The following is a 144179-nucleotide window of genomic DNA, read 5'->3' on the forward strand; positions in this document are numbered from 1 at the left end:
GTCCGACTTCAGCCAGGTCACGATCTCGCGGTCCGGGAGTTTGAGCCCCGCGTCAGGCTCTGGGCTGATGGCTCGGAGCCTGGAGCCTGTTTCCGATTCTGTGTCTCCCTCTCTCTCTGCCCCTCCCCCGTTCATGCTCTGTCTCTCTCTGTCCCAAAAATAAAATAAACGTTGAAAAAAAAAATTTAAAAAAAAAAGGCAGCTTAGTCACCATGCCATTAGTCCAGTATGCCCCTTGGCAGTCTCATGACTCCCCAGTGTGGGTGTTGTCTCTCCCTCTATGGGTCTCACCTCCAATCATCCCTAACTCCATTTAATCTAGATGCTGATACACCTGGCTGGTTCTCTCCATAGTGTGTGTGTGTGTTTCTTTTTGTTTTGTTTTTGGGTTTTTTTTTTTTTTTTTTTTTTTTTGGAGGGAGAAAAGGAAAGAGCAGGCAGTGGGGGACAAAGGAGATATCTTCAACTTTATCCATAACATTTTATTTACAAATGTGAAGCAAGGGCACCTGGGTGGCCCAGTCGGTTAAGTGTCTGACTCTTGACTTTGGCTCAGGTCATGATCTCACTGTAGTGAGATTCAGCTCCATGTTGGGCTCTGCACTGACAGCATGGAGCCTGCTTGGGATTCTCTCTCTCTCTCTCTCTCTCTCTCTCTCTCTCTCTGACCCTCCTCTGCTTGTTCGTTCTCTGTCTCTAATAAATAAATAAACATTAAAAAAATAAAAATAAAATAAACATGAAGCAGATACGACCAAATGTTTACCACCATTCATTCTTGATGATGGGAACACAAATTCCTTCAAAAAACATAGGGGAAACTCCTCAAGTGAAAATTCTCAGTGATTTGATGTCATGTTAACCTTACACATTTCTGTCTTCCTCCTATTTGGTGCTTCCTAAATGTTTTTGTTGCTGATGTTGGTAGCCAAGTCACAGGGCGAACTTCACAGTTGGCCTCCTAACTTCCGGGAAGCAAGCTCTGAATGCAGGCTGGCACCCCTCAGAAAGCCCACACCTGCCTGCATGCCTCTGACTGTCCAGGGAGTTAACGAGCCCTGGTTTTCTTGGTCAAACCTAACCTTTCTATGGGGCCTGGGAAGGCCACCCAATTTTAGTGAGCCCACAAGCACTCTGTACCTTCATTTTAGAATCCAGCAGCAATGAAACACACAAACAAAAGAAAAATTGTCATGAAGGGGAGGAGGCTGTGGGGTCAGTCATTCATTTCAGAAAATGAAGCTGGTTGAGGACGCCATGTGTGGATCAGGCATGAACGTTGCTTGGGAGAGTCACAGCTCTGGACTGTAGCTGCTCAAAGGAGGAGGCTGCAGGGAGGTTGAGTGGAAGCCAGTTCTGTTTTCTGATCCTTTATTATCTAAATGCCAAGAGAAGCTGGACATCCTGGATAGTGACATGGACTGACTCCTAGAGGAGCCAGGAGCACAAGGGTTCTTGTTACCTGTGACAGATCCAGTTTCCCTTGTCTAGCTTTGCAGGTGCCTATCTCCAAAGAGCCCCGAACTCGTGCCCACTGATAGGCTGGGAACTGCTAGGAACCACTGGCACCTGATGAAAGGCAAGGCAGCCCCAGCCCCAGCCATAGAACTGAGCAAACCTAGGAGCTGCACAGCAGGCTTATCAGTCCTGCCCTTTCAAAGGCTGGAGGGCATTTAACCGGAGACACCTGGTTTATCTTAACTTCCAAGCCCTTTCCTGGAAAACAAAGTCTGTCCTGGAAGGAACAGAGGACCCAGAGGTTAGCCAGGCTGGCAGCCTGCAGCTGGCAGGATGGGGGCATACAAAAAGGAAGAGGCAGGCCTCATGCTCCAAGTGCAGACTTACAGTCCAGAGGTTGGGGCACTGTGACCTCAGACAAACCATCCAGACTTTGTGGCTAATGGCCTCAGCTAGGGGTCAAGGGTGACTATTTTGGAGGGGTAGCAAGGGAGAATGGTCAAGTTACAGGGAAGCTCTAGGTTGGTAAGAGCAGCAGACCAGAAACTTCAGCCCAGCTCCATTTACTAGCTGGTGACTTTGGACAAGTTTATCTCTTTCTGTACATGTTCCCTAACATGTGAAAGGGGTAACACTACCCACTTCACAGGGCACACATTAAGTAAGATAAAGTGCAAAAATTCCTGGCCCATGGGTGTTTTCCCAACTGCAGCTTCCACTCTGTCAACGGATTTTAGATGTTAAAAAAGAATCATTCCTATACATTAAAAAGTATCATTCACCACAGTCAAGTGGGATTTATTCTGGGGATGCAAGACTGGTCCTCCAATACTCTCAAATCAATATGATACATCATATCAACAAAAGAAATGATAAAAAAAAATATGATCATTTCCATAGATGCAGAAAAGCATGTGACAAAGTATAATATCCATTCATGATCAAAAAAAAAAAACCCTCAATAAAGTATGTTTAGAGGGAACATACTTCAATATAATAAAGGCCATCTATGAAAACCCACAGCCAATATCAACCTAAATGGGGAAAAACTAAGTGCTTTTCCTCTGTGGTCAGGAATAAGACAAGGATGTACACTCATCACTTTTACTCAACATAGTACTGCAAGTCCTAGCCACAACAATCAGACAAGAAAAAGAAGTAACAGGCACCCAAGTTGGTAAGGAACAAATAAAACTTTCACTACTTGCAGATGACATGATACTGTATACAGAAAACCCAGAAGACTCCAGCAAAAACCTACTAGAACTGATAAATTAATTCCGTAAGGTTGCAGAATACAAAATCAACATACAGAAATCTGTTGCATTTCTATGCGCTAATAATGAAGTAGCAGAAAAAGAAATTAAGAAAACAGTCCCATTAAAACTGAAACAAAAACAATACCTAGGAATAAACTTTACCAAGAAGGCGAAAGACTTGTACTCTAGAAAATATAAAACACAGATGAAAAAAATTGAAGACAAATGAATGTAAAGATATTCTATACTCAAGGATTGAAAGAAACAAATATTATTAAAATGTCCATACTCCACAAAGCAATCTACCGATTTAACTCAATTCCTATCAAAATATCAAGAGCATTTTTCACAGAACTAGAACAAACAGTCCTAAAATTTGCATGGAAACACAAAAGAGCCAGAATAGCCAAAGCAATCTTGAAAAACAAAACTTGCAGTATAACAATTCCAGATTTCAAGTTATATTCCAAAGCTTTAGTAATCAAAACAGCATGGTTCTGGCACAAAAAAAACAAAACAAAACAAAACAAAACAAAACAAAAAAAAAACCACATAAATCAATAGAAAAGAATAAAGAGCCCAGAAATAAATCCATGGTTATATATGGTCAATTAAACTTTGACAAAGGAGGCAACAATATGCAATGGGAAAGTCTCTTCAACACATGGTGTTGGGAAAACTGGACAGCAACATGCAAAAGAATGAAACTGGACCCCTTTCTTTCACCATACATGAAATAAACTTAAAATGGATTAAGGCCTAAATATGAGGTCTGAAGCCATACAAATCCTAGAAGAGAGAACAGGCAATAACTTCTCTGACATTGGCCATAGCAACATTTTTCTAGATATGTTTCCTAAGACAAGGGAAACAAAAGAAAAAATAAACTATTGAGACTAGATCAAAATAAAAAGCTCCTGCACAGCTAAGGAAACAATCAACAAAATTAGAAGACAATCTACTGAATGGGAGAAGATATTTGTAAATGACATATCCACTAAAGGGTTAGTATTCAAAATATATAAAGTACTTACACAATTCAATACCAAAATACCCCCAGATAATCTAACTTAAAAATGGGCACAAGACATGAACAGACATTTCTCCAGAGAAGACATACAGATGGCCAACAGATCCATGAAAAGATGCTCAACATTGCTCATCATCAGGGAAATGCAAATCAAAACCACAATGAGAGCTCATCTCACACCTGTGAGAATGGCTAAAACAAGAAACACAAGAAACAACAAGTGTTGACAAGGATGTGAAGAAAAAGGAACCCTCATGAACTATTGGTGGGAATGCAAATTGGCGCAGGCATTGCAGAAGACAGTATGGAGGTTTGTCGAAAAATTAAAAACAGAACTACCCTATGATCCAGGAATTCCACTACTGGAGATTTACTCGAAAAATATGATAACACCAATTTAAAAAGATACATGCACCCCTACATTTATTGCAGCATTGTTTACAATAGCCAGATTATGGAAGCAGCTCAAGTGTCTATCAGTAGATGAATGGATAAAGATGTGAGATATACATATATAGAATATTAGCCATAAAAAGGAATGAATTCTTGCCATTTGCAAGAACAAGAATGAATCTAGAGATCGTAATACTAAACAAAATAAGTCAAAGAAAGACAAATACCATGATTTAACTAACATGTAGAATTTAAGAAACAAAAGAAATGAACAAAGAGGAAAAGAGACAAAAAAAACCAGACTCTTAACTGTAGAGAACAAAGTGATGGTTACCAGAGGGGAGGGGGATGGAATAATGGGTGACAGGTGATGGGAAGTAAGAGTACACTTACGATGAGCAGTGAGCCACGTATAGAATCGCTGAATCTATACAATGATACTAACATAACACTGTATGTTAACTATACTGGAATCTATGCTATTATTTTTCTCCATGAGAATTATTATCTTTTTAAGTTCATGGATTTATTGAAGTAATCTCTATACCTAAAGTGGGGCTCAAATTCATGACCCTGAGATCAAGAGTCACCTGCTCTTCCGACTGAGCCAGCCAGGCTCTCTTAACTATAATGGAGTTTAAACAAAATAAAAAACCAAGAAAGAATCACCCACAGGGCAAAACTGATTAGATTTGTAGACTCCCTGTGTGGCGTCCTGAAGGGGTGCCCTCTGTCTGTTGTGTGGCTGGGGAGGCAGGTCTATCGGCTTCCTTGACCAGCACACACAACCCCCATGCCCAGCTCATACACCCGATTAAGGTGACCAGGCGTCTGGCTTCTACAGCCAGAGCCCTCCCAGTCCTGGAGACAGCTGGGGCGGAGGGACCTCTTTCCTTAGTGATTAGCTGCTGCACACGGCTCCAAGTCCTGAAGTTGGCTCTGCTCAGACTTCCCCCTTCCCTAGACATGCTTTGGCCTCTGCTCACTTGCAGGGATCCAGGATCCAGAGCGCTTTCCCCCTGGGACCACCCCTCCCAGCCTAGCGAGACTATGCCATCACCTCCAGGAAGGCAGCCCACTGCTATGCAGCCCAGGGTTTTCAGATTCCAGCCCACCCACCTGATGTTCTTCAATGAGCTACTCTGAGGTGAGGGGTTTTATTAGTGACCTCAGTGGACAGTGTTCTGTTGAGAACAATCTGCTGATTTCAGGCTGCAAGTGCAGTTTTGAATGTAAGACTAATAGGAAAGGATAGTACACAATGGAAGTTATTGTTAAATACTGCTCTAGAAGGATCTCCACAGAGAGCAATCTGGGGGCTGGGAAGATAAGTGTTCACTGAGAACCACCCAAATTCCAGGACTTGCTGATGTTCCTGAAAGACCACCTTTCATGCAGTGAGAATGTGGGGAGGCCCAGTGACCACCTAGAGCAGCCATCCCACCCCAGACTGGGAATGGAGAGGTCAGGTTAGCAAAGCACCAAGAGGCCACTGAGGGTAAAATAAGAGATCGGCAGCCCAACAGCAAGTGGCACCAGAGACAGGAAGTCAGATGAGCAGCTAAAAATCTGTGACTCACCTCATCCATGAGGTCTGTGGCTCCAAAGGACTGCCGTGCTGAGAGTGGGGGCAGGCCACCAGTGGTTGAGCTGCCTAGAAACCAACAACTGAGGGAGTATCTGAAAAAGGAAAGATCCAGGGGCCTGAGGGGTCCCTAACACAGGATCACATGAAAGACCTCTGCCCCCTGGGGTGGTGAGTGTGGGTGAGGGGCAGCAGAGATTCCTGGGGGTAGAGTGGGAGCCCCAGAACGAGACCCAGACTCCACTCGTGGCACTCCACCTCCACCCACATGCCCTTGGGAAGGCCAGCAACTAGACATGGGAAAAATACACAAATTTGCTATGTCATACATGTATGAAGGACTGAATAATTATAATTTTCATTTAGCTTAATCATCACCATTTTATTATTATACTGTAAGCTCCTGAAGGTGCCTGACTGTGGCTTAAACCTTGTACTTGCTGCAGCACCTGACCCAGGGCGGCAGCTTCTGCTCACAGGCTGGCTACTGGCTCCACAGGTGAGCTATAGCCAAACATCTGAGGCTTCTCTGAGCCTCAGATTCCTTACCTCATGAGGTTTCTGTCTTGCTCTTAAAATTGTTTAATTTTGCTTACCCAGGAAACCTCTGGAATCATGCTCCCCATCCCCAAGGAGTTGTTGACAATCTGTTGTAAAGGCAAGCCGGATTCTGCACAGTGGGAAACTTGCAAACTTCCCCCCGCAGGGTAGATATTATTGTTGAATGCCTTTGGGAACTGCACTGGCACATTTTTTCCAGCCCTGATAAACCTGGCATGGGGTACACATTCAAATCTCGCCCTGTGGAGGAAGACACGCGTGAATGCCCACAATGATTTTCAGTGCCAGGTATTTGACAGGTGTGAGAATGTGGTCAAGGCATTGCTGATCCCTCTGCAAAGCAGGGGACTTCTGCCTCAGGGCTATTTAGCCCCTAACAGGAACTTGCTGTCAAGTCACTTCCCCCATCATGTGAAAATTTCGAATAGAAAACTTCTTGGCTTGTGGTGCCTGGGTGGCTCAGTCCGTTAAGCGTCTGACTTCGGCTCAGGTCATGATTTCACAGTTTGTGAGTTCAAGCCCTACACTGGGTTCTGTGCTGACAGCCTGCTTCAGATCCTGTGTCTCCCTCTCTCTCTCTCTGCCCTTCCCCCACTCATGCTCTCTTGAAAATAAACAGAAATTTAAAAAAATTAAAAAAAAACTTTCTGGCTAATGACTGTCTACTAACAAAGACGGGATCACTGCTGCTATCAAGTTCAAAGAAGAAATGCCAAGAATGTGGAGGAGGGTGCCTCAGGCCTGGAAGGACTTTTCCCTTTGGTTCTGGGCTCACCTTGGGTCTCCTGATCCCACCAAGAGACCCTGGCAGGGGGTCCAAGGAAAGAGCCTAAATCCAGTTTCAAAAGCAGGTAACACTAACAAGAGCACCTTTTACTACAAATGAAAAATAGATACCTCAACAAACCTGACCTTAAGGAAAAACACAGGGGCACCTGGGTGGCTCAGTGGGTTAAGCATCTGACTCTTGATCTCAGCTCAGGTCTTGATCTCACAGGGGCATGAGTTCAAGCCCTGCGTTGGGCTCTGTGCTCAGCATGAAGCCTACTTTAAAAAAAAAAAAAAAAAAGGCAAACAGAATTTATGCAAAGCCTTTGAGGACTAATTAAAATTAGAGAATCTCATTTAATATCTGAGATGCTCCATTCAGTCAGAATAAGAGGAGTCAGGGGCTGCAGAATAGCTGGATGGGCAGGATTATTTACACTGTTGGGGGAATCGACAGGGCAGTGGGCACAGCTCTGTACAGGCCACAGCACCCACCTGCAGTGAACCAAAGAATTCAGTAAAGAGCTGCACTGGAGAGCTGCACTGAGGTGGGGGAGGGAGGTAGGCAATGTTGCAGGAACCCACCAGGGCTGCCAAGGGACCCAGAGGAATAGCAATAGGAAACCAGGACCAGCTTTAGGACCAGAGGCACAAAGGGGAGGTATGGTCACCCAAGTCCTGTGGGTGCTGGAGTCACGAGTCTCCCTAGGAGCCACAGCCCAAAATGTTACATGAAGCATGGAGTGACAACAGGGAAATACCCAACCCCCACCTGCTCCTATGGGCTGACCCCGAACAGGGTGGCCATAGGTCATGGAGGAGGCAGCCTTCAGGCAACAGGGCAGAGGATGTATGTGAGGACAAAGAATGAGCAACATAGGTCCCTTCCATGGAGAAGTAATTCTTTCCTGTAAAATGGGGACCCTGGTACCTGCAGTCAGCCTGTTGTCGATCAAGAGAGATCATGTGTAAACGCTGATTGTTGGAGAACCCATTTTAGTTTAGGTACAAGGAATAAACAGGGAGTATCTGTTTATTCTCAGTTACTAACACACTTCCCATTTTGCCTTGTTCTGCAAGTGGGCAGTTTGGATGTCTCAGCACATCACCAACAGCAGGCATATTAATTCTCTCAGTGTTTGTCACTGACCCACATCCACCCTTCTATTTCAGAAACGGGTCCCAGGCATGACAAGTTCCACCTCCTCGAGCAGTTTCCAGCCATTCACCTTGCTGTTTCTTGGTGGACAAAGAGCCAAGCTCTGGAGCAAACAAGGGAATCAAAATAATGGGAGAGTCAAGATTCCTGCTGGGTGACACCATTTATTGAAAGGCAACCTTGCTTTATCCAGTTCACGCACATGGAGGTAGATGTGCCCGAACGTCTCTTCCCCATGACAAACCAAAGCAATCAGACATACCCAAAAGCCGTAGCCCAACAGAAGAAGCCTCTTGCTTTTGTCAAATGACACTCTGAAGCAGGAAAAAAAATTATAAAGATATACGATGATTGTCTCCTCGGCATTGCATTTGGCCACGTATTTGTTTATTAAATAAAATATTTTTTTCTTTTTAAGCTAGCTAAAGAAAATATTCTTGAATAGGGTTAGTTCTTAAAGCAACAAACAGAAAAAAATGAGTATATAATAAAATCAAATGATAGCATGTCAGAGCTGGAAAGGACCTTGCACCATGGTCCTCATTTATTCCAGGCAATCTCTGGAGCACACGCCCCATCAAGGTCACCCCTGTCAAGGTCACCAGGACAAGAAGAGCGAGGACTTGAAAACGCCTCTCAAGTCCCAGTCCAATGTTGTTCCCAGCCCGCTACACCACATGCTTCACTGCTAGAGCCATTCTTATGTAGGGTGATGTGTTTGTTAACATCTACAGCGGCCCATCTTTTCCAGTAAGGATTCAACCCTTTTGAATGGTGATCTCTGTTCTCTTTTCATGGGCACCTTTGCTTCTTGCAGCCAGACTCATGGCTACCACAAGGAACTGGCAAGAAAGAGAGACAGTGACTTTCTCACAAACCAAGATGGACACTCACCCCCAAAGTTCTTGCATCTCCGGCCTTTCTCATCTTCCACCTGCAGTTATGAGTGAGCTGAGGCATTTTTAGGCAGACTTCTTGGCAAATTCTAAGGATGGTGGAAGAAGCAGGGAAACCAAGAATATACTGAGGGTCGAAGGGAATTCCAGTGAACCAGGCTTGTTGTGTCCCCAAGAGCACAGAGGAGCTCCAGGGCTAGGTAGGAAGGGGCTCAGCCTCTGTGTTCATTTATGTGACTGTTGTCATCACCCTCTTTCCCCTAACTGCACTCCAGGTGGGGATTTTGGTCTGCTTTATTCGCTGCTGTATTCCCAGGGCCAAGGACTGTGCCTGACACATGATGGAGGCCCAATAAATATTTGCTCAATGAATGAATAGCTAAAGGGAAGAATCTCTCCACACCTCAAATAAGTAATTAGAGGCAAGAACCACTCCAAGCCAGCAGAGGTGGAAGAGGGTTTGACTCAACTGGAGTGGGGGAGGGGGGAATCCTGGGGTAGGGGACGGTGACACCTGCCCTTAAACCCAGCTGATTACTCTGAATCCTGCTCAGTGGGCTCTGTGACCTCAGGTAGGTAGCACACTGAAACACCCTGCTCCTCTTGGTAACTGTCATAGAGTTCTCTGGTCCACAGGCTTCCCATCAATTAGAATGCCTGGGGACACTGTCAAAGCAACTGAACACTATTCTCTCTGCCCCATTGTGTGTGTGTGTGTGTGTGTGTGTGTGTGTGTGTGTGTGCGTGCGCATACACACACATCTTACAGTGTTCTCTCCCTGGCGTGGCCCTCCTGAGCTGTTGGCTCTACACTCTGCCCCTCACCTATAGGGGCCCAGCTGTGACTGGATTTGGCCTCTGGCCATTCCTGGGAACAATCAAAGTGGGAGGTGACACTAGAAAAGCCAGGAGGAAGTACTGGGATACTGCATGTTCCTGATTCCATGTTCCCTATAATGCTGTCCCAGCAACATGGTCTTGCCACAGACCTCATTGAATCCCAATTACAGTATGCCTGGTGCAGGCCAATGTCCCTCTGTCCCAGGAAGCTGGGAGGAGCCTTCCAATTTGTACAGAAACACCTCCTGTCTTTCATGTTTTCCCTTGCTTTTCTGACATAAACTCGAAATCCTACTCAATCTGCCCCTTGTCTACACATCCCCCCAGCTTTCAAGAACTTCCTTCTCTTCCTTCCTCCACATACCCACACATGCCTGCTTACCTCCTCTCCTCCCCTTCCCCGTGACCTTACTTGACACCACCTTTTCTTCCTCACATGGTTGTCCAGGAGCCTTGTCCCCACACCGTCCTACTCCCCACTAAGCAACCCTAGGCAGAGGAGGCTACTTGGAGGCCTGATGTGGGCAGAGGGAGGAAAGAACCAATAAGAAATGACAGTAAGACCCCATCCCTCTAGAAACTACACCACTTGCCAAAAGCCTTACTTAAAAGTCTCCCTACCCCAACTGTGGTAAAGACATTGCAGTTGGTGACCAGGAATTGGTCTCAGCAGGGTTCAGAAATGACAACAAAATTCTAGATAAAATAAGTAAGCAGGGCCACAGATACAAGTGATCCTCAGACTTTGTCTCCCTCCATAAGTTATTTACTAGGACCACTTGAATTTCTCTTCTCAGAATTAATTGTCCCTTAACACCACGGCAATTCCTTCTTTCCAACTCTCATGTCCAAAGTAGTCTGTATTCTACCCTCTCTCCCATCTAGGTCTTAATAAAAATCTAATAGCTCTGTGTTTTACAAAATAGTAAGCTAGAGGTGTGGAGTTTACAAACAAGCCACCCTACAAAGCCTCTGTAATATTCCACAGGGCAACAGAAGCAGTCCATGAGAATCTGGGTTAAAATATGTACAGTTTATACATCCTCTCTCTCCCCTGCACAATTGCTGTTAGATAATAACTAGCACTTTGGACCCTTTTCCTTGGTGGGGGAGGGAGGAGGGGCAGGAGCAGCACTGCAAACGGTGCCAGCAGATGGCGGTGCAGAACCCGGGCTTCCGCCTGCCAAATCATATTCTCCAAACCCTGCAATGAGTGGTGGCTCCTCTGCCTCGGGAGTCAACATTTAAGCTGCAGTAGCCACCTGCCTTAGCTGGGAGAGGCGTGCTACCCCTTAGAGACTCTGGGAGGACCGCGACGTGGAGGAATCAGCCTGTCCTGTGTCCAGGGGACGCCGGGTCTCTGTTCCGCGTGGGCGCTGCCGCTCCCGCTCCCAGCCGCGCGTGCGCAGCTAGCTGCAGGTCCCCGTTGCAGGAGGCTGGCTGAGGGTCTCCGCGAGGCATGACGGGCCACCTCCACAGCCCTGGAAGGGGACTCAGATCTGGCTGATGGCAGTGCTGTCCTTGGGAAAAGTGTAGCTCAGCGGCGCCTCGTGGAGGCTCCCCCCGTCCGTGCTGAGGTCATCATCGTCCGTGTCATCCAGCACCTTGCTCGGCAGCTTCTTAAGTCTGCTGAAAGAAGAGGGGGCATGTTTCCAGGCACTGGGCTACAGTTCATCTCTGTTCAGAGGATGAAGGAAGGGTCTTGGGTTCCTGTCTGTCCACCCCACTGGCTGGCAGAGAAGCCCACGGGCTGGTGTGCACCTGACAGTTCCTTCAGCAGCAGGGAGCAAATTGCCCCAGGCTGGTGTTGATAGGAAGGGCTGGGCAGGGCTGGGACAAGTTGGGTAGTACTGATTTTTCCTTTTGCCTCAAACTATGATATGTCTCGTCAGGGTACAGTTGTTGATCCACCCCCCCCCCTTTTTTTTTTAATTTTTTTAATGTTTGCTTGTTTGTTTGTTTTGAGAGAGAGAGAGAGAGACAGAGCACAAGTGGGGGAGGGATAGAGAGAGAGGGAGACACAGAATCCAAACCAGGCTCCAGGCTCTGAGCTGTCAGCACAGAACCCGACAGGGGGCTCGAACCCACGGACCGTGAGATCATGACATGAGTTGAAGTTGGAAGCTTAACTGACTGAGCCACTCAGATGCCCCCGTTGTTGATTCCATCTTAAATTTTGGTATCTTGTTTACCATGGGCTGTTGGCATTTATTTTTTATAATATTGCATTAATTATCTATCTTGATTACTGAGATTTTTGGTGCCCCCTTAAATGGTGCACCCTAATGCCAGCCCTGGGGCCAGGTTCTTGATAGAAAGGCCCTGTTTACAGGATTCTTAACGGGCTGGGGTCTTCTGTCCATTTACAAGAGAACCACCTATGCTGCCAGCATAGTCAGCCTCTGAGAAAGGCTTAGCTCTATGGATGAACATGAATCTAATCCACCCTGCACCCCAGTGACCCTGGGGCAGGTAAAGTGATCCCCACCCCCAGTCCCCTTATCACAGCAGGGGAGCTTTAGAAACAGCTCTCTCCTGAGATAGTCTAGTCTTCATGAGGATATGAACCCAAACCTTATCTTATTTCTCCCTACAATCAGGAGTCCTAAGTGCGGCCTAAGAGCTGCCTTCTCCATGATGGTATGAGCTGGGCCTCCTGCTTTGAGCCTTGGTTACCCCTTATGGCTAAGAGGGATGAAGTTCCCAGCTGACATCAGGAGACTGGTTTGGGGATGACACATATGAGACCTGAATGAACAGATGGGGTGACCCAAGCGGATGCAGCCACTCTCTAGGATGGGATGACCCCTCAAGGCAACAACAAGGAACTGGCTTCAGACACCAGGAGTGAGAACGCCCTGAAAGCACCAAGTTCTCCTCAAATGTCAGAGGAATCACGGTCCCCACGGGGCCACCACGCTCACCCACCTTAGGTCCTTCTTCATGGAATTGAGCTGTCCCTGCAGCTGCTCGTTGACATCCATCTGTTCCTCCAGCTCCCTCTGCAGCTTCTTTTTGGAACTTTCTAGTCTGTCAATTTCCTCCTCAGCCTCCTCCACCTGTCGCTTCATTGCTTTCAAGCGCAAACTCAGCTGCATTGGGAGAGAGGGCAGGTTGGGTGCTAGCTGGTCGCCCAGTCCAGCCGGGAAAGAGAAGAGTCCAGCACAGACAGGCCAGCAATCCAGCCACCGTCTCCCCAAGAGACTGAGAGATGGCAAAGGGAGCAACCAGTCTCAGCTCAGGGGCTAGGGCTTACTGAACCCCCTACTGAAGTAGGCTACAAAGGCCACACTGTTCTACAATGCGCCTGGGGTGAGGGGAAGGGACTCAGCCTCCACAACTCCATCGCCCTCCTACCTGGGGTGTAAAATCCCATCTGGGAATAAGGGTCCCTCACCTGGTCCTTCTGATCAGTCAGGGACAGGTGCTCATCGTCCACCTGCATCACCAGCTCCTTCACCTTCCGCTCCAGCCGACGGTTGCTGAGCTGGAGGCTGGCCCGCTCCCTGGAAAGGTGGGGGAGAGAGAATGAGACCCTCTCATCTCAGCCCCTCAGGAGGCCCAGGGCAGTCTGTGGAGGAGGGGAAGCTCCAGCCAGGCAGCCTGGTCAACGTGATGGTTAGGGTGGGAGAACACGACAGTATGGGATGAAGGGGCTGTTCCTGGACGGGTGAGGGAAAGGGTGCCCTACGAAGGGGAGTGACCCGCCTAAAACCACAGAGTCAGCAACAGGCAGAGCTGGGACTGGAGCTGCCCTGAGTTCTTCCAGTCCCAGACTCTACTTTTACAGCAGAAGGTCCCTGACTGCCAGGGTGTGAGCATCACAGATCTCAGGCTGCTCTAGCCCAGCCCCAAAGTCCTACTGAAAAACAGATAGTGCACAGTGCCATATGCACACGCACCTCACCCCTTCCAGGAAGGTGAGGGGCCAAGAGTGAGAACGCAGGCCAGTAAAGCTCAACCCTGGTTCTGGCCCCCAGGCTGTGACCTTAGAGCTAGCTGCAGAGAATCTGCTGGAAATGAGCGTGGCCCTCTGATCCCAATGCCTCCCACCCACTGTGGGGGTCCCGCCAATCTCTGAGATGGCACTTGCCCTCTGCTCCAATACCTCTGGCCTCCGGGGCAGAGTCAACCTCCTGCCTCTAAACCAGCTCAACCTCAGTAGCTTATGAGGCAGCGTGGTCTGCTAAGGGGTGGGGAGAAGGGCAGTCGCATGGTGGGGAAGCCGGGGACTCAGGAGTAGGCTTCCTGTGCTGTCGTCCTGCTGATGTATATTCAGCCTGGTTACCTTCCTCAAGCACTCACTGGGACGGGTCTCAGTTTTTTCATCCACTGTACCTGCTCTACCCTCCTCACGTGAAGGCTCATGAGGACAAGAGACACAAATGGGAAAGCACTCTGCAGTGTGACCACCACTACGTGCCAGGTCTCTGCACCGCAGCTGGTCCTGGTGGGGCTCACCTCTCCTCGCTCTCCAGACGGTCCTCCAGCTCAGCGATCCTGGCCTCCATCTGTACCACCAGCCCCTCTTTGCTGGACCTGTAGGAACCTTCCAGGTGGATAATCCGGCTCTTTAAGTCCTTGTTCTAGAATCAGACGGGGGTGCTGTGAGGGGTGTGTGTCTGCCGCACTCTCTGTGCATGTTTATGGGGTGGAGCCAGCATTTGGTGGGCAACTGTGATAAGGCTGCCTTCCGTGACAGGGTGCATGGCCCCAGGGGACCTAGGGAAGCCAGCAGTGTCTCCAGGGAAACAAGAGCACTCAGCTCCTGGCAGGCCAAGAGAAGAGGTTCTACCACGTGCCCTTAGGAGCCCAAGTGAAATCTTTGGCCGTCCTAGGACTCCTAGATGTCAGGCAAGAGGCGTGGCCTTCTCTTCTGTCAAACCTATCGGGGATGGAGGAGGCAGGAAAAATAGGCTCCTCCGCCAATAACATACATAGTATTCAGTGAAGAATTTACGTCAATGGCATGTAAGAGAAATGATTCAAGTAAGCTTTGAGCAACTCATGGCTTTTTCATTTCTTTTGCGTTAAAATTTAGCCCTCTTAGGATCCAGAAGACACCACCTGCAATTTCTCCTCCCCAAGCTGCTCAACCTCCAAGCAGATTTAATATCATTGGGAAAACCTCTCTGGAAAAGACCTTGGGAACACCTCCACCTCTCGGGCGGGTTATGTCCCAGAGTTCTTTGGATGCCATGCAAAGACGACCCTGTTGGGGGTGGGGGGGGGGGTGGTCTAGTCCAAAGCCAGCCTCACCTGTCTCTCCAGGGAAATCTTGTCACACTCTAAGTCCTGCTTGACAGCTCTCTCCTGGAGTAGCTCGCCCCTCATCTGCTCCATCTGCACCAAGCAGAACAAAGCCAGCAGTGAGACAGGCTGTCTCTAGATCCTTCAGGCTCAAATGGTTCCCGGGTACCAAATTCTAACTGCCAAGCCAGCTCCTCTTCATCAGGCCATCTCCTCTTGGGGGCAGGAGCTGTTTCGCAGATACTCTTGGTTTCGTGATGATTGCAAAGATAATGACACAAAAGGCAGTAATGGTCATAGCAAACCCTGCTGCTATGGACTGAATTATGTCCCCCCTCCCCCCCCCCAAAAGATACAGACTCCTTGTATCTAAGATATGACCTTATTTGGAAATAGGGTTTCTACAGAGGTAACCAAGCTCAAATGAGGTCATTAGGGTGGGCCCTAATCCACATGACTAGTGGCCTTATAAAAAGGGGAACTCTGGACGAAGGGACAGATATGCAGCCGGAAAAGATGGCCATGTGAAGAGAGACACAGGGAGAGTGCCACGTGGAGAGAGAGGATTGGAGGGAGACATCTATCGTCAAGGGATGCCTAAGGGCCAGAAAACTGCCAGAAGCTAGGAAGAAGCAATGGAGCGTCTCTACAGGCCCAAGGGGAGTATGGTTCTGCTGACACTTTGATTTCAGACTTTTGGGCTCCAGGACTGTGAAATAGCACATCTGTGTTGTTCTAGGCCACCCCATTGGGGGCATTCTGTTACAGCAGCGCTAGAAAACTGGTACACCTGCTTAGCACTCCACAAGCACTAGCCTGTTACGTCCCCACAACACTCCCAGGAAGTAGGCAGTACTATCTCTGCTCGGGGCACCGGGGCTTAGAGAAGCTCATGAATTTGTCTGGAAACCAACCACTCCAGCTAGCTCGCCCAGGACCGAGGATGTTCTCAGGACACAGGACTTACGATGCTAAAACCAAGTCCAGGCAAAGCGGGATGAGTCAATGATCCAACCTGACCAAGATCTACAGAACTAGTAATGGGAGGCAGTAGTATCCATATGAGTTCCTGACTGCTGCACTACAAGTTCAAAGTGTTCAGAAAAGGCTTCTACTACAGTTAGCATACCTCAGAGGCTGCTAGATTTCTCCCTTCGTGAGCCACAAACAAAAGTCAGCAAGAATACTGGGCAGCTCCAGGTGACCTGGCAAAGCCTAAATGCTACCGAGGATTTCTTCTGTATTAAGAGAAAATGAGGGGGCGCCTGGGTGGCGCAGTTGGTTAAGCGTCCGACTTCAGCCAGGTCACGATCTCGCGGTCCGTGAGTTCGAGCCCCGCGTCAGGCTCTGGGCTGATGGCTCAGAGCCTGGAGCATGTTTCCGATTCTGTGTCTCCCTCTCTCTCTGCCCCTCTCCCGTTCATGCTCTGTCTCTCTCTGTCCCAAAGATAAATAAACGTTGAAAAAAAAAAATTAAAAAAAAAAAAAAGAGAAAATGAGGCTAACTGAGCAGCACCCAGAAAGAAGTCCTATCGCCTGCCTCTGTTTCCCATTCCCAGCGGGCTTTAGGCAGCAGTGAAACAAGCACCAGAGGCAGAGGCCCCAGACCCTGTTCCCAGGACTGTCCAGCAGAGGGCAGCCTGAAGAGGCCAGGAGAACTGACAGGGGAAATAAAACCCACCCCCTCCCCTATAAGGTGGGGGTTCAGCCTGGGTAAGAGGTGTACACACGGGAGTGCCTGGATACTTGGGGAGCATCTCTAACAATCTCACCAGCCTGGCCTCCACTGGGATTTTCATCACCTGCACAAGCACCTGAGGAAAAGAAAAGCTCATCCCTCCCCCCCATCTGCCTGGAAAGCAAGACCCGGGGGTCCCGGGAATAACAGGAGACACGACCCTGTTGGGCCACACTTGCATCTCCTCCCTTCTCCCACAGTCCCTGAACTGTGCGTATGGTATGTCTGGCCTGGAGTGGGTGACAGGGAGTGCCAAGGAATAAGGCAGGCGATAGGCAGGGCCTGGACACGGAGGAGGCTGGGACTCTGCCCACAGACGAGGGGGTATCCGTGCAGTCAAAACAAAAACCATTCACATTTTTGCATTTCTGACTGGCAGGCTTCTAAGTCAGCAGGGTTCAGAATTTTACAACAGGAGACACTGATGCCCAGGGCAGTCATACATGTGACTGGAGATAGCAGGACTAGAACCCAGATCAAACCTACTCACAGCCCACGACTCCACCTGCCCTGGCTCTCTGGACCAACATGCCGAAAAGGCTTCAAATGGATCTAGGGTTCGCATACAGCTGTCTTGTAAAACCCAAGGGGAGAAGGCAGTCTCCTTAGGTCATCCTTGCATGCAGTAGGGGGAAAATGCCAGCAATGCAAAGGGTCAGCAGGCAGAGCGTGGAGAATTCTGCCTCGTGACCTGGCTCCCTCCCTGCATGGCCCCAGAGCCCTTGAGAATCACATGCTATAGAGGTGCCGGAATATTCCCGTAACTGCCACAAGAGCACAAAGTCCACAGCTAATGAATGCGGGCTCACAGCCCACTCGGAGCGGGGCCTTTGCACACACCACACCACACACGGAGGGTGTCAGCACGGCCGGGCCACGGGACTGCAACGTGCCTCCTGGGAGGAAGCGTCGCGTTCACGCCCCTGGGCAGAGGCCAGGACTCCACTGAGAACGCGGTTAAACTGTCACTGTGATGGGAAGTAATTACACAGACGAGCAGTGGCCGCCTGGCTCTTCTTCTGGCTCCGGGTTCACTTGTGTGTGACCTGAGGGGCCTCACCTTTGGGAGGCAGACTCGTCTCTACAACAAGGCACTCGAACAAAGCAGCCTGTGAAGGCCCTTTGAGGTGGCCAAAAGCAATGTACAGTGAAAGCACATTTTGGTGGCTCTGCCACCCTCTGGGGTGCTGTGTGGCTCTCCTGAGGAAGCCAGAGGCCCCTGCCCCCATCCCTGCCAAAGAGGAGTCACCCCATCTCTCTGGACTCTGAGGAGTGTCCCCGGAAAAGGCTTTGCCCTGTTAGGTGCCAGTGAGCGTGTGTCTGTGAACACACCAGCTTGCCTGCTGGGGGACAGCGGGTCTTAGGATGATGGGATGGGTCAGGATACACTACACAATCAGCCCCGGGACGCTTAAGACCAACGCAGGACCTGCCCTCAGTATAGCCGTGCGGGGGACAAAGGAACCAGTCCTGTATATGCAGCACATGGCAGAAGTCACAGCCCAAGCTCACAGGACTGGGGAAAGAGACCCTCAGCGGCAACCTACCTGAGAGGTCTGAGGGGAGCAGGAGAGGGAATAGAGCTTGCCAAATCAGGGCCACTGGTGAGTCAGAGTGGCACGTGGGAAACAGGACGGGCTGCTGGAGGAATTGGACACACAGGGACAGGGGACAAGCAGGTTAAGAGATGGGGGACAGGGAACAGTCACATAGGGCCCGTCAGAACAGGTGACAGGAACAAGCATGGAGACTGCACTCACTAAAGGAAATCTTGAGCATCTTTACAGTGCTGTCTCATTTTGTCCTCACCCCTCTGGAGGAGGTAGGTCCTGTTAATAGCCCCATCGGCCCCTGGAGCCCAGGAGAGGCTGCGGACACAGGCACGGAGACTGGGTGACACCAGCTGAAGCCGTGGAACTGATGAGACCCCCAAGGTGAACTGTATGATGAGGACCCAGAAATGTGCCCTGGGGAGCATGCTCCCCCAACTCCATTAGGGGAGGCCGGGAGGAAACCAGGGCACAGCCCTGTCCCCAAAGCCAAGAAGGCAGAGGATTGAGGAAGGTCAGGCATAAGGAAGCCCAGGAAAGAGCACCTGAGCAGGACAAGAAGTCCACTCTGGAAGGCTCAGCAGAGGGGGGAACCCAACCACAAAAACTGGGAAGGGAAGGTGCCGGGCATGAAGAGGTGGGTCAATACCTCTCCTTGAACTCCAGCGGTGACAAGAGTCACCTACAACTGGAGGGCTGGGGACATGAGGTTCCCCAAAGAGGACTGCCACAGAGGGGCCCCAAACCTATCAGCAGGCAAGGGTGAGAATCACGGAGGAGAGGAAAATTCTAGATGCTGGACAGTAACGAGAAGGGAGCTGGACAGGGAGACTGACCGTGTATGGGGAGGGACAGGATGCAGGCCTGGTGCCGGGGGAAGCATGGAGTAGGAGAGACCGTTCTCTGAGCCTCTGAGAGAGCATAATGCAGGACTTAGGGGAGGCAGGCGCCTGTAGCTCAGAGGCATGGAAGGAAGAGAGTGAGGGAGGAGAGGAAAGGAAAATTATTTTCCCAAAGTGTGGGTTAAGGAAGAACTGCAGGTTAACAGTTGCTGTGAGATATAAGGCCAAAAAGTACCAAAAGACAGTAATAGGCCAGCAGAGCAGAGGCAGAGGTCTCACTGCAGCTGTTTACAGCATCTGCTTTTAGGGGAAAGGTGGTGACTGCTACAGCTGTGCTCCAGGCCTGAGGACCGAGCAGGGACATACCAAGAAGCAAAAGCCCCCGGTGATAGGCACGGTGGGGCAACTGCCAGTGTCCTGGGCACGTGTGGGCCCTTCAATCCTCCTAGCACTCTGTGAGGCAGATGTTATCACCCCATTTTCCAGGTGGGAGGTTCAGGAACTTCGGAAGCAGTTTTGGGATTCTCACCCAGGCTTTCCGGCTAAAAATCATTCACTCCTTTTCTCCCTCTTAGCACATGTGGGAAAACCCCGGTCTCTCAATGAAGGGCAAATCCCACAAGGAGAGAGCATTCTGGCAGGAACTTCCACAGAGGAGTGAGGCAGACAGTGCCAGGGAGGGACTCGAGGACCACCAAGGGGCCATGCAGTGCTGAACCCAGACCGGGAGTTCAAGACAAACCTGCAACTTAAAGACGCAGCCGGTGCCCAAAGCCTTGTTCCCTCAGTGCCCCTTACTGGAAAATCTGGGTCCTACCAGGACACGGGCCTCCCAGTGCAAACGAACACTCAGAGGGTCAGCATGCCAGAGGCCTCCACAGGTTCAAGACCTCCCTGGAGAGCCCAGGGCAAAGGGTGAAACTCCAAAACAAGCAAACACACAAAAAAACCGAAAAACAAAAACAAAACAGTAATTATTTATACTTCACATCCCCTCAAACGATGACTATTAAAATGCAAAATATTTGCACTTAACAAAATGCACTATTAAATGCAAAATAAATCAGAGCAAAGAACAGGAAGGAACAAATGTGCAACCATTAAACCTAACAGTTAATGTGACCAGGCCATCAATTTTTCTCGAGTCTTTTGCAATCCAAGGCTTTTAGCAGGCAGGACAAGTTTCCTTCCGTTCTTCAGAAAGAACAACCTGACAGAAAATTCCAAAATAAATCCACTGCGTGGAGCATTATACAAGGAATACCATGTGAAGTGACGGATGCCACTCCCGAGGCTGGGTTTTAGCTCTGCTCAATACAGTGATCTCTAGGATGGGCCCAATGACTTGAGAAGATTCTAGATCAGATCCTTCTTCCTCTTACCCACACTGGCAGGAAAGGAAAGGAAAGAAAAGGGGAAGGGGAAGGGGAAGGGGAAGGGGAGAAAAGAAAAGAAAAAAGAAAAAAGAAAAGAGAAGAGAAGAGAAGAAAAAGAAAAAGAAAAAGAAAAAGAAAAAGAAAAAGAAAAAGAAAAAGAAAAAGAAAAAGAAAAAGAAAAAGAAAAAGAAAAAGAAAAAGAAAGGAGAAAAGCCTCTGGCTTGGCCAGCTTCCTCCTTTGGACTAGAGAAGTAAATCTGAGTCTGGGAAAATACTTCTTTATAGAAGTTTAGTGCTTCATATGCTGTTTACCCTTCAACTATATTAAATAGACCAAATAAAAACTTCCAATCAAATTAGAAACAGAACAGGAGCTGAAAGCAACAGTTTATCACAGCTGGACTGAAGGAATGTTAAACCTAGAACATTCCAATCGGAAATAACAGTATCAGACTCCAGTGGGGTTTATGTCAGAGGCACCCATGACCTGAGCCAGCGCTCAGGATTAAAAGCAGCTGCTCTGGGTTAACAAGAAGCCAAAGATATTTATGACTGCTAATAACAATATTTCATCCCATCACCTATGTTTACCACTGGGCTGTAAAGGGCCTTGTGACCTACACTCCTGGCTGGTGTTAAAAATACCAGGAAGATCCTCAATCATAAGAGAGGAAAATCATTATTAACCAACTATACACATTAGGTTTGGAGCAGCCCATACAGCAGCAAGCAGTTCTGAGAGTAGTATTGTTTTAATTACAAGGGGAAAAAAAAAAACCCATTTTGGTCCTTCTGTCACTGACTACAAAGGAGTACCGTACCCTAGAGGATGCATCATCCTGGTGCAGACTGAGGAGCAGACTGGCGCCCACCACCTGGGAATGACTGCACAGGCCTGCAACCTTATTCACTGGGACTTATCCTATAGTTGCCAAGGCAACAGCAAAGCCTCACTCAGCCCCTAGAAAGACCATAAAGCCACCCAAAGCTCTCCAGTTGGTATTTTTCCTCTTGTCTGACAGCTGCCCATGTCAGATCAATCACCTTTCCACTAGGCTGGGTTACCTTGGCCTCTGTGGACAAGAAAATGCCTCTCCATTTAGGCCCAGCCCTACTGTTAACTGTTGGTACTCAACCACCAGCAATGACACAGCAATGCCCAGTGAGCTAGAACATCAGCCTGACACATTTAAAACCAATGCTGGGCCTCTTTCACTATGTAAATTCTGGACTCACAGGACAATCAAGAGAAGATCAGGTGAACATAAACCCTCATCCGTATTAAGAGACACCATGGCTTCATCTTTCACTTGGGAATAGAGGCCCTAAATGTACTTGGGGGAGGGGGCAGGTCTTTACCAGTGTTAGTCTAATGCTGGGATGATGGGAACAGGTGGGAAGCAATGGCTTTGGAGCCAAATCCTAGGTTCCCCTCTTACAAGCTTCAGGAGACAACACTTCAAGTCAGGAGTTTTGTTTTGTTTTGCTGTTGTTTTTTTAGCAATTCCTACATGAATTTGAACATGATGCTCCACTCTTCCGCTTAAAACAGATACCAGGCTTCACCTTTCCCTCCCTACCTCAGAGAGGGCAGGGCGCAGAAAGGAAACAGAAGAGGAAAACAGAATGAACAGGACAAAGACGCTGGAGACTGCGGAACCCTCTCTTCGGACTTGCAGCTCAGACACAGGGAAGGATGGGGAATTAAAGAGTGTCTCAGACACTTGGTTATATGCAGCCAGTCATGGCACCTCAATGTTAGAATTTGGAGAAGCCTCCAGAAATCTCCTGAACAAACAGCCTCACTTTCACAGACTTTAGAGACTGTGCTCAGAGAGGCTAGGACTTTCCTGGAGCTCCCTGGGGCTGTTGCAGGAGTCAGGCCCTGGACTCAAAGTCTGGTGCTCTTTCCAGCAGTTCTATGCCTCCCATGCTCAGGTGAGAGAAGGAAGAAGAGGCCAAAAGAAACTGATTTAAGCGATCGGTGTTCTTAGTTTTAGGCCATCAGCTGAGCAGAGGGAGGCAACCACTTTCTGTGTCACTGGGTCTGTGTTTTGGTTTTGGTGTAAAACATGGGGTATGGGAGTCTGTTTTCCCTGCCTGGTTAGGGACTGGATGACAGACCTTCCCCCCATTCCCTGCATACATCATGAGAAGCATTAGCAAAACAAATTCATGGCCACTTCTGTTATCACGAATGCTCAGCAGATCCTGAAATGCCCTGTGGCAATGTGGCCGCTCAGCCAAGCTGGCAGGAACATGTCACCAAGCAGCTTTTATACCAGTGTAGGAACTTAACAAAATGCAGACTTTAGCAAGAACCTGTGAGGGCTCAAGTGTCAAGGCTGGGCTCCCCATCTGGACTTCAGATTTTCACGAGAGTCTTCTCTGAGCTTCTGCAGCTCCGGCTGGTTGGGCTGCCAGCCCCCTAAGCAGGATGCTACCAGCACAGCACAGAACACGCAGGCAGAACTGAATCTGAGCTCAGTGGGAAGGGAGGACGGAGCCTCGGATTGCAAGTTCTTCACTCTCAGAAGCAAAACAGCAGGACTGTTGTGCTTGTTTGCAAAGAGCCGGTTAGTAGGGAAACAGTGGCAAATGGAGAAGAAGCCAGTGATTCCCCTCTGACTCTGAAGAGGAGCTACCAGCTTGGAATGGCACTGTCCCCAATCACTGGCACCTCCAGTTTTTGGGCATCCTGAGGCGGGGCAAAGGTGGCGCATGTGGATAAGTAGAAGACTGAGTGACCTGAGGAAAGTGCTGCTTTGGATGAAGATTTTGCCCAAATCAACTTGCCTTTCTCAGATTTTTCATTTTAATCCTTTATACAGATATTTTTCTCAATTATACGCAGCATCATCCAAGGCTTTTAGGTTTTGTTTGCATTGTTTAATTAAGAAGGTGCCCAAAGCAAGTCAAGTGGCAAAGAGCTTTCCAAATGTCTATGTACAGCTTCTCCAGGACCATGTTCAGCCCAGCATACAACTGAGTTGTCACTGAGAGTACATTCCTTCAGAGGTTTCTACAGGCAGCCACATGTATCATTTGTAAATGAAAGGTTGAGATTAGAGAATACAGGTTCTCTTCAAAACTGCCACTGCGTATTTTGAATCCTGTCCCATAATGGTTCCACGTGTGATCACTCTAAACTTTTTTTTTAATTAAAAAATGGGAGGGGCGCCTGGGTGGCGCAGTCGGTTAAGCGTCCGACTTCAGCCAGGTCACGATCTCGCGGTCCGTGAGTTCGAGCCCCGCGTCAGGCTCCGGGCTGATGGCTCGGAGCCTGGAGCCTGTTTCCGATTCTATGTCTCCCTCTCTCTCTGCCCCTCCCCTGTTCATGCTCTGTCTCTCTCTGTCCCAAAAATAAATAAACATTGAAAAAAAAAAATTTAAAAAAAAAAAAAAAAAAAAAAAAAAATGGGAAAAAAAATTCAGAACCCTTGGGATTACACGGAGTGTAGTTTGGGAAATGAGTTCTATTATCTACGGTGTGAGGACAGAGAGAACTGCCCCTGCTATCTCCAGGTGCTGCTGTACGGATAGATCAAAGATAAGGGGAATTCCTTCCCTTTGAAAACTGCAAAAAGCATTCACTTGGAAGGGACTGTTATTGTATGGTGAATGCTTCCTAGGTGTCTCTATTGCTTCTCAAAGGAAAAGTCTGCACCACATCATTCACTTTCCATGGCACTAACACAGTGTCAGCCACAAAATTTCACGCAATTGTTTGTTGAACTAATGATTCTTAGAGCCTCTGCTCTAAAAGCACTTTGCCCATCATGGCCAGTAGATTGTTACCCATAACCACTCTGGAAACTTCCACCTTGCGTGCTTTAAGTTATACGTTATATCTCCATCTTGGTGGCTTATTATGGGGAAGACTACTCAGTCCTCCATCGTTTCCAAAGGGCAAGAACTTTTCTTCCCTCCTCTGGCCAAATCCGTGGATTTAACTTCTCACATTTCCTTTTTCACGAAGGACAATCCATTCATCATTCAACTACACACAGTACCTGTTCCCTGCTCCGAGTGATCCTCTCAGACAGCAAATCCGAATTATTTCTTTCTTCTTCCAGTTCCATCTCCAGCTGAGACACCTTGTCCTAAGAAAGAAGGAAGACACAAACACGCCCAATGGAACTTGCACTGACCCGGGTTAAGGGCAAGTACTGCCCTGTGGAAAGAAAACCTCAAGGGAAGATCAAAGCAGGGGATCCTTAGCGTTTGGGGAAAGGACGTGTCTATTTCCCACAATGCCCAAAAAACTGTGTTTTATTGCTTTCATAAGGTAAAATATAATTGTGCATTTCTAAAATACATATTACCCCAAACCCTAACATAAGCACTAGGGATATTTTAACATGTTTCCTTCATGTCTTTTTCCCCCCTCATGAATCAAAGATCTACCTAAGGCTAAGGTCTCCAAGTTACCTGTTAAAAGGGAATGTGTGTACTCAGCTATCATCCAAGACATACTTCTCTAAATATTCCAAGCTCTGGACAATGCTTTTCTCTCTCTGCTGCTCAGGGTTTCCTAAACCTTGCAGGAGTAAAGTCTACGACATACTTTTGCACCTGCCTGTTTCTTCTAGGGAACCTCATGCACTTTGCACTGTGGAGTCCCAAATCTGCACCAGAGTAACACAGAGACAGTGGTGGTCCATTCTGTTAAACCAGTCATTACAGAAGAACTGTCATCTCTTTCTTCCTCGCTGGGCCTTCATTTAACACCACGGAGTGCTAAGAGAAAAGCATTTTGAAGTAGCTGTGTGTACGAAAAAAGAGGCTTCTAACACAAACCACTCTGCTTGTGGGGTTTGCGCACATGTTTCTCCTGTCACTAGCCAATTTGTCATATGTCTGGGTTAACTCAGAGCCACGCACGCTAAAAAGCAATTAGCATGGTGAGTTTTTAAACACAAGTCTGTAGCATCTGTACGTAAACACTGTCTCTGCAATTGTCAAAGTTGGCTGACAAGCTATGGACGCCTCTGTAAATGCCAAAAATAAGACTCACAGAACTCATGCGAATGAGTAAATGTCTGTGAATGTCTTCCCTGTTGGTGAACAAAGTCTTTCGGGAACCTAGAAAGCTCCCTCCCCAGAGGCTGAGAGTCCCAAAGTCCAATCTGGAAGGGAGAGCTGGGTTCCGCACCAAGCCCCGTGTTTGTTCAGTGGTTCCTGACTCCTCCAGGGACAGTTCTGCCTTTGTCAGAAATCACCAAGGGTCCACAAGTGCTGTGTTTACATAAAACAGCCTCTGAGTTTCTGAGTCTAAAGAAAACGCCCAATTGTTGAGAAAGCCCTGGAATCCCGAGAATTAACTTGCTAAATGCAGCGAAGGAACAGGAAAGATATTAGTCCCAGCAAGACAGTCCTGCCAGCCGCCTATCAGGGGAGGAGACATGCCTCCCATGTGCGTCACAGAGGTAGGCCCTTGAGAGCTACTAGTCCTGTAACTAATGGAGAAATAACTAAACCACTGCACAGGGGAGAGTGAGGCCCAGCTATGCCACTGCCTCTAGACCTGGAGTTGGCAAAAGGTTTTAGTCAGAACATTCTAGAAGATGACACCCCAATGTTTAGGTAAAAGCACCTCCTCACATGGTTCTCTTCCTGCCTAAAATCTGTACAATTCAAAACCCACCAGGAGCATTTAGGGGGCCACTATACCAAAGGTTCTTACACCACTGCCTGATGAGGCTTTAGCCTGCTTTTAACCAGATTGTTTAGGTCCTTGAAAAATCACTTCCTAGTTAACCAGGTTGACCTTAGCTTTCCTTAAAAAGAGCCCGTCTAATGAGATCAGAACGAGGACAACAGCAAAATACACAGCAATCCTACAAAAGAACAACAGAACTGTAACCAGGTTATTCCAGCCTCTAACAAGGGCCCTTTTAATAAAATCTTTAATGGTTGAAACATCACTCCCTAGATAAAAATTGCTACTAAGTCTCTTGGAGGTTTTAAAAGTTATTTCTCTTTATTTGCAAAGTCAAATAAAAAATTCCATGGGTTTTAAATTCAAACTCTCTCTCTCTGTCCTTAAGCACTTTTATCAAAACCTTGACAATTTTAACTTCTCCCCTTGCCGTGGGGCTGATTCTCTTTCTCTCTCTAAACTCCATTGAGATGTGGGTGTGTGTGTGTGTTGGGGGGTTATTGTGGTTTGGGGCTGGTTTTGTTCTTGAGCATTACTCTGTTTTACAGGCTCAGGGAGACTGACGTTAAGGTCCCTCCTGTCATGCTCGGTAGCCTGCTCATGTTCATATTCAAGTCCTTGATTCACACTTATCTGCCGTGTTGTGTTTTCACCCTGTGAACTGATCACCTCCAGCTGGCGATTCCAGTGAGCACATCCTGACCTACTGTCTGGGGTTATGTACATACGGTGTATCCAAACAAGAATTGAGCCACACAGTTTGCCACTAGCTTGGGCAAGGTGGATCATCTGTCAGAAAAAACGGGCCAGAGTCAGGAACAGGAATGGAGCCATGTGGTGAGGCAAGTGAGAGCCAGCAGTCAGGCAGTGTGGGTGCAAGGCACAGCTCAGCCCCTCTTTAGATGTGCAGCAGTCCTACCTCTTCTATAGTGGGAAGCATCTCCAAAGCAATCAACAGGAAATGCTCTGTCTGTGTGCCCTTATGTAAAGTCACCTGGCCTCTTTGGGGCTCTGTTTTGTTTCCTCTTGAAGACAACGAGGGCACTGTTTCCATCATTCCTTTCAGCTCTGATGTCCTATGCGTCTACCAACTACAAGCTTCTTCCTCAAATTGAGAAATGACCACAAAGGTCTGGCTGTTCCAGAAAGTAAAAACCAAAGGCTTAGGTGTGCACAGCTTCTCTTGTGTCCCATCCTCACTCTCCATAGGCCCCAGCTCACACTCACGCGGCCTACAGACCTCCATCTGCTTGACGAGTCTGCTTCGGTCATCTTTGAGGTGACTCTTGGCCTCCAGCTCATACTCCAGGTCCTTCAGGGTCTGCTCCAGAAGTTGCCTTTTTGTAAGTGCTTCATCCTGAGCTCTCTGGTGGTCCCGTAACTCTTCCTCCATCAGACGCATCTAGAAGGAGTGGGCGGTTATCTGGCCTGTATCAGGAGCACCTGGACAGCATTTGGACAGTGCAGAGGCTGACCCCAGCGGTGATCAGGGGATGCCCATGTACTGGAGATCAGAAGACCCTGAGCAAGTTCCAACTCCCTCTGGGTCTCAGTTTCCTCTTCCTCTAGCTACAAGTAGTAATCCCTTGGGTTCTAAATTCAATGTAGTAGATGTTCGTTAGCATCTTGAAATTAAGTGTAACAGAAAATATCAGAGTAGAGCAGTACAAGCAGATATTGCTTTGTGAAACCTTTGTGCCAGATATTCATATATTTGTATGGACGTACCTATTACTGGGTTGCGATGCGAGATTTATTTCTTTCCACATAGGTCATAGCCAAAAACACTTGAAAGTCACTGAACTAGGTAAGTGCTTCCTAGAGTGCAATTTATTACCCACCTGTACCGGCATCATCTCAGTGGAGGGTCAAAATCAGGGGAAAATAATAACTGAACTAATGACCCCAAAACAACCTACAGACACAAAATCTAATAATATAAATGTTCAGTATTAGGTGAAAACCTCTGCCTCTAGAAGAAAATCCTGTATCAGCTGTCATAATTTACAGTGTTTTTTTCATCCACAAGGTGGCACTGAACTAAAGGCTTTGAAAAACGTGCCACAAAGAGATTCATACACAAGGGGCTGTCCATGTTTTCTACTTCTCTGGAAGCTCCCTGAGGGAACCAGCCACCTCAGCACACAGTAGGTGTTCCTTACACATCTGTGTGGATTGATTCAGTGAAGACAAAGGCTATCTGTTTTGTTTCCAACTTCCTTCCCTCTTGGAGCTGGGGTGAAAGCACTCTTAGGAATAACTACACCAGGGGTTTATTTCCTTCAGAGAGTATATGACAGTGAGTGGCAAACTCCATTAAAGAAGAGCATCCTTTGGGGGTGCCTGGGTGGCTCAGTCAGTTAAGCTTCTGACTTCAGCCTCAGGTCATGATCTCATAGCTTGTGAGTTCGAGCCCTGCATTGGACTCTGTGCTGACAGCTCAGAGCCTGGAGCCTGCTTTAGATTCTGTCTCCCTCTCTCTCTGCCCCTCCCCCAATTGCACGCGTGCCCGCGTGCACTCTCTCTCTCCCTCTCAAAAATAAACGTTAAGAAAAAAATTTAATTAAAAAAAAAAAAACCAGCATCCTTTGAGGGTATTTTCACAGAGAGTTGGGGAAGCCTCAAAGATGGTCTTTGGGGCGGCCCAGCAGGTTGGCCTAGTTTCGGAAGTCCAGTGGAAAGACCTAAGGGAATGGGTTCCTGTCGTGGAGGCTGATCGCAACACCGGACCTTTCTATGACAACAGCATAGCCTTGAGGAAGATCTCTCCAGTTACAGACCTTCATCTGGCTTGGTGGTAACTGAACCAGAGCACAAGGGGAGAATCATCCCAAGGAAAAACAATGATGGAACATTATTTAGATACTACACTATAGCGCATTAAAAAAAAAAACAAAAAAAAACAAAAAAAAAACAAAAAAAAACCTCTCCAGGGGCACCTGGGTAGCTCAGTCAGTTAAATGTCCAACTTTGGTTCAGATCATGATCTCACGGTCCGTGGGTTTGAGCCCCGTGTCAGGTTCTGTGCTGACAGCTCAGAGTCTGGAGCCTACTTCAGATTCTGTGTCTCCCTCTCTCTCTCTGCCTCTCCCCTGCTTGCATTCTCTCTCTCTCAAAAATAAACAGTGAAAAAAATTGTTTTTAAATCTCTCCAAAATAAAGTTTTAAATTACAAAAAAAAAACCTCTGTGACTCAGTTTCCTTATTTGTAATATGGGATTATCATAAAACCTACCTTAAAGAGCTAAGATGAGAATCAAATGAGATTAATACCCGAAAAGAAGTTTGAGGGTCGGAAAGACTGACAAACCAATGCACAGCCCACACTCCTTTCTTGATACCCTTCCCACTGCCCAGCACATTCCTGTCTTCTAATGCCCAGTGTGTCCCTCCTAACGTCTCGCAAGGGCTATGTCAAACTAAGAGTACTCAATACAAATATGCACCAGAGAATACATATAGTGTCTAGAATCACAAGTAAGCAAGTAACTTTTGAACCCACTAGTGTTACCTTTAAGTAGTCAGAACTGCCCTTTGCTAAGTGGGATTTAGAAAATAAACTGAATAGTGAATTCTGAGTCTTAATTCTCTAAAGATTACCTTCATCAGAACTTCCTAGATCCACACCAAAGGCAAAATATGTAAAACATCTATTTCTCTTAAAGCAAAGAAGGCAGTGCTGTGGCCCTGAGGATAAGCCACTTTTTTGTTAATGGACAGTTTTAACTCAGCTCAACCGAAACACAGGGTTAGGGGCAGTGAAGAGTGCAGCTTAAGCTTTTCAAGGATCCAGAGTGACCCTAGCCTGTTTATTCATTTTTGTTTTAAACAACTCCACTGATTTCCATAGCTTAATGCAGGGCGGTATCTGACTGCAGTTTCCTTCCCGAATGATGAGGTGTCTGTTTCTGCCATTTATATGGAAACAGTGTCTCATAGGGTTACACCACAGAGAAAAATCCAGGAAGGGCCATCTTTGCTTTCACCCTAAGAAATCCTCTTTTGAATTACTGCTCTTTTATAAACAATATAGGTCTCCTGCTGGCCTTCACGAATCTTTCTGGATCTCAGTTGCCTCATCTAACTAGAGGATCTCTAAAGTTCCTTCCAATCCAAAGATTCTAGCAGAACAGTAACCGTTACACAGAGAGTTAACAGGAAGCACTTTGCAGGGGTCATTGTGACACTGTGATTTTTCCAAAATCAAAACAGCACACCATGTGGTTGTTGGTGTTAAGACACCAAATAATCTGAATCTCCCCTCCCATTTGCCATAGAAATGCAAATGACTTTTTTTTTTTTTTAATGCGGAAGAGAACTGTGATGTCACTATGCTAATTTCAATGATCTGTGGAGTCCTGTATCATATGATGCTGAAGCTGAGGGGACCTGTTATCAGGGTCCTTCCAGAAGTGTTCTAGAGGTCTGTAATAAATACCCATTGTTCTCTCACTCGGTTATAGCACTGACTCATGGGTAACATTTCTTTGATCATCAAAGACATTAAAAGTTTGTTTTTTAAAGAAAATCTTGTTTTCCTGTGGAATCTTGGCACTGCTTGTGAAAAAAAAGCAAGTCTTGGAATTAAAAAAAACCTTAACATTAGTGTCCAGGACATGCAAGCCTCTACTCTATAGTTTCATATGTTATCTCATTTCATTACGAAATGATCATTATTTTGTATACTTTTAAAGAGGAAAGAGGAGATGCTCAGAAAATTGGGGTAACTTGCTCAAGGTCATCCAGCTGGCAAGAGGCACAGCGAGAAATCAGCAGACGCTGTACTTGTATTTTAGAGCCTTCAGCTTTCCATTAAAATAATCAAAAACATTCCCTTTTTCTTAGTTCTTTACGAGTCAAGACTGAAGGGAGCTAACATTTGAGTTACTTTGCTCTATTATTCCTAAATATAAAGCTAAAAATGTTTTAATAATTTCAGTACTCATAAATTCCTGAGGATTTCTTTTTGTCTCCACCCATTGTTGTTCTGAAGCTCTTGTCTACCCCACCACCCTAATAAAAGTCTATATTTTCCAAATGAATGGCAAAAAGTGATTGTTTACTATAATACATGCTCTATGATTAAATTAAAACATTAATACAGAGGAATCATTTGGGCACAGCTGGGTACACCACTCGTGCTCCACAAATAGCAGCTAAACAGTTGAGGCAGAAAATCTTGAATTAATCAAGAAGATGGCCACATTCAAGTTATGTCAGAGGCCCTAGGACTTTGTGTCTTAGAATGCCATTTGCCCCATGTATCCTAAGGGTTAACACTGAAGAATCAAGCACAAATGCCGTCTTAAGATCTACCCCAAGTCTCTCCTAGAAAGGTTTAAAAGCAGTCTCTGAGGATAGTTTGACTAAGGGGTAAACCAGGAACTGATCCAGCCAGGCATTACCTCATCCTGCAGTTTCATGGCAGTCAGACGTGACTTTTCAGCCTCTAGGGTTTTCTCCTTCAACTGCCTTTGCATTTCTGCAAGCTCCCTGCGATTTTTCTCCTTATACTCATCCAGCTGGTTCTGGAGCTCCAGGGTTGATATGCGGGACACCTCGACAATGTCAGCCATCTGGAAGGGGTGACATGGATGTGAGCCTACCCTGTGATGCCCCATGTGGGGCCAGGGAGCTAGGTCTGGGTCCCATCTAAACACAGAACACACATCTCCTCTTCTTTCTTTGACAACCTCCCCCAAAGACTGTGCAGAGAACCTTGTCATGGGTTGTCCAGGCTAAGTCACCTCTAACTTGGAGGCAGCATGGAGGGGTGAACAAGCACACCCTTTGCAGCTCGATATATAGACCTTGGTCATGTCCTTGCTTTGCCACGTACCAGCTACATAACTGGGACATGTACTTAAACCTCTCTGGGCCTCGGTGGCGTCCTCGTCCTCGTTGGAAATACCAGAATCACAGTATCTATCCTACAGGGTTGCTGTCAGAATTAAAACAATACATATAGAATTCTAGTTACAAAATAGCTAGTAAAGTGACTGGTACATAGCAGGTTATCAGAAAACGACAGGCACTCCTGTTGGCTCCTAGAATGTGGGGAAGCCAGTCAGCTTTGTGCCCTTCTCCTTCTGGGTACTCTGGGGCAGAGATGAGCTGAGAAGACAAGTAGCAACTACTGGCGTTTGGAACTGTCTTTCACGCTCCTGGACAAAACAAATGGACGCAGACACAGAGACTGTGATTCAGGTAACACCTGTGAAGTCTGCACTTACATGCCAGGCTCCTTTGGGTAATTGTGGAGAGGAGCTGGGCCCAGATTCCAGAGGGTATTTTCTAGACCAGTTTCCCTTTAACTGGGATTCTCAACAAGGCCAAAGAGCTGCTTCAGTGAATCTGGGAATCTGACACATTTGTGCTTAGACTAAGTACAGGTTTCCTTAGCTCCCACCAGGCCCTCCAAGGGCGCTGGGTCCCAATGGTGTTCTGCCCACACCTCTCCCTCCCCTACCCCTCACCTCCTTCTGCAGTTTCTCAATGGTCTTATCCAGGTGCCATCGCTCATTCTCCATCTCATTCTTTAGTCTCCTTAACTGCTCCTTCTGCTCTGTCTCATCTTTAAGCTTCTCAGACAACTGCTTCTGCTCCTGGGTGGCCCGATTCAGATTTCTCTGCAGACAGCAAGCAAAGTACAGGGCTGTCACCTACCTACCAGGTCAGCCAAAGGGACAGGTGGCAGAGGGAATTCTGCATCCACACTACAAAGTAATCAGACCTGCTACATCAGTGATAAGGAAAAGGAATAAAGCCATCAGAAGACACAAGGACATTGTTGGTTCTGAAATTTGGGAACCCAAATGTGAAGTTGACTTAGCCAAAAACACACATGAGAATGAAGGGGCAGACAAAGGATTTATTATAGAAATATAGAAAATGGTCAAGGCTGCTGGGGGTAGCAATTAAGGACAGTGTCTGAAAACACGGCATTTTCAAGTTCATGCTTGAAAACTGAGGTAAAGATATACATCAAACAAACCTAAAACAATGTGGCAATTTACATCCTGTGCTATACAGCATTATACTTCATGTTCTAGAATCTGCTCTGCTAATGACTCTTACAGTTAAAATAGCTAAAAATCAATCTATGAGGAAAGAGAACATTGTCCCATAGGTCAAGAGTTCATGTGGGTAGAGGAAGTTGTAGTCAACAGAATCGTGTGTTGGACTCATACACAGAAGAAAAGGGAATGTGGCAATCCACAGGTGGGTAAACTTGATGAGCAGAAGGTGTTCAATGGAAAAGGCAGTACTTAGAAAAGTGCAGTGTTATTCAGTGATTCAGCACCAAATCCTGGTACGTACCATAAAATGAAACTATCCTGAGGGCGCTGTTTGCCCTGGGATCCCCCCTGAAGCTCTCACCTCACCCAGTCACATAGCCTGACGTTCTTTTTGTAAGAACATGCAATTCTAAAACAAAATCCTAAAATATCTTAGAAAGATGGCTGAATGTTAAGGCCATTAGTGCAACGATAGCATGAAGGCGCACAGCTCAGAAGGGAACAGCATGACCCAGATGTGGGCTGGATCATCTGGAAAATGTTATCGGGTCCTGAGGGCTGAATGTGGGTTAATATAGGTACTGCTTAGGACCTGTGTCTTGTGTCCATGTAGACGCTGTGTAAGGACAATGGTTTATATTCATACAGTGCTTAACAGTTTACAAGCTTCTGTCACATGCACCAATTCAGGCATCTTGAAAACACTCCCGAATCGTTTTGGGCACTCCTGGTTTGCAGAGTATAGCCAACCATGCAGCTGGCCAACCCTGTGACCTGGGGCCAAAAAGCCACCCATGGAGGCCTTCTGGCCCCTCCACTCTGTCAGGTTAACTGCACTCCGAGAACCAGCCAACACAACTGGGCTGCTAAAGTTAATTGCTGCGGTAAACCAAGGTCAACAAAAGCTGTTGGGAGAAAAGAAGGTGGTAAAAGGAAGGTAATCAGAAGTTCAGTGTGGGGGCAATTAGCAGGAGTGTGTCCCACCACAGTCCAGCTGGGCACATACCAGAAAGAGGGTCACCTCCTGGGATTTGTGTCTGTGGTTGATTTAGTGGTATTAGGGGCAAAGGGGAGCACACAGGGTAAGGCAAGCGAGGTAGGGTTCCAGGTGTGGGAGAAAACTGTCAATAATGTAAATTCCTGAAAAACAAGCAATACAGAGTGACATCAATGACTTTCTGTGGGATCCAACTCAATGCACGCCTCTACAGACCCCCCAGCCTCTCTTTTCCAACTCCTGGATCCCAATCCTGGAGGCTCCAGGCCAGCAGACAAGCCAGCCCTGGCTCCATCCAACCTCCATATGGTGTATGCATTTCTGCTTCACCCTTGGCTCGGACAGGGCTCCCTGCCTGGCCCTGATCTCCTGTGCCACTGGAGACACCAGACTCACCCACTCTGGGCCTGGGGCCTGGCCAAAATCCTGCACTCCCCACCCCAACACACACACATCTGCTTGGAAGAACAGTTTTGCCCAATTATTTAAAAAATATTTCTTGTAGATTGCTCCATTGCAAGGTAGTGAGATCTGTCAAGGCAAGCAATAGGTTTTCTGTCTGGGTATGTCTCATAGTCCAGATTCACAATCAGGCATAAGATAAAAACACAGTGGTTGAAAATTAATACCTATCCCCAGAAGTCTTGTATCAGAATCACCAAGTAAGGACAGAGTATTCTTTGCCTTAAATGCGGATTCTAGCCCCTTGGGATGGAATCACAGTTTTTCTTAGACTGGGAGCCACAAATTTAGATTTAGAAGTTACCCAGATAATTCTAACATACTTTAAAGTTTAGAACAATGTTCTGCCTCCTCATTTCTTCAAGAAATGTATTCCAATACATCATTGCTGAGAAAACCTGTTCAGAATCCACATGAAAAGAAGCTAACTTCCCAATATGCAGTCAGAGGAGTAAAATGCTGTTGCTACAGTGACTGTATTTCCAAGACCAGCAATGCAAGCCCATTAACTAATACAGGGACCAAAATTGGGAACAAAATGATCAGTGAGGGGAATCCAAAGCACCAAGTTAGTGAATATATAGTAACACCCTTGAGCTTGAAAACCACTCTCTGTCAATGGACACAGAGCCTTTTCCTAATATGACTAAGACCCTATTCGTCCATATTAACAATAAGCAAGTGCAAGTGAGCTTATGGGCTTACAGGAATGACAGGCTTACTCAGACGGAAGCTGGGGTGACAGCCCCTGAGTTACGGCTGACCTGAGTGAATCCTAGTACAAGCATGTTACTCTCTGCCCCTGAGGAGGGGGAAGCTGTATTCGGAAAGAAAAGCTGCAATTAAGCGTTTGCAAATCTGAACTCTTGAAAACACTTCTCTGGAGTGTTTTCAGGATGCCCAAGTTACTGCATGTGAGAGCAGCTTATAAACTGTAAGCACTATACAGATATAAACTATTGTCCTCACACAGCCTCCGTGGGGGCACAAGACTGAGTAGGCCCTAAGCGGTATCTTGCCACACAGTAACTGGGGACTGGAATGGCAGAAGCACTGGGGCTTTTCCCCTCTGTCATCTTGATGCACACAAGTCCAACAGAGTGGGAGGTGAAGGCATACGGAATCCATACCATGATCCACCCCCCCGAAGGAGAGAACTGTGGCTTCTCCAGAAAAGGTCTCTTTACTTCTCCACCTACAGAAGACATTTCTCAGGGGAAACCTAGACATCGCTGCCGAATGCAGCTCACGTAGATTTGCACAACAGCACATCCTACCCCAAGCGGGAGGGGCCGAGCCGACAAACTGTGGCATCTTACGACCCACTGCCACCTTCTGACTCTTAATAAATCAGACCTAAGTTCACACGGTCTTCAGCTACTATGTGAAGAAATACACTTCTCAATCATGAAGATGCCAGGGATTGCTAAAAGCACAAAGCCTTCGAAATACAAAATGCTGTGTGTGTGGGGGGGAACCCAGTTACTCTTTCCTCTTCCTTGAAGGGTAAGTTCCCTTTCCGTTGCCAGCTTAGGGAAGAGAGGCGTGCACAAAGTCAAAGAACCACAGGAGCTGGATGTCTGGTTCCTGGTTTTAGAGAAAACAAAGTGATGGCGCACTTTGCTTCTGAGACCAGCTGAGATAAGGAAGGTAAGACTGTTGGGCCTTTCTGAGCATTTGCCAGGTGGCACACCGGCCACGCCTGCCATTTCCAGTTCCCACCGTCCCAACGCCGCTGGGGAAACAGGCCTGAACAAAAGCAACACGTCAGGGAGAATTTCCAAGGCAAGGCCAGAGATCTGGAGGTTGGGGTGGGTGGGGATTACAAGAAGATCTTTAGGCCCTGGGGCTATCATCTGCTCTCTCTGCGAATTAACCCTGAGCTGCAGATTCACAGCTGTGAAACTTAATGGTTTGACCCAAAGATGAGAAAGACAGGAGCCTGTAACAGCTGCACCCAGCACTCAGGGTGGATACGACAGGACACGAAGGTGCAGATTTTTGACCCTGTAGAGAAAATATGCTTTTTCTCTCTTCCCGTCCCCAACCAGCTCACAGATTCGCACCCTGTGCTTCGGGGTCAGGTGTGTAGTCAGCACAGGCCTTTAACAGCAGCACGGTGAATCCGTATTCCATGCAAAATTAACCTAACAAGGGTTTGTAACACAGATCTCAACTGAAAGAAAGAAGGCCACGGTGAGGACACTCAGACACCAGACTCAGAAGAAAAGAGGGCTTTACTGTTTGCAAAAACACAGTCTCTGTGCAAGGCTGGAGAGAAGGCACAGACCACTGATCTGGGGGTGATGGCTGACCTCAGTGAATCCTAGTTACAGCAGGTTCCTCTCTGCCCCCTGAGAGGGGGAGCTGTATATGGAAAGGAAAGCTGCAATGAGGCATCAGGCAGATTTATAAATCTGAACCCTGACTGCTTTGTCACTTTTCATATGCCCCTTCCCCACCTACCCTCGTTGACAAGTGGGTCCTAATGGAAAACGTTAACAATCTCCTTTTTGACAAACTGCTCAAAATCACTGGCTTTTGAATCCTCAGAAAATGCCTGAGGAACACTTGGTGCCGGTTCGTTAAAACCCGAGAGCAGGTAAAGGACGTATCTGGTTCACACTGAGGTCGCTGTGCAAAGTCATTTTAGAACTTTAGTGCAGGCTTTGGTTCTTTGTTTGTTTTTTTTAGAATGTACTTCCACCTATCTTTCTAACCTTCAAATAGGAAAACCTAATTTTCTAAGAATCTACTGATTTTGAATACAGATAGCTATCTCGTTTCAAAAAAACGGACTTCCTCTTGCTCCTTTTAATAGTCGTCCTGAAGGACTGTACTCTATGGAGTCTATTTGCCCAAAGGAGAAAGGAAATTGACTTCTGCCAGAGAGGTGACTCCACACTGCCTTGGGGACCAATCCCGCCGGCCTTCTCACACAATTCATATTTTATCTTTGGAAAGCTGTCAAGTTCTTTAATGTCTATACCGAGGTTTCTCAACCTCAGCCAGATAATTCATTGTTGTGGGGGTCGTCCTCTGCTTTGCAAGGATGTTAGGTAGCATCCCTGGCCTTTACCCACTCGAGGCTGTCGGAGATTGGAGGGGACCAATGGCAGTCTGTACAGGCCTCTTCAATTTTGCTTCTCAGGCTTCCTGTATGAGGAATAAAGACAACAGCTCTGTGTTTACCTGAGCATCTTCCAGCTCATTCTCCAGGGTCCTTCTGGCTGATGTGGATTCTCTTTCTTCCTTTCTTGCATGCACAAGGGCCTCCTCTAATTGTTGGGCTTCTCTCTACGATGAAACAGGGTCAGTGTGCATTTAGATGTGTGCTATGCCTATAAAGTTGACTCCGTGGCATGGAAGGAACACAAGAGACATCTGAAGACACAGCCAGCAGTGGCTGTGGTCACAATGTGCCAGCCACAGGCCCGCGGTAGCTCACAACAGTTATGTTTGTTTTGTTTTTTAATATTTATTTATTTTTGAGAGAGAGAAAGAGTCACATCCTGAGCAGGGGGGGAGCAGAGAGAGGAGACACAGAATCTGAAGGAGGATCCAAGCTCTGAACTGTCAGCACAGGGCCCGACGCAGGGCTTGAACCCACAAACGGTGAGATCATGACCCGAGCTGAAGTTGGTTGCTTAACCGACTGAGCCACCCAGCTGCCCCACAACAGTTATTTCTTAGATGTGTGTGACCATCTGCAGTTACCGTCTTAGCCAGATGTGAATATCTGAATCATTTGACTGAAAATACAAATATCAGGCCTCACCCTTGGAACTTCAGAAACGGCAGGTATTGAATGGACGCAGGCACACAGAGTTTTGGAAAAGGCTTCCAGCTGATTCTGACAAATGACCATTTTGGAAGCTCCTGTTGGAATACATCTCCCTTTACATTTCTTTTGTCCTCTCTTTTACTTTTTTTAAGTTCATTTATTTAGAGCTCGAACTCACCAACCGCGAGATTATGACCTGAGCCGAAACCAACAGTCAGATACTTAACTGACTGAGCCACCCAGGTGCCCCTGTCCTCTCTTTTATTTTCAGTGCCAGCTCTCACTGCCATTGGTAACATGTCTCTTGGCAAGAGCCTCCCGCTTCTAGATATCTGGCAAACCAGACCGTTGGTTTGTTAAAAACTGTGCAACTTCAAAATCCATCAACTAAGTGTTCAAAAAGAAAACACAGTCATGAGTGACCGGGTCCAATGGTGGTATTAGGATGGCCTTTCAGACATTTAAAATCCTCTGTTCAGTGTCAAAAGGTTGAGTGTGCCTGATGTCTGGGTGAGTGGGGACCCTGACTTCATCAGCCCTGACCTTCGGCGAAGCCCGTCTCCCATGTTTACCACCCACAGGGAACAAGAAAAGTAGCTTGCAGAGAGGACTTATTCACGACTGCCTCCACCTTTCCTACTGAATTATGCTAATAAATCCCCTTGCACTTCCAAAACCACTGACACAGGAGAAAAGAAGTTTCTGCAGCTGCCAAACCCGGGCTTGGGGCCCAGCGAGACTTACCTCGCACTTCTTGAGCATTTCTTTCGCTTTGGCCTCGTCGCATTTCATGTCAGCAATCTGCCTCTGAAGCCGAGCGACACTCTGCTCCAGCTCTTCGATGCTTCTGCGCAGCTTCTCATTCTCCTCCTGCAGTGCCTTCACGTGCATTTCAGCCCCCAGCTGGCTCTGCTCTGAAGTGTTGCTCCGACTGGCTAGGACCTCAACATTCTGTTAAAAACATGTAGCAAGTGAACATGGGACCCACTGTCAAGGGGCAGTCCCCAGCTTGGAGCAGGGAGGACATTTATTAAAAACCCTCTATGCGCCAGGCACCGTGCTAAGCCGGGGAACGACACGCTATAGCCTGGAGGCCAAATCCAGCATGCCACCTGTTATTAAACATAAAGTGTTATTGGAGCATCGCCATGCCCACTGGTGAGCACACAGTCTACGGCAGCTTTCAGGTTACAACAGCAGAGTGAGTGGCAGATGCCTGAAGGAAAGGCCTCTGATGCTGCAAACCTACGATATTTACCACCTAGCTCGTCACAGAAAAATGTTGTCAACCCTTGCCTGTATTAAGTCTTTGACATGGGATTTCAAGCTTTTAACAGCTCTAGGAGGTGGGTACTATTATCACTATTTTACAGACAAAGAAACTGAGACTTGGGTAGATAAGGAACTTGTCCAAGTTCACTTAGGAGGAAGTGCATTCGGGCAGACTGAATCCAGAACCTGTTCTTGTAACCACTGCCTTCTGCTGAGTTCATGGCCCTGACCTCTCACCATGTGCAGGGCCCCTTAACAGGAGTTCTGGATGAAGGATGCTTTCTGTTTATAGATTTTTTTTTTAATGTCCAATACAAAATGGAAATTAAAATTCACTTAAATTATGATACAGCTCCTGGTGCAAGCTCTAGGCACGATCTTCTGAAAATGAGCTCGTGCTGCACAAAATTCATAACAGAAAGGCATGGTGACAATTACAGTGTGGTTATTGTTAGTTCCAGATGTTGCATGGGCTTTTTCTTTTTTGGCTCAGCAACACAAAGTGATGATAAGTGGCCTTGTCCAGAATTCCACTTCTCCCAGAAGATCTCTTGCCTTCCATCTCTCCACTACTACAAAGACGCCAATGTCAGCAAATCTAGTGCTCACAACACAGCGCTGCAGATGCCTGCAAGGAATGGCATGCCCAGGGAGGGCAAGCTGTGGCTTCGAAGGCTATGTCATGGCCCACTTGGGAGAACTATCTGCCGGAATTGCTTGCTTACTTGCGTAGCCTTACAGAAATATCTTTAAATCTTGTAACAGTACAATAAGCTGTATTAGCCTGCACTGAACCAATTAGAGCATTTCAGAAACCAAAGCATCTTTTCACAACCCAAAAGTTTAATTCCATACATCTTGGAAAGGCCATCACAGCCAAGCTACTGAGTCAGAACATGGTTAGCTTGCAATGCTAAGGAGAAAAGTAAAGTGCCCAACAGCTGGGACTTCTCAGGACTACGTGGGTATCCTCTCCTACTGAAACCAGCAAGATGAACAAGGAGAAATAAAGCGTGGTTGAAAGCCTGAGGAAGGAATCAAAGAATCCAATAACTGGCCAGATGGGGAAGGAGAAAGAAATGTCTAGACTGCTCATTCCTGCCCTAACTTTCCCAATAAACATGAGACTACAAAGAGACAGTTATCAGGACAGTGTGGCACTGGCATAAGGATACATATACAATGCAATAGAATTGAGACCCCCAAAATAAACCCAACATTTACAGTTAACTGATTTTCAATGAGGGCACCAAGAAAATTCAATGGGCAAAGAACAGTCTTCAACAAAAGGTGCTGGGACAAATGGGTACTCACATGCAAAGAGATGATTTCACACCCGTTCCTTACATAATTCACACCTATTCCTTACATAGTACACACAAAAGAACTCAAAATGGATCACAGACCTAAATGTAAGATTTCAAAAACAAAATTCTTAAAAGAAAACAGGAGTAATAAATATTTGTCACCTTGGTTAGGCAGAGTTTTAGATGCAACATGAAAAGCACAAGTAACAACAACAACAAAAATAGGTAAACTGGACTTCATTAAAACTAAACACTTTGGTGTTGCCAATGATACCATCAAGAAGGTGAAAAGACAACCCACAGAATGAAAGAACATAGTTATAAAGCACGTATCTGATAATGGACCCATATCTAGAATATATAAAAAATTCTTCAGCTCAATAATAACAAGATAGATAACCCAATTTAAAAATAGGCAAAGGATCTGAGTGGACCTCCTTCCAAAGAAGGTCTACAAAAGTCCTATAAGCACATAAAAAGATGCTCGACCTCATTAGTTATCAGGGAAACGCAAATCAAAACCACAACGAGGTGCCACTTCACACTCACTAGGATGGCTATCATCAGAAAGACAGATGATAGCCACTGTTGGGGAGGCTGGAGAGAAACTGGAACCCTTATACATTGCTAGTGGGAATGTGAAATGGTGCAGCCACTTTGGAAAACAGTTTCGGAGTTCCTTAAAATGTTGAACAGAGTTATACGACCCAGAGATTCCACCCTTAAGTTTATACCTAAGGGAAATGAAAACCTACGGCCACACAAAAACTTGCACAAAACCTCAGAGCAACATTATTCTTGATAGCCCAAGAGTGGAAACAACCTAGCTGTCCATCAACTGATGAATGGGCAAACAAAATGGGGTGTATCCATACCATGCACTGGCTCCAAAACGAATGACGTACTGAGCCATGCTACAACATGGATGAATACTGAACAACATTATGCTAAGTGAAAGCAGCCAGTCACAAAAGCCCACATGCTGACATTTATACAACATGCCCACACTAGGCAAATCTATAGAGACAGAAAGTAGATCAGTGGTTGATTGGGGCTGAGGGTGATGAAAATGTTCCCTGAAATTGACAGTCGTGTTGGATGTACAACTCTAGGCACACACTAAAAACTACTGGATCGTGCACTTTAAACAGGTGAATCATATGTCATACAAATTATATCTCAACACAGCCAATTCAAAGAGGAACAAAAGACAAAGGAAACTTGGATGCGGAGTTGGGATGGAGGGGAGAGATGAGGGGTTTACCTCAGTGGTCTGAGGTCGGCCGAGGCACAAGTGAGAGGGAAGAGCAGGCTGGAGATACCTGCCTAAATCTGGTAAAGCAAAGAACGCACTCATGCAGTCAATGCTCCTTTGTTCACCCAGAAATCTCATCAAGAACAAGACCACTGACAACCAGATCTCGCTGAACCTGAACTCAGAACTAACTGGCATCCTGACCTGCTAGATAAAGGACCCTTTGATGTGGTGTGATGTTTAGGACTTGGTATTCTGTCTGCAAGCAGTGGAGGCACATCCTGAGTTCCGAGAACTTACTTGCAGGGAAGCCAGGCAAGTTAATCACTCGGTTTATGGCTGGCTGGCAGGGGTCTGCTCCAGTCCTAGCTTTCAGTAACACAAGCTGAGTGGGACTCCAGGGAGCCTGAATGGGTGGAGACACTTAGTCTTGTTTTGACTATCTGTAAAGTATGTTTTTCTCCTGTCTTCATAGTGTGGTAGACCATAGTATGTTTACAAATCAATTTACCTTAAGCCTCTGTTGGTAAACCTTTCCGGAACCCATCCCTGTCCCTGCCCACAAACACAGTCCCCTATGTTCTATCAAGCCCATAGGACTCAAACTTCCTTTTCCTGAAACCATACCTAATTCCCTGCATATTTCTTTGTTCAAGGCAGGTCTTACATGCAAGTTCTTCTACACGACTTCCCAGTGAAGAAAATGAAATTGGTCTAGAGGACCTCTAAAAGCCCCCCTTCCAACTCTGAACTTTGATCTATGTGTCTTTTCCAAATGCTTAAGTTTATATCTCAGGAATGCTGGCAAAGGCAGAACTCTACTGAGCCCAGAGCTGGTAAGGACCTATGCAGAGATAACTGGAGACAAAGTACTGCTGACCTCACTGAAGTTACTGGAACCATACTAGATAAAGGACCTTGTGTTGTGTTTAGATGTTTAGGTGATTCTTTGATCTTAAATCCTGTATGTCATAACAAGATTAGAGAGACTACTGCATCATATATAAAAGTAAAGACCACACAGTTTCTAACGATTCCTTTAGCCATATCATTATCACCTATGTGATATCTATTTTAAAAGAATTGCATAAACTTGCTTTTTAATATTTTAACTACCATTTTATTCATGCAAGCAGGCATAAATAGTCAACAGAAACAAAAATTCCACAGCCACTGCAAAAGGCTGGAAACACCATACTAGGCCATCGCCACAAGGGCAAAAGTAGCAGATGTGCTATATTCTGATGTTTTTCAAGACAGATCCACCCCTTAAAATTGCACTGAGATCATTTCTTCACCTTTCAGGCAGCCAAGGTCAGAAGGTGGGTGGGTGGTATAAGGGGAACCCAACACACACACTGCTGGGGGGCAGCTAGAAACTGGTATGAGCTCCTAGGGGGGCAATGTGGTACTATCAATCAAAATTATAAAGTACATTCCCCTGTGACCCTGCAACTTCTCTTCTAGCACTTTATCCTACAGGTGTGCAAAATGACAATACAAACAGGATTATTAATTGCAGCATTATATGAGCAAAAGATTGAAATGAACTAAGTACCATCTGATGGGGCACTTGTTAAATAAGTTCTATCAGTTCAGTGATAACCTGAGCAGCTGGAAAAATAAAGTAACAAGAAAGCAAGGAAAATGGAAGGGACAGAACAGTACACACAAGAGCAAAGTTTGTGTAAAAGGAAGGTAATGGGAGTTAAGTATGTAATTACCCGGCTACACAAGAAACTGGTAACACTGGCTGGCTGTGAGCAAGGGAGGCAGAGTTATGGAAAGGAGGAGAGGAACGTATTCCCTTGCAAACCTTCTTGTAAGTCTTGATTTCTGAACAGTGGAAATTTAGGAGAGATTACATGTTTTTAAATAAATACACATTTTCTTTGAAAAGACGATCAACGGCCACAGGCACTTGGAGGACAACCACCTCCCCAGACCAGTTCTCACCTCCTCCAGCCTCTAGAAACCCTTCCACAGCACATTCACAGATACTTCTGGGCCATGGAAGACAGCAGAGCCTGGAGCCTGGGGAGCAGCTGTACAAACAGAGCACAGCGCCAACGAAATCTCCCACGCGGGCTCACATAGTTAAGAAATTCCTTTTCACCACATATAGGTGGGAGAGTGGAAAAGGCCCAGATGGCCCAGGACTTGCACTTATATGAGCATGTCTCCAAAATTTCTACCCAGCAACCTGTAGGAAGAGAAGTCCAATGTGGGTTGATGGGAGGTAGCCAACGGGCTGCAAAGAACTCCCTTTCAAGGTTTGGGTTTTTCCATTAAAATTACCAATACAAAATTACAAGTACATTCTGCATTCGACTCCACAATATTTTTCATTCTACTCCATGTTCTCATTTTATAAGACACTGCGCCCTTGGTGTTCTGGACGAGGTACCACTTCTCCCCTGCAGCCGTTCCAAGCTCTCTCCCCCTCACCCACCTGGCACATGCACACAGATCTCAACCCAAGCAACACAGACATAAATCATCTCAAGAATGGAATCCTCAGTCTTAACTCTAAAAATGTGTATCTAACAGTGTAGAGGAGGGAGCAGAGGGCTCTATGGTCAGTCAACCACATCAGACTCAAACCCAGGCTATGGCTGTTTGCAGCATCTTTCGCTGGGCCTGGCCTCGTAGGGCCTTCCTTTCCTCACTTGTAAAAGGTAGATGAAGTTACCTACTTACTACACTGTTGTAAATATCTGGATAAGAGTCCTCACTACTGACATGACTACCAAGCCAACAAAACCCACACATGTTTTCCAAAGGGTAGGGCTCGGCACAGTTCATCTGCTGTGGTTCTAAATCCCCACACGTGGTTTCAAACTGCAGCCTGCACATTTTTGCCAGCTAAATATCAACCCTACATTGCTCCAAAGAGAGAGTCAAGATCCTCTAACGGTCTTTCCAGGACAACTGCACTGCACAAATTAGATGACCTCCTTCTTATTAGTCCAAGGGCAAATCAGGTTTCTTGGTTGGCTAATTCATTAAAAATTTAGCCTCATTTCCCAACTGAGGATGGTCTGCTAAATTGATGGCAACTAAAAAAAAAATTTCCAAAACAGACAAACAGCATGTTTCAATGTGTTAAATTGCTATATTTCCACTACTTCTAAAATAGTTGACTTTTAACCATATGCTCCAATTACTATTTAAAAGAAGAGGAGAGAATACACAACTGTATCACAAGGAAAAAAAAAAAAGCGCAAAATCCCAGTCTTTGCCAGGTACCACCATTCACTGCAAATACTGACTTGCTTATCAGCTGGCACATTTTCATGACTTAATGTTCACATTTAGAAATGCTCACACTGTCTCCTGGGGCCACAGGAAACTTTTATCCACAACAAGCACAAAATTCCCAAACGGTAGCAGAAAAAGCCACGCGTGAGTATTTTTTTTGACCCAAAGCTGCTGATGCACTTTCCTTGCAGGAGCACAGACACCTCGGACGGACACGTTTGCTCCTGTTGGGTAACAAGTAGCCTAGGACAAGGCCCTCCTGGCTTGCCCTAGTACGGACCCAACGCATGGACATATCAGGCTTTACTAATTAACAAGGCCTCGGTCAGAGCCAGCTTTTGTTTCTTTTCTGTCTCCCTTTTTTGCTGAATGAGTGAAAACAGCTGAGGCGTGGAGGCCAGGAGTCCAGGGAATGGAATGTTGCTTTGTCGGTTCCACGTCACTGGCCACCCCCCACCCTTGTGTTGAGGCTGCACGAGCTCAGCTGACCGGTACCCAAAGTGTCCCCTAGGTCAGGTCATCGGCTGGGAGGTTACCGCCTTTTCAACCATCACAGCTGTAGACGTCCACTTTCATTTCCACAGTGAGGACCTGGGTCACAAATAAAGAGTCCCTTTCTCACTGTGAATGTGTAGAGAACCAGGTCCCCTGCATGGGGTCCTCAGCGTCCCCCTCACCTGAACAACAGGAAACAGTTTAGGAAAAGAAACGGCATACAATGTAGTTGTAAGCCACTCACTTCATCTCTTTCCCTAGCTGGCTGGGAATTTCACTGGCCTAAAGCCTCCAAGCCAGGACTTCTCACACTGTGTTGAGCACAGGACTCACCTGGGGATCTTGTTCAATGCTCACCGTGGCTCAGGAACCCTGGAGCAGGGCCCCGACTCTCCATTTCTAACAAACTTCCAGTTGATGCCAGTGATGCTGGGCTGTGGGTCTCACTTTGAGGAGAGACTGCCCGATCTCAGGGCCTTCCTGCGGAGGCTCACAGCTCAAGTCCCAACTCTTCAAGTCCTCTGTGCTTCTTGATATGACTCCCAGTGCCTGGGATTGGGTGTCATGGGACTTGGACACTAGAGCAGGCTTTGCAGCCAGCCCACACTGTGACCTATGCAAACCTCTGACCTCTCCGAGCTCCATTCACATCATTAAAGAAAGTGTAATAGCTCTAAGTAGGTCAGAAAATTAAAAAAAAAAAAAAAAAGCTAAGAGATAGTAGAGCTTGAAAAAGCTGACACCCTTGCACTAATGTAAAGTGATGGGGTTTCCCTTCCTCCTCTGACTCTGCCTACTTACCATTTTTGGTCACGGTGGGGTTGAGCCACGGAAAAACATCATTTTTTAAACCCCTTCTCTAAAAGCGACATCAGAACTTCCAAAACTTCTCTCACTCTATTTTCCAAATGCCAACACTGTTCTTCCCCAGCATATTTGCAGTTCAGAACTGAATCGGTCACGCAGCTGGACTGCTCAGTAAGCTGTGTCGGTCTGTGTTTTGGCAAGGGAGCAGGGCACGAGCGAGACGGAATCAATGTGGCAAAGGAAACAGCAAAGAACTGGAGGGTACTCGTTACCAAAACCCCAAATATTTCCAAGGAAGAGTTGATTCCAATGCCGAGAACAGTGGGTAGGAGATGTGGATTCTGGACCAGACTCTGCTAATAACACACCGCATGAGGACTTTGGGCAAGTCATTTAACTTTGTCTGCCATCAGTTTGCTCCTCTGTTCATGAAATGGTCTAGCCAATTTCAGTGTCCCTGCCAGCTCTCACAGTCTGGGATTCTATAATGAACTTGAAGAAACTGGGGCAATATTCAGCAATCATGGGATTAAAGAATTCCAGAAGTTTTACTCTTTAACATCATGCTTAAATTTTCATTTTCAAATGCTGTCCCCTAATCTCAGATCCTTTTTATCAGTGTCCCTTACCTGGCATCTAGAAGTGAGGACCATACCCAAAAACGGGAAACTTCTGGCCAGTGAGCAAAACAAAGTGTCACTAACTTGCCTTAAAAGTCAGTTTAAATGTATTATGCTTACCGAAGATTCTGTTTACATCCTGGTTTGTTCACTGCTCTGGTGGTAGTTTTTCTGCTCACCAAAGCGCCTGAAACGTACCCCCTTTTCAACATATTCAATTAGCCAGTTTTCCCTAAGTAACTCCATGGTTACATAGGTTAAAAACATCATTGGTTTTCTTCACCATGTCCTTGTGAAATAAATCAATATAATTCCCTTTAGGTAGTTAAGAAACCAGCAAGATTTGCTCTCCGAATGGCCTGTAATTTAGACACAGGTCCAAAACAAAAGTTATACTAATAAAACACCTCACACTTGCTTAGAGAATGCATTTTACACAGGTTCTCATTTAAGCCACAAAATAATGTTAAAAGAGATACCCAAGATAGGGATAAAAACACCTATGATAAAAATACTCTGCACCTAAATAGGTCAGGTGATTTTCCCAAGAAGCTACCTGCTCAGGCTCTGATATATGGTATGATCCTACTGAAACTAGAATGAATATAGAACATTTCTATATGAAATGTTCACAACAGGCAAATCCAGAGACAAAGAGTAGACTAGGGGTTGCCCAGGGACCAGGGAAGGAAGGAATTTGGATGTAAGGGGCTTCATTTGGGGGCGATGGACATGTTTTGGACTTGAAAAGTGGTAACGGCTACCCAACCTTATGAATACATAAACACTAAGAATTGTATACTTTAAAATACTAAAAATAGTGAATTTTATGTTAGGTGAACGTTACCTTAATAAAAACAAACAAAAAAAGCCTTGGAGTAAGCCGATCTGACTCAGCCCTGCTTGTTCATCTCTAAGCCTTGGTCTTCCTGTTGTTCTAATCATTAAGAGAGACATTGTACTGAGCCTGGAGCAGTGCTCCGGGCACAGGGTAAGAAATCAACCCATGACAGCTACATATTACGGTTCGGTAGCCAAAAGTCACACAACCAGAAGTAGTATCCAGCTTTCAATCCCTGCCCATGACCTCTGCTACTTTCTTCTAGTTTCTTCAGAGTAGGGCAGCAGCTTCAGGAAAAATTCCCCACAGTGAGCCAGAGAATGGAAACGAGCCACACCTGTCAGCTGGGGGCTTTCGCTATGTCCATTCACTCACCCTGATTTAAAGGGGGGGAAAAAAAGGAATATGCAATTATATCACCAAAACTGTTTCAGGGGCTTCTCTGAAACAGTGCCGGGTTACAGACTTTTAAACACGCTTTTGCCTTTATTCTTGTTTTACACCACTCCTTAAAAAATTCTTAGAATATTTTCCCCAGTGTCCCTGGGTCCTCTCAATGCCCAGGAGATAAAAAGAGGCTCCCATCATATTTATAAGATGCCACTTCCCTCACCCTGAGTGCCACAGTCTAAGATATAATCTTGTAACCAGCATGCAGAAGTTCCTGTTTATGGACCCCTACACCTTCCCATGGTGTAGATGGCCCTTCAAGGATCTCCGGCCGGCAGACAATGCCATGCACCTAGAGCTCTGCATCACCAGGAAAATATGGTGTGGTGGGGGGGGTGGGGTGGGGCATGAAAAAAGCAGGGGTTAGACCAGGTTAGATTCACTTTGTCACCAATAGGTCAGACAGCTTTACAAATGGTTAAAATCAGCTGTCAGCACACACAGGTCCAACAGGTTGAACAGGATTTTTGAAGAGAGACATAAACAAGCAGGTTCTCCAGAGCATTGCCTACTGGGGAGTTATGGGGACCCCTCCAAGATAAACCAAAGGCTCAATATGGAAGCCAACAGGTCCTAATCGAGTTCACAGATCTAGACTGTTCCCTTCTCAGAAATCATGTTACTATGAAAGCTCATCTTTCAACTTTCACATTGCTGCTACCATATTTCCATAAATACTGAAAGGATTAACACTAAGTTATAGAAATCATGCCATTTAAAATTTTTTTTTTATTTTATTTAAAAAAAATTTTTTTTTCAACGTTTATTTATTTTATTTTTGGGACAGAGAGAGACAGAGCATGAATGGGGGAGGGGCAGAGAGAGAGGGAGACACAGAATCGGAAACAGGCTCCAGGCTCCGAGCCATCAGCCAAGAGCCTGACGCGGGGCTCGAACTCACGGACCGCGAGATCGTGACCTGGCTGAAGTCGGACGCTTAACCGACTGCGCCACCCAGGCGCCCCGCCATTTAAAATTTTTAAATAACAATTCTTAGAGCAGTAACTCTCAATCCAATGACCATTCCATTAGTGCCTCCTTAAACCCCCAAACTAGACCAAATTTCCATGCAGAAAATTGCTACCTTTTGCCTTTGTGCCCCACCTCCATGGCTGCAGGAGTGAAGGTAACAGGGAATGGAGAAAGAAAAGGAGGACTGAGGACTGACATCAAGGTCAGGAGGCAAGAAGCTAGACCAAACTTCTCACCAAATTTGAGACTGGTTCCCACAATCACTGGGATTAAGACATACAACAAGGATGACCTTTATTTATTTCCTCCCAAGGATGACCTTTATTTATTTCCTCCTTCAAAGACGTTGGCTGTTCGCTGCAACAGAGTTGAGCAAGACTGAGCTCCTGCAAAGCCCACCCAGGGTCTCCGGACCCCTCCTTGCAGGCCAGCCAGATGGGGTCAGCAGCCAGCTCTGACAAGCAAAGGGAGCAGGGCCAAAAAGAGGAAATGTCCTAATCCAGGCAGGGTCACCTGCCCTTCCCGAGGTGTTGCTCAAGTAACAATTTCTCTGAATCACAGTTTGGTTTTCTTAAAAGCAAGGGTGGTGTTACGGATCCATTCACTGCATGGATCAAGGAAAATGACAAATAATGGTGCCAAATGTCAAAACACTCATCACTACATGAAGAGCAGTGTATTGGAACGAATTGGTGTATACCACCCAGAAGTTATAGAATATAAATTACAGATTTCCTTCCAGACAGAGGCTTGAAGGAGGTGTGGTGAGCTTCTGGCCTCCTTCCCCTTGGACCACTTGTTTCTGAGCCTTGGCTGCACACGACTCTCACTCAGTCCCTCCATTTCTGACTAAAGACAGAACAAAATGTCACCTTTCCTGTTAGAAGAGCTGAGAGAAACAGCAGGGGAGGGATGGAGTAACCAAATCAAAACAAAGACCTACCCCAGGACTGCTCGAGGGCCAGGACCCCATCATTTTTTTTAATTAATTAATTAATTTTGAGAGAGAAAGCATTGAGGTGGGAGGGTGTAGAGAGAGAGGGAGAGGGAGAGAAAGAGAATCCCAGGCAGGCTCCGCACCATCAGCACAGAGCCCAGTGTGGGGATCAAACCCACAAACCACGAGATCATGACCTGAGCTGAAACGTAAAGCTGGACACCTAAATAAATGACTGAGCTAACCAGACACCCCAACCCCATCATTTTTTTAAAAGAAAGGCCATTTGGGCACCTACCATGGAGGTCCCTATAAATCACGATGGTGGTCATTAATGCTGTTCACCAAATATATCAGTCCTTCTCACCTCCAGGCACACGGAGAATTATGCTTGCCTTCCCCTTGAGGACCGGTGTGATCATATGACTAGTTCTGGCCAATGAAATAGTGCAAGCAGCACAGGTCATATCCAGGTCCCAGCTCTAAGAGCCACTTAGTGATTCACATATGCCCCTCCCACTGTTGCAACAATCACAGACACTTGGGCCCCCAGTAACTCTGATGAGTAAAGCAACCTCCACCCACACAGTGCCATGACCCACACGAGGAACATACTGTGAGCAAGAAATAGTCTTTTCTTAGTTAAGCTACTGAGATGTTGTTACTGCAACATAACCTAGCCTATCATGGAAAGACCTACCAAACACAGGTTGAGCCCACCTACCTCCAGTCCACTGAGAACAAAACTTTGAGCATATCTTAAACTTCATTCCAGAGAACCAGTGAGGCTATAACAAGGAAAAGTCGTGGACTTCCATAGTCAGGGAGACTTAGGTTCAAATCTTGACTCTGCCACGTACTAGCCATGGGAGTCTGAGACACTGGATGACTCTTAACTGAGTTGCAATTATCTCAATCTTGAAATGGCAATTCTATTACCCACCACATAGGGTCGTGGTGCAGATTACAGGTAACGAATGGAGAGTACACAGCATGTGTCCAGGTACACAGCGTGCACTAAAGAAACAGTGTGACTGTAGTGACCCTCACACCATTATCTTAACCCTACTTTGATCATTTACCAGCTGTGCAACTGGAGCCTCAGCTTTCTGCTCTGCAAAATGGGGACATAGTGCTGTGTCCACTCTCAGGGCAGCTGTAAGAGCTCAGGGTGAGTGTGTCTGTGGCAGCACACAGCTCAGAAAGTGAAAGTACCCCACGTTCCTCCACATGCCACACTTTATCCAGCCTGTCCTGAGTGAGCCCCAGCACACCAAGGGCCAGTGAAGCTGCACCTTCATACACACAGAGAGCCCAGTCCTTGACTGGCCTTCTGCCCTGGACTCTGCATTGCTCTCTGGGCCCCACCCAATCAGAAGCCTACTCTCCTACCCCCAGCCAAGTCACCGGCTGCCATTTACTAGACCACAAGCACTGCTTCTGTTCAGGGACTCTGACTTTGGGGGCCCCACGCACCAACCTGACCCCTGAGATCCCCACACGAGCCCAGCCGACCCATGAATCTGAGAAGCCCCCTTGAATACTATCCACAGAGATCTGGCCCATTCCTGGGGCCACCTCTGCAGGAGGCGGAGGCTGGGGTCCCTCACCAGGGCTCCTGCTGATCTACTATTGCAGATTCAGAGAGCAAGCCTGGTGGCCCCTCCTAGTCCAACTTTAACACTCAGCACTCCAGCGAGGCTCTGAAGACACCTAACCTCACATCCAGGAAAATCTGCCATTTGCCACCAAACCCCTGGCCCAACGCAAAGAGTGTCCTGAAGTGAGTGTCCATAGATGGTAACTTCATGAAATGCAGTCACTGGTCCTGAAACATCCCAAATACTCGCAAACCTCTGAGAGCGGCCTGTGTGGAAGAAATGCTAGAAACAGAACAGAGCAGGCAGCCTGGTCCCAGCTCAGCCCTTCACCTGCTGTTTGACCTGAGGCAAGGCACAACCTCTCTGAGCCTCGTTTCCACAGCCATCAAATGTCAGGAGAGAAGGAAATCCAATTAAGGATCTAAGCTCACACTAGATTGTCTACACTACACAAGTTGTAGGAAGCACAGTGCCATTTGTAGAGTCTAAAGCCCCACGATTGAGTTAAACATGTTCACAAATGAAATAATAAGTCATCACAGCCTAAACAGAGGGTTGTGAGCACAGAGGTCTAATGGCCTCTAAGACTGTGTCTATCTCTGTGATTAAGAATATGGCGCCTACATGGCAGATAAAGGTGACTTCCTCTCTCTGGCCTCCCGAAGTTTCCATTTCTCCAGATAAGTTAAAACAGACCTGGATATTCACTCGTTCTTCCATATCTTATTCATAAAGTGGTAGAATGTCAGCACATAGGACACCAAATTTCTCTGGTTCAAACCCCAATGTGAATTTCCGATATCCCCCCCATCTCTCTCCACCCTGCCATATCTCTGGCTGATAAGCAGCCATCCAGTCTCTGCTTCCAGAGGTTGGAAACACACTGCCTATCAAAATGTGCCCTTCCGTTTTGTGACAGCTCTCAGCCATGGAAACATTTTCATGCTGAGCTGATATCTGCATTCCTACAACACCACTGGGATCAACCAAGGAGGAAGCAGATTCCTTCTTGCCCAGAGACCAAGAAGGTTACAGTCCCTCCTCCAAATGACAGCCATTCAAACACTTGAAACCCCCATACCTCCCTCACACCACCTGTCCTGCCCTTTCTTCAGGCTAAACTTTCAAAGGTCCCTCCTTACCCCCTGGGGCGTGACATCAAGTACTCTTTCCAAGTGTGAGGCCCCAAACCAAAACAGTGTTTCCTGAAGAGTCTGGCCTGCCATCACCCCTGATTACCAACCACCCTGGCTCTGGAATCTCCCAGTAAATAAAACACTGAGACCCCTCACAGATGTGTGTCTGCATAGAGGCCAAAGATGACACCAGTGCTAGCTTGAGTTCACAAGCCAAAGAAAACTTCAGCCACCCAGAGACATACAGACGCCCATTAGACCCTTCCCAGGATCCCCCTGTGAGCGACACTGCAGGGACCAAGGGTGACGTTCGGGGTGTCACTGCTGCGGTCCCCCTCCTGCTTCCATCCCGTCTTTGGCTGTTGGCCCCTCTCCACTTCCCCTGCCACCAAGGTACCTCTACCCCCTCTCTGGTCCCCTCTATTTCTCACATAGCCCCGGAGCTCACCCTGTCGCCCCAAAGCATTTTCTGTGCTCATCAACTGTACCTTAACTCTTCTGGACGGAAAAGACTCTTTTCCTTAGCCTCCTTTCCCTCCCGCTCTTCCCTCCCGCTCTTCTCTCCAGTAATGGCCAACACCCTCCACTGCATCCTATCCGTTACCAGGGCTATGCCTGGGGGACCAGACCCGGGGCCCAATTCCCAGCTGGCCCCAAGTGAGCTGCTGGTTGCATCCCACAGGCCAAGGCTCCAGACCAGACAGGGATAACAGCATCTCCTGAGTGCTTGCTCTATGCAGACAGGCACTGTGCCATTCCAGGGGCATCTCACTTAATTCTCACGTTACCCCATCCCTCCTGAGAGAGACTGTCAAAGCCTTTGCTTAGAAGTAAGAACATGGAGACACGAAGAGACCAAGTAACCTGCTTTCAGTCTCAAGGCTAGTAAGCAGTCCCAGGCAACCAGACTTGAGAGCCCAACAGACTGCAAACTTGACACGGAGCCCTTTGCAGGCAGGGCCTGATCTCACTCTGGGCCCAGTCCCGTGCCTGGCACACAGTGCACTCAAATTCAAGTTCAGTGAATTACTCGGTTCTACATATTTTTCAGCACCTAGGTATATTTGCATCCAGTGATATCACCAAACACACACACTGTCCCACTGCACATTTATTTTATATTGTATTTTTATTGTTAACATACACTATCTCCGCTGTCATGAGCCAGACCAACTCTCATTATCTGATGGGAGAACCGAACCCTAATTTATAACAATGTCGCCATGAGAAAATTCTTTCAACTTTCAAACACCCTGTATAAAAATAAATTTATAGCACCCTCCTTTCCTAAACTGAGTCCCCAATTAGCAGATTCCTTCATTAGCGTGTTGTTTACCTTCCTATTACTAAGAGATCTGTCCTGACTGAAGTTGGCTTCACTACACTGCACCTCTACCTCAGAAAAGATGCCTGGGCAAAGACATGTGTGAACTGGATACTCCTCAAAGGCCCCATTTTCAATCCAAATTTTCTCACAAAATTATCAATTCGGAGAGGCACAGGGTCTTGCTTAACCTGATAAATGAATTTTCATTGGATTTAGCAGGTATAATGCTAAGTGAAATAAGTCAGTCAGAGAAAGACAAATACCACACGATTTTACTCATATGTGGAATTTAAGAAACAAAGAAAAAAAAGAGACAAAAAAACCCAACAGACTCTTAACTATAGAGAACAATCTGATGGTTACCTGAATGGAGGTGGGTGGGGGATGGGTGGAATAGGCAAAGGGGATTAAAGATACACGTATCATGATGAGCACGGAACTGCTCACGATGTACAGAACTGCTGAACCATGAAATTGCACACCTGAAACTAATATAACACTGTACATTAATTATCCTGGAATTTTTAAGAAAATTTTTAAGGAAAAACAATGAATTTTCAGTTCCTTGAGATGGCTGAGAGTTTTAGCTTAGAAAGTGCCAGGTATCTTCTAGCCATTTTCCAAATGAGCAAACCAGGACTTGCCGAAGTTACATATTCAAAGTTACACAGTGGAATTTCCACCGTGGCAGGAACTCGGTGGACTCAGCATTATCTCTTAACCTCAGTAGTACCTTTCCTGCTCTTTCACAAGGACAAGGTGAACACACACCTTCTCTTCCAGCACTGCCTGGGAACCCAAGGGCTCTAGGAGAGTCCTTGTGCCTATCTGGCCTCAAGAAAACAGAAGAGATGCTCTTTCGGCCTCATGCTGCCACAGTGGTCACCACCAAGGACAAAGGGTGTGAAGAAACACCTCTTCCCAGCTCCTTCTCAACCTGAAAGATGCATTTTCCCATCCCTCCCCTCACCCACCCAAGCCTAGGCTCTTACCTCCTCACGTCTGGAAAACTAACACACCTAATACACGCCTCCCCACTCCACTCCTTTAAAACATGTCTTCCAGGTGGGCTTGCCAGGAGGACACTTCCTCCACGACACAGCTCAGCTCTGCATCCAGAGTGACTCCCAACATAGAACAAACTGAATTCAAACTCCTCCCAATCTGGCCTCCAAGACTTTCTCAGCGGACCTCAGCCTACCTATTCATTCAATTTGACTTTGCCGGAGTCTTCAAACCCTGTGCCAGACTCCATTCTCTATACCATGTGTCAGGTTCGTTCCCAATGACAGCTCTTTGAACAGTATGCAGGGCCCTCTGCCACAAAGTACCCTCCAAAAAGAGATGTATGTAATGCAGCATTTGCCCCAACATATTCTATAAACCAAGCTACTGTGGAGAATTCTTTGGGAAAAAAAAAAGAGTTGTGTGGTCATATAATCTGAGAAAGTCTTACGGCCGAGTCCTTTCTTGGATAATCATAACCCACATTTAGCCCACATATCAAAGGCTCTGAAAGTCCCGTAATAAGAAAAGCCATTTAAAACTTTATCCCAGGAGTTCCCAAATTTGTCTCAGATCTACCGTCTGTTCTCTCTGTCATGATTCTAGTCCAGACTGCCACCATTTCCTTCCTGGACAAAAGCAGAAGCCCCCCCCCCCCCCAGCTGGTCTACTAACCACATCCCCTCTTTTGCCCTCTCCAATCTACTCCCCACACACCGGGGCAGGAGAGAGTATTTTCAATCCCAAACCAGATCTGTTGCCCCCTGCTTAAATGTTTCAATGGTTGTCCTGTGCTCTTAAGGAGAGGGGCAAAAACAAATAGCAAACCTTCTTAACTTGGTCCACCGGGCTTCCATGGTTTACCTACCTTCCCAGCCCCCTCACTTCTCACACTGCTTCTCACTCACCCCATCCCTTCCATTGGCCTTTTCTTCTACCGTGTTTTTTCTCCTACCCCAGGGCCTTTGCACCTCTGCCTGGATGACTCTGCCTCCCTACATCATTAGCTCCTGCTCAGCCCAATCATCACCTCCTCAAAGAAACTGTCCTTGACCCCCCCCAGACAAGGTCAAATCCTAGCCCCTCCAGCCATGAGCCTTTTCACTTGTCATAGTTGCAATTTTTGTTTACTTATTTGATATTTTTTCCCCTTCTATATTCTCTTCCACTAGATTGTAAGCTTTCTGAGGGCAGGGAACACATGTCCATGTTTGCTCACTAGGTGTAATACGGTGTGTGGCTCAAAGTAAATACCCAAAATCACACACACACTAAACTGTTAAACCAATCGATCTGAAATATGAACAACGGACGTGAAAAAGAAAGTACAATGCAGTATATTCCATAATGGAGACATAAACCAAACACTATTGGAGAGCAAGGAAGGGAGCCCTAATTCTACCTGGGTGAGGTGGGTGAAGCTGCAAAGTTTTCGGTGCCAAGCGGAGAAGGAAAGGGAAAGGCCGCACAGATGGGAAAAACAAGGAAGGTGTGGAAGTTTGCAAAGGCTGGTTGCTTTCTGCTGGATTCTACCTTCTATCTGCAATCCTCACGGGTAAGGAGACTGTCTTCTCAGCTCCCTCTTGAGCACGGAGCCTAGTGCGCTGGGGGCACAGATGTGCCTGCTAACGTGAGAGGATCATCTCCCCAAAGATCAGCGGTGCTAAATTCCATACGGGGAGACTTAAGGCCGCCCTCCCCGTGTGCACACGTGTGCCGGTTCACATGTCTGCCGTGCAGCACACACACAGGGCTCCCTGTGGCCCTGAGATTAAAGCCACGATCTCCAGATTCCGCAGGGCCTGCCCCTATGCCTAGCCCATCCTAACCCCTCTGCCCCACTTCTGGAAACTGCAGGCCTCTCTTTAATCCCACTCCACGGCTAGCCAGTGTCCTCAGTAATATTCCTACTGATGCAGAATAAGAAACCCAGACTAAGAGAGGTCAGGTCACCCATGACCCTTTTCTGTGGGCTTTAACTTTGCTGGATCCAAGTTTAGGCACATGCGCTATGCGTCTTTATTCTATCTGCAACAGGGAGACACATGCCAGATACTTCTCCCAGAGTTTGTTTTAACCAACAGGAATCCTGTAAGGAACTGCTCCCACCCCTCGACTCCCCAGCCCCCCAATTTAACCAGGCCTGTTCTTTGCTCTACAAAAACAAACAGCTAGTTCCGCCTGCCAGGGCAGACGAGGTGCACACATACAGAAGCAAACAAAGAGGCCCTCATGCCCAAGACTTTCCTTCCTGTTGGACTGATGTGGCCACTGGTGCCCTTTGTTTCAAGTCACCAGATGTGCCAGGCACCCACAGGGACCTGCAGCAGCTGGGAATATCACCCTCTGCCCTTCTACAGCCACCCTCACCCCACCCAACCCGGGAGGATGTGGGGCCGGGTATCTGCTGCTCTGTTCTGCTTGCTGAGTGCTGGTCACCAGGAAAGTGCAGCCGGCTCCCCTGCAGGCCAGTCCTCTGGCCCGGGCCTCCGCTCTCCTCCCCTCCCTGGCCTAAGAGCGAGCGTCCATCTGTCACATCTGCAGCATGCCAGGGACCTCATGTCACCCTCACGGCGGTTCTATGGCTCTGTTAGTGTCCCCCCATCCTACTGATGGGAAAAATTAGCACAGACCAATTAACTGACATGCCCCAAATCAGACAGCCAGGGTTCAAACCAGGTCGACCTGACTACAGGGCACAGGCCACCAACCTCTTTCTTGAACGCCTTGGTAGTTCCTTTACAAAAGGGACCCAAACATTGGGTCGAGCATGACTCTCGGTCAGTTCGGTAAATGATTCTGTTGATAATTAGAACAATTTTCTTGGAAATAGCCACATGTTGATTTCAAGACCCTACAAAGAAGGTAAGTGGTTTGGGTTTTGTCTCTCTTTTTTTAATGTATCTGCGGCCTTTGTGAGCACATCCAATTGCACTTTAGATCAACCCTGTGAATATTTTCCTTAAAAACACACATTTTCTCCTCTCGTCTTTCACTCATTTATCTTATCTCCACTCCCCAGAGCCCATGAGGCTCCATCCCACGGTCACTCCCGGTTATCAGTTTTTGCTTTTACAAGCAACATTTCTCTGGATTGCTAAGACATTCTTGGCCTTCTAGAAATATGCTTTCATTTTTCTTCTCAATTAGTTACTATGTATGCTTCCAACGTTATGCTTTCATATGAAAATAGATGCCTTCCTAACTCCCTCACGCGTCCTGTGGCATTAACCAAAGCTACAATGGAACGGAGACATTAAGACTTTATATGAAAGTCAGTCTACACCAGGAAAAATAATGCTGGTCGTCAACCAAGTCACAGTAAACGCTTCCCAAGACACCATGCACTGGCTTAACCCTCTTTCTTGGTGTTTATAAGCACCTCCCCTCAAATTGTTCATCAACGCAGTCGCGTACAGAACCCGAGAATGGTAGGGTGGCTACCCTTTCGTATCTTCCCAGACAGACTGACAGTTCCTAAGGCTGATGTGCACCGTAATCCTTTCTTTCTCTCCATGGTGGTGTTCCTAGGTCAAAAGGGCAAAGTTAAGCTGTTTATGACAGTCATCAAGGTATGAAACCAGAAGCTCAGGCTTCACGGTAAGTCTGATTTTAAAGAAAGCAGGAAGAATTCTTGACACAGAAAGGAGGCCTTCTACCAAGACAGATCAAAACATCCTGAAGGTATGAGAACTGGAAGAGGTTTCAGAGTTACTTCATTTTATAACCCACGAGGAAGCTGGCAATGAGGCCAACCCAAGGCAAGCCTAGTGGTTAATGAGCTGACTGACAGAGCAAAAAGAATATTAATAATACAATGCAAATGATCTGCTGACAACTGGTTTCTGGGTTACACATGCAAGCCAGTTCAGGGACTTCCCAGGAAAAACTTCCTACAGAAACTACAGGAGGGGCGCCTGGGTGGCTCAGTCAGTTAAGTGTCTGACTCCGGCTCAGGTGATGATCTCGCGGTTCGTGAGTTTGAGCCTCACATAGGGCTCTGTGCTGACAGCTCAGAGCTTGCTTTGGATTCTGTGTCTCCCTCTCTCTCTCTCTGCCCCTCCACTGCTCTGTCTCTCTCTCAAAAATAAATAAACATTAAAAAATTAAAAAAGAAAAAAAGAAAAAAGAAAAGAAACTACAGGAAAGGTCCATGGTTTCATGACCACGGGGTATCACCAAACTACATGAACTGATTCTGTAACCTATGAAGCCCTTGGAAGGATGTAAAGAAAAACAAGACCCTGTCCTCGGAGCTTGGAGGTGATGAAAGCCATCTTCACAGCTCCTGTCACACAACAAATGGATGATAAATCCCTAAGAAAAGAGCAAAGAGAAAGCTATTGCATACAGAGGAGAGGAGTTACCTTCTGGCTTTCCAATCAGTGTTATACAAGAAGCACACGGAGATATTTACAGGGGTGGCAAATGTGCCAATATCTGAGCTCATGCCTAGACGCTCAAGTTTCCCAGGAACACCCTTGGCCACAATCTGTTGGATGGGACACCAGCTGAATGCTGTGCACCATCACAAGTGGCTGGGGTTCAGGAATGAACAGAAAAACACACAATCTTGTTGTTCTGGGATGGAAAATGTAATACACACCAGTTTGCAATTAGTCTAAAAGAAAGAATCAGGACCATTTAGCCCCAAACAAAAAGAACAGAAAGTTCATGGAATTAGGGCCTTTCCCAAAATAAAATCCATCCTTCCTAATGCTTTTTAATTTTGTATTTCTATTTTTACGTATAGGAGTAGTTTATTGTAAGCTACTCACAAGTGAAGGGTGTTAAATGCTGAATCTGGGTGCAGAGGGGAAAAGGAACCAAGAAATAGGACAGTGGCTGAGGTGAGCTCTTTCACACCCTGGATTTCAACAGAACCACAGCAGGAACTAGAGATGAGGAGAGAAGAAAGAGAATTCTTTGTATTTCCATCGTAAATACAGCTTTTGGCCTCCAGTTTGGAACATAGATCCCTCTCACACACTATCCAGTTACAAATACCCATATGATGGCTACGATTTTAAAACAGTAAGTCACCAGATGAGCCTATAAATGTAAAATTTTTAAACGGCAAGAACACAGGCATATAAAAATGATGGTCTATGGAGCCTTCCTGGACTTGTGAGATTTAAGTGATTTTCAGGTTGATGTTCCCAATCAGTGTCTCTTACATCTCCAAGTGATTACTGTTTATCTTACCCTTCTGAGCAGTGTGGGGTACAACAGCAGCAGATGACTTCATGCCTCGCCCGCACATATTTAGGAGAGGATTTCTTGGGGATCGAGACCATGTCTCCCTTATCTCCTTGGCCACAGTTCCTGGACCAGTGTCCTATAAGCAACTGGCGCTCAATAGATATTTGTTATTTGCTGAATACCCCTGAGCAGAGAAAATTACTAAGTGCCTATAATAACCACAGCAGATGGAAAGAACAGAACTTAAGAATTTGCAATCTCATGGAGTCCAGTAAGTGGTACTTTGGAGGATTCTGATGTTTGACAGAATGCTGACTTATGCACATAAGGGTATCTATGTTCCTGTCAGGGTTGACGCAATGGAGCTTATGGCCATCCAAAAGGCCTACTAAGCTTTCAATCCTCCATTCTATACTTAATCCCTAAAAATGAAGGAAAAAGAAATAAGAGATGTCATTTATCTCTCTTTTCAATTTAATGAAGCTGATTTTTAATTCTTTGTTTCCACCTATTGAGATCGTTTTGATTCTTGAGTCTGTCATCTAGTAAGTTGCCTAATGTGGGTAACCTACAGACTTGATAAGAATGCTTTCTGTGTCTTCAGGTCACGGAAAACAAGGTAACAGCACAGGGCCAAGAATCCTGTCACCTAGAAAACTCCTTCCAAATCTCTCTGTAACCCCAATCTCTTGCCAATTAGCTCTGTTAAAAGAAAAAGCACATGACTTCAGTGAGTTTTTGACAACTTCCAGGGATTACCTCTTTCTTCAGCTGTCCCTCAAATGTTTAATATTTTCTAAAGAAGGACAAGAGGATCAATGTGATTGAACTGTATTGCCATTAACTTCAAATTTCAAATTTGAAATCATGTATTCATTATTCAAAGCATTTAGCTTTGGTCTAATATACTTAATTTTCCTGCATTGTTTATTCCTGGTGTTGAACCAGACCTCGGAATCATAAATATTCATACCCACATATGCCTGTTTGACTAGTCAGTCCCTTTTTCCACCAATGCAGAAGGACAGATGTGCTACCATAATTCTAAATATGGAAGTAAAATTTGGAAAGAAAATGCCCACACCCAAACAGCTATTCAAGACTCCAGGGCAATGCCTTGTTTCTCTCTCAGTGATATGTGAGCTGAAGGCAAGTATAAATGACAGCAGGCACGTCTGGATCTTAGCATCTACCATCTCTCTCTGCTCATGGAGTCTCCATACTCTCAGGCTAGGAAAGAAACGGGTATAATTTTCAAAATTGTGTGTCAAGAGCAGCTTTACTTCCCCTTGAGGAGGAAGACAGCAAAAATCATGAGGTCAATCATGTTTCCTTTTTCACTCTGACCACCAGGAGTCTCAGGGCCACATTTCTAATTCACCTTCAGGATCTTCGGACTATGTGGTTGGGCTCTATTCTGTCCCCTCTACCCCTAGTACCAACTCTATTTGAATTCCTATTTCCCTTGATTTTTTATAAATACACACATTTTTATTTTATTGTACATGCTTTTGTGAGTAGTGTCAGACTCATCCTATAAAAAAAAGTATCAGAATGGAAACAAAGTTGCAAACCTATTGCTCATGGAAATTTCCCCTCCAAATGAGAGCCTGGCGGCCCTTAATCTTTGCACTGTGCTACTTGGTAAAATTATGAGTGTTATTCTGAAATGTGTGTGATGCCTCTGAAGAAGTCAATCAGATCAGACCTGCCTCATATTCTGGGGCCACTAAGAGGGTCAGACGTTCTAACATCTCCATTAAGAGGTGCCTAATTTACTACCCGCCAGGTCTCCTAGATTCTGCACTCATCAGCCTCAGAAATCTAAGTCTTCAGTTGATAAATAAAGTGGGCTCCTCGAGATGGGTCATCCTACCTGTGGATTTCAAAGAGTAAAAGCCTCAAATGAAGAAATAAAGCTTCTTAATGAGAAATCCCTGGGCAGGAAGCTGATGAACTGGGGAGTGGGTGCCACCAGTACCATGTGAATCCCACTTGGGATAAATACCTTTTTTTGAGAGCACTTTTACTGCCAGAATCTCATTATGAACCTTATGCTGGTCTTTACAGTAGACAGAGCAGGCATTTCATTCTCTTGCCGCATCAAGGCATCAGTATCCATTACTATTCTACCTCTTAGCCACAACTTGAGCACCTTTGAGTACAAGGACCATAATTGTAGCAAAAGGTCACGCACACAGATTCCTGAAATATTTGTTCTTTACGCTCGGTCCTTCATTACATCGGCTAAGAAGTATGTGAGTGTCTCCTGTGTGCCAGAGGCTGGCCATGAAGATGAACGAGGAGCACACAGCCTAGTAGGATAGAAAAGAGTGCATGAACTATGGTGCAATGTGCAGTGATCTAACAGAGGTGCATGGCGCATACAATGGAGAAATGGTTCCCTTGAAAGGAAGTTGTTCAAGATGACCTCAAAGAACAGGTACTGAACTGTGTCTTAGAAAATTTCACCAGGTAGGTTCACTTTTTCAAATAAAAACTATTTTTCAGAACAGTTTTAGACCATAGAAAGATTGCTGAGCTAATATACAATTCCCATATACCCACACTCAATTTCCTTTATGATTGCATCTTACATTAGTATGGCACATTTGTCATAATTAATGAACTAATATGGATACATTATTATTAACAAAAGCCCACACTTCATTTAGTTTTCCTTCGTTTTTACCTAATGCCCTTTTTCTGTTCCAGAATCCTGCCTAGGACACCATATAACATTTGGTCATCCCATCTCCTTAGGGTTCTCTTGGTAGTGACCGTTTCTAAGACTTTCCTTGGTTTTTAAAGACTGTCCAGATTTGAAGAGTACTGGTCAGATATTTTGCAGCATGTCCCTCATCTGGGATTTGTCTGATGCTTTTTGCATAATTAGACCAGGGTTAAGTGTTTGGGGGAAGAAGACCACAGAGGTAAGTGCCATTCTCATCACATTGTACCAAGGGTATCAATGTGACAAATCACTGCTGATGTTGACCTTGATCACCTGGCTGAGTCAGTGTTTGTCACATTTCTCCACTGACCAAAAAGAAAAGTTACTCTTTTTTTCCCTCTTTCCACACTGTCCTTTGTGGAAGCAAGTCACTATGCGCAGCCCACACTTAAGGGGTGGAAAGTTAAACTACCTGGTTGAAGGCAAAGTGCCTGTACAAATTATCTGGAATTCCATAAGGGAGATTTGCCTCCTCTTCCCCATTTAGGCATTTATTCAGTCACGTGTTTACACACGAATAGATATTTGTATGGTCCCATGGGTATTTATTTTATATATCCATTATTACTTTACCTTATTGCTCAAAATTGTTCCAGTTTTGGCCACTGGAGTCTTTCAGTTGGCTCCTTAGTCCTTTTGTCATACCTGCATCAATGTGTGTGTGTGTGTGTGTGTGTGTGTGTGTGTGTGTGTACTGTGTTTCTTTACCTTGTGGCAGTACCACATAGGTTTTTATAACGTGGTTTCTCAACACGTTGAGAAACAGAGTCTCACCATGTTGTCAGCATCTTCAAGTACACCAGCAGCACAGAACTTTAAAATAAGAGAAGAAGACCTCAGAGGTTATTAATTCAGTGCCCTCCTGAGGTTACCTCAGTGCCTTAGGTCACAGAGCCATTCTGAGAAATCCCTGCTTTCTATTACTTAACCTCATTTCCTTCCCACCCCCCATCCCCTGCCATTATTCCAACTACTTATTATTGCCCATGTGTGAAAGCCCAGTCAATAAGAGAGAACCTGTGTCCATCACTGAATCTCTCCAGGTAACCAAGGGACCTCAGTAAGGTTGCAAGAAGAGCAGGGTCAAAAATGTGTTTAAGCTACCTGTGTTCAGGGAACATGGCACTCTTTATTTTCTATAACCAGTCGAATTTTCCTGGCAATCTCTCACTCATTTCGGATAGCAGTAACCACAACTTGAACTTAGCAGTTAGGACTATGTCAGCCCCTTCTGGTTTGAACAGTCTCTTTTGGGGAAATGCTCAAATTCCCTCATGGCCAGTCCCCACCACCAACCTGAATCTGAGAAACAGCTGGGGTGATAAGGGGCCTGGGAAGCACATCTTCATGGGGACAGAACAGTGCTAAGATCACTCATCAGGACAAGAATAGACTCTTCAACAAAGGGTGCTGGGACAACTGATATCTACATGTCAAAGAATGATGTTGGAATCATACCTCACACCATAATCAAATTTTAACTCCAAATGGATCACAGACTTAAATGTAAGAGCTAAAACTACAAAAACTATAAAACTAAAACAGTAAATCTCTTAGCAAAGTAAGTCATCATAATCTTGATTTAGGTAATGGTCTCTTAGGACATAAGTAACAACACCAACAAATACATGAATTGGACATCATGAAAATTAAAAATGTTTGTGCTTCAATGGACAATGTCAAGAAAGTGAGAAGACAGTCCAAAGAATGGGAAAGAAATTTTGCAAATTATGATGTGATAAGAGACTGGTATCTGGAATATATGAAGATTACAACTCAATAATAAACAATCCAATTTTTAAAAAATGGGCAAATGATCTGAACAGACAGTTCTCCAAAGAAGATATACAAATGGCCATTAAGCACATGAAAAGATGCTTACATCATCAGTAATACCATCAGTCATCAGGGAAATGCAAATCAAACCACAATGCAACACCATTTCACACCACTGTGATGGCTATAATCTGAAAGACAAATAATAATAAGTGCTTAGGAGAACGTGAGGACATGGGAACACTCAGACATTGCTGGGGGGAATGTAAGATGGCGCAACCACTTTGACAATCAGTTTGGCAATTCTTCAAACCATTGAACACAGAGTTACCATATGACCCAAAGATTCTACTCTTAGGTATATATCCTAAACAAATGAAACATCCATCCCTACAAAAACCTGTACACTTCATATACTCCATAAGTATATGCAGAGACTGAAGAATACTGGAGACTCTTTTCAAGAAAGGCTATCTTAAGGTTTTTATTGTCCTACCTAGCATACCTGGCACCTCCTGAACTTGTTCCCAACTCTAGTTCATCTGGACAGAAGACATGACCTCTAATTCTGGATCTACACATTATGAGAAGTAAAGAAGCCAGTATGGGCAAGATTCTTAAAAGCACCCTACCTACAAAGCTAGCAACTAAACACAGTTCTAATCACCCAGCCCCACAGGTATCTGCCTTAACCTTGGGCCTTCCTAAAAATATAAAATAATGTGAAGAGAAAGAATATCCAAGTATATAGATTTGGTAACACACAATGACACTTATATTGTTACCAATTATCAGAGAACACCAACCCCTTACAATTCCTAAAAACACCAGTATATAAAAAAAAAAAAAAAATGCATTCTAAGCCAGTATACCAAATATTCCCACTAAGCATCATTCTAGCCCATAAAAATAAAACTAAACCACCCTCCTCTTTAATAACTTTTTTTTTTTTTGGCTCTGCAATACCTGAAAATAAATAATGTTGACTCAGGCAAAGTAAACTAAGAAGATTAAATAAACTTAAGAAGAGAAAGGAAAAGTTATTCTTTGGAACTCATCTACCATCTTGGAAAAACTCATCCCCCAAGGAGAGGTGGATCTGAACTTCATAATAAATATGAATTGGAAAACTCAACCCCTCTTCTCCAAATACACACACACAATATAGAGAATTTGATCTTATTCTTTTCTACATGCTGTGCAATTAGAGTTTAGTGTGATTGTGCAGGTACAAAGGCGTTTAAGTCTGTCCGCTAAGAAGCTTTCTTCTGCTGAAATCTTGGCTTGCATCAGGAAAACAGTTGAACTGGGCTAGGAAACATAGTGCCAAAGGAGTGAAATATCTCCACAGTATTTCAATGGCAGGCAAGGCCAAGCCTACAATTGCTGTGACATCAGTAAGAAGTTCTAGAACACGTCCTCTCAATGGGAATATAAAACTAGGGCAGAATTCCAACAGCCTCTTCATTAGGATCATTTAACTATTTCAAGCGCCCACTGGGGCCAACCAAAATTGGTAGCTCCAGCCCAGTCTCTCTCTTGTGCCAAAGGCCTCTCCTTGGATGTCCCAAAGGCCCTTCAAACTCAACACAGACTCAATATGAATAAAATGGAAGTTCTCACCTCACTCACTACTCTGCCAAGACCTGGACCTCCTCTGGATTTTCAGTGCCTCCAATACTCATCTAATCACTTGATATAAATGTCTGAAAGTCACTCTTGACAACCTGTTCTCATCCCTTCAATCAAACTATGGCTGTGAGCAGGGACTCCAGTTTAAGGATGCAGATGGTACAAGTGAGGCAGAGGAGGAGTGGGCAGACTTACCAGAGAGGTAGAAGGAAGCAGACTTCACGATAACAACAGTTCACTTCTTCCATAAGCATCCAGTGTCTGTCTTACTTTCCAACCCCGTTTCTCTCTTTCTCACTCTTAGTTATTCACCTCCTTCTTTCTTTGCTCCCACCACCTTCTTCCTGACCCTTTGCAATGATATCATTCACATTTCCACAGAGGAAAACAGAAGCATAGGACCCTAAAATTCGGTTTACATTTTTTAGACAGGTAACTTAATACAGGAGAGGCAGGGAAGCTTGACCTGGGCCAAATTTTCTTTTTGGCCACTTCTGGTAGCCAAGCACTGTGGGAGATAAAGTTCAGACTTCAGCACAATTGAGCTCAACCCTGTCCTGGAGTAACAGGAAGGCAGCTTATCCAACAAGGTCACCACCTCAGCTTGTCTAAGTAGCCTGGGCCCTGCTCCTGACTCACCCTCACTTCTGATTCCAGTCCCCTGACTCAGCTGCTCATAAACTTGAATTCTGGCTCTCCTGACTCTGGCCTGGTTTGCTGACTTACCTCGGCAGGCCCTTTGATTTCTCTAGAAGGAAAGTGCGAGGCTATTAGGAGAGTTCGGTACGGCTGGGGCACCAGAAGAGGTAGCAGGTGGCCAACCCCCTATTGAATCATTGTCCAGCAGGCTGTACTGCTGCCAATAAAGAAAATATGGATGCCCTATGCTTGCTCATCCAATGACACTCCAAATATGCTGGGAGAGAGGAAAATACATGTTGTCAAAAGTATGATCTGAAAAAGATTTAGTTTTTCCTATATTACACTCTATGCATGATTCAAATTATTTTAAAGTTTTTTTCTATCATTTCTTCTACTAAAAAACTATAAAACAGAAAAAATTCCTTAAAATTATGATTTGAATGGAAAAAGTGGCAAATAGGATACTTCACATATCCTCTACCACTTAATTTTTACCATGCAAATATAGTGTTTGTGAACCACTAAAAAGGATGCATTCTCATTCTGTTGATGCTATAACTAAGGCTATGAGCTAAGTAGCTCATCCAACTAGAAACAATCTTTCTCCTGCACAAGAAATTTATTTTCATCCCTGAGACCGATCTGTATTTACTATTTTAAAGTCTTTTTCTAGTAAAATATACATTCTTTTCAAGAACTCATGGAATAAATACCTTAGATAAACCATAACCTGGGCCCTAAAACAAATCTTAACAAATTGAAAAGAACTGAAATCATATGAGTGTGTTCTGTGACCACAATGGAATCCAAGTAGAATCAATCCAAGAAAGATAATGGGAAAATACCCAAACACTTAGAAGTTGAACAACCCACTCCTCAATAATGCATGAGTTGAAGAAGAAGCCTGGAGGAAAATAAAAAACAATACACTGACCTGAATGAAAATTAAAATACAACATGTCAAAATTTATGGCACACAGCTACATCGGTGAAGGGGAAATTCACTAAATATTTCACTAAATATTCACTAAATATTTCACTAAATATTCACTAAATCGGTGAAGGGGAATAGCACTAAATATTCACATTTAAAAAGAGGAAAGGTCTGAATTCAATAATGTAAGCCGTCACCTCAAGAACCTAGAAAAGGAAGAGCATTAAACTCAAAGTAAACAGAAGGAAGGAAATAACAAAGATAAAGCAGAAATCCGTGAAACATAAAACATAAGAACAGAAAAAAAAAAATAAAACAAAAAGCTGATCCTTTTAAAAGAGCAATAGGATTGACAAACCTCTGGCAAATATCACACACACACACACACACACACACACACACACACACACACACGTTACCAATATCAAGAACAAAACAGAGTATTGCTACAGACCCTACAAGCATCAAATGATAATACAGGAATACCACAAACAACTCTACACAAATGAACTTGACAACTTAGATGAAATGAACCACTTCTTCAAAAAGCATAAACTACCACAGATTACCCAATATGAAACAGTTCATTTAACAGTCCCATACCTAAGGAAACTGAATTCATAATTTAAAAACTGTCAAAATGAAATCTTCAGGGCTAGATGGTTTCACTGGAGAATTCTACCAAATGTTTAAAGAAGAATAAACATGAACTCTACACAATCTCTTCCAGAAAACAGAAGAGGAAGAAATACTCTCAATATACTTGGTGAGGTCAATTACCCCAAAACCAAAACCAAAGATAGTACCAAAACAAGACACACCAAAAAAACCCCCAAAACTATACACCAATGTCCTTCATGAATATAGACACAAAAATCCTAAACAAAATATTAGCAAGCAGAATTCAGCATTATATAAAAAGAATTAAACACGAAGACCACGTGGAATTTATTTTAGGGATGCAAGACTGGTTTTATGTTTGAAAATTGGCACGAAAAGCACATGATCATATCAGTGATGCAGAAAAAACACTTGACAAAATTCAACACCCATTCATAAAAACACAAACAAAAAGAAAAATTCCCAGAAAATTCCAACTAGAAGGGAACATCCTAACGTTGATGAAGATCATATACAAAAGACTTGTAACTAACATTATATTTAATGGTGAAAGACTGAATGCTTTCCCCCTAAGATCAAGAATAAGGCAAGATATCCACCCTCACCACTTTTACTCAGCAGAGGACTGGAACTTCTAGCCAGCACAGTATGGCAGGAAAAAGAATTAAAAAGCACACAAATTGAAAAGGAAGAAATAAAACAATCCTTATTGGCAGATTACGTGGTTGTTGATGTAGAAAATCCCAAGGAATCCACCCCTCCAAAAAAATTTAAAACTAGTAAGATACTATTGGCTGATCTGATAATGTCTAGATACAAAGGGGAGGCTATTCTAGTATTGGTCATCAAGGAATGATTTGGAGTAAAGAGAAAATCTCCAATGACATATCAAAGTTGGTTTCACCAAAAAGGGAGATGGCCCCAAGCCAACTGATAGGAACACAAGACCCACCAAGTAAATGTTGCAAGCTCACAGGCAGATCACTGGGAACCAAGAATGTGTCCTCCTCCTCTTTGAAAGGATGTATAAATTCTCAGCTGAAGTATAAATTTTTAAAAAGGAAATATTTCTCATATCATTCTCAAGGATGGGACCTGAGTCACTTAAGTTCTTTAGACGTCTTTCCAAGGGTGTCTTTTCAAACTCCTGCCCAGACACCAAAAGAGACTAAAGCTACAACTTATTGTACTTCAGTCCTGTTTTCCTCAAATAAAAGCCCTCTTTTAAACATCAAATCCAATCCATATTTTCACACCTATGCTCAAGGCTATGGACAGAGAGTCCTTAGAATTATAGAAGGCAGAGATTACCCATCTTGGGTGACACTTTATCTAGGATAAATGTGTGGTGATACTTCAGGGCAGAAATCCCACCCACTGAAACAGAGCTCATGGCTTTATGCTCCATCCTCCGCCCTCCTCTTGGTTCTCTCAGAGTCATCCTTCCTCCCTTTACCATCTGATCTTGGGCTCAAAGTCCTGACTCCTCTGTCTTTCATCTCCTGTTGCTCCCAGCTTCTCCACTTTCTATCAACACCACCTCCCACCTGCTCATCCTGCCCCTGCCATCCCTTCTCTCTTCTGCCTCTGCTACACCTCACCATGCCCATCACACTTCCAACTAGCATTGTCCCTCTTGCCTGTTTCTAATGCTGATTTTCTCTGTAGCCGGGAGCTGGGCCCAGTCCCCAGCCCTCTCCCTTTTAGCTCCCTCCCATCCTTCCTCCTCCGCCTCTCCTTTTTTTCTGGCTTGCTGTGTTATTCGGTCCCCATCCTCCACACAGTCTCATCTTGGCCCAGCTGCCTTCCCCACAAGTACATGCGTATTTACAGAGTATGTATTTGTTGGCTGCATGTAAGTGCTGGCCAGCGTGCTAGAAAAAGCATTGTCCAGGGAACCAAAAACTATATGCTGGAGCCATCTCTAAACAAGTCATGGCACCTTCCTAGAGGTCTGGGAGAGGGGGAAGGGTAGCTGGCCTTCTACAGTGCTTTGCAGCTCTTGAAAGGTAAATAAGTGCATTCACACTTCCAGAGACCAGAACAAGAACAGCACGGCCCTACCGTGCACCTAACACACAGTCATTCAGACAACTCCCTGACAAGCGAGTCTACCTTCGGATCACTGCGTATTTGCTGGCGACCTAGGCTTAGCCAAGAGTTAACTAGAACTTTTAATCCAGCTCTCTTTTTTGCCCCGAGGTTGGTTTTATGGCAGGGAAGAGAGAGAGCAAATTCTACAATGAGAGCTCCCCCATCCCCGAATAAAGGGCCTCTAGAAGCTAGCAGTGCTGTTGACTTTACACTAGCAAGTTTACTCAGTTTAACCTTCTCCAAGCACCGGTGGTAGAAGATTCAGACCTGCTCGAGAAAAGGGGCTGTGAATTTCAAATAAAGCGTGCGTGTAGGGTGGGGTGGGGTGGAGCGTCTTCACCTGCCTTACCCACCAAGCCCAAATGTTGGACTGCCTCTCCTAACAGGGCTTCTCCCTCATTGTGGCTTTTGTTCTCTACCAGGATGAGTGGCTCACATAAAGCCATGTCCCCTGACCTGGAATGACATCTTTATCTCACGTACACTATGAATATGGTGAGCAAACAGTCGTCCACTACTGAATGCAAACAGGACTGAGGCATATGAATGTCAACTGTAAACGCGGAGGCAGGATTCCCCTCTCAACAAGAAGTTTTTCTGTGTCTTATTATCCTGTTACTTAAATACCAGGCCAGGCTCTGACTAATTTCCAGCAGAGTTTTGTCAAGGTCAACATCAGTGGCTGCACAGAGGTAGAGTAAATTATTAACCCTGGTTCTCCACAGGGCCCAAATCAGCCACAGAGCTCACCACCTGCCAGCCACATTTTCTCCCCAGTTCAGCAGCGGGAAGTTCACGGTACATAGCACACGTGTCTGCTTCTGCCTTGAAGGGTCACTAAGACAGATACGGGAAAGGGCAGCAGGTTGGGGCTATAAGGGAAACTGGTCATAACAGGATGGGTAGAAGGAAGCCAAGCAGGTAGGGGAGGTGCCTGGCATCCTGGAGTCTCAGAAACCAAGTACCAAAGAGGCAGTGGGAATCTTCTTCTCACACAAGGTGACAGGCGGATAGACATGGAAGAAAAATGCCTGACCAGGCAGAAAGGACCCTCCCTACAGATCAGAAAGTGTGTGGGCTTCAAACAGCATACTGTTCCTTTGGGCTTGGCATGTGCTGGACTCAAGTTCACAATCATATTTATAAACCAAACTGGCTTAAAAGACTTCCCCATACAGACTCTGTAGGATGACCCCAGTGCCTGTTTTCCAGAGCTTCTTAATGCCCAGGCTCTTGCTCCAAAGCCATGAAGAATTCAGTGCTTTCCAAGTAACTGTGCGGGCATCAGAGCCTTCCCTGCACAGTTGTCTAGCCAACACTTTCCCTGGTGCAGAAGAGACATCTTTAGGCTCTTGGGCAATTCAAGGATGGAAAAGACAGAAAGTTTTCACATCCTTCCATGCCACGTCTCCCCGAATACTTTCAGATCCATCTCAATGCCACCTCTTCTGGGCTCTGTCATTTATTTGCTTGACTTTATCCCCAGTCTTGTTCCAAAAAGTCTCTGAAGCACATCCAGCCCTTTTTTCTAACTATAAGTGGACTCAGAGTTTTCCTAAATCCAGAGACAGCCAGTATTTCTTCTCTCTGGACCACACACTTGAGAAACATGTGCAGAAATTTAACAAATAAAACAAAAAGAAAGAAAATGAAGAGAAGTGTTAAAAGGAGAAATATGTGCACTTGGCCATATTTTCCCCTTCGTCTTTAAGTCCCCAAGGATAAGGCCCATCGCGACTTTGGAATTTCCTAGGAAAGGAACTGATCTCTCCCCTGTCCCTTCTCCCACCCAACTCCTACTCACCACTGACAAAACAACATTACCGTATTCATTACTGCAAAATCTACTACAATCACCCTGTGGAACGAACACCTTGCCCTTGATTTTGTCTCTCATGAAACCAACCTAACAATGCTGGCTCAAACAAGTTCTGTTCCCTGGTGACCACTGGGGCAGGCAGAGTTTTCCATTATATCTGCCTCTGACTTGTGCTCACACACATTTCCAGAATCTTAACATGTGGCCACCACACGTCACATGACTTAATCTGTAGTTCAAAACTCGCTAAACCACATCTAATCACTGTAAAGGCCATCTACTATTCTAACGGTTCTCTATTGCCATCCATCTGCCACCAACAATATGCCTAAATCCATTTATGTCTGTTTAGCACCTCAAATATAGAAAGCACTCAAAAATATTTGTTGGATAAATACATGAACACACACACCAATCTATTAACTGCCTAGGGTAAGACTTTGGAGGATACAAGGAAAATGGCTATCACTGAAGTCTCAGGAGAGAACCCAAAAATGTCCCATGCTGCAGCTTATGAAGTTCCCTCCATCTGGAATGCCCTTTCCCACCCTTAAGTCACCTCACTAACTCTCACTGCTCCCAAGACTCAACCACACCTCATTCCCTCTTAAGGAATTCCATTTCCTGGCCTGCCTACTCGAAGCAAAGTGATCCTTTCTGTGTTTCTGCTTTAAATTCTGGATGCCATCACTTCACACGATGCTCCACGAGCTGAGTGAAAAAACAGCTATTGTATGGGGCGCCTGGGTGGCGCAGTCGGTTAAGCGTCCGACTTCAGCCAGGTCACGATCTCGCGGTCCGTGAGTTCGAGCCCCGCGTCGGGCTCTGGGCTGAAGGCTCAGAGCCTGGAGCCTGTTTCCGATTCTGTGTCTCCCTCTCTCTCTGCCCCTCCCCCGTTCATGCTCTGTCTCTCTCTGTCCCAAAAAATAAATAAAAAACGTTGAAAAAAAAAAATTAAAAAAAAAAAAAACAGCTATTGTCAAAGCAAAACAGTAAATGCTCTACGAGGGGCAAAGGCTCTGGGGATCTCAAAGACAAGGGCCAGCAGCCGCTGGACCATAGGAAGCGGGCATGTGAGCTCAGTCCTGAGGACAGCAGGGTTCTTACTGACAGAGACAGGGGTGCAGTGGTGGGAAGGACATTGGAGACAGACAGCTAACATGAACAGAGACAGAGGAAAGATGGCAGGGGGACACAGGAAAAGTCCAGGAGGAGGACACAGGAAAGCAAGTCAGAAAAGACAGACTGAGGCCAGAATATGTACAATTCTGGGAGACAGGCTCTGTTAGTATTATTTTCCCAACTGAGAGAAGAGGATTCTGGGGATTACAAATGTGGTTTGCCAAAGTATTCAGTCACTGCTCACCAACTACGCTTAAGTCACACAGCAGTCATCTGTGTAAAAGGAAAAGAAGATATACACACATGCACGCATGCACACACACACGTATGTATATACACACACATATACTTATATACATAGATTCCAATTTCTCAACAGCAACACATGTTAGGAGTAGGAGGGCTGTCCTGTGCATTATAGCATATTTAACAGCATCCTTGGCCTCTACCCACTGGATGCCAGTAACCCTGCCCCAGTTGTGACAACTAAAAACATTTCCAGACATTGTCAAATGTCCCCCAGGGCAAGTGGGCAGAATCACTCCTAGTTAAGAACCACCAACACAGATTACCTCCCAAAGGGGGAAGGAGTTACAAGGATTTGGAAAAGGAGAAAAATTGAGGATATTTTGGTGGTTGGTGCATAGAAATTGAATTTTTTTTGAAAAAATCATGTGCAATATCACTCTACAAAATAAAATACAATACTCCAAAAAAGGATCTCCCTGCCAGGAAGCACCATCTACTATGTCTACTGTGCCACACCGGCTTCCAGATTAAAGGAGACTGCATGGCAAAGGCCCAGAGGCAGAAAGCATGGAGTGGGGATGGAAACACATTTCTGTTTAGTGTCTCTGGTGCTGGGTTCATCATGGACAACAGTGAGGACCGGGGTTGAAAGGCAGGAGAAAGGCAGCATGTGCAGGACTCTGTAATGGAGGAAAGCCATGGGGGATGGGAGAGGGGCAGTTGTCAATTGGCCCACCTGCAGCAGGAGGGTGTGGTGTGGAAGGGCCAAATCCCGGAAACAGGAAGAGTGCTGCTGAAATCACCCAGGCTAAAGATAACAAGGCCTGAAGTAGGGCAGTGTCCACGGGAAAGGAGATGAGCCAACAGAACTGATAGCAAGGGCACAGAAGCCACAGACCAGGCAGCAGATGGAAGGGAAGGGACAAGGCAGAGACAGAGACCCCAGTGACAAAAAGTGAACGTTCATCACTGAACTCAAGGGTTCCTCTTGGCCCACATAGGAGAGGCACAGATCGGTATCCCACTTCATTGTACGTGGGATAAACTCAAATGGTCTGAAAGGTTTTATACGCTATTTTTAAAGAGCTTTTCTCTCACCCCATCTCCCTACTTGTCCCCAAAGGCAATCACCATTTATGGCTTTGTATCCTTCCTGAGATTGTCTACATGTACACAAGCACATATGCATATGTATTCATTTATCGTTTGTTTTTATTAATACAAATGGTATCCATTTACAATAAAGGCAATAAAAAGCAAGGACCAGGAAACTTCTATAAAGTCCATAGCAGAGCCAGATTTAGAACGCTGACTTCTCCTTAAGCTGTTACTCTGTTCCACCTTTGTACATTCTGATTCGTTTACATGGAGCCTACTTATTGAGTACTCTGCAAGCTATCAGAGATACAAAGAATAAGATGGTCCATCCTTCAAGATGAAGAGAATGACGTTATCACCTAACACGAACAGCCCAGCAAAACAAAAACTAGACCAGCGTGTGAGAGGATGCTGTAGTTCTGCTGGAGTCAGCAGTTATCAAGAAATGCAACATAGAAGACATGGCTTAGTCAAACTGCAATATTAGTTATTTATTACTGCATTCCAACTTGTCCCCAAACTTAGCAGCCTCAAATAACACTAACCATTAATTATCTCAGAGTTTCTGAAGGTAAGAGTGACTTAGTTGGGTAGTTCTGGCTCAGGGTCTCTGATGAAACTGTAGTTAACATGCCAGCCATGACTGCGGTCATCTGAAGACTTGAGTGGGGCCAGAGGATCCAGTTACAAGATGGGGTGGTCACATAACTGTTGACAGGAGGCCTAGGTCCCTCACCACAAGAGACTTTCCACAGGCTGCCCGTAGGCCCTCACAACAGCTGGCTTCCCCCAGAGCAAGTGATTCAAGAGGAAGCAAGGAAGAAGCTACAGCATCTCTTATGACCCAGCCTTGGAAGTCATACTCTACCATTTCCTCCTGGTCACCCACATTAGCCCTATTCAACATGAGAAAGGACTATGAAGCATCAAGAATATCAGGAAGCATAGATCACTGGGGGCCATTTCAGAGGCTGACTACTACAACTGCCTTATCTATCCTCATTTGCCTTGACATTGTACATATTCCTTTTTCTTTTTTAATTTTTTTTTACATTTATTTATTTTTGACAGAGAGATATGGAGTGTGAGCAGGGGAGGGACAGAGAGAAGGGGAGACATAGAATCCAAAGCAGGCTCCAGGCTCCAAGCTGTAAGCACAGAGCCCGAGGCGGGGCTCGAACTCACGAACCACGAGATCATGACCTGAGCCAAAGTCAGACGCTTAACCAACTAAGCCATCCAGGCACCTCAACGTTGTACATGTTTCTGTTTCCACACTGCTTCTTATCTAATGGACTTAGAGCTTATGACATGTTCCATTTTCTGCTTCACGTGATCAAATAATAGTGCCAAATTTTTCCACCAAGTAGAAATCTACTTAATGATCTTGGCAAGTCTTTAGAAAAATATTCATCGGGCAGAGTTTAGAGGGTCAGAGAGAGTATAAAGGACCTGAGAGAGTATAACACAGATTAAGCAGGATTTCTGGTAATAAAATTAAAGTGGTTTTCCCTTTCAGATGTCAACGATTTAACTATTTGCAATGTTCTACTGGCTGTGATGGTGCCTGGCTATTTAAAATAGGCCTCTCTCATTACACTGCCCAGTTCTGTGGGCTGACTGTAGCCACACCTGGACATGTGTCTGGTTACTGGCCCTCAGTGAGTGACTACTACCCCTGCCCTGCTCACACACCTGACCTCTGGGTGGTGTCCATGGATGGTTCAGAGATCTCAGAACACTCATTCCATTCAGGGAGACAGACAAGCACTCCACTTGGTTATTCTCACTACTTCTGTAAATGCATACATTTCCAGCATTGAGACATTAGAACAACCATATTAGACAAGAAACAAATGAAACATTCCTCCTACAAACCTCACCACCAACATAGTAAACTTTCCCCTTCATCCCTGGTCCCTATTTACCCTCATCCACTTGTTCCTCAGCACAGTTTACAAATTTAGGCAACCAGCACTTGGCAAAGAGCAAAAACCTCACCAACAAAATGGGGCCCTCCGTGACCCTACTCCCTTCCCTTTCTGCCCCTCAGCAGAGAGAGGGGCAGGTAATAATACCATTAAAAATGGAAATGGATTGCTAACAAGACCTCAGACAGTCTGTGCTTCCATCTTAAGTGGCAGCATGAACAAACTATCCAGGGCATTCCATCTCACTTGTAAAGACCAGAGCAGACTTTTCTACAGAGATAATCTGCTTGTGTCTCTGTGCGTGTGTCTTTCTCTGCCTCTGGCTCCCTCCGCCCACCGCCCCCCCCCCCGGCCCTCTCACACACATACGCACACTAAAAGTCTCTCATGGGGAGCCTCAGTGGCCCAGTCGGTTAAACATCTGACTCTTGGTTTCAGCTCAGGATGTGATCTCACAGTTCATGAGTTCAAGTCCCGTGCTGGTTCTGTGCGGACAGTGTGGAGCCTGCTTGGGATTCTCTCTCTCCCTCTCTCTCTGCCTGCCCCCCCCCCTCAAAAATAAATATATTTTTTAAAAGTCTTTCATGATTTCCATGGCTCTTAGGAAAAAGAACAAAACCCCCCAGGTGCACAAGCCTGCAAGAGCCAGTCCCCGCTTTCCTCTTTACTTCCTCTCACACCAGACTTCCCCTTGCCCTGCAGAGCCCAACAACACTGGCCTTCACTCAACATCTTGCATAGACCACGCTCCCTCCTGCCACCAAGCCCTTTGCACATGCTCTATCCTCCTCCTGGAATATTCTTCGAGTTTTTTCTTTAATATAGTTAATTCTTATTCATCCTTCAGATGTCCATCATTTTCCTCAAGGAAGCATCCCCCCTCCTCTATTTCAAAGCGCTTATCACAACTGAATTGCACATTTATACATGTGATTAACTGAATAAGGTCTGTCTCCCCCATTTTGTCCATTTTCTTTCCACAACCCAGCATAGACAGTGCCTGGCATAAATGGAATGCTCCCTAGATAGTTGCTTAATTAACTAAAGACTATGAGCGAAGTAGTTACTGATGGAGATTCCACAAACCGTATCAGCAACCCATTCCCAGTGGTTAGGAATTGATGCTAACGTCCAATCTCCTGAATCATTTAAGCCTCACCCTCTGGTCATTCCTCAGTACAGATGGGAAACAGATGGAAGCTCTCCTCTCTCCTCCCAACCGACTCAAAGCCTGTGTCAGGCAAAGCAGGGACAGCATGGTTTGTAGACCAGGCTGTTCTGTTGCTCTTCCTGAGGCCAGGACAAGAGTTTTTCCTTCCCTCTCCATTTCTCTTCACACTGACTGTGAATTCACTATGATTTTCTGGGTCATCGGAATGCTCTGGGTGTCCTGAAAGCTTTCCTTTCCCCACCCCTCCCTTTGGAGCTGCAGGAAAAGGCCCTCCTGTTCAACCACACTCATGAAGCTACACGGTCCAATCATTAAAACCTGGCCAATGTCCTACCTATCCCATGTGAATAATCTTCTTAATGTGATTCGGCATCAGTTCACCCTCCTGCACCATGATGCTCTCCGCAAAACAGCAGCAGCCAAAGCCACTCAGGACAGCAGACCCAAATGAGAGCTCTGTTAATGCTGTGGTCCGAACTGGGAAAAGCAGAGGTCCTCCTTGTAAATATTTTATTTTATGGGGTCCTACCCTCTGGAAATCTTAACTGTAAGTGGAACCTAATTGGCTCTTCAAATAAATGAAATCTATTTTAACTCATCTCCCAGGTCAACATTCTTTCTTTGCCTTGCACTTAGGGTATTTAAACTGTCCAGGATTTCCAACTGTTAACTCTGAGTTTACTAAAAGGAGTCTAGTACAATGACAGTAGGTTCGAGGGGTGCTAAAGTCCAGAAACTCCTAGAGCGGTCCTAGGAAAACAAGTATCTTTTTCGTTTCTAAATCTTAAGTATTTGGTATGTAAAAGACACTCAGGGTGTCAAGGTACAGAAGGGACGTGCTCTTTCTCTCCTGAATTTTGCCATCTAAGGAAAAGCGGTCAGCCTTTCCTGATCTCCCACCCTGCGTGTGCCTCAACTACAGCACCGTAACTTTATCATCCTCTTATTTGCATGTCTTTCCAGGACTAATAAAAGATCTTTAAAGCTAGAAACCATGGCGTGCCCACCTTTGTATCCTCAGTGTCCAGCACTGGTCAAACACACTCAAACATGTGATGAAAAAGGAATGGCTGCGTGTGAGACTCTTACTCTTTCTTCTACAAACCACAGCAAGTCAATTTGGCAGCTGAGTGAAAGCACCAGGAGGCAAGTACAGAGATGTCCTGTTTATGTTCACCACGGCTCCCTAAGAGGCGTTATCAGGACCCATGCAACTGGGATCAGAGTCCCAGGAGGGAGGGGGCATGTCTAGGGCTTAAATGGTGGGTCCAAAATAAACATCCTAGGACACCACACCATGCCTCCTATTAAGCTACTTTTTAATCAATACAGAATGCAAAAGAGCAATGAAATTATTAAAAGAGTCATTTCTGGAGGGAAAAAAAAAACTAGCGAGAAAAAAATGTAGGAGACCTTGTTTAACCTTGAATCTTTGCATTTTACTTTTGCCGATGGAAACTTCTGTGCCACTCTGGGCGCACTTGAGTCGGTGGAAAAGAGATACTTCCCTTTACCTGAGCACCTGCCTGCCACCCTGCCATGTCCCCCGTTCTCAACAGCCGTCATCCAGGGTAAGCTGATTATGTGAAGTTAGAAAGCTGGGGAAATAAGGATTTTTTCCAGGTTCCCTCACTACCCTCGCTCCTGTGGAGAAAACAGAAATGAGATTTTTCACTGAATTAGCCCTATCTTTAGGGGAGGCAATTCCATTGATCCTGAGATTAGCACTGATTTTACCATCTGACCCTCTGGTGACCTTTTGCTTTTAAAGGAACCAGTCACAGATCAGTAGGAAAGAGAGAGGGAAAATCTAGAAGTGACACAAGAAAGGGGCACTGAAGCACATCTCCATTTTTATAAGATGAGTGACATTTCCAAATTGTTCGGTGAAACATAAACATAGAGCCATAATTTGAGGACACTTTTGAGGGGGAAAGAAAGCTTCACCATTCTGAATTTGAATACAATTTATAGAAGCGTTACAGGATATAAAATGTGTTAGAAAGAATTTACACCATACAGAGCAAAATAAGATGAAAGCACAGAGATTTGTATGTATATGTATATATACATATATATGTATATGTGTGTGTGTAATGCAAAAACAAGCTGCTTCTAGAAGTTTCTCAAATACATCATCCATTAAGCCAAATGCAACACTCTTCCAACTTGCTTTCCTGTTACTAGACTTGGCCGCTTCTCATCCTGTCTCTGAGCCTGCGTCCTCCCGCTCTTCTACCCTATGCTCCTGTTTTCTTGTCTTGGAGCCATCACGACCCTCTGGGAGTGGCCTCCACCCTCGTGGACTGGCTCACCACCCCACCCAACAGGGCCGCCCTGACTCTCACCAACCGCCTTCCCCCAGAAGCCCCACCTGGAACTTCCCCATCCCCAGCAAGGCCTCAGCACCTGAGGCAATACCTTGGGCTTAGCCCTATCTCTTCTTTGTCCCTCACCCCAATCATGGCACTCATGTGGGGACTCTCCTGCCAGTCCTGTGTCTCCTGGCCACTGCCTCCTTGACCCCGCAGCTCCATCCTCCTATTTCTAACCTTTCTTCCAACTGCTAACTCCCCTACCTGCAGGTCACCACTATGAAAGCATGTCCCTGCTATGCAAGCATGTCCCTATTAGGTCTCTGTGACAAACATCAAGTGCTCCCTCATCAATGAAAAACCACTCACATGTCACGGCATTACGATATTTAATGAGTCCTCATATCCCTCTTCACCTCACCTTAGCTATCTTGTCTTTTTCTGTTCTTAAAAAAAATTATCATGAAAAATTTTAAACATTAGCAAAAGTAGTGTGTAGCATAATGAACGCTCATTTATCCATCATGCAGCTTTAATACTTATCAACACATGGTTAATCTGGTTTTATCCACACCCCCAATCACTTTCTCCCCCAACCGGATTATTTTAAAGCAAATTCTAGATAGCCTACCATTTCACCTATAAATACTTCAGTAAGTTTCTTTAAAATGTAAAAGACTCTTGGGGTGCCTGGGTGGCTCAGTTGGTTAAGTGTCCAACTCTTGGTTTCAGCTCAGGTCGTGATATTATGGTTCATGAGTTCAAGCCCGGCATCAGGCTCTCTGCACTGACAGTGCACAGCCTGCTTGGGATTCTCTCTCTCTACTCTCTACCTGCCCCTACGCTGCTCATGCTCTCTCTCTCTCAAAATAAATAAACTTAATTTTTTTTTTTTTTTAAATAAAAGACTCTTAAAAATGGGTCAGCTATTGGGGCAGCTGGGTGGTTCAGTCGGATGGGTGTCTGACTCTTGATTTTGACTCAAGTTTTATCTCATGGTCTGTGGGACTGAGCCCCACATCAGGCTCCTTTCTCTCTCTCTCTCTCTCTCTCTCTCTCTCTCTCTCTCTCTCTCTCTCTGCCCTTCCCCTCCTGGTGTTCTCTCTCTCTCTCTCCAAATAAACAAATAGATGATAAACTTTTAAAAATAACACTATCAACACTCCTAATACTTTTGCATACTCTATTTCTTAATATCACTAAATATACAGATGATGTTTAAGTGTCCCCAATCATTTCAAATATATTTTGTTTTTTGCAGTTCATTTGTTTGAACTGGGATCCAAACATGGTCCATGTGTTGGACCTGGGTCTCTGCCTCTCAAAAGTCTCTGTTAATCTGTAACCATCCTATCTTCTATTGCTCTACAAGGCTCCAGCCCAGAGCCACATCTCACTTCCCTACCTACAAGATGCTGAATATGCTGGACGCAGCACCACCCATGTCCTCGGCCTCAAACACCGCTCGCTTCCCCTTCACATCACCCCTGCCCCCAGCGCGAGCCACCTCCCACAGCACTTAGCCACACTTCGCTTGGGACATTTACTCTTTCCCACTCTGTAGTCAGCTTCAGTATTACTTCTCTCCCCTCCAATCTTCTGGAAGGTACACTTCTCTGATTTATCTTCGTAACTTTCACCATACCTTGCACTTGACAATGGTTCAGTAAGTAAACTTATAAATGTTGTATTTACATATAATACAAATGGAGACGTAAAGGATGGCAAGAGTCTCTCACGTATCTCCATTCTCCTTCCACTTCCCCTCATCCACTCATCTAAGACATATTTGTTGCTTAACTGCTGTGTGTTGAGGACTTGAGATGGCCTAATGGCCCAGAAGTCATGTTACACAATACAAAAGTAAAAGTGGCTCTTTTAACACCCTCAAAATACCTGTATCTTTTAGACACAAATCAGTCCTTCGAAGATCAACATTAACATTATGAAACTGCTCTCAACAGACAAGATCTGGTCATTTTCACAAGAAACAATTTAAATTCATAAATTAGACCCTAAAATAATCTAATATGCCTTAGGACTGTCAGGACTCAAAGGCCATCTCTCTTTTGTCTATTCCTGTCCTCCAAAACCATGTATTGAACACCTATTAAATGCCACACACTGGGGATGCCTAGTGGAAAATGATGACAGTCTTGAGTATGAAAGAGAAGAAAAAACCTAGAACAAGATTTCCAGCATTCACCAGTCCCTAGAAACTGTAAGGTCCAAGAAGCAACCAGGGAACTCCTTGGAGGAGCTAGAAATCTGAAAACACTAAACTGTTTGCACCTGTCTTTTGCACGAGGAGTTGAAGATGGAAAGGGGTACGGATGAAAAAGAGGAGCTATCGGCTTCATTTTTCCACCAGACAACGGTCATTCACATCCCCACTGACTGTCCACTGACTGTCCATTTCCTCACTTAGATTCTAGCAACTGCCACAAACCCAAGAAGAGACAGAACATTTCGCTTTCAAAACCAGAAAGAGTATAAAAGGACATAGCACAAAGAAGTAGCTATGAAATACAGTGTCAAAGTCCTTAGGGGTCCTTTGGAAGAATGTTTGATAGAAATAACCCCCTTTTCTAACAGACGTCAAGTTCCATTTCTCAATGGGAAGGGAACTCAAGTAGCTCACCTAATGACCCAAACCACCACTGCTTGGAGGGGAAGGTACACTTCATTTTGCTGCACAAGGAAACACCACAAAACCACAGCACTCAGGGCTCAGGTCATCATCTCACAGTTTGTGGGTTCAAGCCCCGCATCAGGCTCCAGGCTAATGTGCAGGGCCTGCTTGGGATTCTCTCTCTCTGCCTCTCCCCTGATGATGCTCTCTCTCTTGCTCTCAAAATTAATTAATTTTAAAGAATTAAAAACAAAAAAACAAAAAACAAGCACTCATGAATTCTCATCTGGTAAGCAATCATTCTGTTCTTAAAAAGGTGTAGCTGCTTGGGTCTACCAAGACCACTCTTGCAGAGTGTCTATCTGGAATACCTGTAAAATGTTCTTAATACAACTTGGTGGTTTTCACCAAATGTTCTAGTAATTTAAAACTTCTTGCACTCAAGCTCAGGCCAGGATGAAATATTTGTTATTTGACAACAATAAAATAGCGCTTTAGGGGTTTTGGGCCCTGGGGCAGTGACAAAAATTAGAAAAACTGATGGCAGGAAGTTGGGCTGCCTCCTAAGACTTACCAAGGAAATAAACTTTTTAATGCAATGCAGTTCCTCAAAGAAATGTCAGTTTTTAGTCACAGTGGTGGATAAGTCCTTCCTCTGGGACAGCAAAAGGCTAAATGCTAATGCACACATTTAAGAAACAAGATACCAAATTAAAATGTTGTATTTAAGTCACTTAAGTGTCTGACTCTATTTCAGTTCAGGTCATGATCTCACAGTTCTTGCGATCGAGGCCTGTGTCAGGCTCTGAGCTGACAGCACACGGCCCACTTGAGATTCTCTATCTGCCCCTCCCTCCCTCTCTTACAAAATAAATAAAATAAACTTTAAAAAATTATATTTAATTCACTCTCCTCCAAGTAGTTAATAGAATAACCTTAAAATTATATTATAGAATACTCACATGAAAATAATGTAACAAAAAGGCACCATCTGTCTGCTAAACTGACTTTATTTTTTCCATTAGATATGACTCAGTCACATTTGTTCAGCAACCACCTTCAGAAGCACAAGCTAAACAAAAGACAAAAACGCAATCATGATGCCCTTTAGAAAACTGCAGGGAAACGTAAAGGCAACGTACAGAAATTCAGAGTAACAGAGTTTCTTCAAAGACCTCCCCCATCACCATCGCAGAAAAGCCAAGAGTAACTACACAACAGGGACTGAAAACCCAGTTATGAGGGGAATTTGTCGTCTACTTCCTTCCACTCATCAGATTACGCAGATATAACTGTGTGCCAGACACTGTGCTAAACTCAAGAGACAAAGGTCACACGTTGGCAGCCTGCAGATGAGCTGAGTTTGGTCGATATCATTCTTTTCTTGCTAATTTAAAAGTCAGAAGATCTCACATCAACATCCAGATATCTGAATTCTTTAAAAAAAAAAAAATTGAGAGGTGATCACATGGGGCAGGATTCCTTTACTGACAATTTTCAACAGCAGTAAAGAAGCAACAAACTCTACAGCAAAGGGCACACTTACCAGTTTGCCACAGTCTCCACCGTGTCCTACTGTCCCCCCAACAACACACCCAGAAGTCCACTCATTCATGTCCTTGCCTGGGCCCTGAGGTACTTAAGTTTTCCACTCCTACTCCAGGAAGAAAAAGGAGGGATAAAAATGTCTCCTGTGCTTCTTTAAGAAGCTTAGAGTCTAACGAAGTCGCAGACATGATGAGTTACAACATGGTATCATAGAAACTACAGAAGATGAATAACTAGGGAGCAAAAGAAACCCTAAGAAAGGTGCAATTAACCCCACGAAGGGGAGTGGAAGTATCCAGTCACCATCACAGGGGAGAGGAAATTTGGGGAGGGTCTTGAAGGATTCTCAAGGGGGTAGTCTGGCAGAAAAGTGGACGGAGGTCAGCTCCCATGTACAGAAAGGTGAAAGGATTAAGAGAACATGGAGTTTTCTGGAAACGGGGTTAGGTAGAAAAAGGACTTCTATCACCTACCACGATAACAACTTGGAACTTAAATGTAGCAATGGGGAGCCAAGAGAGCCTTTAAGCACAGGCTGACATGATCAAATTTGTCCTTTCAGGCGAAGATTCTGAGAGCACTGTAGAATATGACCTTGGGACAAAGAACCTTGCTGGCACACACCCCTTTGGATGCTGACGTGCATCCCTTTTTGGTTAGTTTCCTGCTGCTTAGAAACCCTACATTCTCTGCCAATGATACATGTCTTGGTTAACACACTTGTTACTTCTTTCACAAACCCATATGGGTCAACCAAGTTAACTGTCTTAAAATGGCATAATTAAAATGCTGTACTTGGGGCACCTGGGTGGCTCAGTCAGTTGAGCATCCAACTTCAGCTCAGGTCATGATCGCGCAGTTCATAAATTCAAGCCCCACATCGGGCTCTCTGCTATCATCATACAGCCTGCTTCAGATCATCTGTTCCCCTGTCTCTATGCCCCTCCCCCACTTGTCCTCACTGAAAAATAAAACATTTTAAAAAATGCTGTACGTTAACATACAATACTGACCTTTGAAAGAGTCAAAATGCAACAGACTATGTCTCTACAGATGACCTTGATGTCATACAACAAAAATGTCCTCTTTCACCTACCATGCTTCCCTTCCCCACTTGCACCATCTGTGAGAGGACCTACAAGCTTCTAATAACATATCCTGCATCTGACGCGTGGCACAAATTTAACTTTCCTTATATTCAGATCACTATACATATGCCCGAAACACCATCCTCAACTACCCTTCAATGAATAAACATATTAACTCGAGCTTTGATGAAAGGTCTGAACATGGTAAAGACATGTGGGTTCAAAGGAGAATCCTCTTACTCAGTAGCCTACTAGCACATCCCCCACGAAACAACAGCACAGAAAAGCTAAGAAAAAGGACACCAGGCTGCTGCGCAGAAAGAAAATCAGATGGAACAGACACATGCCCTCAAAGCAATGAAAATTAAATCAGTTTCCATTTTCTCCTTCAAACTAAACCTAATCTCCAAAAAAAAAAAAAAAAAACCTAAGGCAAATCAATGAGAAGCTCTTTAAAAACTATCTCAGTTATAACAACCCCAAACACACTATTTCCCAGACCTTTTATTGTTATAACAAACAAAACCATCTTTCACTTCTTGTCATTTGCAATTACCATGCCATAATTGAAAATCAGTGAATCACTATGGAGCTTAGGGGAGGGGGGGGCCTACAAGCTCAGAGCTGTCGCCATAATCATCACAGAATAAACCAACAGTATCAAGAGTTCTTTCCTCATCCTTTTTAACCTGTGCATCGCCGAGACTCTAAAAAACTTTATACTCTGCAATTCCCCTCATTCCCTAAAGATGGCATGATATTTCAAAGCATTTTCCCCTTCAAAACGTTGCTTTTTCTCTTCTTCAACAGCCAAGATGAGGCCTGCACCAGAAGACCTCAACATAATTTACAACCTATGTTGTAGGAGCCAAGAATTCAATTAAGAGAAAAATTATCTCACAAGGGTCTGGGCAATTCAGCCAATTAGCCCTGGTGGAACTCTGCTAAGAAAAGAACCCAAACCATTTAACAAAAGGCTTCACAAGTCAAAAGGAACAGGCTAAGGCAGGGGCAGGGGTCAGGATTCCAGAAATCTGGGTCTGGTCTGCAATCCTGTCGCAAAGCCACCCAATGCCCTCGGCCTCCAACCCTTAGGCACACCTGGAGGGGCCCCGCTGTGTGCTCTGCAAGGGGCTCGGTTCCCTCACGGGCCTCCAAATCTCACCTCAAATAAAAGCATTATCCATGTCCTTAACAATTTTTAAATTTATAGACCCAAAATGGTCAACAGCAACAGGGCTGAGCCCATTATTCGTGATCAAGCTCTATTTCCACAATCTGATGAAACTGAGTTTCACTCTGTGGTGAAAAGAAAAACAACTAGCACTGGCGTGAGCAAGGCGGTCTCGCCCCTTCGGCTGTCCCCACGCCACACCCTCACTCTCTTGCCCCGGGCCAACATGCCCTGGAGTCTGACCAGACCTGGCTCAGCAGACTCACCTTGGTGGCCTCTTCTACACTCTCCCTCAGGGCCTGCAGCTCAGCATCGTACTGCTCCTTCAGTTTGTCCATCTCCAGGTCGTGGCTGGAAACCTCTTCCTTCAGGGCTCCCTTCAGGGCGGTGAGTTCACGCTCCCGCTTTCTCAAGAGGTCTTCCTGCTCCTCTTTGGCAATGAGCAGATCCTGAAGATCCTGTTTTGCCTGTAAGAGTTCCTAGAGACAGAAGCATGAACAGGGAGGTAAGGATTAAACATCTTTGCTGAATGGCCCTACATGTCCCCTCCAGTTGGGTGGCCCAGACGAACGGCCATCCTCTCAACCTGTCCTGACTCTCTCCTCACTATAGTACGCACCAGTTTAGACCATCTCCTCCTCATCCCTTTCAACTCCTCTGACGCCATCATTCCCCTACATTTGTTTGCCTTCGTTTTGAGATTTGACTTGAAGGAGAAAAAGGGAAACTGATTTCATTTTCACTGCTTTGAGGGGGCATGTGTGTCTTTTCCATCTCACCTCCTTTCTGTGCAATGAATGGTCTGTTGCCCTCACAAAGGGCTCATGTGTGCTGTTGTTTCACTGGGGGACGTGTCCACTGTGTGGGCTCACTTAACTTCACGCCCCCCGTGGGGCTCTGCATGTGGTCAAACCCTTCGTTCACAGCCCTGGTACTGGGAGGACTCTGCCCAGTCTCCTGTCGCACTGGGGCAAGGCACACACTCCCATTTTCTCCTCATTCACTGCCAAGAGTTCCTGAGAAAAGTCACAAAACTGGGGCAACACGTTCCACTACAAATCGCATTACCTAAACCCAAGCGTGTCCTGCCAAAAGTTCGCATTCCTTGTACTTCACCATCTTTGTCTCAGACCTACTCGGCGATCCTCAAGTTCAGGACACTCCTCTCCTGCAGACGCCCCCACATCACACTGGCGGGACCCGGATGCGGCTGCCTCGGCGGCCCCTCCACCCCAGCTCTTCTCCGCACACCCAGCCCCCTCCCACCCGCAGCCACTTCCCACACCACGAGCTGCCCCTTGCCAGCCTGCTCCAGGCCTTTCCTCCATCAGTGATCTGTTTCTCTGTCACATTGTCCTTTTCTCTTTCCTTGAGTCTGTATTCTTTCCCTCAGGGCACAAGAATCCACTGGGTCAAAAAGCAACAACAACAACAACAACAACAAGCTTTGCCACTAAATTTTTATAAAGTGTAATTTCTGTCCACTGTGCTTCTTGACCACTTAGTCACTCTTTAATCTCTAGCTACATGGCCTTGGATCCTACTGTACTAAGACTGTCCCCTCCAAGGTCATAGTGACCTCTTAGTCAACAAGTCCAGGCTTCTCCCCGGTCCTCACTTTTCTCCACCAACCCTTCTTTGATCCTCCCAACCTCTCTTTAAAATTCTCTTTTGCCCTGCAGTTCAAAGACAGTACTTGCCTGTTTTCTTCCCTCAGGCTGCTTTTTCTATGACAATCTTCCCTGGCTTTTCTCTCCCTCTTCCCAAAAGCTAAGATGATCCCCAAGAATGCAACTTCGCATTCTTTATTCTTTTTTGGCAAGCTCATCGGTTGGGTTTTTTTTTTTTTTTTCCCAACTATTCATTCTAAGTAAGTAACTCTCAAACCTTTACCTCCCAACTCTTATCTGAGTTCAGACCTGCACTCCCAGTGACCTGCCAGACACATCCATCTGGATGTCCCACGGGCACCTAAGATTCAGTAGGCTTATATTTTTCAGCGAATTCTTCATGTTCCTTCCTTTCCTCCTCCTTTGTTCATTATTCTTTTAAATGGCACCACCTGCTTGAGAGCTTAGAAGCATCCTTGACCTCTCTTGTCCTTGTCCTTCACAACCAAAATGTTAGCTCTGTAACATCCTAGAGATCCTTTCCCTCGCCTCCCTGGTTTAGGCTCTCCTGCCACCCAACTACTCACTGCATCCAGTTGCTCACCTGTGGCCCCTATGACGTGATCCTCTGTCTCAAGCGCCCTTCTTCCCTCTCAATCCCACCTGCCTCTGCCTTTCAGAAAATCCCTGAAGACTCAGAGCAGGATCTCCTGCAAGAAGTCTTCCTTGAATCCCCTTCCTGATACCCATCTCACTCTAGCGGTGTGTCTCAGAGCACTTAATGCTTTTACCTTGCAGTCCACAGAGATTATTTTCTTTCCTCCCCTGTTAGACTGTCAGCCCCTTGAAAGAAGGATATAGATCTGACTGTATTTTTGGTGCACAGATCAATGATATTGGGAATGTGTCTGTTCTGAGTAGAAATAAATTCACACATGAAGCAGGGCAGAAGTCTGGAGATGTAAGAATTCTAAACTGGTCTATTTTTTCACTGGTGGCTTCTGAGTAAATACACATCCTGTTCTCTTGGAATTCCTGGGGAATCAGAGGAATGGCTGCCACCTGTGGAGCTGAGGCCTTGGCGATGATAAACTACTTTCCATTCAAGAAGTATGTCGTTGATGAGGGGATGAAAATATGACTGACGATGGAATCTCTTAGCCTTTTCTCTGGCACATGCACATGCATTGAACCAGTCCCAGGGTAGAGCCACATGGCACAGACCAAGACTCAGCCCTTCAAAAATCTCGCTAGCAGGCACTGAGAAGCTCAGAAGAAAGGTCAAGAGATTCATCCAGGTAAATAAGGCAATTCTGGTTCTTCCAAAGCACCAAGCACAGAACACATATGCAAATCTTATGAAAATATACCCCATCCTGACACGCACCAAAGGGGACATCCTGGTGCCGATGCTGCCGGCCCCTTCTTAAGCGGTATCAGAACCCGCCCCCCCCCATCACTGCTGTGACTGGCCACCCCATCAGGTCTTCCTGGGCTTTCTGCCAGCCTCTAACAGACATTGTGGTTCTAACTCCACTTCCTCCTCTTACTCTCACACATTTCTCAATTGTTTTGATGATAAGGCAGTTCCTCTTCCCACACTTATCTTTCCCAGGATGTATCTGGGCTTTGCGTTGCCTGGTGTGCCCTGCCACCAATGCATGTCAAGAACCTAGGTTTCTATGGTCCATTTTACACCGACGCGCCATTATCTGCGGTCGTGGCTTTGCTTAAGTGGCCTGTGTTGTACAAATCCAATCAGATTACACCTCACCTTATCACTTAGTAGCACTTGAGGTTTTCCAGGGTAGAGGCCAAAAAACCACGAGAGATTTCAGAAACTTTACCCCATCGCCTCAGTATCCTCATTTCCAGTTATATCAAGCCAAAGAAAGCAGAAAACGTATATAAATTTCAAAACGTAAGTAAATACCCATCAGAGGTGACCATGCCTCTCTAGAGATACCAATCAGAAAACAAAGGAAAGCTTTGCCCAATCAGAATCAGCACTTTCAAAATTCATATGCATTCAGGCTAAGTGCAGATAACAAAGTTTCCAGGAGATAAAAGCCTAGTGAGTATGAATGTATGTGAGCAGGGAGAGGCGACAGATGTGATTGTGCTTGGTACATAGTATATAACAGGAACTGTGGTAAGGATTTCCAAAAATCCTAAGAGATGAATATTCAAGGCGATTAATATTATTCTTATTCATAGATGGAAAAAAAAAACCTAAACAAACCCTGGAGCTTTGAGACACTAACATGCTTACATTCACACAGCTTAGAGGTAGAAGATTAGAACACAGACTGGATACCAATGCCCCTTCTCTTAATCACACAGCCTCTGCAAGCCTAACCACAAATCTACACACTCAAGAGGGGCTGAGGAGCAATTACCCTGTGCTCAGTCTCTCAGCTGCAAATGGAATAGAACACTGGGTATGGCTGGAAGTGCCTGTAAGGAAGTCCACCTCTTTAAAGAAAAGACACATGCCCGGGGCACCCGGGTGGCTCAGTCAGTTAGGTGTCCGACTTCAGCTCTGGTCATGATCTCACGGTTCATGAGCCGGAGCCCAGTGTCGGGCTGTGTGCTGACAAGCTCAGAGCCTGGAGCCTGCTTTGGATTCTGTGTCTCCCTTTCTCTCTGCCCCCAACACCAACTCACGCTCTGTCTCTATTTCTCTCAAAAATAAATAAACATTAACAAAAATTAAAAAAGAAAACAGACATGCCCAGAACCAGGAAAGAAAAAAAGCTGAAAGAAAAAGAGAAGCCCACTCTGGGGCCTAGCTGTTAGCAGCAGCAACAAGTGGCTGTCTGGAAAGCAGACATTCCAGAATATCCACAGCATCAACTTACTTTCCATAGAAAGCCTCACTCCACACACCACCTATTGACAGGTATTCCAGGTCAACCTGAGAAAAATGCTGATCTCTTCCGTATAAGTGTTTCCCAGAAGTTCAGCAGGGGTCCCCATCGCTGGCCCACACTCACTGAAAGGATACGTAAGGGTTTTGTATCAAAACTGTAGCTGATAGGAATTATGTAAATTTTGTTCTCAGGAGAACAGCCTAGAAAGCACATCACAGCTGAAGAAAACCATGATTACTTTTTAGTACTTTTTGATTAAAATTTGTGTAATAATTCAGTAATATCCTGCAAGTTTAGAACTATTTAGAGACCTCATTTCTGAGCACAGTCTATCCTCAGATCAATATAATTTCAATACCAGAGTATTTCAAGTACTTGCTCGTGGCAAATGCCAGGGATAAAACATTACCAGATTCTGTTGGAGTGAGGCCCATCTGTCAGCACTGTAGGCTCCCATCAAAGATGATGGTTGGTAATTAGAAAACTCCACTGTCATGCACTTAGAGAGAGGTCTCACGTTCACCCCTTTCCCCCAGAATGGAGGGAAATGCATTCACAGACAAAGAAGTGACTGAAAACTTGTCCCATAATCATTTTGTAACCTGAATTTTTTTTTAGAAAGTTCAGAACCATCAATTGTTTAAGAATAACAAAGTCATCTTATTTTTGGTCAGTTATATGGCTTATCCTAAGCAAATTGTATTTCTTACTATTTCTTTCTTTATATCTTCTTTTTAGCCATTTTATTCTCTCCTAATGTTGCTTTACTGATGCCCAGTATTATTTAACAAAATGTGAAGTATTAGAAGAGATTTCATTAAAAATCTTATGGATTGTGGCAAGCCTCACAAAATAAAAAGCCTTCAAATTTTTAAAACATTTAAAAGCAGAAGTGTTTAAGGTGCATTGTGTTTAAGAGCCTGTTCTAAGCTAAATGCCATGGAAAACTTGGCCATAACTATAATCTGTTATTGGATTCCCCCAAGCCGCTTTTTATTAAGATATGAAGAATAAATTGAACGTGACAAAGAGATAGGGTCTATTTTATTAGTGGTATAGAAACCATAGATCAGGTTTTAAATGTTGCTGACAAGTAATAGGAACTTGATTAAAACAGTGAGGATGAATTTCCAGAGGAGAAACCCACTTTGGCACAGAGAAGCTAACTGTACCCCAACTAATCCTGCAGAAAGACAGCAGATAACAGTCCTCCTGTTACAGGAAGAGGCAAATAATGAGAAAGCCAGCAACACTGGGAACATCTGTAAGAGCAGATGTGCTCTGTTTCCTTTCTGTGTCTCTCATTACCAACCTGAAAACACATCACCAAAACTGAGGTTCATATGCTTATCCTAGTTACCACTGTAAATAAGTCACTAAACTATTTGATTAATTAAATCATATTCATTAATATACACTCAGTACACTGTGCTTAAAGAGGCAAAGAAGCACATGGCTCAAATCAGAATTATCCCCTTTTCTTAAAAAGGTGACAATTGTAAAAAGATTTAAAAACTGAAATCTATTCCTTTGCTCTGTTGCTTAGTGCTGTGCTAGGCAAGAAATGGGGGAGGAAGCAAAGCCAACATGTCTTTGATGCTGTGTCTCCCTCTCTCTCTGCACCCTCCCCCCCCCCACTAATGCACGCACATCACTCCTCTCTCTCAAAAAAAAAAAAAACCTTAAAAAAAATTTTTAGAAGAAAGGGACAGATACAGAATAAAGCAAGGTCAAATGTGCTAACATGAACCTAAAAGGATACAGCATACCAGATAAAAAGAACAACTAACAATTATAGGTTTCATTTAGTGAACAAATTGAGCAACTTAAAAGACTTCCCAACAGCTAACACCTTCCTCTTTTAGAATCAATAAAGTGTACATACAAGAATCATAGGATTCATGGCAGTCTTCTATTTAAATTTGTTTGTGAAGCTACATTTTTATTGAAAGCCATAAACTGTTCAACGACATCATTTCTGGAAGCTTACCCTTAGGAAATTTTTCTAAAGTAGTAAAAGGATACATGTGAAAAATGTTCAATACATTTTTACGTAATTGAAAATAAAAAGAGAAACAATAAATATAGAAGGATGATGAAACGTATTACGGTTTATCTCCTTAAAAGATGAACTATGAAGACTATAGAGTATAATAAGGAAAAGTGTTTCTGAAAAATGAACTTCTAAAAGCAGGTATTGGGGCACCTGGGTGGCTCAGTTGGTTGGGCGGCCAACTACAGCTCAGTCATGATCTCGCGGTCTGTGAGTTCAAGCCCCACATCGGGCTCTGTCCTGACAGCTCACAGCCTGCTTCATATTCTGTGACTCCCTCTCTCTCTGCCCTTCCCTACTTGCTCTCTGTCTGCCTCTCTCTCAAAAATAAAAAAAACAATAAGAAAATTTAAAAAATAAATAAAATAAAAGCAGGTATCAAAGCTGCAGGGGCACTATAATTGTCCCTAAATTACAGAAGGGCAGATGAAAGTTCTCAATGGATAGGAAGGCAACCAGAAAATGCAGAAAAATAGTCATTAAAGTGTGTGGAAAATGTTTCCACCACCTGTCCGTTTCAAGATTTCATTTTATGATGTTTTAATACTTCAAGGACAAATACACCCATTTTCAAAGCCTCATTCTAATGCACCTTGTCTTTGTAACTCAGCCCTCTGAAGAAGGCAGCACCACGAGAAGCAGTCTAATCCCACAAATGTGGTGGCTTTTAAGATAGAGGTCATTGGAGGGGCGCCTGGGTGGCGCAGTCGGTTAGGCGTCCGACTTCAGCCAGGTCACAATCTCGCGGTCCGGGAGTTCGAGCCCCGCGTCAGGCTCTGGGCTGATGGCTCAGAGCCTGGAGCCTGTTTCTGATTCTGTGTCTCCCTCTCTCTCTGCCCCTCCCCCGTTCATGCTCTGTCTCTCTCTGTCCCAAAAATAAATAAACGTTGAAAAAAAAAAAAAATTAAAAAAAAAAAAAAGATAGAGGTCATTGGATAAAAAGGGAAATAGGTGCTAAGGAACAGGCCCGAGGTCTGTTTGGGAGAAAAGGTCCAAACAGAGACAGAGAGATGGTTGTGTGGGGAGAAGAGAAGAGATTTCCCCCTGCCCATGTGAAAAATGAATCCATGAGTATGCCTATCCTGGGTGGCCACAAGCTCTCTGCTCTCCATCGCTGCCAAGTCATGGGGAAGAGACTCTAAGTTCTAAAGAGCAAGAACTAAAATCCCTCCTGGGCAATTACTCCAAAACCAAACAAGGAAGGGGGTGAGTAAACACCTGACAGCTGACACTTACAGGCAGCCAGAAACTTTAACTCCAAGACAGGGGATGAAGAAAAGACCCAGGTCCTTAGGGGGAAAGTGGTAGAAAATAAAAATTAAAGGTTGACAGGATACCTTTATTTTTTTATGGGCTTTTTTTTTTTTTGCATCATTCTAAATTTTGTATCATTTATTTGTGGCTGTTCCTATAAACCAACGCTTATAAGGAAATAAATGTCAAAACTATGCCAAGAATACAGGTTATGATAGTATTATAGCCAACATCAAAACATCTAAATGAGCGCAGAGATACAAGTTCTGTCTGTTTCTGAGCCTCGATTATACCCAATTCCCAACAAAACAATGTCAATGTTCATAACCTATGTGTGTATCTACCACCTCAACAGAATGGCAATCTAATTCAGGGGAGAGATAATGATGGTCTTTGGAAAACCACGCAATCATCTACAAATGTTAAGCAGTGGAAAGAGTCAACCTCATCCACTGAGTCATGGATTGAGAAGAGCTAAATATTCAGTAGGGAATATACTCATACAGGCAAAAGCCAGATAGGCAGCCTATGTACACAGCAAATATATTCATTCATTCACTTATTCATTCATTCATAATGCATCCATCCAACCATCCACCAAATATGTGCTGAGTGCCATATGTCCCAGTCACAGGTACAGCTATTGCAGATAAAACACTAAGCCAGTCATCACCAACCCTGCCTCCTACAGCTTACAGTCTTGTAGGAGCCTTAAACAAAAACTTAACTGTGATAAGTGCTGTATGGGCACTAACATCTTTAAAATGCTTTCTCATAATTAGTATTACTTACAAAGTGTTTTTACCCAAAGTTTAACCTGAATCTGTTAGTGTTTAGATCTAACCTCAAATTTACTGGCAACGCACAAGATAGTGGAACAAGTTAATGGACCCCATAAGGAACAATCGGACAAATCCAAAATATGGGCCATTGGTCTGGTCTCTTCCAAAAACCAATGGAATGGAAGAAAGCTGGAAATATGCACCAAAATCTATACAAAGACAAACTCAAAGAGAGAAAACAATTAAAGCAATATGGGATTCTAGGTTGGATCCTGGCTTGGGGTATGGAGGAACAACTATAAAATATACTTGAGGGACAACTGGTAAATTCTCAGTAAGGACCAGGTATTAGCATTACTGTCACATTATAGGAATTATTAATTGTTTTAGGCATGATAACAGTATTGTGGTTATAACAAAATTCCCTAATTTTTTTAAGATGCATGCCAAAGAATTTAGGAGTGAAGTGTGGTATTATCTGTAATCAACTGTGAAATGATTCAGCAAAGATAAACAGATGGACAGATGAAAAAATAATGGGATAAATGAAGGGACAGATGAAGAAATGGTAAAAGTATGGCAAAATGTTGACGACTGTTGGATCTGGGTTGGAGCTCCATGGGAGTTCATAAATTGCTCTTTCTACTTTACTGTATGGTTGAAATTTTTCCTAAGACAAGGTTTAAAAACTATTAATCTAGAAGGAAATAATACTGCGATGCTTTTATGGAATCTAGTCATAGGCACAGTGCAGCAAATACACGTAACAGACTATGGCTCACAGTATCCAGTCTGCCCCACCTCCACCCATCCCATCCTCTCCAGGCAGATGCTTTCCTATCAGCTGATCCCACAGTCCCCCTTACCTCAATCAGAGCTCCCTTCTCCCTGTCCTCGGATCGTTTAGCACTGTCCAACTCATCATGCATTTCTGAAAGCTGGTCCTGAAGATCTCTGATCTCAGTCTGGTGCTGTTCCCGTTCCATCTTCACCTGGAACAGTCTGGCAGGGAAGGAAGCCCATTAGAGAGACTCTCCTGGGCCCAGCTTTTTTTCATCCAGTCTGATTACGGACCTTAGGATGGTCAAGCAGAGTCATCTAAAGCCCCAAAGAGCCTCCCCTGTTGTCCATTCTATACTGAACAAGGCATCACAAACCAGAAAAGGCACTGGTGAGAACTCATGACTTCAGTCTAACTTGCCTAACAAGAAGACAAATGAGAACTCAAACCAATGTAATGGGAAAGGTTATACAGTGACCATTTCTCCCCAGAAGGAGACCACAGGGTCCTGGAATTTAGACAATAAGATGAGAAATTGACCCCCAAAAAGCACAACCTCTTTGATAATGCCTTCACCAAAGCCACCCTATTCCCTACCTCCCACCCTACCCTACCCTACCCCCAGCCCCAGGAGAACTGGCAAATCATGGCCTATTGGCCAATCTGGCCCACAGCCAATTTTTGTAAATAAAGTTTTATCAGAATATAACCATGCTCATTCATTTATATATTGCACATGGTCATTTGCACAATACAATGGCAAAACTGAGTGGGTTCAACAAAGACCATATGGCCCATAAACCATAAAGTATTTACTATCTGACAGAAAAAGTTTGCCAACCTCTGCTCTAAATCAAACTGACAACTGTTTTACCCTTTTATTTTGTAAAGTCTTTACTATACCCTAAATTTTGCTTTTTTCTCACCAATTCTTCCGGAATTAACCTCTAAGAATGCTTTAAAAGCAGAAACTACATCATCAAAATAGCAAGGGCAATTAAATGATTTTATTATATAATGTCTTATTTTTCTTGAATTCCCTTCTAGATTTCACCCCCGCTTAAACCTTCACTTAAGGTTTCCACCATGTCCACAGAGCTTCGTAGCATTGTACATTTTCGGACATTGGTTTCAGATCCTTTTGTTGCAGATTTTAATATGACATAATGACAGGGCCATCTTGGCTTTGACTTTCCCTCTCCACAGACTCAACAGATGCATAAGCACTGGTCAGCAACACTCAGGAGAAAATTCACCAACTAGGAGATTACAGAAGTGATATGATGTGCTTTTTAGAGGCTGGGTCCAGATCCCTCGAGAACTCTGTCTTTAGATATCAACACTCTGTATTCCCTGCTTCTCACTTATCTGCTATGAAGAGCCACTCTAAGGGGCTGAAACTTGACAAGGCATTTTTTAAGGTATATAAAGATTTTTAAAATTATTAACCTTTCTGCATGTGTCACCAGTTTCCCCATTTTAAAAGGTTAAGAGGGAGAAAAGGAAGGGTCAGCAGCCCCTATTAACATCTGGAAGGCTGGTTGGTATTAAATGGACAAAAAGATTCTGGCTACATCGGATACAAGAACCCAGGAAGGGCAGAGGCTCTTGGCCTGGGACTCACTCCTCCAGGTTCTTCCGGAGCTCCCCTTCACTTTCTTCTAGTCGCTGTTGCAGCATGGAGTTCTCTTCCACCTTACTGTCGTGCTGGCCCTGGAGCTCTTCCAAGTTTGCTTTCATCCTCTCTCTCTCTTCCTTGATGTTCTGCTGATTCTAATATAAATACATGTGATCTGAAAGTACCTCCACTCAACACTAACGCAATCCCACAGATTACCTCAAAACTCTGATGGACTCCATGGCTTTTGCACTTACTTATTAGAAAACTTAATCAAACTACATCATTTCGCATGGGACTTTGCAACTGGAAAGAATATTAAATATTGAATGAGCTGTAATATGTCTAAAAGAACTATGAAGACAGCTAAACCTCGGTCTGCTATTTCTATCACTCAGTTTGGGTATTTTATATGCATTTAAGTTTCCTACTGGCCTGCCTGAATCCAACAGTGTTTCACTCTGTCAGAGCAAATGGTGTCTATATGCTCTGGTTACTTGAAAAATAGAAACATAAAAATTTCTCTGGACAGCAGGAGCCAAATATACAGGAATTTTTACTCAGCGGTGAGAGGAATGTTTCTTTTGGGGACAAAAAAAACCTGACTTTCACTTCACTTGGGCATCCCAATGTGCTTAAAATATTATCAAGCAAGACAGAAATGTTAATAACAACAAAGGAAAAAACAGGTACCTTGACTTCTAGCTGAAGCTGTCTCTGAAGTTCGGCCACTTCTGTGGTCAACTTGTTTTTCTGTTCCAACAGATCTCTGACTTCAGACGAAGAATTAGAAGCCTATAATTATTGCAAAGATTCTCTAATGTAAATGTTCAAGATGCTTTATTTTCTCCGTCTCCCAAAATACAATCTGAGCAGTAACACCAAAATCTTAAGATCCAATTCAAATGTAAATCCCTATAGAGACAGGGACGCAAGGAGACTTTCTGGGGATGATCAGAACGTTCTGTATCTTCATCTGGGTGGTGTGTGCATGGACACACACCTCTGTTAAAAACTCAGTAGGGGCGCCTGGGTGGCTCGGTCGGTTGAGCGGCCGACTTCGGCTCAGGTCATGATCTCGCGGTCCGTGAGTTCGAGCCCCACGTCGGGCTCTGTGCTGACAGCTCAGAGCCTGGAGCCCGTTTCGGATTCTGTGTCTCCCTCTCTCTGACCCTCCCCCATTCATGCTCTGTCTCTCTCTGTCTCAAAGATAAATGAATGTTAAAAAAAAAAAAAATTAAAAAAAACTCAATAAACTACACAGTTAAGATTTGTGCAATTTACTGTATATGAGTCAGATGCCAATAGAACAATATAAAAAGATAAAAATAAATATTTGTTGAAGATTCATCCACTGCATAAAGTTATACCCAAAGCCCATGTCTCCGTGTCTCCGAGGCCCTTCACACAATCCATCTATTACAGAACTTCCATGACATTGGGACTTACTGCTCCATAACCAGAAATTTTCTCACTCTCTGCATATGCCTGTATACAAGTAATAAATAAACGGATGCTAGCTACAATGGCTTTCTTCTTTTGGATGCTACATTTCCATAATGAAGACAGATATAACAAAGAGGGATCTGATTAAAGAGAGCCTATTAGAAAATATCATCTCTGATCTGAGTATGAATATTAATGATCTCTTTTTGTTTCTTCCATGGATACAATAACAGGAGATGCTCTCAAAAGGATTTGGCTAAAATCCTATAGCAAAGTGGCTAGAAAACTACAAAGGGGAGTCAGGAAATGAAGCTAGAAAATGCCATGTCCTGGCTCTCCTGCACCTGAATCCAGGTGTGAGCTGTGTATAATGAACTTGGAACGAGGTACTTCCTGACTTACTCCTGTGAAGTTAACTGAACCCAACAATCAACAAAAACACAGGACTTCCTATTTCCTTAAGCAAAATGAGAACAATCCAATATGGAAATCTAAATCCAACTCATGAGAAATTGTACATTGTTCTTGCCCAAATGAAAACTCTACCTGCTCTGCTGTTTCCAACATAATCTTTCCTTCTCTCATAGGAAATCACTTAGCTGACACCAAAAAGATAAAACTCCCAAGCCTTTGCCTGCAGATAATCAGATTCAGAAATAACAGGGAGAGATGGAGAGTAGAAAAGTATGGGCAATTCAGCAGTCATGGTGCTGTGATCTCAGCCAGAAGTCGAAGAGCTATGGTTCATATCATCTCTGGCTTCATGCGCCAGCAGCTTAACTGATCTCCCTTCCTCTTACCTTACCTCTCTCCAAAAGCTGCAAAAGGAATAAATTTCTACAAATATGACACTATTCATTCCTGTTCAAAGTCCATCAATGATGGCCCATCACCTTCAGCCTAAAATGTAAACTTATGTGATATCCAAGGTCCTTTCTACCTGGCACTTCCTCCCTATATCCTGGCTCTCTGCTCCAGCTACATTAAACTACCTCCAGTCCCCTAAACATAGCAAACACACACCTCTTTATATTTGTTCATGCTGGTCCCTCTACCTAGAACGCCCTGCCTTCCCTTCTTCTCCCAGAGCGTTCTTTACTCTTTTGAGACACCATTAGTGTCCTGGATTCTAAAGGGCTTAACCTAACTTCCCTAGTTTGATCCAGATCCCCTTACTCTGTGCCCACAAACACAGTCTCAACATCAAGACCAAAGATGTACGTTCTCACCCAAAAAATATGCCAGTGAGTGAAAAGCAAGACTCACAGCGATAATTTGGATTTAAGAGTTTTAGCAAAACACTTCAACTGTAAGAACTATGGAGAACCCCTGAAGCTTGCCTATAAGCATGGTATATAATTCAAAGATTCCCCTGTGGGAATAATTTATGTATGTAACTGTTCTACTGGATATCATAACAGCAGTCATGGGTTAGCTGAGTGCTGAACAGTAGAGAGAAGAGGGCAGCCGATGCCTAAAAACATCGTATACATATGTTTCCAAAGTTACAAAGAAGCTATAGACAAACTTCCTGTGACTTGTCTCTGGCACTTTCTTTCCTTTCCATGCAGAATTCCCCAGGAGGGAAAGAGAAGACACACAAGCAAGAAGTGGATGTCAATTCAGGTGGTGCAGGGTTAATGAACAAGCTTCTAGTCATCCCTCTTAAATGTTGCTTCCTCTCAGGGCACAAGGTGTGTCTGACATGTAGCAGATGTTCATCAAATATGAGAGGACTCTTCTAACAACAACAAAAAATCTCCAAGTCCCAACTGGAATTCAGTATAATAAATAGGATTTTTTTTTTTTTTTTAAAGAATTTGGCCCCAATCCATTCCTTCCTTTCTCTCCCACCCATGCTGGTTGACTTCACCAGTCTCTATTCTTATTCTCTTGTTCTTATCCTCTTATTTCTTACTCTCTGAAGTTCTAGAGCTTGGGTCCAGTTCACACTTACCTTCCTTCAAAACCTTGGAATATGTTAGGGTTCTCCATCCATGATTTCAAGTCATTCTTCCTATTCTTTTTTTTTTTTTTAATGTTTGTTTATTTTTGAGACAGAGACATGGAATGAGCGGGGGAGGGGCAGAGAGAGAGAGGGAGACACTGAATCCAAAGCAGGTCACAGGCTCCGAGCTGTCAGCACAGAGCGTGATGCAGGGCTCAAACTCATGGACCATCAGATCATGACCTGAGCTAAAGTTGGACACTTAACTGACTGAGCCACCCAGATGCCCCATTCTTCCTATTTTTATTTTCTCTTTCTAAATTTCACTACCTATTTGTTTCACCACCTGTTTGTCTTGTTATAGGTTTTTTTTTTTAATTTAATTTTTATTTTTTCTGAGAGAGAGAGAGAGAGAGAGAGAGAGAGAGAGACTGAGCGCAAGCTGGGGAGAGGCAGAGACAGAGGGAGACACAGACACAGGCTCTGTCAACACAGAGGCCGACCCGGGGGTCGAACTCAGGAGCCTTCAAGCCATGAGATCATGACCTGAGCCAAAGTCGGCCACTTAACCAAATGAGTCACCCAGGAGCCCCAATATGCTATTATTTTTAAAAATAAAATATCTTAAAACCTTTCTGAAAAAAAAGTTGGTGCATAATAATAATATTTAAAGCATGGTCTTCCATCTTAGGTCCTGCTCACAACTCAGGTAACTTCCCACTTGCTGCCATAACCAAATGTACAGGCTGAAGAAACAACAATTTGTTTGCCACATTCCAAGTTAAATGCCCTCTACAGAATACAAAACTCCAATTTACTTGATTATTTCCTTGTGTGCTCCCTGCTGCTCGAGACTTTAAAGTCTGGATTTTCTCAAAAACCAGGTTGACCTTCCGTTTAGTTGCATCATCATTATCGGTGCTTCTGGAAAACAGGCAGCAGGAAGAAAAAAAAAAACAGTAAGGGGCACAACCACGGTTCTCAGGATACTTCAGATGCCAGGACACACAAACAAGCCATTTAAGAAGATAAATTGCAAGAGGTATGAATTAATTAAGGCTGCAGACAAAACCACTGAGGGAAGAACAGGATGGATGGCGTATTTCTCTTCCAACACCTTGTTACACGTTACCACTCAATTTGGGAGAAGAGTTCCTATTCCCAAACATGTGAAAGAGATATACCCACATTCTAACCCTGGAGAAAACACACAGTGAAAATTTACTAATATGTTGTTTGACTCAAATGACTGATTTCATTACAGCAAGGAATTTCTTCTGTGTGTGTCTCTCTCTCACAACCCACAGTCACACACTTTACTTTTAAATCTTAATGCTAAGAATGATCTACAGTGATTTTAACTGGTTTTTATGCTGTGTTTAAAAAAAAATATATCCCCCAGGCCAAGACTGTCAACACCGCAGCTGTCTACATTTTCACAGGTAATGATCAGAGTTTTATTAACTTCTACCACACCTTCTATCACACATACCTGGCAATTAGGAAAATTTTAAATAAGTTTCCTTAAATAGCCACCTCCTATTAAAGTCTGTCTCCCCAGTCTCTCAATAAATCATGAGCAAAAAAAAAAAAAAAAATTAGAGAAAGAATTCTAAAAATCAAAAGTTCTTCTCCCTAAATCTTAACATGGTAAAAACCTTCACAGAGAGACACCAATAACTAGTTCTTAGCTAAAAGGATCTCTTCAGTTACTACCTCTCCCCCACCTCAAAAAAAAAGCCCATCTCTTATACTCTGAACCTATTTTGTCAGCTTTGTATTACTGATCTATATTTGTAAGGTACGATGCAAAAATACGAAGGGTTTTGATACCAATGGGTACTTGTTCAAGTAAGTGACTTGCAGTCACATCAGGCTGTAAAGCTTTTTTTTTCCTTTTTAATCCTATCCGATGAGACAATGGAAACAGAAACTGCAAATTCCTGACTTAGTATCTAAGCAAGGACTGAAAACCAGATTACTCAAACTCAACCTCCAAGATAAGTATGTGAAAAGCACTTCTTTTAAATGAGTCATACGTGCTTTAAAAATCATAGAAGTAGGGGCTCCTGGCCAATGTCAACTCGGGGGGTGGGGGAGGTGGTTTTCTTTGTAACTGCGAATAATTGATTACTACTCTGTGCATGAAGAACTCAAGGTGGCTGACTTAGTTGAAAACCGAAGAGTAGATATTCTTCCCATCTTTGAACTTCTTTTTAAACAAGAAAAAGTCATTTGAAAAACAGGGGTGCCTGGCTGGCCCTGTCAGAAAAGCATGTGGCTCTTGCTCTTGGTGTTGTGAGTTCGAGTCTCATGTTGGATGTACAGATTTAAAATAATTAAAATATATATCACATATATTCATTATCCCCTTGCTCTTCACACTCAGTACCCAAGACTCAAATACTGTTACGAAAACTCCAGCCATTGAGTCCTAAGCCTCAATAGTTCACACAGATCAGAAAGGCAAGGCAAAACACAAGGTCTCAGGAGAAAAAAATCAAGACCCCACCACAAAGGACAATACTTTGCTCCTTTAAGGAATATCACTAACCCTTCTTTGAGGTAATTGTAAAGTATCTGCTTGGCTGTCTCCTCATTGCTTTGTTGAGTGAGCTCTTGCGGGCCTTTCAACAGATCTGGTGTGGCCTGGAATATAAAGGCTGTTATTAGATCACAGGATGGAGTTTCCAGGAAGCAGGCAGAAACCCTGAAGCAGAAGCTTCCAAACACCTTCCTACTTTCCGAAAACAATTCCTCAGGTAAGGATCCTCATTATAACTGGCTCCACCAGTTAGTAGCTCTGTAACCTTGAGCAAGTTACTTAACTTTACCTCACCTCAATTTTCTCACCTGTAAATGGAGATTAATCGTACCTACCTTCACAGAGTTGGTGCAGTCCTGTAATATGTAACAAATAGTGGCTGGCACTTAACACCCTTATTAGCACTTTTATCACTATCATTATTTTTTATGGGTACTACCAAAACACTAAATATATCACTTAAATAAATTCCATCACTTTTGGATTAACCTAAATTAGAATTAACCTAATTCCTCAGGCCAGGTATTAACCCGGTCGCTCAATTTCATGAGAAAAATCAGTATATCTACACATTCTACACATACCTCAACACTGAACCTCCGGATGGAAACAAATTCTGGACACTTTGAGATCTCACACATAGGCTGACAAAAAAAAATCAAGCCTCTCTGTACTCTGACAAGTCCGTTTACAGGCAAGACCACAGTGGGATTCTCGGTGTACTGAACTGACTTGGAAAACCATACAATTGGCAGTGGGTTGAAAACTCCGCAGGGGAAAACTAAAACAATATCAGATACGCAATTGCTGATTCAAGATAGAGGGTCTGTGTTCCCAGAGCCTCCCGCAGCATGAGGCTGCAGAAGGAAAGCAAAAAGAAGGAAAGAAAGAAGGACCCACTAGCATCACCTGAGTATCTGAGGTGGAAGTAAACGTCTTCACAGAAATCTTCTTGGCACCAGAGTCAGGCGAAGTTGCTAGCACCCGATTCTGTAACATCAGCGTAGCGGTGGCTGTTTTGATTTCCTCCTCCTTTTTACTTTGTGCTGGGATGGAAGATGCATGCGTGTTTGTACTCTCCCGACCACTTCTGGTTTCTGGAACTTTCCCATCTTTGCTCTGCTGGGGAGGCCTGAGGGGGGCCCCCTGTAGCTTCGCGAAGGCACGGCCCACACTCTGTTTCCCACGGTGATCCTGAGCAGGTGACCTCTGCGGGCAGACCTGTGACGGGCGGAGGAGGTGTTCGCTGGACTTGCCCAGGTTCCGGCTAAATTCACTCAGGTACTCGGAGTTCCCCTGGAGACCAAAGGGAAAGGCACTATCCACGCTTCTGGACCTCTTCCTGTCTTCAGGGTTGATTCTGTTTCGCTTCCCAGACCTTCCTCTCCTCTGGAGCCCAGATTTTTGGTCAAACTTTTCGATCAATTGATCCACGCCAGGAATGGATCCTGTATCAATATCCCGCCCAGTTCCTGGCAAGAAGGGGATGTACCGTCTGTTTTCATGACGATTCACATTGTCAGCATGGATGGCACATTCCTGATCATCAAGTAAAAATCTGTACAGAGAGTTGGCCGAAGTGGGAGTTGCCGATGAGGAAGAGGACCTCCGGGACCGAGCTCCATCCAAGACGGGTCCCGCGGAATCCTGTCGCCGGAAGGGAAGCACGTCCGGCCTGGCTTTCTTGGTTTCGGGATGGGTGTGTGGGCTGTGGGCAGTTAGGGACCTCCCACTGGGGGAAAGGGCCTCCTCTACCAGCCCCTCCTTGGTGCAGCTCTGAACATTTACGCACACTGAGGTCTGCTTCTTGGGGTCATCTATGACCACAGAGCTGCACAAACGAATGGCCGTCACGCTGGATTTGCCCACATCTTCCAAAGGAGAGCTGCTAGGCTGCGAACTACTAGGTTTGGGGAAGCATGTCCAAGCCTTCTTATTGTTGGTACCTTCTGTTAAAGTGTTTAACCAATTACTCTCAGGAGGCTGGTGATTTTGCAAGTTCAATTCATTCTTTTCAGGGTCGTAGGGCTGCAAAAGCTCTGGATGCCGCTGAAAGTTGAGCATGTGAGATGGCTTCACCGGCCCCTCTTTGCCTTCTAGAACCCCATTCTTGCCCTCAAAGAGAGAGGATTGTTTCAGGTTTCTTACAGGACCAGGTTGGGCATAAGGATTTTCTGGGAGCTGCAATTCTGCGCTGTCCTCCTCTAGCACAGACCCGTTGCTGGAATGCAGAGGCAGGTTATTTATCACTGGAGATGGAAATGGTGGCCCGTTTTCAGAAAAAGACGAGCCTGCTAGACACCGCTCTGTGTTATTCAGGACGATATAGGGGTGGCCATCAATTCCCTGTACCCGAATACTGACACCATAGGAGCCTGCCTTAGAGTTCTGGGCATTCCTTGATTTTTTGCCATCATCACTTGCGAGTCTCAGATGGACACCATATTCTTGCTGCACATGTTGATATTCACCGAAATACAGCTCCATGGTTCACTGGTTCTCGCTACCAGGGAAAAACAGGTAAAAAGAGGGCATTAGGTACGAATCGTATCTGTTTAAATGAAGATTATGAGGGGCAAGTTCAAGAAGACACAAGGAGCAAGGACACTTCAGAACCAAACGGTCACCCAAACAGGCCTTTCCGGATGCCCTCTGTGACCACAGTGTTGTCAACACTGGGCTTGAACCCTGGCCTCTGGGCGGAAGGCTGGCATACTAACCTGACGCCTTTGGCATAACTTCCTTACTCCGTTTCTAGTTGACAGCCCGTTCTGGTTGCTTTGGGTTTTTTTCCTTAGTTGGTTTCTTCCCACTTTATGCTATTTATTTTTAACCAATAGGATGTTCCAGTTACCAGCATTTGAGAACAAGGTACTTTTCCACGGAGCAATTAAGAGCTAAGGAATTCTGATGCTCACCATTTTTCTTTTCTCCCGTACTATTATTGACCTTCTTGTGGGAATAACACTTTCAACCTTTTTTATGTACAGCCTTGCTTTGAAATCTTTATCACTATTTATTTGGATATAACATTTAAAACATTTTTGACTTTGTGAGGCTGACAATCAGAGAAAATGATTAAAAATAACTCTTCATCATCTTTTCTTACCAAAAGGGCTCCAGTAACACATTGATCTGAAAAATGTAATTAAACACTGAGGGCTCAGGGCCCTTTACTTTGTGATGTATCCTAACGCTAAGAATCGGGTGCCATCACCTTTGGTGGGGTGGGGCCACCATGTCAGAAAGACCGCACACAGATGACCGGGAAGGACACCCAGCCCACCCCACCCTCAGAGACCTCCCACCAGAAATCACTTCCACCCCCTGAAGAACTCTGAGAGCAGAGAAGCCCCAGGAAGAACAGTAGCAACTGGTCACAGAGAACAGCTGTGTCATTTCTTTCACTGCTAGGGGCCTTTTTCAGTTGTCTTTCTATTCTGGACTCAGTCTGGCAGCACATTTTCTGAGAAAATTATCTATCAGATCCACATTTTCAAATTTATTTGCACAGAGTTTTTTTTTTTGTTTTTTTTTTTTTTTTACAAAGCATAGATCATTTCATCTCTTTTATATCTCGAGTTATCCAGTGTCTTTATTTGTGCTTTCTTCACCGGTCTCTTGTGTAAATAAAATGTGTATCTATATATATTTTTTAATAATTGTTCTCCTAAACAACTAGTTCTCAAGACATAGCAATCATTTTTCTAATTTTTTTTTTAAGTTTCTTGATTTTTTGAGAGAGAAAGTACAAGTGGGGGAGGGGCAGAGAGAGAATCACAAGCTGCCTCCACACTGTCAGCATGGAGCCTGATGCAGGGCTTGAACTCTTGAACCATGAGATCATGACCTGAGCCAAAATCAAGAGTCGGATGCTTAACTGACTGAGCCACCAAGGTGCCCCTCCTTTTTTAATTTTCTTATTGAGTTCTAGTTCTTTATTATTTCCTTCTGCTCTCCTTTGCTTTTGTTTTTCTGTTTCCAATTTCATGACTTGCGTGCTTCATTTACTTTGATTCTTTAATTATACCCCATGAGTTGTGATATCTATGTCAGTTAGGAACTGGGCTGGTTTCTACTAACAAAGAGACCCAAAATAGCAACTTAAGAGTTAGGATTTTTTTTTTCCCCCAGAGGTAGGAACTCCAAGGCTGGAATGGATGGCAGGATATTTCTGAGCAACACCTCTTTTATCTTTCCAGTCATCTACTTGTAGCATGTATTAGACACTTTATGATTGGCTAACCAGCATCACATATGCCAAAGGTTTATCAGGCCAGCTGAGTCAACCTTTCTAAGGAGATTTCCGGAAAGTCCCATCCATCAATATTACTTTATATCTACCTCATTGGTGAGAACTTGATCATATGACCACCCCCATGTACAAGGATGGACTGGGGAACAGATTTTTAGCTGGTCACTGACACTCAAAAAAATCAACGTGGTGTTAGTAAAAAGGCAGAAGCAAACAGACACTCGGAGAGCAGCCAATAACTCCCACCACAGTAATGTTTCTATCATTATTTCCTAAATAGTTTCAAGTTGTGGTTTTGATTTCTTCTTTGACCCATGAGTTGTTTCTCAGAAAGTTTTTTCACATCCAGTATGTTTGCTGTTGTGTTGTTTTGGTTTAGAGGATCTTTATTTCTCTATGTTGTTAATTTCTACATGCACTGTAGCCAGAAAATTAAACTTCTATTATTCCTTCCTTTTTAAATGTACTGAGGTTTCCTCTGTAGGGACAATTTTTGCCAACATTTAATGGGTAATGGACATAGCCTCTTTTTTAAAGCATGGAATTCAAAATACATCCATACAACTTTAGCAATTATTTATTCAGCTATCATACATCCTTACTTATTTCATCTTTTCAATTTGCCTTAAGTCTTCCTGGATGTAGCAGTCTCCTACTAGCATGGTGCTGTCACTTCTGCTGGTGACTATTCTTTTAAATGCTAAATATGTTAGATGTCATCACCTCCAATTTTACAAAGAAGAACAATTTAGAGTGGTATATTCATCTGCAAATTCATTATTAAGTCACCAATCCCAATTATGTCATTATGCCTACTTTTACTTTCAGAGTTATACTAACAGAATTAAGTGATTTCATTTTAATCAAAATAAAACAAGACATAATGAAAACCTGGCCTCTTCAGCCTCCGTTCCCCATCCGGATCACAGTCCCCAGAGGAAACCAACTGCAAATTTTAGCTGTTTCTCTGGTATACACCTCCATGTTGCTCAGTACTATGCCTCGCAGCAACTTTGTATCCCTTTTACATATGGGACACACCATACATACCAATTTCTCACTCTGCTAGCTTCTCAATATTATTTATATTTGTATTATTATGATATTTTTATATTACTTTAATATATACTGTTATGATTATATAAATGTTTATTCATTAAAGAGCCAAACTGAAAACTATGGCCATCTCTCCTTAAAATATTTAACTTTTCTAGAGTTAATATGTGATTGCTATTTGCACTTGCCTTCATTTCAATATACCTAACCTTAAATTCTTTCATCTGCTACATGACATGTTAGATGCTTACCTGTATTCATTTTCAAATAACCAACACATTAGATGATCTGGTGCCCTTTTCCCCTGGTGCAGCCGCCAATCCTCCTGCTCTCTATTAAGGTCTGGTTACTCTCTTCCTTCTGCACCATATTGTTTCCTAAGTTTTGGAACTTCCTTGTTCTTGGTTTACCCAATTGGTCTGACAGAGCACAACTGAGTAGCTTCTTAAGAAAAGACCCAAGAGAGTAAACTTTTTCAGTCCTTGTATTTTGAAAAATGTCTTTATTCTATGCTTACTTTTGATTGATAGGCCAGCTGGATTTAGAATCCAGGTTAGAAATAATTTTCCCTCAGGGCGCCTGGGTGGTTCAGTTGGTTAAGCGTCTGACTTCAGCTCAGGTCATGATCTCATGGTTCGTGAGTTCAAGCCCTGCAAGCCCTGTGCTGACAGCCCAGAGCCTGGAGCCTGCCTCGGATTCTGTGTCTCCCTCTCTCTCTCTGCCCCTCTCCTGCTCGCGCTCTGCTTCTCTCTCAAAAAAATAAATTATTAAAAACAATTTTTCTAAGAAATAAATTTCTCTCCAATTTTTTAAAGTATTACTTCCATTATCCTGTAGCTTCCAGGGATGCTGTTAAGAATTCTACTATTAAGACATCCTTTCTTCCAAGTGTGCCCTGTTTCTTTTTCTCCCACAGTTTTTAGGACCTTTTCTTTGTCTCTGCTCTTCTGAAATTTCACCATGACGTATATGAATAAGGGTTTTGTAAGACTGGGCACTTTTATAAAACATGGGTGTTTAATGTAGTTCTTCAATCTGGAAATTCATGTCATCAGTTCTATGAAACGTTCTTATTATTTCTCTGATAATGTTCAGAGAACTGTTTTGGTCTTTGCATGTAATATATTAGTAATGTTGTATCTGTTAGGCTGTTTCAATTTTCTTTTCTTATCCACTTCTCAATTCTGTCCTTTTAATTCTACTTGAGAGCTACATCCTCAACTTTTTAAAAAATTCAAGTATTTATCATCCCCCTTATCTCCTTTTTGTTCTCCAAGTGTTCCTGTGTCATAAACGCTATTCTCATTTTAGACATAAGATAGCTTCTCTCCCTTGGAAGATACTAACTATAACTTTTTTCAAAAAAATAAGTTTTTTCTGCTTTCTGCTGTATCTGCATCTGCTATAAGGTTTCTCCTTTCTGATTTGTTTTGGTCCTTTCTTTCACGTTGAAACCTTTCCTAGTAAGACTGGGATCCTTGGCTGCCCAATCCTATTTAGCAGTGAATTCCTAAAAGCAGATTGGAGGCTCTGTGTGTGTGCAGCAGAGTTATTAGCTAGCGAGCTTCAAGTAATGGGCGTGGAAAGGTGCCAAGATTTCCAATGAGGGACACGCACATTTCAGGATCTGGAGCATTTTCTTCTGGCGCAGTTTGATTTCTCAAGGAAGGAATCTCCCAATCCATTGCTGGGGCTGCCCAGGCCTGGCTGCGGGCACTGTGAGACAGGGCAGGGGAAGAGTGTAGAGGTTCCAGCTTTCATTCAATCCCTTTATTTTCAGCCACCCATACTCCCTTCCCTTCCTCGGGGTGGGCAACAGAGCAGAAGCACGTGGGTATCCAGATATCCAGGGTGTAGACGAGGCCCTGGACAGCTAGCTGCTCCAGTTCTCAAGGCACTTACACAGTTCCCTAGAATTTGGCCCCTCATCCCTGCCTCCTATGGCAACCCAGGCTTCATGCCTTCCATCCCTGAGCCTCCCAGCAGCTCTCTAGGAAAGTCACCTCCTTTCTCCACCACTGCCACCACAGGGTGAAGCCCAATCACGCCACCAATACAATGGTCACTCTTCTGTGTGTGATCGAGCTCATCTCCACAAGGTCTACACTGCCATTCTTCATCTTCATAGCTTTTAACATTTTTGCGCCTTTATGATCTTTTGAGTGTGATTTTGAAAAAGGTAAGTCGCCTGCTTTTAAACTGATCTAGCTTGACAAGGCTAGTAATATTTATAGAACACCTCAACACTAGAATAAGAACAGCCAACGTGCCTTACGCTGAAGAAGCAACGCACAAAAGGCCAGGACCAAGATGACCGGGTGTGTCTCAATCCTGACTCTGAGCAGGACTGGCACGTTTTATTCTGGATGTCTACAAGTGTTCGTATTCATTCAAGTTTGTAACAAGTACTTTTTTAACACAAGAGCCTCTGAACAAACAACTTTACTCCCTGCAATGCTTTGTTTATGATATTTGCTAAATGGGTCACAACTTCCTCACCAATAATCTCTTCTATGCTGACTCTGAGTTTTCTATGAAAATATTTCTTCTAATATTTATTAAGAAAATTCTTTTCGAGGGTTTTACAGCCCTTTTCATTAGCTGCTGCTACTACAGTCAACACTAATTACATTTCAATCTTTGAATAAGGCCACCTTGGTTTATTATAATCTTAGCTCCCTGTTAGTAAATTAATCCACATATTTGAATTTCATGAAATGTCCACTATTTACATTTCCTTGACAACAAACCTCAATCCAATATTTTCACAGAATGACATTTCTCAGCTGGGCACGGGTGTTTTAAACAAATGTGGATTTCCTTCCCAATCACAGTGTAAACACTGAATTAATGAATGAGTTTAAGGACAGCTGTTCATTTTCAGATACCAGGCCATGCCACAATCCTAATGCTCTCCACAGACACATTTGCTCAGTTGGGGACTAAGCCCAACCAAGGACTTACATAATTTGGCAATAAATGTGGACCAATTGCCAGGATGTAAAATTGTGACACTTGGCAAATAAAAGTGGTGTTTTGGAGTGGAAATAATGCTTTTGGAAAAGACCACTAAATGATGATAATTGCTTTAGTTAGCGAGATCAATGAGTGTGTTTCTGAGTAAGAACAAAGAGCTTAGCACTTGGAAGTAGGAACATATGCCAGACAGAAACATTTCCTCTCTCTGGGCCATCACGTGTTATCAGCTGAGCACAGAGATTAGCGACAGTGCTGGGCCACACATCCCACCTCACTGCTCTAATTCCCAGGGGAACCCCCAAGACCTGGAAACATAGTCACTAGCCACTCCAGAGGCTCTCCTAGCTACCGGGGAAACACCACTAGGCATTTGGAAATGTCTCCGCCATGGCTTGCCCTCCGTCCTGAGGATGACAGTCCCCACGAGCGAGGCCAGGCTCGCTCAAGCCCCCAGCACAGCACCTGGCACAGGAAAAGAATTCTGTGTATGTCTGCATGGAATGAGTAATTCTTATTTTATCATACAAGTCGTTTAAAAGAGCATCTAAAGCAGAGGCAGGGAGCTAATGAGCTTCCTCAGAGCAGTCTTGAACTTAATTCCAAGAAACAGGAAGTGAGCGACAAACCAAAAAGTAATGTCCCCTGAGTGGGATCCTGTAACTGTCTCGCTCCGAGGGAAGCTGCCGCCAGTCTGATGATACACACAAGTTAACATGTGTAAAGAGTGGACAAAACATTCACTCTTAAAAGACCACTTGTAGGACAGGTGGGAAGACATGAATTTTAGGGGAAGTATCCCCAGTAGAACGTCAACTAGATAAAAGTGAAAAATCAGAATGCGGAAAGCCTAATATTAGCAAAATGCAGATGGGTTTTTAAATGTGCTCATTCCCAAACATGACAGAAAGAGGCAGTCTTACCTCAACTAAGCTTTATGTTCTTTCTTTTTTTTTCTTTCTTTCCTTCCTTCCTTCCTTCCTTCCTTCCTTCCTTTCTGTCTGTCTATCTATCTATCTATCTATCTATCTATCTGTTCTGTGGTGCAAACACAGGAAACTGATCAAACTTTTAAGATTTCAAAGGAAATGTCTTCACATTGTCAAGCCTTCAGAACTCCCTGGGAAAACAGTTTCAAAAATAAGCTTTGAGGTTTGAAAATGACAGCAGAGTTGCTGTCTAACCTACGTAGTTCAGTGTGGTTTGAAGAAGGTAAGAATGACAACCGAAAGTTTTGTATTTAGGGGGAAGAAATTCAGCTTTTTTTTTTTTCTTAATGTTTTTATTTATTTTTGAGACAGAGAGAGACAGAACATGAGCAGGGAAGGGGCAGAGAGAGAGACACAGAATCGGAAACAGGCTCCAGGCTCTGAGCCGTCAGCACAGAGCCTGATGTGGGGCTCGAACTCACAGACTGTGAGATCATGACCTGAGCCGAAGTCGGACGCTCAACCGACTGAGGCACCCAGGCGCCCCTAAATTCAGCTTTTAATATTGAAGGCTGCCGCTTCCTCCTAAATACCCTCCCCTCATACAAAAAGGAAAGTGGCTAGAGGAGGGGGTGGGGGGAGTCGGTAGAAAGGTTCCTTTTATACTAGGGATGGACACTTTGGCCATCTAGGAGTCTAAGGATCGGGGGTCACTAGGACTAACCAGTCTAACCACACTCAAACTGGAGCACGGACACCAAGCTGGCTTTCCAGGGACCCCCACCTGGCCTCTGGAAGTCTGCTCCTCCTGTCCCCATGGATGGTCTCCATCACATCAGTCTCTGTTCCACTTTTGTCATTTTGATCCCACTCCTCTTTCCTTACCTGCTTGGCATGTGTATTATCAATAAATTTATAGTGTTCTTACATTCCCAGCTTCAATTCTAAAATTCATTGCCTGACATTTTATATTCCACATGAAATATAAATACATTCTGAAAAAAATACAGAATTCGTGTCCAAACAATGTTGATGATCTGTTATTCATCCCTTTTTACCTCTTAACCCTGAAATCATTTCTAAACAATTCTCCTCCCAGTGCAGGGACAAGAGATAGAAGTTTGCAATTCTGGGGGTGCCTGGGTGGCTCAGTCGGTTAAGTGTCCGACTTCGGCTCAGGTCATGATCTTGCAGTCCATGAGTTCGAGCCCTGCGTCAGGCTCCGTGCTGACAGCTCAGAGCCTGGAGCCTGCTTCAGATTCTGTGTCTCCCTCTCTCTCTGCCCCTCCCCTGCTCATGCTCTCTCTTTCTCTGTCTGAAAAATAAATAAAAACATTAAAAAAAAAAAAAAGAAGTTTGCAATTCTGGGAACACAGCACCAAGGTACAAGGGTGGGGAATGTGTCTGACATTTGACTCAAGTCAAATCCTGGCTCTGGACAAGTTCTTTATCATCTCTGAATGTTTCCCTATCACTAAAGCCAGATTATTGATGATGAGTGTATTTGGTAATTGAGAAAATTAAATCATATATTATATGCTAAACAAAATAACAGGAAATAATAAGTGAAAAATAAGGAATGTGGCATTTATGGCTACAAGAAAGTAACTTTGATCATAAAATGTTTTTCAATACTTACGAGTCAGAGACTAAAAACCACACTGGTTAACCAAACAGCTTTTAACCACCAACATCCTGAAATAAGTTATTAACTAATTAAGAACGCAGACAGCTGAGAATCTAAAGTACAGTGCTATGTCTACAGTGGAAATTTAATAAACAACTGTTGCAAGTATAAACGGATGTCTGTATGTTGCCAAGCACACAGAAAAGATCTTATCCAGAGACAGATCCATGACATTTGTGCTACAGTTTCCTATAGGGAGCCTAAGCCCAAAATACATAAACACAAGGTTATCGATCACTGCCTTTTTTCTACAAGCCGAAATCTAGCCTCAAAATCCTCAACACTACACCCCTGTAGTCACTGACAATTAGTGTAGACATAAAATAAAACCTACTTGCCGGGGTGCCTGGGTGGCTCAGTCAGTTAAGCGTGTGACTTTGGCTCAGGTCATGATCCTGCCATTTGTGAGTTTGAGCTCCATGTCAGGCTCTGTGCTAACAACTCAGAGCCTGGAGCCTGCTTCGGATTCTGTGTCTCCGTTCTCTCTGCCCCTCCCCTACTCACATACTCTCTCTGTCTCTCTCTCTCTCTCAAAAATAACATTAAAAAAATTAATAACTAAATAAAATTGTTCTTGATATTTTAAAGCAAGTTGTCCTGCCGCTATAAAAACGAAGAACCAGGGGCGCCTGGGTGGCTCAGTCGGTTGGGCGTCCGACTTAGGCTCAGGTCATGATCTCACGGTTTGTGAGTTCGAGCCCCGCGTCAGGCTCTGTGCTGACAGCTCGGAGTCTGGAGCCTGCTTAGGATTCTGTGTCTCCCTCTCTCTCTGTCCCTCCCCACCTCGTGCTCCATCTCTCACTGTCTCAAAAATAAACATTAAAATTTTTTTTTAAATAAAAAAAAAAGAAGGGTTACTCTTCAAGGAGGCCTTCCTGCTTGCCATATTCCTGGCAGCCAGAACAGCGTCTTACACATGGCAGGCACCAAATGAACAAATGAATGAACTAATTAGTAATGTATGCACGATGCACACAGCTCCTTTTAAAATGGGAACAATTTTTAAAAAGTCAAGGCTTTCCAAAACAAATCTCCTATGCCCACCTTTCACACTGTTATTATATGTGTCGCTGTTTAAAACACTAGAACCTGGGGCTCCTGGGTGACTCAGTCAGTTGAGCGTCTGACTTCAACTCAGGTCATGATATCATAGCTCATGAGTTCGAGCCCTGCATCAGGCTCCATGCTGACAGCTCAGAGCCTGGTGCCTGCTTCCGATTCTGTGTCTCCCTCTCTCTCTGCCCCTCCTTCATTCGTGCTCTCTCTGTCTCTCTCAAAAATAAATAAACATTAAAGAAATTTTTTTAATTAAAAAAATAAAACACTAGAACCTGAACATCAGGATTATTGTGGCTTTTCTTCCCACCCCGGGCAGCCACGTTCATATGATGTGTGTGCTCGAAAAGCAGAAAGCAGGCCCTGGGTTATGAAGCGTCTCCTAAGGGAAGTAAAGAGGACACTGTGGAATTCCAACAAGGCCACCTAGAACAAGCCCCGTTCCTAGAACCTCCTCAAACGCAATTTCTGCCAAGTGAATTCCAAAGCTAAACATTCTCCCCTGGAATATACGTTATGCCTTCTGCAAAGTATCTCTTCTTGGTCACTCAAAATAAGATGACCAGGGAAATCTGTCCACCTTTGCCCACATCAGGGAAAAGATGGCAGGAGTCAGTATCATGAGCAAACCTGGCCAAATGAGAGCAAAATCCAGAGCCACCCAGGAAGGGTCCATGGCACGCAGTCTTCCCACTTCCCTTCAGGCATCGATTCATAAGCCAACCAGGTGCCTTAAATGTACCTCTCAGCTATCTGCACAGGACCCAGCAAGACTGCTACAAATGACAGGCACCTGGATTTGTCCCCAGAAGCTTACTCAGTATCATACAGCAGGACTGTTAAAAACAAAAGGTAACAGTGTGTAGCCACCCAAAAATCGTAAAATAGCAAATTAAAATAAACCTGAAATAGAAACCTAGCAGATTCCCACATGTGCAAATGCAGGTTTTCTGTTCATCAGTTATTACCCCTAATGTTTGGTGACGCCAGAAGCCTGATAAACTCTTGGGCACGTGGCAGGGGAAGGGGGACTATCCCAGAGGCCAAAGTCACACCAAACATGCTGCATCTTGCTCTCACCGGTTACTCGGGTAATTAGAGAACGGGTAGTTCTTTTAGATAATGTGAGCGTTTCTGAGGCCCTCACTTGCCTTCTTCTTTCCTGAAACACCCCCACCCACCCATCCCTACCTTCACACTCCACTCTTCATCTTCTGCCCCAGCCTCCCGGGCTGCACAGCTCCACACGGCTGAGCTCATTAGTACGACAGCCTTGAATTATAAATGGAAGTTGCCATTGTTTGTGCCCCACCACCACCACCAAATTCATGTTGAATTTCTAACCCCCAAAGATGATGCTACTAGGAGGTAGGGCCTCTGGGAGGCGTTAGGTCATTGAGGGTGGAGCCCTCATGAATAGGATTAGTGTTCTTTTAAAAAAGATGCCAGAGAGTCCCCTAGTCCCTTCCACCCTGTGAAGATAACAGCAAGAAGGCATGAGCTGTGAAACCCAAAAGAGGGCCCTCACCAGAACATCACAGGCTGGAGCCTTTATCTTCAACGTCCAAACCTGTGATAAGTCCATTTCTGTTGCTCATAACCTACCCAGTCTCTGGTATTTTGTTAGAGCAGCCCTAAGGTACAAAGACAGAAATGAACACGATATAAACAAATGCCATGTATTCAAATGAAATGTGTGTGCAAGTACCATTCACAGGTCATTTCAAAGCAAGAATCTGTCTGCTCTTGGGTCTCATTTCCCAAGTGCAGCACCCCTCCTCTCTGGTCTCGGGGGGCCAGAAGCACCAAGGTCAAGTCAGAACTGGGAGCTTCTCCCTGCACACCTTTGTAACCCCAGCCCTGGCAGTGATGGGCAAAGGCCGTCAATTCCATTGTCTTTGTTTTATACAGAAATAACAATGTTTTATGCAGATGTCTCCGGTACGGAAGTTGTACAATTCATGATGTTTTTCAATGATTAGAAATTGAAGCAGTAACCAGAAACAGAAGTTTCAACTATGTAAAAAAACAAAAATATTACATATTTTATCCTTTTGGGATTTGTCAGTATATTCTTTGGTATTCATAGGAATATGGATGTTTCAAAATTTCACTCTCTTGAAAGCATGCTAAAATAGCCCACTCAGAGCCTCCACTAATCTTATTTTGTTAAAAATAGCTTTTCACAAGCAGTTTGAAACATTAAAACGTATTCCTAGGTGTCCCTATTTTCATCTTTCACAAGCTTATATAATGTACAGATGCCTTAAAGAAAAGGTTCTCAAAGACCCTTAGTGTTAACTTACTGTACAAATATAAAACCATTATAGTTCCTATGATACCATACAACCGTGTTTAAAAAAAATACATTTAAGAAGCCAATGCAATTTTTAAAAATACATTTAAGAAGCCAATACAATTCAGGGCACCTGGGTGGCTCAGGCGGTGAGTGTCCGACTTCGGCTCAGGTCATGATCTTGTGGTTTGTGAGTTCGAGCCCCACATCAGGCTCTGTGCTGACATCTCAGAGACTGGAGCCTGCTTCGGGTTCGGTATCTCCCCTTCTCTCTGCCCCTCCCATGTTCATGTTCTGTCTCTCTCTGTTTCTCAATAATGAATAAATGTTAAAAAAAAAAAGAACACTTTTTTTTTTTTTTTAAAGAAGCCAATACAATTCAAATTCACAACATAAATTTGTATCTAGGATAATGTTAATTTTGCTGAAACTAAATCACGATACCGGTGTGAACAAAAAGACACTGACCCATGCAGTGCAGATTTTCATGGTTTCACTGTGCAATTTTTTGTGCCCAGTTTTTAATTCAAACGACTATGAAACCTCCCTTTGTGCAGTCTGGTCACAAAACTACTGGGTATTCACATGGTGTGATGGCCTCATTTACATGCCCACTGTATCTCCGTGTTTTCCCAACACATCATGATCATTGAAATATGATGTTATTACCTAAACCCAACCCTTATAAACACAGCCATTGGAACTGAGTGTCAGTATCCAATTGTCACCTCATCACTCAGGATATGCTGACTGATGCTAATGTTTCCCTTAGTCACTAACAACTTCTCATGGAGAGCCCCTCCATGCTAGGCCCCCTTCCAAGGCAGTTACCCATAGAACTTACGCTCTAGTGGGGAGAACAAACAAGGAACTCATACAGCAACAATGCTATGAGGAAAAGGAAGCAGGGCAAGAAGAGTGCAAGGTGGTGGTGAAGGTCCTTCTGAGCTACAATGATCAAGGAAGCTCTCTCCGAGAGGGAGACACCTGATTTGAAGGCTATCAGGAGATCTTTGCAAAGTCGTGCGAGGGCCAGGTAGACACAACACCAAGTTTAGAATTCCCAAGAAAGGGATTTACGATTCGAGTTAGAAAATCAGCAAGAAAGCCAACCTGGCCAGAACTAATTAAGAGGTGAGCAGGGGAGGAGCAGGGGAGGAGCAGGGGAGCACTGAGCAGTGGGCAGGAGCCAAATGATGGGGGTATGCAGGAATCCCAAAGGGCTCCGGTCTCATCCCAAGTCAGGTAGTTAGTCACCAATGGGAGTCAAATGATGTTGAAAGCCAGTGGCTGGATGAGCTCCACTAGGAAGTCATGCAGATGCAGGGGCGGAGGACAGAGCCCCAGTGCCTCGCTGCACAGTGTGCTCCTGGACAGAGTAACAGCATCCCGTGGGAGCTTGTGAGAAATGCACTCTTGAGTCCCACCCACACCCAGTGAATCATTATCTGCATTTAACAAGATCCACCAGGAGGGCCTAAGCCCCACCCCAACAACACTGAGGAGTGAGAAGAGAAGGAACAAAGACATAGAGTAGGGACTGCCAGGGGGCAGGAGAAAACCAGGAGTGGGGTGGCCTCCAAGCCCACAGAAGCTGGGGTTCAAAAAGGAAGGAAGGTCCAATAAGGCAAATGCTGCTAGTAAGTCGGTGAAGACTAGAGAACGATCCCAGTATTAAACAGGATGGAGATCAAAGGTAACCTTGACAAGAGTTCTGTCACTGAGCAGGAAGGCAGGGAAACATGATCAGAGCAGACCAGCAAAAGAACAGAGTAAAGACAACTCTTCCAAGGAATGTCAATTATCATAGAAACTAAAACACAAAAATACAGGCAGTCAGGGAAAACTTCGGTGCCTCCTTTGCCCACCCCACTCTCCTTCCACCCCAAAATGAGCTATCTGCAGAATTTGTTTCCAATCCCCAGGGATGTGTTTGCAGCCCGGACAGTGGGGTGGGGGGTGGGGGGGGGGGTGCCAACGAAACGCAAAACCTGGTATTCACGCTCAAGGAATTCTGAGCCAGACTTTACCTACTTGAATGGAATATTACTTTTCTCCTTCCCCCTGGCAGTTGCCTATTGTCCCCAGTTGCAGCTGAACCTCCAAGGGTGTGCCAAGAGCAGCTCAAGTACAGTCTGCATTTAATTTAGACCAACGGCAAAGCACATGGAAATACCTTTTCACCCTGGGAATGCCAGAAAAGACATAAACAATTCCAACCCAAAAGAATCCAAAGGGGAAAAAAGTCACTCTTTTCCCCTCTCCTCTGTTGGTCTCCCCTTGACCTATTAATGCCCATGCCCACCCAGTCCTACTCCAAGCAGAGGGGAGTCTACATAGAATCACAATCTAAAGGTGGAAGGGTTTTCAGAGACCACACAACATACCCTTGACTTCTGTTAGAGGAACCACTTTCAAGCTCCTTAGTTCCAAGTTTTTAGACTCAAACCACTGCCCTGGGATCCGTTCCTATCCCCATTATCACTTCTCACTCGCCAGAACAGCAATTTCAGCTTACTCTCCTCTGCCTACACCCAGTATTGACGTTAGGTCCCTCATCTCTGTCTTACTGTCCCACAACATACCACATGGGAGCTGTTCGTTAGTTAATAATAGTAATAATAATAAATAGTAATAATGTAATTAACCCTTAAACATTCACACTATGCACCAAGTACTCTTCTAAATGCTTATATACTAAACATTAACCTACTCCGAGCTGTAATGTCTAAAACTAACCTCTGGACATCAGCCTAATGTTGAACATTAACACATACACTTCAACATGGGTGGGTAAGTGATGACCATATAGAAAAACACTGCAAAAGAAGAATGTACAAAGGTCTTATTTTTCTCCTAAGGGCTGAATTTAGAAAGGTTTTGTATTAAAACCCGAAGTGTAATTTGTTTTCCTGGCTAGCTCTCCCCAGGGGGAGCCTTCTAGGAGTTACAGCACTAGAAATCATGCTGTGAAGCCCTGGCAAATTTACCCTGTACTCTTTGACTGTCCTGACGGTGGCAGGAAGCAGACATTCCTATCAAAACAGGTGCCAAGTTGTGAAATGAAACAGCCAATAAAAGTAAATAACTTTTTTTTTAATCCTAGACATGAAAAAGATCACTACAAAGGAAAGAGAAAACATGAAGAGGAAAAGGAAGAAACACAAAAGGAAAACAATGAAAGGAAGTCCCTCCCTGGCAGTTAAGAGGTTTTAAAATTGCCCATCTGTAAGCGTAGAGGGTCACACATTTCTCTGGAGCGTCAGACTTGTTTCTGTTTCCCATGCCAGGGACAGCGCCTGTGACTTCTCTACTTACATGGAGTGAGCAGACAGCTGTAAGGCAAAGACATGATGATCTGTCTAAAGAAACTAGAAACACAAAGAACTCAAAATCAGCATCCCAGAGAAAAATCTGCCTCAAGGAAGCCTCAGCCTTTAATGTGGAACTTTTAACCACCACTCACATCCACCTTGCCATGTTCTGGCTTACAAAGCACTTCCAAGCTCACGATCTCGGGCAGGACAGGAGCACATGATGCTGTCTGATCACAGTGAAGAGCAGGGAGACGAGTCCAGCTCCGAGCCACCAGAGAGCATGCTCCCAGACCCTTCTCAGTGCTCTTCCTGCTTCTAAAACCAGGCCCTCCTGCTCCCAGGTAGGCTCAGTATGTTTGGGGAATGGGGTTATGTTTTTCTCCAACTAGGTGATTATAATCTTTCCAGTGAGCAGTATTCCCTTGATCCTAAGGCTTACTTTGGCCAAAAGCATCCCATTAGATAGCAGCAGACAATTCCAACAGAGGCTCTACCCAGGAGCTCTCACTTATAAATGTACCACTAAGAACACTACCTAAACCTACCTCCTACCCCAGATCACCAGAGGGAAGAGAGGTGCCTTTGTTGTTTAAAGGTAGAAAGGGAATGGAGGATATGGTTTATGAAACGGCTCCACAACAGTACAGTGGTGCCCATCCTTCCATATACAGGGCTGCATTAGTCTGCTCACAACAAGTACCACTGACCGAGTGGCTTCAACAACAGAACTTTATTTCTCACAGTTCTGGAGGCTGGGAAGTCCAAGATCAAAGTACTAACCAATTCGGTTCCTGATGAAATCTCTCTTCCTGGCTTATAGGCTGTAGACTTCTCGCTGTCATCACATGGCCTTCCCTCAGTGCCTGTGTGTGCAAAGAGATCTCTCTCTCCCCCTTCTTCCAAAACCACTACTCCCATCATGAGGGCCCCACCCTTATGACCCAACCTAATCTAATTCTAATTACTTCCTGAAGGCTCCATCTCCAAATATGATCACCTCAAGGGTTAGGACTTCAACATTTGCATTTGGGGGGAACATAAACCTTTAGTCCATAGCAAATGGGTAGGGACAAAAGGAAGCAGGGAGAGAAAAGATTCTAAGGATCCTGTCATCCAGTGGCAAAGAACCATCAAACATTTGGTAGATATAATTAAATGTCCCCAAGTTTTTCTAACTCAGTTCCCTGACAGCTGAGTCTTCACCTCCCCATTTCTCTCTCCTAAAGAGTCATCAGACCAGAAGAACCTATTTGTATTACAAATGTATGAAAAAACTTCACAGAAGGGGGTGAGGGAAAAGGAAATGATCTAAGTAATTCTAGAAATGAGTGGAGGCCCTAAGACCAAAAGGAACCAGACACAGATATTTTACTGTAGTTGATAAAGTTGTTCACGAGGAAGGAGGGTTAACAATGCTGAAAGCACACCGTATACTGCGACTGGTCAAACAAGTAAACAGATGGCAGATGGGTGGGGCCTTATTTCTCACTGGAGGGAGTGGGAAGCTACAGATATGCAAGGGCAGAAGGGCTAGAATGATCTAATGATAGTGGATTCAAGTTGGAGACATCAGCGTGAACTCATGTTCAGCACAATACAGATACAGATAATTACATATTTATAAATAGAGTATATACATGTTTTTCCTTGCTCTGTCAGCCAAGAGGGCTTAGAAGCAACAATATTACAGTAGCCATGGGCACACCCGACACCCAGATCTTGCTTTATAATGCCAATAAATTCTCTAGTAAAAGGAACCAGGGATCCTTGAGGAAATGGCTGATTCCAGGACGGGGGCAGGAAGTATACAAAAGAGCCTGGAGCGTCTTGTAGTGTCAAAAAGTAAGGAAGTGCTTTAAAAAATAAACAAAACAAAACAAACAACCCACAATGCCCACAATAATGGAGATAGGTGTGAGAGACATGGAGCTTCCAAAGGCCAAAGCTGGAACACACTGAGCAACAGATAATGAAGTGTTAAAACCCAAAGTATAAAAATAAATACCTATGAGTACATACATGCTGATATAAACAAATGATTAAATACATAAATGAAGAAAAAGGGACAAATCCCCCATGCATAAGAAGTGCAAATAATTGATATAGACACTTTAAAAAAATTTTTTTTTAAATGTTTATTTGATCTTGAGAGACAGTGAGCACGCAGACGAGCGAGCATAATCGGGGGAAGGGCAGAGTGAGAAAAGGACACAGAATTAGAAGCAGGCTCCAGCTCTGAGCTGTGAGCACAGAGCCCAAGGCGGGGCTCGAACTCAAGAGCCATGAGACCATGACTTGAGCCAAAGTCTGAGGCTTAAGCAACTGAGCCACCCCGGTGCCCCTAGACACTCAGCCTTAAAGGAAGGAGAATATAATTCCTCACTCCCTGAGGCTGCACACACTGACTTCCTGAGAGAGAACCATATGGAAACAAGAATAAATAATAACTTTGCAGTGAATAAACCTGGCAACATGGCTTCAGCCAGGTCCATACTTCACCAAAGTCAACATCAACAGTGAGAAGTCATAATGATAGAATATACTGTGATGAAAATGGCACTTTACTCTGTCATCTTCCTCTGTCAAACCCCTAGCCCTAGTGTAATCATGAGAAAAGTCTAAGACAAACAGCAATAGAGGGGCATCCTATAAAGTTACCTGACCAGTACTCCTCAAAACTGTCAGCATCATCAGAAACAAAAAAAGTCTCAAGAAATTATCACAGCCCACAGGAGCCTAAAAAGACAGGACAACTACACATAATGTGGTATCCCAGATGGAATCCTGGAATAGGAAAAAGACATTAAATAAAAACTAAGCAAATCTAAATAAAGTATGGACTGTAACTAACAATAATTTATCAGTATTTGTTTCTTAATTGTGACAAACCAAACATATGATGTTAATAGAGGAAACTGGGTGGGTGGTATATGGAAACTCTCTGTACTATCATCACAATTTTGTTGTAAATCTAAAACTATTCTAAAATTAAAAAGGTGTTTTATTTTATTTATTTATTTTTTAAAATTTACATCCAAATTAGTTAGCATATAGTGCAACAATGATTTCAGGAGTAGATTCCTTAATGCCCCTTACCCATTCAGCCCATCCCCCCTCCCACACCCCCTCCAGTAACCCTTAGTTTGTTGTCCATATTTAGGAGTCTCTTGTGTTTTGTCCCCCTCCCTGTTTTTATATTATTTTTGCTTCCTTTCCCTTATGTTCAACTGTTCTGTGTCTTAAAGTCCTCATATGATTGAGGCCATATGATATTTGTCTTTCTCTAATTTTGCTTAGCATAATACCCTCCAGTTCCATCCACATAGTTGCAAATGGCCAGATTTCACTCTTTTTGATTGCCAAGTAATACTCCATTGTGTGTGTGTGTGTGTGTGTGTGTGTGTATGTGTGTGTGTGTGTATGTATGTATATATATATATATATATATATATATATATATATATATATACCACATCTTCTTTATCCACTCATCCATCAATGGACATTTGGGCTCTTTCCATACTTTGGCTATTGTCGATTGTGCTGCTATAAACATGGGGGTGCATGTGTCCCTTCAAAACAGCACACCTATATCCCGTGGATAAATGCTTGGTAGTGCAATTGCTGGGTCATAGGGTAAAAGGTTGTTTGTTGTTGTTGTTGTTGTTGTTGTTGTTTTTAAGTAACATTAAAAAAATAAGCCACCAGGCAGTCAAACTCACTGTGGTGGTCATCGTGGTCACTCCAGAGCCAACACCTGCAATTCCTGACCCATCTCCCACCTCCGGCCTGGTGGATGGCCAGAACACAGATACTCATGTCCTTCAACAGGTCACTAGGCATACCACCCTGGTTAGAGCTCAAAACACTGCTCCTGGATAATACCTCTGCCAGAAAAACAACAGGGTACATCATCTTCCAGGACGCAATGAATACAGAGCATCCCATCACAGGGACCTGAAGAGAAATCCAGCAAGTTCCTCAGTTCAAAGGCTACACACGGTGGCATGTATATTATACAACCTGAAGACAGTTTCCCGTAAGACAAAGAGGACAGGTAAATGACCAAGAAACTTGCAAACTACATCTCGTTCATGGAAGGAGGAATGAGCAAGTAGAGAGCTGGGCCAACAGTGAAGCTATCTATACCTTCCGCAGAGAAGGCAGCATGGGGAGCAGAGTTTAAATGGGGTATTAAACAAAACCTATTCACCAATGTTGCTTATGGACTAACAGAACTCTACCCCCTTCCTCCTCCATCTCAGACCCAAAGAACATTATTCTCCAAGAGAGAAACATTAATTGGATGAAAAACAGAAGAGCTGAGTTAGTCACAGAGCAGGAGAAATCAAACAGGAGAAAACAGAGAAATAGAAAGGGATTGAGAGCAAGAAAGTAGTCGTACAAAATGAGTGATGAGATGGAAGCTATTATATGGAACAGGATATTAATTACACTCGCTTGGCTATTAGAAGCCACAGTGACAGGAAGCTTGGACCAGGGTATCATTTGGGCTGAAGAGAAGGAGGGGCCAAGTTAAAGCCCCATTTAAAACATTCCTTAATAAGCACCACCTGAGGACTCTGGTGCCCTGACCTGAAAGCCATGGTTCCTCCCCAACCATACTCTTCACAGCTGTTCCGTTCTTATAAACACTTGTCCCTCTGACAGGCCCTGAGGTCTCAGACACCTTAGACTGTCACCTGCTAGAGCCCAGGCTGTCACTACCCTGCTTCAATCTGGACCCATTGCTGCCAAAGCCCTAAGCCATTCGGCTGCAGGCGATGTCTGCCAGGCAGTGACACAGATTCAACCCCAAGACCCACCAAACACCCAGGCAACATCTCCCCAGACCCTCTCCCAGCTTCCTCCACAGCAACTGTATTTTCACATTTCCATGATTTTTTATTTTAAATTAATGTCTGTCTCCCCTATCAGACTATAAAATCCATGAGAACAGGAACTATACCGGGTTTTGCTCACCATTTTACCCCCAGTTCCCTACAGCATATGTGACAGTGCGATTGTTTCTGGAATGAACGAATGAATGGAGACTCCTTCACCCACAGCAATCTGAGACCTCCAGAAGGAAAAAGAAGTACATTTCAATTCTGAATGGCTAAGCACAGAATTTAATCCTGGAATCCGTTTACCCATAGAAATGGCAGTATAAATAGTGATTAGATGTCTGGTGCTATCAAACTAGATACATAATTAATAGTACAGTAATAAATAATACCAATCACTCCTTGAACATTTACCAAGCATCAAGTACTACACTAAGCACTTTTAATACATTATTCAGCAACCCTGCCAGGGAGGTTATTACTTATTACCATTTACAGGTGAGGCAACTGAGGCTCAGAGAGCATGAATCACTTACCCAAGGTCACCCAGATAGCTGTGTCACAGCCAGAAGTCACCTAGAGCTATCTGACTCCAAAGCTCACTGTCTTCATTACTCCGGATTTTGACCACCTAACAAGTACAACAGATGTTGGTTGGGGGCCTAGAACCTCTAAGCACCATTTATGACACTAAATCCCCAGGACAAAGCATTCTAGCTCCAGACAATCAACGAATTGCAAAATAAACATCTAGAACTCATCTGGGTGATAGGTTGAGGACCATCTGCAGAAGATCACGAGGAGAAAGGAGGCTGAGGCTGCGGTTGCCGGGACCGTGCCTAGAGAACAGCAAGGAGCATCTCTGTGTGCGCCCCAGCAGTAGAGACGAGATGACGTCCCAGGTCACACTGACAGCAGGCATCTCCAAGAGCAAGCACTCACCCAGAAGGCCTTCCCAAATATCTCCAATTCAAGCCAGAGAGAAGATGGCTGGCCGACCGCTACAGGCCCAGACAGCAAGGAGGCCATGTTAAGAGCAGGGAAGAGGGCTAGGGTACAAGAGGATGCTGACTTAGTGGAAAAGGAAAGCAGAATGCTAAGTGCTGTCTGGAATTCTAAGGGGAAAATAAGAATATTCTCACCACCACTTTAAGGTACAATAGATGAGCCCTGGGAACAGAAACATCTCCCCACCCACAAGAGAGAGACTGGGCAGGCCCTGCCATGAACTCTGGGCCATGGAAAGTGATGATGGGTTTCCACCCCAAAATATGAAAAGTTTGGATGCTGTCACTCCCATAATTAACAAACTGAAAAAGGGTTGGCCACTTCATGGGGCCACCACAGGGATTAAATGAAATCCTCAGTGTAGAAGCACTTTTTCAACTGTAGTACATTAAAGAAAAAGAAGGCACCAAAACCCACTTTCTGTCGGTTTTTTTTTGTTTTTTTTTTAACCTCTGGTATTTAAAGACTAGGAAAACATGGCAACTGTTCAGTCTCAGAAAGTAGGTGGACTCACCACACAGAGGCTCTCGAGCAGACACCAACACTTACGGAAGAAGAGGCCATCTGGAAGCCCACACAGGGCTGGCTGGGAGAGAATCATGAGGGACTGGCCTTATTCCTTTTCTGGCAGGGCTGTATGCTGGGAGGCCAAGAACTGATCCTGCAGCCAGATTTCTGAAAGGCACCTTAAGGTTTCTCTTGGAGTCTTTGGTAAGTCCGTGGAGACATTTACCAAGAACCCACCCCATGGAGGGTCCATGCTGGGCCCTGAGTCAGACAACAGCAATGAACAAAGTGTCAAGGCAGGAATGGTCCACACTGCCTCCAACGTGGGCACAAGGAGCAGGTGGGGAGCTCATGACTGCAAGAGGACAGTCAGCATGGAAAAGACTTTAAATTTTTTTTTTCAACGTTTATTTATTTTTTGGGACAGAGAGAGACAGAGCATGAACGGGAGAGGGGCAGAGAGAGAGGGAGACACAGAATCGGAAACAGGCTCCAGGCTCTGAGCCATCAGCCCAGAGCCCGACGCGGGGCTCGAACTCCCGGACCGCGAGATCGTGACCTGGCTGAAGTCGGACGCTTAACCGACTGCGCCACCCAGGCGCCCCTGGAAAAGACTTTAAAGAAGGCACTTGCAGGTGAGTGGCTTAGAACAACACACATTGGTTTTTACTGTAACGGAGGTCAGAAGTCTCACTAGGCTAAGATCTAGGTGTCATTAGTGTCGCATTCTTCCTGGAGGTTTTAGGGGAAAATCTATTCCCTCACCTTTTCCAGCTTCTAGAAGCTGACTGCATTGCTTAGCTCTTTGGTCCCTTCCTCCATCTTCAAAGCCAGTAGGGTAGCATTTTCTGACTCTGCTTCCTCCATCAGGAGCCTGCTCTGATTTCCGAGTGGGGAGTGCCTTCCTTATGAGAACATGTGATGACCATGGGCCCAGCTGGCGAATCCAAGAGAACCGCCCCATCTCAAGATCCTTGTTTTAATCACATCCCTTTTGCCATGTAAGGTGACATATTCATGGGTTTCAGAATTAAGAGGTAGATATCTTGGGAGGAGGACATTATTCTGCCTGCCACATAAGTCAGTCTCCAGGGGAGAAGGAAAAAAAAAAAAGTAAACATTCAGAAAGAAGCAGGGATGATATCTTGTTTCAGCTTCCCCACTTCTGATTTCCTGAGGCTGCTGCCTCCTGCCCTTGGGTTCCTTAAGATACCACTCATCGGGGCGCCTGGGTGGCACAGTCGGTTAAGCGTCCGACTTCAGCCAGGTCACGATCTCGCGGTCCGTGAGTTCGAGCCCCGCGTCGGGCTCTGGGCTGATGGCTCAGAGCCTGGAGCCTGCTTCCGATTCTGTGTCTCCCTCTCTCTGCCCCTCCCCCATTCATGCTCTGTCTCTCTCTGTCCCAAAAATAAATAAACGTTGAAAAAAAAATTAAAAAAAAAAAAAAAAAAAAGATACCACTCATCCATTCTGTCAACTGCCCCAGAAGATTCTTCACTATGCCCTTGCCCCAAACCACACACCCAGTAGGTGGTAGACAGGAGATTTACACCCTAAAGCCCATGCCCTGAACCACGAAAACCACAGAAGCCCAGGAAACACAGGCAGTGAGTTCAGAGTTAAGGGGCCAAACAGATCAGCAGACAGGACAATGGGTGAGGCCCAAGAAAATGAAGTTTAACAAGGAGAATCAAAGGCCCTGAAGAAACTAATTGTTTGACTCCAAGATGATAAGGCACAGGAGGAGCAAATCTTGTTTTTTTAAGAAAAAAGACTTGGGAGGTGCCTTGGTGGCTCAGTCAGTTGAGCGTCCGACTTCAGCTCAGGTCATGATCTCACACTCCGTGAGTTCGAGCCCCGCGTCGGGCTCTGTGCTAATGGCTCAGAGCCTGGAGCCTGCTTCGGATTCTGTGCCTCCCTCTCCCTCTGCCCCTCCCGTGCTCATGCTCTGTCTCTCTCTGTCTCAAAAATAAATAAAAACATTAAAAAAAATTAAAAAAAAAAAGAAAAAAGACTTGGGTCGTAGCTGAGAACAAAGTTGCTGTGAGACAGATGATGGTCAACGACCACAATGATCTCTGGAAATTAAACATCCAGATTCAGCAGGGCAATTAACCACACTGCAGACTCCCTGGAAATCAACAACAAGTACCCCCAACTATCTCAGAAGTGTATCTTCAGCCCAAGCACACAGCCTCCAGGGAACACGCAGGGAGTCTTGGGGACAAAAGAGCCACCAGTCCAGCAGCCACAATAGTCAAATGGACCCTGCTGATCAGTGCTGTCGCTGGTGAGTTAGGGAGCCCCCTCTGCTTGGGGCTATCAGCAAGAGTCTGGTTTGAGTGGCCAGGATGATTTCAGGACCCAGAAGCTCAGAGAAGGCACTGGGTACAGAGGAGGGGAACAGGGCTGAGAACAGGATATATTGTCATGAAATAGAAATACCAGAAGGGCTGCCATTTGAAAAGGGATTAAACTTGCCTTGCATGGCTCCAAAGGTTAGAACAAGGAATCATGAGTAAATGTGCCAGGGACACAAATTCCAATTCGATCTAAGGGAAGGAAGGTTTTCTAACAGTTAGAGACACCTAAAGCTAAACCAGGCTGTTTTGGGAGACAGTGAGTCTCCCGTCAGTGGAGGAAGGCAAGCAGGCAGGTTTGAGAAGGGACTCCGGGGTCAGCCCTTCAGAACCTGCAGGTTCTTCCAAACCTGGGAGCCAATGATTTCATCTCCTATTTACTCGTAACAATCATCCACTTACATATACTGAGAAAAAATATCAAGGTGATCGGCACCAGAGATAACAAGTACAGAGGTAAGAATGGCCCAAACAGTGCTGAGAAGGGAAGAAGATAAGAGAACAACCAAAGAGCAGAGTTTTCTCCAGATCTTATCCCCCACTAAGTCCCTTGACTGGAGGGAAGCCACTCCTGCCAGCAGCTGGGGGTGGGTGTTCCGGCTCACCCAACACATCCACTCAGGGACTCCAGCCTATACAAGGAGTGAATGAGAATTACTTCAGGCACATCCTCGACGTCAGGACATACTTGTGTCATATTCTGACATGGAGAAAAACACTGACAAGAGCACCATCCAGTATGGTAGAAATTTGATACATGTTAGTAAACTCCTTCAAAAGTTGGCCTGTGGTACAGTGCTCATTTTTGTTCTCTCAACTGTTACAGCTTATTTTCAGACTCCTGTATCAAAATACAAAACTACAGATGTCTTAACATTTTCAAGTAAATCTGATTTTCTCCACTGAATCTGAAAAGACACAAACATGATAAACTTCACTCTTTGTAAGAAAAGGACCGCATTTTATCTTTTTAGCAAAGGAGAGAAGACGCTAAAGTCACACAAGAGTATTGTGTTTAATACAAGAATTAAAAGGCACCCTCATAAGCCATGACAAAATTAGGAAGCAGAGGCTTAATATTTTGAAAAAGCAGTTTTGGTAGGTTCTATTTACAGTTTCTCTAGTAGTTAACAAGATTTTTTGCAGGTCTTTAACAAATAATATAGCAACAGATATATTTAGAGTGTATTTATTTTTTCCTCTCTTTCAATCATTATTATTGAGCCTCCTCATTCCAACCCTCCAACCCCAAAGCACACACATGGATGTACATGTACACACGCATACACACTCTCACAGGCACTATGCAGACATCATGAGAAAGAGAGAGGAAGTGATAAGAAGGCCTCCACAACCCCCACCCCCCCCCCCATCTATTAGCCAAAGCAGGTACAGGGAGTACAAGAGAAAGAAGGTGGCTATCTGCCCAAGGGATCAAGTGTCATTCAGGTGATAAACAGAAAGCCAGGGTTCCTGCCCAGTGGTGATACAGACATGTCCCACATCAACAAAGGAAACAGACTGACGATTTACTGAGTGCCTACCACGAGCCAGGCACTACTTAGGGCACTCTACTTAGGTTCACATCTAACCTGACATTCTGCTCAAATGGGAAAACTTGACTCCCAAGATGGCAGACCTACTAGGCTCCATCCTGAACTCCAGGGAGAAGTCACCCAGTCTCGGTGACCAGGAGTCTCGGCACAATGCCCAAGAGCAGGTCGCTCGCCTGAAGAAACTACAGGAGCAGGAGAAACAACAGAAAGTGGAGTTTCATAAAGGATGGAGAAAGAGATGTCAGATTTCATCCAAGACAGTGGGCAGATTAAGAAAAAGTTTCAGCCAATGAACAAGATAGAGAGGAGCACCCTACACAATATGGTGGAAGTGGCTGGCCTGACATCCTTCTCCTTCAGAGATGATGAGTGTCTCTATGTCACGATCTTCAAAAAGGAGTTTGCATGCTCAGATGAAGAGCTGGACTCCTATCATTATGGGGAGGAGTGCAACCCCCAGGAGGCTGAGGAGAAACCCCAACTGAAGGAGCTGGCCCAGTGGCAAGAGGACGCAGCCCAGCAGGGACCTGTGGTGGGGAGCCCTGCTAGTGACGACAAGGACAAGTACAGCCGCTTAACCGGCAAGGGGGCAGCCAAGGATGCTACAGGCCACATGCTACAGGCCAACAAGACCTACAGCTGTGTGCCCATGGCCAACAAGAGGGACATGTGTTCCATCAAAGAGGCCGTGAATGAGATCCAGGCCAAGAAGGATCTGCAACAGAGCAGGGAAGAGTTGCCACCTAACCTCCCAGACACTCCAGCTCTCTGAGGTATGGCAGGGGGTGGGGTGGGGTGGGGGTGGGGGGCAGGGAGAGACAAGGCTGCTGCTATTAGAACCCATCCTGAAGCCGCACCTCCGAACCAGCTCCTAACAGCTGTCCCTCAGGATGGGGAGGCAGGTGTTTGCTTTGTCACTGTTGGAGCTTGGATACACATGTGTTATGTCTGCTGGTGCGTGCATATGAGTGTGAATGCACGGGTGGGCATTTAATCTCTATTCTTCTCCTTTGTCCTAGGAATTTTCTCCCCCACGGAGCTGGGATTACTTAACATTCAATAAACACTGCCTGACACCCCCCCACCCCTGTAAAGAAAATGGGAAAACTGAAGGACAAGGAGATTTAGTAACTTGGGCAAGGTTATAAGCTAACAAATGACAGAGCTAGGATTCTGAGGGCATCTGGTCCATCCCAGCCCCAAGTCCCTGTTCGTCCACTTTACTAGACCATGTTAACTCCCAAGTATGCAGCCCTTACCCCGCAAACAGCAAATCCCCCCAACTAGGGCACAACCCCAGTTTCTTCAAGTGGCAAGCTCCTGCCGGCCAGAACCCCAAACCTTCTTAGCTTAAATACCTTCTGGGCTGATGGTTGGTGCCATCTTACAAATAGAAGGAATTACTGCCACCTGCCAACATAGAACAACGCCCTAACGCAAGACAGCCTACAGTTAAGATGCTCTGTAGGGAAACTTTCCATTCGTAATTCTCTTCTAGTAGTTTTTTCAAACCAAACAACATTTTATTGGGACTTGTTTCTCTACGTTTTTCTCATAAGAAAAACAACTCCCTGGCTAGACCCAACTTACCATCATGCCTACTCTTGTTATAGTAGCTTCCAATTGTCCAACAGTACAAAAGGTCCCAGGACCATTTGATCCTTTCCTCAAACTGCTAAGCACAGTACAAAACATTAATGCCAACCCCACCGGGAAGCTGGGAAGCTTCCTAGATTCTTCCTCTCCCTCAGGTACCACACCAGTTAATGACTGCTTCTTGTTGACCCTGCCTCCCAGAACATCTCAGCCATTCGTCGGCGATCCCGTGCTGGCTCCATGGCTTTCCATGAGCTTGCCTGGCAACCCCTCCTCTCCTCAGGCCTCACCTTCCCTGACTCCCCCGGACCACGTTTCCTGTCTTCTGACCCCCTCAACCCCTCCCCACACATGTGCCAGTGCTGCCCACGCCCACTCACTGGGACTGCCCTCTCCCTTCTCTACCTCCCATCACAGACTGTGGGCTCCTGGAGGGCAGGGCTGCCCCATAACCTCTTCAGCATTCAATCCCGAATGGCCTTCAGTGAATGCACACACCACAGGGAGGAGGAGGCCAAATGGCGATCTCAAGAGTATTCCCCTCATGAAAGAGGAGCCAAAAGGTCCTGTGCTGACCCCTGGGAAAGGGCATAGTCTTTGGAAGTTTAGCCCTTGAAACACTGCCCAAACTTTGCTTTGGGGCTTAAAGTCACATTTCTGAATAATCGATTCTTTGAGTCCAAAGGGAATAACTGGGCACTCCTCATATGAAGAAACAGATTTACCTCCGAGCGAGGCATTTGGGACCAAGGTCTCCATCAAAGGAAAGGAGTCCAGCTTATGAATGTATGTGTTCATCATCCCTGACATCTGGGGCCCCAAGGAAAGCTAACTCTCTTTTCCCTTTACCAGAATAAACACAAAATAGGGTGTGACCCACCCTCCACTGCTTTTGGGAAACGACCTCTTGGAACTATTTTCTTTCTGAGCATCCCACCTGCTATAAGATTTCGGCAGCACATGGATATTTAACCAGGTCACTTAACTTCCACCCCACCCTCTCAGCTCCATGCCTCTTGAAGATACTAAACAGAGTAATAATATTTTCAGACATGGGAACAAACTGTCTGAATTCCTTTTTTGAACTTCAAAATTTAAACATCAAAAGGGGACTGCTGTTTTCAGTAGCAAAAAGGCTACATGTTATTCTAATGAACTTTCTGATAAGAAATCCAATCCACACTAGACCTACTTTTCACAATTATTTCCCTGACGATGTTTTTGCGTGTTAAGACTAAAAGCAATTCAGAAAATAAAGCCGGTGAGAAATCCACCCCCCCCTTCATATTTGCTAAAAACAAAGAAAAAAGCAGACCCAGGCATCAGGGAAGTTTCAGCGAGTCAAGACCTCCCATAAATGCTAAAACTTAGCTCTTGCTGCCATAACAAATGTATTAAAACTCCTCGTGTATACAGAAAGCTTTTTAAAAGTGTTTTTCATATTTATTTATTTTTGAGAGACAGAGAGAGAGCGTATGAGCGAGCAAGCAAGCAGGGGAGGGGCAGAGACAGAAGGAGACACAGAATCCAAAGCAGGCTCCAGGCTCTGAGCTGTTGGCACAGAGCCTGATGCAGGGATCGAACTCACAGACAACAAGATCCTGACCTGAGATGAAGTTGGACGCTTAACCGTCTAAGCCACTCAGGCACCCCCAGAAAGCTTTTTTAGAAGCCCACCTCCAAAGAGCAGAGGCAGATGACACGGCTTTGTCATCAGTAGTCAGATGGTTCAACCACAACTGATACCAACTCTATCCCCATGAGGTAACAAAAAAACTCACATCAAAGAAGGCCCAACCTTCCATGTGGCCTGTGAACTGACCAGAAACAAGACAACAAATTCTAGTATCATTCAGTAAGCACTAAGTTACTATTTCATAAGTAGTCAACATTTTGATAAACAAATGAACGCAAGGAAAAGCATTTATTTCAGAATGTATTCAGAGCACGGCACTATCGGTAACTCTGGCCATTAGTTCAGTATGCATACTAATACCTTTCTGGATTTACACAGCACTCTCCTGTGACCTTCTTACTACACTCTCGTGTGTTTGGTCAACATTTTCAAACACATTTTGAACCAGCAGGCACGTGGTTTCCTGAGGTACTCGCTCCAGCTTGTTGTTCCCACCTTCAGTGCCCTTTGTTACTCCCCCCTCCTCTTCTGTGTCACTAAGCCACTGCCACTCTCAGTGGCTACAGAACAAGTCCATAGCAAGTCCTGTGTTTTCTGTAAGCCCACAGAAAGTTCTAGGTTGTCCACTTCCTTCGTTCTCAAAACCCTGCACTGGCTTCCCATGGCCATCACAATAAAAGCCTTAAGATGACCTGTGAAATCAAGCAGGCTCTGCGTCCCCAACCCCACCACCTCTTAGAAGAGTCTCCCATCCCTCATTTCCCCTTGCTGCTCCCAGAACACACTTTAGGGCCATAAGGCCCCCATCTCCTTTTCCCAATGCTCTTCCCCTAGGATAGCCATGCCCCAGACTTTCCTTCCAGCCTCAACTTCTTGTTGGCCATCTCATAGGAAAGACGATCCCCATAAAGTAGGATTTTCCACCATCCCCCACCCACCTTACCTCACCAAATTGTTCTTCTGAGCTCTTATCACCCACTGATATGCCTTTGTGTGTTTACTGGCCTCTCCACCAGTAGATCTCCCCCAGCGAAACACAAGGTACCAAGAGTAGGATCTGTGCTTTGCGATCCTTTGATAAAGATACCACCACCTATCCTCTAGGGTTAATGTAGGGTCTGGCACTTAGTTGTAAACATAGTAGTTGGTAAGCATCTGTATTGAACGAATAAAAGGCATTTGTCTTAAATGTAAATTGCAGCCCCACACAGTTAAATAAAGCCAACACCTTTTAAGAGCTTTTGCGTCTTCTCTGAACCCTGGGGAAGAGGGCAGAGTCTGGGCTGGGGAAGGCAAACATGGAAGAAGCACAGAAAAAGATTAATAAAGCACCTTTTCAGAGGTCCCCATCCTTTCTCCCCTCCCCACACACTCTTAAAACAATAGAAAAGAGTTGAAGATTGTACAGAACAAAGCTAAGAATGCTACAGAAAACAGAGAACCTATCACAGAGTCCAAACAGGAAGATTTAGAAAGACAAAGCCTTACCCGGGAGCAGGAAAAGCAAAGATCACAGCTCCCAAATCAGAAGCAGGGCCAAATGGCAACCCAAAGTCAGTGACACAGGTAAGTGTGAGAAATGAGGTGAGTATGAGAAAGATGGTCCAGCCCAGGGATGGTGGAAGCAGTGATGTTGATGTCACCACTGACACTGGAGGCCAGGAGAAGGGCGAAGTAAACAAGAGAGCCATCAACATTGACACAGCACTTTACAGTTCAGAAAGCATCAACACCACATGACTGTATTGAGTCACAGAAAAAGACAGTGAGACGGGCTGCACAGTTTTACAGGTAAGGAAACTGAGGCTCAGAAAAGTCCAGTGATTTCTCGTCTGAGATCACACAGCAAGCAAGGAGAGGTGGAACTTCAGTGTCTTAGGGGTCTGAGGACTCTCAGCTCTTTAACCCTTTAACCCAGATAAACTCCATTCTTGAGTCCCCTTCTCAACGTGATTACTAGGACTTACTTCAGCCACATTACACTAACAACTATTTATTCAAAAGCAGGATGTCCCTCCTGCATTCCTCCAGGGATTTATTCCAAGACTTCTTGACTTGAAAGAAATTTGGTCTTCTCTAAGCCTTCTTCAGGTGCTTGAAAGCTTAAGAGATCAGAGAAGTCAAACCCAGACTTCTAAGACCATTGTCTCAGGCTCCACAAAACCACAGCCAAGAGTAACAACTATAGAAGAACTGAACAAAACTGCTACTAGAAGCATTTCTCTGTGAAAATGCACCATCTGCAAAAACTTGCAGAGGGCCCAGATTTTCCAGTAAGTCCTTCAAAATACCCCTACCATAGCTCTCATAGAAACCCGGTGTCTGAAAATCCAGAATAGTTCCTCAGATTTATTAGAACTGCATTCTTTCCTTGAACACATATCGCATGCTATTAAAAAAGAAAAATCGCCAACATCCATAAACCCATGAAGATGATGTTCTGCTTTCGTCACTAGCTGGCGGATGTAAAAATTAAAAAGGACCAAAGGGATGTGCCCTGGAGTTTCAAGAGGTCCAAAGCTGGGCCCCTCCGAACTGAGCAGGCAGAAATGCTGCAGAGCTCCCGGGTGCTGGGCATGGCTGGTAAGGACAAGCAAACGGCACCTTGAAAAAGCATTGAGGGGGAAAAGACATGTCTAACCGTCTAAATGAACACCTCAGATTGCACTGGAAGCAGATGAGAAGTCAAGGCTGCTTGCAGAGCCCTGGCCCAGGGCACTCCCTGGGCAGCAAACCCATCTCAGCTCTGGGAGCCAACCAGAGCCATAAAAGGCCCCCTTTCCTCCATGGAAGCCTCCTCAGAAGTGCAGGGGGTAGGTCACTGGGCTCTGGGCTGTGCATCTGTCTTCTAGAAAGGCTGGGAGGGGTGCCCTTCTCCAGGGGAAAAGTCAACGCAAGGATAGAGAGGGGTATCTCTCTAGACATGGGCTCTAAAACTCACTGGCCCTTTTCTCGGGCTGTTTCTTTTCCTTCTGTGCAACGTCACCTCCATCTATTTAGATTGAGTATTTGCCAGCTCGCCTCCAGCCAGCCAGATGTTGCTTTTCAAGGATTGCATATTTCTATAATTATTTCCAGGAGAAGCAAACACTCTTGAGCCACTAGGGTTTGCCACAGAATTCACTTTTTCCCACAAAGGGGTGTGGGTCTTCCTCTGCGCCCTGCTCTCAGTGGGCAAACCGAGATGGGTGGGCCATCCAAATCAATGCAGTCAATGAAACCTGTTTTGAAATAAACTCCTTGGTATTGGTGAAGAGTAGATTCATCTCCCAGCTTTTGCTTTTAAGTCTGGGTTTTTTTAACCCCATATTTCTTGGAAAGGAGCTTTACTGTTGAGGAAGAGTTTTAAACACACTCCCATTAGGCCATACTTGCAAAAACAGTACCATTTTCTTAGCAGCACAGTCTTGGCCCCCATGCTTCCAGGAAACCAGCATGTTGTCCTGGCCTCGAAGGGGCGTGTCAGCCTGGCCGACAAAGCTCAGCATGAGTCAGGAGCAACTTGGTCTGGCCAAGACCACCTCTGAGGTTGCCACTGAGAAGGCAGACCCCCTTGGCAGGAGCTGGCAATGAGGGCCCCTTAATAGTCGCTTTCAAAAGAGTCCCCTGACATCAAGTTCCTGGCCGGCACTGTGGAAAGAACAGCCTCCAAATGATAGCAAAAGATTCCATGGTGGCCTTTTCTGACATCACTTGAAAACCACCTTCAATTTCTTGTGTAGATTCAGAAAAGTGCCCAGCCCTTAGATTTTCATTTGAAATAATGTATGCATGCAGTTGCAATTTCAAAGGCCCACTATCTGCTGCCTTGTCAAAATATTTAAGCGTGTGGCCCTAAAGCCCTGTACAGAGGACTGTGAACGACCTTCCTGGTGCTTGGGACAGAACAAACAAAAGGTCCCTATGAGTAATTTAATCTAACATAAGAAAGGCAGAGGTGAGAGCAGCTGGAGCCTTCAGTACCACTGGGCGTTTAACTTATGAAATACTTATGGAGCACCTACTATGCGCAAGCCACCTAGAGGTGTGGAAGACATATTGTCAAGCCTCCACCCAGCAGGAGTATCAGTGAGGTTAGGTTTAGCTGTTCATGATCAAAAACACAAAATAACTTTGGCTTAACCAGCAAGAACGAAGCGTGGAGATAAGCACTCCAGGGGTGGTATCACGGCTCCAGGGTCCTTGGGGATCCAGACTCCTCCTTTCTTTGTGCTCTACTTAGAGTATGGCTTCCAACTCCACCGTTACATTATGATCCAAGATGGCTACTGGATTTCAGCCGTTGTGTCCATGTCCCAAGCAGTAGGTGGAAGACACAGAAAAAGCAAAAGGATGCACTGTCTACACAAGTCAGTCTCTGGAACCTTCCCATAAGCCTCACACATAACACTTCACCTTTCAGTTACTAAAGCTGAAGTCCCTGGCCCATAGCCATGTGAAAGGGAGGCTGGGAAATAGAATCTTTTAGCTTGGCACATTACTACACCCTAGAAAATTATCAGGTATTTTGGTTACCAAAGAAGAAGAGAATAGACACTGGATGTAAAATTAGCAGCCTTTGCCACAGAATACAGAAAAAGAGAATTTGAAGATGAGACAATGTGGAGCTCCATTAAGTTCAGAGAAGAGTTGATGAAGATGCCTAATAAAATCAATTTTCCAGACCACCCACCTTTGAAATGAACACGTTTCATGGAACATGAAAACTGACAAGGAGGGGCGCCTGGGTGGCGCAGTCGGTTAAGCGTCCGACTTCAGCCAGGTCACGATCTCGCGGTCCGTGAGTTCGAGCCCCGCGTCGGGCTCTCGGCTGATGGCTCAGAGCCTGGAGCCTGTTTCCGATTCTGTGTCTCCCTCTCTCTGCCCCTCCCCCGTTCATGCTCTGTCTCTCTCTGTCCCAAAAATAAATAAACGTTGAAAAAAAAAAAAATTTAAAAAAAAAACTGACAAGGAAACTTCTTAGGCATTCTATAACTGTGGCACCATCAGAATCACTTGCGAGTTTTTTTGTTAACAATACAAGTCCCCCAGACCCCTTTTGGAAATTCTGATGGATGGATTAGAGTTGAGGCCTAACATTCTGCACACACGCACGCGCACACACATGCAACCCAGGTAATTCTCCTGATGGGTCGTCTGATTCTAAAACAATGACTTCATCCAAACCCTCACTTAAAACATAAGGACACAATTTAAAAGTCATGGGGTTTGTCCCACATCCCTCTTAGTTGTCAGAACCAACACTAGAATCCAGGTGTCTTCACTCATAATCGTCTTCTTACCGGAAGTCATTGCTCTGAGGAACTTGAATTTGGGCCTCCTGACTCCTCAACACAAATAATCTGACCATGTAGTCAGACTATCTACGTCTTCTGGCTGAAGGGTCTTGGTTTCCAAGCTAAATCCAATCTCCATCTAAATTATCCTTACGTACCCACCCGCAAACGTGGCACAACCAACCATCTGCTGAATCCCTACCCCCGCAGCTGGACCGAACATGTGCAAGGGGCACCTGGGTGGCTCAGACGGCTAAGCGTCCAACTTCAGCTCAGGTCATGATCTCATGGTTTATGAGTTCGAGCCCCACGTCGGACTCTGTGCTGACCGCTCAGAGCCTGGAGCCTGTTTTGGATTCTGTGTCTCCCCGTCTCTCAGCCCCTCCCCTGCTCATGCTCTGTCTCTCAATAATAAATAATTGTTAAAAAAAATTAAACATAAACAACAACAACATGTGCTGCCATGCTACCTAACGGGGGAGCATACAGAGTGATTTTAAAAAGGCTATATGTATCTAAGTATGTGTGTATGGATGTGTCTACATATCTACACCTGTATCCCCCTTCTCTGAGATCTCAAAGACTCTGCAGAAGGAGGCAAGAGGGATTACCCAAGGATAGAGGCTGGAAATGATCCATATTTCAGTCAGCATCTGAACACAATCTTTTCCTCTGTTGGGGAATTCCCCATGTACACAGGAGAACTGAAGTGAGGCAGAGACCACAACTAACTGGTAGAGGTGAAAAGGCCAAATTCTCATCTCTGCTGCCACAAGGTGGGCCTGTGTCCCCAGTGCAGCATGGCCCTGGTGGCATGTCCTACTCAGAGCATGCCTGTGGCCCTACGTACCCAGCTTCCCTGGACCATTTCCATAGTCTGGTTCCCACTTTCCCAGCAATTTCGTGAGCCTCACAATATCTGAGCTCTAAAAGGGCTAGCTTCTATTCACAATTAAGATCTGTGCTTGATGTCCTCATGGAAACAAGGAGGCCTCCATTCCCCAAAGGTTATCCACTTCAGGGTAAATGGATAACCTGAAATGGTGAGAAGGACGATGGTGATCTAGGAAGACCCTCAGGCCAGGCTAGAAAGTGCCACACACAGAAACCAGAGGGCACAGGAGGGATCTGCTTCTGGTGGAAGACGAGCATCTCCCCTGCCATCTTCTCTTTCTTCCATTCTTCCCTCCTCCTTTTCCAGGCTCTAGCTGCCTCTCTTCTTGACAGAGGCATTTCTCCTACTTCTTGCCTCTTTCATCCAATAAATAAAGGCCTCTCTTTGGACTAAAAACCGAAACACAAAAATACCTCATCTGACACTTCTGATTCACAATTTGCACTCTGAAAACACCAGGAAATACATAGAAACAGTCTTTGATAAAAGAGTAAATTGGTACATTGTTTTGTACCATTGTTACCTAAACAAGAGTAAATTGGTATACACTTATGGCAGACAGCACCAAATTTTAAATGTATACACCATCTGATCCAGCAATTCTACTTCTAGTAATTAACCTTAAACAGAAGAATTACACAAACATAATCCTAAGTGTGTAAATACTTGTATACAAATAACTCAAATTTCCATTAATAGGAAGCTGGCTAAATTTTTATATATCCACATTGCATAATACCAGAAAGCTATTAAAAAAATTTTTTATATACAGCCATGGAAAGTATCATGATACATTGTTTTTAAAAAGTATCAGGATAATGTATATACAGTTATATATATAATAAATATATATTATATATATATAATATATATAATATATATAGTTATATATATAACTGTATATATATAACTATATATATGTTATACATATATATATAACTGTATCTATATGTTATATAGAGAGAGTAGCCTCATTTCTGTAAAATAACATATTTATAAAGTCACATGAAAATCTAAAAAGAGCTTACCAAATTCTTAAAGAGCTGTTATGCCTAGAGGTGATAAAATGAGTCCCTCTGAATTTATTTTTGATGTTTATTTATGTTTGAGAGAGAGAGAGAGAGAGTGAGTGAGTGGGAGGGGCAAAGAATGAGGGAGACAAAGAATGTGAAGCAGGCTCCAGGCCCTGAGCTGTCAGCACAAAGCCCGACACAGGGAACTCACGGACCTCAAGATTATGACCTGAGCCAAAGTCAGACACTCAACCAACCGAGCCACCCAGGCACCCTGGGGCCCTTTGAATTTAAATCACACATTTCTGTAGTGCTTCAATTTTGATTACAAACAAGTCATTATTACTGTCAAGAAATAAAGATAAGTAAATAAAAACAGAAACGACCTTTGAGCATGCAAAAACAGTGGTGCTGGGAAATGACTGTTTCCTTTTTAGGCAACATGTGGTCTCGGACCCAGCACCCAATATATAACACAGTTCATTGTCAGCTTCCTTCTTTTCTTCTTACACACAATCCTACACAGTTGGAAATCACAATCCCTAGTCCAAAGCCAAGTAGAAGCAATGACACAGAAGCGTGAGCCACTGTGGAAGCAAACAAGGTGTTAGCTATAGAAGACGACAGAAGAACCACAAAAAGCAGTCATATGAACTAGAAGCACAGTAATTTCCACAAGCATCTAACATAGGAACAAGGAGACGTATGCACCTAGAGCCTCTAAAGAGAGCTCCACATGAACGTAGCCCGTGTCCAGACAGATGGAAGGATAAAGAAGTGGTATACATACAATGGAATATTACTCAGCCATAAAAAAGAATGAGATCTTGGGGCACCTGGGTGGCTCAGTCGATTAAGCGCCTGACTCTTGATCTCACAGTAAATGAGACTGAGCCCTGCATCAGGCTCTGCGCTTACAGTGCGGACCCTGCTTGGCATTCTCTCACTCTCCCTCCTTCTCTGCCCCTGTCCTGCTCACACACTCTAAATAAACAAACATTAAAAAAAAATTAATAAATAAGAATGAGATCTTGCTATTAGCAACAACATGAATAGATCTAGTGAGTATTATGCTAAGTGAAATAAGTCAATCAGAGAAAGACAAACACCACATGATTTCACTCCTCTGTGGAATCTAAAAAACAAACAAAAAACCGGATTCTTAAATACAACTGGTGGTTGTCAGAGAAGAGGTGGAAGGGGGTAGATGAAATAGATAAAGGTGATAAAGAAGTACAAACTTCCAGTTATAAAATACGTCATGGAGATGAAAAGTACAGCATAGGGAATACAGTCAATAATACAGT

At 44.7% G+C, this 144179-nt stretch overlaps 1 protein-coding gene and 1 pseudogene across 1 annotated transcript; one reads left to right on the forward strand and one right to left on the reverse strand.

Annotated features, from left to right (window-relative positions):
• Positions 1–9826: 9826 nt before the first annotated feature.
• Positions 9827–107093, reverse strand: CGNL1 (cingulin like 1). Its single transcript, XM_047075061.1, has 18 exons — positions 105516–107093; positions 104616–104710; positions 102880–102985; positions 99361–99462; positions 98674–98822; positions 97135–97270; positions 87963–88175; positions 39373–39579; positions 38037–38141; positions 32843–32995; positions 31772–31942; positions 27607–27768; positions 24718–24807; positions 15209–15292; positions 14411–14535; positions 13347–13455; positions 12878–13041; positions 9827–11575 (listed from the first exon to the last, which is right to left on the reverse strand). The coding sequence occupies exons 1-18, from the start codon at positions 107091–107093 to the stop codon at positions 11443–11445; spliced, it is 3882 nt and encodes a 1293-aa protein (XP_046931017.1). The 3' UTR covers positions 9827–11442.
• A 25437-nt stretch (positions 107094–132530) lies between these two features.
• LOC124508232 (sperm-associated antigen 7-like) lies at positions 132531–133424 on the forward strand (annotated as a pseudogene).
• Positions 133425–144179: the final 10755 nt, after the last annotated feature.

The sequence above is a fragment of the Lynx rufus genome, unplaced genomic scaffold (assembly GCF_022079265.1).
Source record: "Lynx rufus isolate CCGP_SWC_20201006 ecotype Redwood Valley unplaced genomic scaffold, mLynRuf1.p SCAF_13, whole genome shotgun sequence".
Lineage (NCBI taxonomy): Eukaryota > Metazoa > Chordata > Mammalia > Carnivora > Felidae > Lynx > Lynx rufus.

Bases quoted from the DNA above. Each gene is read 5' to 3' on its own strand.
- CGNL1 (XM_047075061.1), bottom strand. From the start codon at position 107,093: ATGGAGCTGTATTTCGGTGAATATCAACATGTGCAGCAAGAATATGGT. The intron at 27,769-31,771 runs GTAATGCCTGGC...CACTCCTTCTAG, and splicing joins CCATGAAACTGCAGGATGAG to ATGCGTCTGATGGAGGAAGA. The intron at 14,536-15,208 runs GTGAGGCTGGCT...GTCTGATTCTAG, and splicing joins AGATTTCCCTGGAGAGACAG to AACAAGGACTTAAAGAGCCG.